A 144,179-nucleotide genomic window follows, 5' to 3' on the forward strand; every position below is an offset into this window, starting at 1 on the left:
GTCCCGAGTGCCCGGTGGGCCCGAAAGAGTAAATCATCCAGATAATGCATCACATGTTTGTTTCCTGTGGCCTTTATGAACACCCACTCCAAAAATGAGCTAAACATTTCAAAATAAGCACATGAAATCGAACACCCCATAGGCATGCACATATCCATGTAATATTTCCCCTGAAACATGAAACCCAGCAGGCGCTGGTCTTGAGGATGTACTGGGAGCAATCTGAATGCAGATTCAATGTCCGACTTAGCTAACAGTGCCCCGGGGCCCAGGCGATTCAACATTACCACAGCGTCATCGAACAATGCATACTTAACTGAGCATATTTCGGGGTCAATCGCCTCGTTCACCGAAGCCCCCCTCGGGGCCGACAAATTGTGAATGAGCCTATACTCCCCCGGGTCCTTCTTCGGGACCACTCCCAATGGGGAACACACAAAATCAGCCACTGGTGGGTTGCTAAATGGTCCTGCCACCCGCCCTAGGCTAACCTCTTTTGCGATCTTTTTGGCGGCAACTATTGGGTTGTGTTGAATCGACAACTGATTTCTACAGGAAGAGCTCCCCGAAAATTGCCCGCTGGGATCCTGAAGCCATATAAGAAGCCATTCTTCAGAGTCCCACGGACGCATGATCAGGGTATTCGTTTAGCCAGGGGGTCAAAGCCAAGATATCTATGGGCGAAGATGTTAGCTTCCGAGGCACCACATCAATCCTGCTTGGGACCCCCTTTTCCTCCTGCGCCATTGGCCTTTGATCGGCAACTGGTTTCCGGGTGTGAGGAATTCCCACAGCCCGCGCACGCATGCCGGAACCTACACGTTCCATGGGGCCTGCTACAAGTTCCTTTGTTAAAGCCCCAACTCACCCCTCGCTTGCTTGTAGGTTGGGCCTCTCCCCCAGAGCTCGCCCGAAAGGGCTGTGACTGCCTCTGAGGGAATACCCCTGAGCCGCTCGCACTGGCCCCTGTAGCACTCGCCGGTCCCGGCAAGAGCTGCGCATGCCAGGACACTGTATCTAAACAATCCCATGTCAAGGCGGCATTAAATTCCTTCGCCTTTCTAAAGGCAATATCATAGCCTTTCCATTCGTCACCCCCATACTTCGCATGGAAACTCATTATTCTACTCTGATAACATGCCAAATCAGTCAACACCTCTGGTGTTCGTTCTCCTATGATCGATACAAAGATGGAGAAGGGCCTGATCCAGTTCATCATCGTCTCATCGACCCTGAATTCTGCCATCTTGGCCCGCCATACACTGGGGTGCCACAAATCTTTCTGGGTCTTTGCATACTCTAATTCACGATGATCAGTCAACAGTGAAAACATGTTAACATACTTATTTGCCCACACCATCTCTTTCGTAGCCATGGGAACATGTTGAGCTAAACTTTCCCGCCTTGAGGGTACTGCACCCTCCCCCACCATCGGTAACGATCCCTTACCGTCTTCTGCCGCGCTTCCAGCCGAGTCCTTTCTTTTCTCCTGCTTGTCCGCCGCAACCACCTTCGCAATCTGCAGGGAAATAGAAGGTACATTCGCCGTCCCGGCACCCCTTGCCTGCCGCAACTGCTCGATGATTATTCTGGCTTCTTCGGCCGGGTCTCCCGCAGCCGCTGATCCCCCTGCTCCCTTCTTTAGCCATGGTTACACCGCTGCTAACTGAAGCGCTAATTCCAGGGGCATCTGGTCATCCCCCAGTGGCGTGATAACCACAGGAATAGGCAACTCCCCATCCGGTCCCGGTACCGGGCTGGCCGCTGGCGCGACTGGAATCGGTGGAGTTAGTACTGGAACTGGTGCCTCGCTGGGACCCGCCTTCCCCTTCCTCTTCTTACCCTTTTCCCCTGGGGTGACATTCGGCAAGGCCGGTCCTATGACCCTCTTAGGCCGTCCCGAGGGGGCATTCTGGGCCTCCACCTGTTTCGTGATGGCCGCTAAGCCGCGATCTAGTCAGTCAACTTTACCCAACTTTCGGTCCATCACTGCTACTTTGTTCACCAACATGCGCAGCATCCTTTCCATCTCGGAGCTCTTTCCGGATTTCTTGCCAGGCATGTCCTTGATCGATCCGTCCGACCTGATTTAAAAAGGGTGACTCGATCTCCAACCACGCCTTGATAACTGAAAGAGAAAGACAAAGATTACAAATTCTCAAAAAAGTGCAGCTTGTTCCCTTGAGGGCTCAGGAGCGACGAGTGGTGCAGCCTTCAGAGCACAGGATCAAGAGGAAAAACGTGCAGCTTGTTCCCTTGAGGGCTCAGGAGCGACGAGTGGTGCAGCCTTCAGAGCACAGGAACAAGAGGAAGCTTAGTTGTATTCCCGCACTATTTACCAGCTGCGGGAGGGCGGGCCCCGCCTCCAGCATGCCCATCAGTGCACGGACTTCCGGGCAGGTGTTTAGGACACCCCTCTTGAGCGGGAGGAGCGTGTTCCGGCCACGCCGCTTCGGGCATACCAGCCAGGACACGCCAACTGCCCACAATGGTTTTCCGGGGGATCGGGGCACCCATCCATACGTTCGGGGGGACCGAGTGGTCTCCCCTTTCCAGTATCAGTTCATACCTGGTAAGTTGTGCACTTGTCAGGTGCTGAGTCTTAGTGGACGTGGGCAGTGAGTCCACTGCATGGGGAACGTGCAAAATCATGGTGTGTGTCTCAGACTGTTCTTCTGCTAGTGCTGCTGCAGCGTTGGCTTGGAGGCAAGGCGGGAGCGCGGAGGCCACTGAATTTAGTGTGGCTGAGTAGTATGCCACTGGGCGGTAGTAGGATCCATGCTTTTGACTTAACACCCCCAGTGAGCACCCTCCCTTCTCATGGCAGAACAGGTAGAAATATTTGCTGTCATCTGGGAGGACTGGCACTGGTTCTCCACTCAGCTCACTTTTGAGTTTATTTAATGTTCTGTCACAATCCGGTGGCCAAGGTACCACGTCTGGGATCTCTTTGTGTATTCGTGCTTGTAATGGCTTTGCAATGAGAAGAACTTTGGGATCCAGTGACAACAGTATCCCACCACACCCAGAAATTTCAGAACCTATTTTTGTGTGCGTGGTCGGGGAAAGTCTGTGATGGTTGATATCCTTTCAGGTAGTAATCTCCTGGTCCCTTTGGACAGTTCATGGCCTAGATACTTCACAGCAGTGAGGCATAACTGCAATTTCTTTGGGGATACCTTGTAACCTTTCATTGCTAGATGACACAGGACGGCAATAGTGTCCCGTATGCAAGCATCCCTTGAGGGTGAGGCCAGTAACAAATCATCTATGTACTGGACAAGAGTTGAGCCCCCCTTCAGCACCAGTATTTAGTGCATTCAATAAGGTGGAGGGTGACTCTGTAAATCCTTGGGGAAGCCTACACCATGTGAAACATTTTGACCGGAAACTAAACGACAAATATGATTGGCTGTCAGGGTGCAGGGGAATAATAAAGAAGGCGGAGCTCCAATCCAGCACTGTGAAGTGTGTGGCTGTGACTGGGATATTGGACTATATTGTTGCTGGGTTTGGAACTACTGGGAAGGAAGGTATCACTATTTTGTTCAGTTCTCTCTGGTCTTGGGTAAAACGATATACAGGGCCCCCATCCAGGCCTTTAGATGCTTTCTTTACAGGGAGTATTGGTGTATTGCATTGGCTAGAGCGTATCTCCCTTATTATTCCCTGCTTCAGGAGGTCCTGTATTACTGGTGCTATGCTCTTCTGCCCTTCCTTTGACATTTTGTAGTGTGGTACTCTCAGGAGGGGGGCTCAATGTAATCTGTATTGGTGGCTAATTCAACACTTGCCCTACATAATTTGCACTGGTAGCCCAGACTTGGGGGTGGACACAGTGGCGTAGCTGTGAGGGTATAACGGGGTCAGTGCAGGTCATGAAGACTTGTAGCATCAGACCATTAGGTCTGTTTTCCAGAAAGACCCTTGTTGGTGAGCAGTGTATGGTGCATTGCAATTTACAGAGCAAGCCCTTCACTGGGCAAAATCTGCTGATGATAAACTGATGGTTTACAGTTATGGTTCCTACCCTTAATTGCAATGGCTGTGTTAGATATTCATCAATTGATTGTCCTTTCATTCCAACTGCCGTATCCTGTGTTACCGAAAAAGTGGTGCCTCCGGCATCACTGACGCTTTTAACATTTATCTTTGAGCTCCTGTGTCTATCAAGAAGGTTACACTTTTGCCCAAAACTGTCCTCTCTACATATGGACCTGATTGATCTACTGCTATGGCTGGAGCTATTAGGCAGTCTTCCACTTTCAGGCATCACTAGAATAAATCTTGGGGTGGTGGTGGGAAATCAATGCCCTGCTGTCCCCACCCGTCCGTCCATGTCCAATCCTGCAGTGTTGGAGGCATGTCGTTGGACATGTGTCCATGATGTTCATTATTTCTACACTCTGTGTGCTCTACTGGTATTGTTTTTCGTCATGTCCCCTATTCTGTGTGGGCCTGCCTTCAGCATTTTTCTTTAAAAAAATATAAATACATATATATTGGGCAGTCTGCTTTCCAGTGGCTGGGGTCCTTACAGTAGAATCAAGCTGTACCTGGTGGTGGTAGGGAAGCTGACCTGTTATTCTGTGGTCTTCCTCTACTCTTCCCTCTAACTCGGCCCCTCCCTCTTCCTTGCTGGCTTGTGTAGAATCTTTCTTGTGCTACCATTAGTCTGACTTTTTCCTTCTTTATTTTCTCTGCTTCTATTGTCTGTACATTAAACTGATAATCAAAGCAGTATCTTGCTGGTGCCAGGTCCTTTTCTATGGGCTCTTGCTGCCAGCAAACATACGATGTTTGTAGGGGTGTTTTAATAGGCGGTCTCAGGCCTTGGACAAAAGTGGTGACAAAGGCTGGAATGGCTTCTCCCATTGGATTTTTTAACCCGCTGTTCTGCTGATAGACTTGCAGAAGACGGTCAAAATATGAGTTCACACTTTCATCTTTTTCTTGGTTGGTATGTGTGATCTTTTTCCAATCTACCCTGTCTTCTGGTATTTTGTCTTTTAAGTAGTTCACTACGTCTTTGTATTTCTCATCTACTTCATCTCCTGGTGCTCCTCCCTTCCCCCTTTCTGGCTCCCCTTTTGGCCACTCCACTTTCCTTTTACAATCTTCTCACAGATCCATTGGAACTATTATATTAAATAAGATGTCAAAATCTCTCCATAACAGTCCACCTAAAACCGCCATCCTGTCTAGCTCAGTGTACCATTTTCTTGACTCTTCTCTGAGCTTGGGAACGTCTATTGTAAAACACATAATGTCTTGCCAGGACCAAAGGACATGCACATATGCTAGTTCATTATCTTTACTACCTGGTGGAGGTGGTATTTCTTGAAGGTGCATTATGAGTGCTGGTTGGGCAGCCATTGATGGTGCTGGTATTCCTGTGTGAGGGGTGAGGGTGTAGACTATTTCCAACACCTTTCTTTGTATTCCTTTATTTCGGCAAGATTTGCTATAAAAGATATCATACAAATATACATACAGGTTAAAACATACAATTAGTTGTATTTACAGTCAGACATTTAGGAGCAAGGAAGTAAGATGGCAATGTCCCATAAACAACACAGTATAGATATTAGACAGTTTATAAATGTAAGAATCTCTCATAACTAGTATATTTGGGTAACAAAATCCCTACAGGTGATAATAAAAGCAAATGATTTTTCATTCAAATTGTATTAAAATCCTTCGCTTACGCCACATGGATTCTAAAAATTTGGCAACAGCAAAGATAGTCACACTTGCTAAATCTGTTTTAAAAATTCTGTACACCTGCATACAATTTTTAAAACCCACATTTTTACAGTATGGAACAATCCAGTGTCTTCTAGATTTGGAGTAAGCTGGACAGAAAAACAGTATGTGCAAATCGTTTTCAATGACACTATCACAGCCAGGACAATTTTTCGGATTAGAAGAACTCCATTTGCTTGTAAAACTCCTGGTTGGAAGTGTTCCATACCTCCACTGCAAAAACTGTTTCCTAGTAGCACTGGGATACATGTCATCTAAAACGCGCTCAAATTGATAAACATCCTTGATCCTTAACCCTTTCGATGCTGATGACGAGCTGGGCTCGTCATGGTGCACAGTGGTCGTGTGCTGATGACGAGCCCAGCTCGTCATAAAACAATGAAAAATAGCAATTTCCAGCACAGGAGGGGAATTGCCTTAGCAGCGAAGGTGTTAAGAATATTTCTGTTAGGGTTCCGATATGCGCATTCTGTATAGAAACCATAAGTTTGTATTCATGATACAGTTTTGCTAGATTCTTACGTGTAACCCTGGAGCAGGCATACTCCGGCTCGGACCATAGTGAATGGAGCCCCTGTTTCCCAAGTTCAGTTCTTACAAAGGTGAGCCACGGCATTTTCCCCGAATTTGGAAGGGTTAGGGTTTCCCGTAGCTCCATCCTGTAATTACGAAGCACTGGAATTGTCCAGAGCCTCTGCCAGTAAGCTAAAGGTTTGAAACCCAAGTCCTCCTCAAGCGGTCTGAGGCCAAGGTCAAGCCTCAGAGGCAAGAGAGGTGTACTTTGGGGTAGGGCTAAAAGTTGCCTAAGAAATGTGTTTTCGGTAACTCCCAACTCGTGTCTACTCATGTGACCCTAGAGTTCACCACCATACGTTACCGCACCCCTGGCCTGGAGTCTCTAAATTTCAAGTGGTGGGCCAATCGGTTTAACTGTAGATTTGTTGTTGTTTGCCAGCCTGATTATACCCCCCGCTACGTGGGCCAGTTTAAGTTGGGATTTAATTACGTGGTGGGTCCAGGTCATATTTTCATTAATAGTCACCCACAGGTATTCAAAGGTGTGAACACTTTCTAATCTGGTCAAGCCTATACTAGGATTTGGTTGTGTTGTTGATGGAGGGTTAAAAATCATGAACTTGATCTTAAGAGCATTAATCTCGAGGCCATGCTCATGACAGAATGCCCCAAAACCGTCAAGAACATGTTGAATCCCCATAGGGGATTTAGACAGCAGCAGGGTGTCATCCGCGAACATAATCGCTGGCACCCTGCTGCCTGCAAGCTTTGGGGCATCACTATCCACCACCGCATTCAGGTGGCCGATTACCCCAGTGATATAGAGGCAGAACAGGGTCGGTGCCAAGACACAACCCTGTCTCACTCCCCTGTCAACAGGGAATCTATTCGAAAGTGCGCCATTCTTGCAGCACCTCACCTGTGCAAAGTTATCAGCATGGAGCCGCCTGAATATGTTTAGGAGGTAGGGAGGGATGCCTAGGTCAGATAATGCAGACCACAGTTTCCCCCGCGGGACTAAATCAAAAGCTGCACGGAGGTCTACAAACACGGTATAAAGGCTACCCCCTTCAATCTTCACCGTTTTCCAACATAACAGGGTCAAATTAAAGATCTGGTCCGTAGTTGATATATTTTTCCTAAAGCCTGCCTGGTACGGACTCAGAGCTGCATGTTCTTCAATCCAGTCCAATAGGCGGTTTAAGATCAGCCTCGCAAAAATCTTTTGCGGTACATCTATGAGGCTGATGGGCCGGTAGTAGGCCGGAAGCAGAGGTGAGCCCTTTTTTTAAAATGGGGACAATCTCTGCCCCCAGCCAAGTACCGGGCACCGCCATCCCCCCCAGAACTGCATTGAAAATAACCGTGAGCTAAGGGGCCCATACCTTAGGTTCACATTTAAAAAGATCTCCAGGAAGTTTATCCAACCCTGGTGCCTTTTCTGCTGCGAGTTTCAGGATTACTGCAGTAACCCCCTCCTCCGAGAAGTCATCCTGGTCATATTGGGAAGTAGAACAAAGAGAAGCCCCCTCTACTGCCCCATCTTGATCAATATTGGCTCTTTCATATAGAGCATGGAAATGGTCCTCCCACACAGTGGCAGCAATGTTAGCTTCAACTGCTGGTGGTGGATCACCAGACCCCGTTTTTTCAATTAGCCAGAATTTCCGTGAATCTCTGGATTTTAAGGCCGCCAACATATTGGTCCAGTTGTTTTGGTCCCATTCCACCTTGGCGCACTGAGTTAGTCATTTGTACTCAGTTCTCTTTACTTTGATCAGTGCCCTATTGCTGTGTTGTTTTATGGCCGCCAGAAGGTCTAGTTTTGCCTTCCTACAGGCCGAGTTGAACCATGACGCTCTGTTCCCCTTAGATATCCGTTAGGGCACTATGGAGTTTAGCACCTCCACCACTTTATGTGTCATTTCCGAATAGACGTTCCCCAGGTCTTTATAAGTATCAGTGTGGTGGGTTTGGGAAATTAGAGTGGCCATGGCTTGGAGTACCGGGACGATCTGGGCAAAGAGCTCAGCCATGTGTTCGTGATTTTTTACTATTTTTGCCCATCTGATCCTTCTTCTATCATTAGATAAGAGCGCCTTGGATTCAAGGGGAGTATTAGCCATCTGGTCAGTATTAGGTACCCCTGGCATAGAGAATTCCAAGATCAACGCATTGTGGCCGCTCTCAGTTCTTTCCGTAACAACAAAGTCGATGACCTTGTCCCATGCTCGCGTCTCAACAAAAATGTAGTCCAGACGTGACTCTTGCCCTAGTCTATTAAATGTGGGTTTTGGTGGAATATCTGATTTTGAGCGTCCATTACATGCCCTGATAGAAAAATTAAGATTCAGAGCCATAATTTGGACCGCTAATGGTGTCCAAGCCCTGGGAGGTGGGCCCGCTACAGGTGAAATTCCCTCTGGTCGTCCTCTTCTATTGACGCTCCATCCATCAAAGACGGAAGTGGCTCAAAGTGGGAATTTAAGTTGCCCCCAACCACGAACAGGACACCTTGCAGGATGGAACTAAGGAATGAGTAAAGCTCGTCGATAGTTCGAGACTCCTTTGTTTGATTCACAGGTCTGGAATACACATTTACCAAAGCTAGTTTAACAGTATTCGGCCACTCTAAAAGGACACATTGAATGTCCTCAGATGGCGTATTCAGTGTCCTAGCCTTGCACCCCAGATGGGCACCTACCCAAATGATTAATCCCCCAGACGGGAGCCCCTTACCCCCCCCCCCCCACTTTGCAGGGACAGAATATGTGGCAAATACACTACGTAGTGCATCATCCCTGGCCCAGGTTTCCTGAAACAGGCACACGTCTCTTTTGTCTATAAATGAACCCCAGTCAGGACATGGCATTTTGGTACGTAGACCTGCAATGTTCCAGGACAGGATAGACAAGGATCCAGAGTCTGAGACAGACATAGTACTCCTATTCAATGTGCTTTTTCTCCTGTCAGAGGGCTCAGCAAGGGAATATTTTAGGTATTTCAGCTTACGGCTATGTAGTCACCATCACTTATACCATAAGAGCATTTAGGAGACCTTGGGTAACTGACCTCCTCGGGGATAAGTTCCTGAGAGCCTATTTCCCTCAGAGGGCAAGTAATCCTCCTAACATGAGTTGAGTTCCTGGCTAATCCGTTGCTTACATGGCGTCCCCCTGCTAGCCCCCACTCTGTTTGTTGTCAGTCTACCGAATCCAGGCAGCTGAACCTATTGTAGTCCAGGAATTGGGTAGCCCAGTGGGCGTTATGATATTCATTCCAATCGCCCCTGTGCTGCCCCCTAAGGGCCACTCTAGTCCAGCTGTCATCGCGTCCCCTCCTTGAACACGATTTATCAGAGGGATAAAGAGCAGACAGTGGCATAGCATGGATTAGCGTCTCGGGGTTAGCAATTGGCCAGTTACAAATATGGGAGACCATCCTTGGGTCCCTGAAATTTACCAGGACACAGTCACCGCTAATGTTTTTTTGAGTCCTGCCCACCCAGGGTACCCTCCTTACCAGTAAAATTTCACTAGAGATTTGTGCAGGGAGGGGTTTGTACTTATTCAACCAACATACAACTTTGTTTTTCAGCGAATCGAATGACTCTCTAGTAGGAGGAACAAGCTCAGGGACACCTGTTAAAACCACCACTAGAGGGGCCGCATCAGGGGGCAGATCAATTGCCAAGTTTTTAGTCAGAGTTATACCATCCGGTACTTGGCAGCCACCGGGCGTGGTTGGCTTGTTAGTCACTGTTAGAGCACTGACAGAGGGGGGATATTATTCTTGTTCAAAGTGCCCGGAACGGTGGAGGAGGAAGCTAACGTAGATGGGACATTAGTTGTAGGAATATTAGCTATAGAGGTGACTCCTTTGTTCCTAACCGGGCTCCCTGAGTAGGTCTAACAGTTTTTATGTAATCTACACAGCCCCAGTAGTTGCTTCTATTTTTGTAAGCCTTGCTTCAATTTGGGTGAGCCTTACTTATATTGGGCTAAGCAAAGACTTAAGTAGGGTGCCTAGATTGGAATTTGAAAAATCTGCACAGAGCACCGGTAAGCCGCTGAAGTTGGTATTATTTGTAGGCAACGTGAATGGATTTGGGGCCGGGGGAAGGATGGAATTAAAAGTGGCGGGAGCGAGCTCCTTGCTAATGCCCCCAGTCTTATTAACTGGGTTGCTTAAGTGTTTAGCAACCTTCGCTTTTTTCCCCCCCAGATGCTTGTGGCCCACGCTTCCTTTTTAGGACTGCCCCCTCCCGGTTCCCTCTATGCTGGCGATCATTAGACTTATCCTGTGTGTCAACTAATGACTTCGTAGAGGCACTAGGTATTACTGTAAGCTGTGGGATAGCCAGAAAGGAATCTCTATTGGATGTATCACTATTCCCAGAGTTTGGAGAGTTAGGTAGAGTTATATCAGCTTCTTCAGGAACCAGCTGTCTATCAGGTGTTCTAGCGTTTGCTATGGCACCCAAGGAAGATCTTTTAGGCATGTCTATTCCCTGGGAGATTCTCCGCTCTAAAGATGTAATTTCATGAGATAGGAGCGAACTAGATCTAATTATAAAATTATCCATTGTACCAACTGTATGGGCGGCTGAGGACAGAGCTTTACTCTTAGTTTCTCGCCCTGACATGGTACAGTTAGTGTGGGGCGACGTAACAACAGAATTGTCCTTTAAGCCCAACTCCTACCACAGATTTTGCTTTTCCAAAAATGAAAATGAAAATGAAAATATAACCAAGGGGGGTAGCCCGGTCCGGTCTCACCCGGTCTACACGGGCTAAAACGGACCCTCCCTTGGCACGGGCTTCGTACTGCATTGCGTAGGAGGAGCCTGATTAAGTGGGGAGGTAAACGGGCTAATTGGGGGAAGAGGTACCAGGTGATGACACCGTTGAATGCTGGTCCTCGCAGTCCCCGACACCCGCTTCCGTCGGTAGTTCTCGTGGCGCAGTCCCCGTTCAGCTCCAACACGAGGGACCCACACTAAAACATGAAGGTCCAGAAGGTCCAAACGCCCTCAGGGAAACAGAAATGGTAGCTGCAGCAGCGAGCGGCTCCCGTGAAGCGGGGGCCGGGAGATGGTAAGTAGCTTTGAGTAGCTTTGAGCTTTGAGGCTGGCTAGGGAGCTGAATAGGCTACTGGTTTGGACGAGGATATGCCAAGGTGGAACGCTGGGGGGACAGTTGATACGGACGAGCGGTGCACTCAGGGGGTACCTTGAGCCAAAACGGACTTAGTCAGCTTGGCCTGGGCAGCCCCCCCGGGCTCTTACTTAGCGGCTGCCTCTAACGGCAACGGCTCTCGTACTTTGTCCCTGCCCTTCATTTCACTTCACTTCACTACACTTTTCACTCAGCCTCTCGACGTCAGGTAAGAGAAGGGGCAAGGTTGGCTGGATAGAAAAGCCAGACGTCACTGATACTGGCCCTGGAACATGACGAAGCAACAAAACTTCTGTTCGCCTCTCGGTCGTCCAACAGCGTGTAGGAACTAGGTGTAAGAACTAATTACAAGAGGTGTGCAAAAATATGTCAATCTGTCCAGTGTAGAGGGGCATGAAATGGCTGGTGTAGGAGAGCAGACGGCTGCTCTTCGTTCGGATTGGTTGTCCAATGATGGCAGCTGGGGGGACTCATTCAGGAAATGCCGCAATAATCCCCATTTATTTCCAACTGAAAAAATCCGACCTGGCAATGGTGGAATGGTTAATGCCAAGTATTCGAAATGGTGGTTAAAAATAGTTTTCTTAAGGTGATTTACTGGAGCAGGAGCAAATCTATTGGTAGAGTTCTTAGACCCATTTCTCACTGCTCATCAACCGCCAGTTTAACCCCTCCACCTCCACCTCTTTCTTCAATCACCTTTCTCTGCATTCAGAGGGGGGGGCTGATCTGGACGAGGGGGTTACTGCTTGTATGATGGGGCGAGTTGAGTCAAGCAGTGGCAGGGGGTGAGGCAGTGTGTTTTTCTCACCTAAAAACCGCTTGGAGACTCAGGGGAGCCTCCGGGGGCAGCGTCAATCTGAGTCTTGGACTGAGTCCGGGTGAGCTGGGTTCCGCTAATCCGCATGCGCCACAAGTGCCGGTCCGCAATTGCGGTGAGTGCTGTGGTACCGTCGACCGTTGACCTTCGCCCGCTCTCGTCTCCGAGCGGGTCTCCGTGCAGATGCTGGTGCAGCTCAAAGTGCTCTGCTGCGCTCCACCCTCCGTGCTCCGAACACGGAGCACCAAACGCCAAGCTCGCCAAGCTCGCGCCAAACTCGTGCTCTGCCCACTTTGGATGCACCTATCTCCACTTCCAACACCACAAATGTGTTCACCAGCTGCTACCACTGTTGCAGTTTTTAATCCGCATATTGTATTCTGTCTCTCATGTCTTCCTCTTTGTATGTTTGCAGGTCTGTGAAACTGAACTTCCCTATATCCCATTCGTACTGTACAGGTAGTGGTGGAAGTATACCTGTAGTATCTGGGCCTGGGTTCTTTTCTCTTTGGATATAAGCATTGTGAGATTGGGGGCCCTTTTCCATTAAATGTGCTTGTGCTAGTGACAGGACTCTTTCTAGGTACAATCTGTTGTGGTGTTGTGTGAAGGCATTTACTGCTAGTGTTCCTCCCACCATATGTTGCAGTAAATCCTGGCATTTGGCTGTGTCTGATTTCAGTAGTATGTTTTGTGCTGAGGGCGAGCCACCTGGGGATGAATTAGCACTATTTGTTTTACTGAAACTGTCACGCCTACTCTGTGGTGCATGTTGTTGAGACCCTGCTATTGCCTGTTCTAGTAATCCAATGTCATGGACTATTTGTAGTATGTATGTACATACCTCGCAAACCAGGCACTGCCACTGTGTTGATGACATAGTGTCATCTGCTGATGTGTCGCCGAATTGTTGCTGCCATTTGCGGTCTAATAGTGTTGGTTGTGTTATGTCTCGCAGCTGCCTTTTCTTATCAGTATATTTTCTGGCGGCGTGGACTGCCTCTACCCTCATTAGCTGCAGAACTGCAGTGTCTTGGACAGTGTCCAAGTCTATTTTGGTAGCGTCTTCACTGATAAGCTTGTGTGTTAAGGCTACAGTGTCTGTCTTGTGCTGTTGGGTTAGTTCAGAGGGTTTTTCTAAGGGGGCGGCGGGTGGGACTGTTGTGGATCTTATTCACCCTATTAGAAGGTCTTCTAGTACTGAGTCTTCGTCTCCATTATCTTCCTTACCTCCTTGCTTTTCTTTCTCTACTGGTATGCATGGGAATACTCCCACAATATCCATGTGTACTTTTCTCCAAACCTCATTTATTTTCTGCTTACTTATCTCGTTTAACACCTTGTTCTTGACCTCTAATAATTCCCTGTGGACCTTCGATTTGACATCATTAGTTGCGCGCTTGTCGCACAAAACCAGATCCCACTGACAAAATGATTCCCATTCTGCTGGCCTTATCTTTTTGCCTTTTAATTTCAACATTTGTCTCAAATATGACAACTTTTTGATGTCGTATGTTCCCTGACGCGGGAACTTTAAGTCAGGTCTCGTAGCTGTCAGGTCATGCCATTTATGTATGAATAGTATGGATTGAAGTCCTTGGCTTAGGGCCACATTGTATGCCAGAGAGTCTTTAGGGGGGGCTGGCTGGCTGCTGTGTAAATTATTTTTACAGAGTGTGTTTCCCATTGTGAAAGGAGAGTTGTGGAAAATGTGTGAAGCACCAGCACTAACCTCCCACGTAGTTCAGTGACAATTCAGATACACCAGACAGATGGGTGGAGTCTCGTGCTGTACTATGAACACACAACACAGTGGGTAAACAAACGCTATCATGTACTTCTCAGCCACTCCTCAGCTATTTGATTGCAGAGGAAGCCATTCGTCAGGCAAACAGACAGGCCAATTGATTCAAGTTCACCCAAGCTTTTCATAAGTAGGATTGAGAGAGACTTCTGGGTGCTGATTACTGGCATCCCATGAACAGAATGAAGGATGACAGGAAAGTATTTAGAAGAAAGATTAGTAATTATGTCTCCTTGCAATCTTCTGTTATCCCATAATTGGGCTGAAGGGGTGGCTAGGCAGAATTGAAGCCACCCCGGACAGAGCCTTGGGGGTCCAGGCAATCAAGTAGATAGTGCAGAATGGTGAACTCTTCGTAATGTTCAGGCAAACACAGAAAACATGAAGTGAATTCTGGCAACCCTGCGCGCAGCGCTGTCAGAGAGTCTGTGTGCTATGACTATGTACAGTGTTTTTACATTAATCCCAGAAGAGTAACAGGGGAAATAGGAACAATATTATTGGTATGTCAACGGACATCAGGAACAGGACGAAAAGGGGAGATATAGTGCAATACAGGGTGAATGTTAAGAAGTCAGCCGGCCAGTCCATGATAAATGGGCAGTGATGTAAGGAGATATTTAATATGGTGGCAGTCAATATTGTAAGGGTGCTTATTATACTGTCAGACAGTTAGCAGCAACAAATGTCAGTTATGTAGCATCACAATATCCAAAGAAGAAATTATGTCTGACAAATACTAATAATACTCTACAACCCTAACTATACTTGGCCACAATATATGAGAGGCATATAACAATACAACAATGGAAAAATGCAAGGAGCCCAACAATACCAGACAATAGGACAACCAATACTCCCTCCTCTCTGTGCCTAGGAAACTCCCTAGGCACAGCTAAAAGGCCACCTCTGGGGTCCAGTAGGAGGCAGCGCCACAGTGGGTACCCAGGTCCAGTTACGCTGAGGTGAGTTAGCTGGATTCAGACCTGAGTTCACAGACCCTAAAAATTGGCGCCCTGCGAACCTGTTGCAACCACAAGAGAAGTAGCCCAAGTGACCACAGCCCCCACAATATCGTTCCAGCACAAGTATGATGTGCAATTACATGGGTGCTATTACCGCCACCACCTGAACCTGGGGAGCAATACTGCCACAGCTCTAGAATGAGGGGCTACCTGCTACAACCCAACCAGGAGTCTTCAAAACCCCAATCAAGACTCACTGGTGTCTGTTGAGTCTGGCAAAGCATACCGACCTCTGCTCCAGTCAATGGGAAGTAGCTGTGAAGGTCCTCCACCCCCATCGAGTGGGGACTCTGCTAGCAAGACAGTGGGGTGCAGCAGGTCGCCCTCCTTGGTACGCCGTCAGCTAGGTGCTGCCTGGCACCAGGGAGTCACTGTGGGCAGGGAACTTGCAGAAGGATGCGGCAAGTTGGGGAGGGTGTCCGGACCAGGAACTAAAACGTAGAACAAAAACTGCACATGTAAAGAATTCTGGCAGAGACCAGCAGCAATGTCAGAGGTCAAGAGCCGCGCACAGAACAAGAGGAGATAGCCTGTCGGCACCCGTTAGCGAGGGCTGACGTTAGACAGCAGTACAGTCTTCTGCAGAATGATGACAGACTGAAAGATTAATTATGAGAGCCACGAAGAGGGCACAGAGGAAAGGGATAAGTACAACCGCAATAACAGCCATCGGTATTTCCCACAAGCTGTGGAAACATAAGATATATATGTTACCAGGGCAAAGGCAAACTATCTGTGGCATGAGAAGATGAAAGGCAGATGGCGAGGGAGAGTGAAGAGCGACAGAGGGTCATTAGCTGGAGACCATTCAAATTGTGCAGAGAGAGAGATTTCCCTCCCTTGGTTTGATATTAGAATTTTTGAATGTTAGCTAAATTAGTGCCAGCGGAGCGAAGCACTCTTTTAGGGGAATAGGTAGAGAGCCTATACGAGAGGTACCTAGGTCCCTCCTTATTAAGGGCTCTAAAGGCGGTAAGAAGGATATAAAAAAGAATCCTCTTGTGGAGAGGAAGCCAGTGCAAGCTCCTGATAGCAGCCGATGCTGTGGATCTGCACTGTAATCTCAAAACTAGACGGGCTGCAGCATGTTGGACACTCAGAAGTTTCTTCAGGGTGGTTTTCTTAGCACCCGCCAATAGGCCATTACAGTAGTCTAGGCGAGACAGAATCAGAGCCACCGCTACTGACTTTCTGGATTCTACTGGGGGGAAATCAAAAAACTTTTTTAGGGATTTAATGATGCCAAAGCATGTCCCAGCAGTGGCTCGTGCCTGAGAATCAAAGGCCAAAGCCTTTGATTACATTACTCATGACATGGTCAGTGAAATCACTGATGACATTATTCACTGAACCTATGATGTACCCACTCACACCACAATATAACATTTCATACACCCACTCTAACTTCCACACTACCATTCTCAAAACCATTCACAAACCCATACCAGTACTTACACGCCCACTCACTAATTCATAGGTCTACACCCACACACCCACTCAGTCACCCATACAGCCACACATACATCAACTCACCTACTAATACAGCCACTCATATAGCCATTCATACATCCATAAAGTCACTCAAACAGTGTCAGTCATACATAGAGCTACTCACACACCTACTCAGTCACCCATAGAGTCAATCACACAGCCACATACTCACCTATACTATTATACACACACCCACTCACTTATTCATACAGATACTAACACATACAAATTGACCTATACTGTCAGTGATACAAGCACACACTCACCCATACAGCAACACTCACAATCACCTAATCACACAGTCATTCATATACTCCAACACTCACCTATACTGCCTTCAACATATGCAGTTTCTCACCCATAAAACACTGACACATCCATTCACTCACTGACTTAGCCATAAGCATATTCACTCACCCATACAGCTCTTCACAGACGGACCCACTCACACATGCAGGCAGTCACACACCCCCACACCCACCCGCAAAGAAATTCATACACTCGTAAAGGTACTCAGACAACAAATCAATGACCCATACAGCAATTCACTACCCACTCAGCAACCCATATTGGCAATTAGACACCAACTGACAGACTGATACAGATATTCACACAATCTAGTCACTCACCTATACATTCATTGAGACACCCAATCACTGAGTTATAGTCAGTCACACACCGACTGAATCATCCATACACCCATTGATTCATCAGTACATCTTGGTATATATATTTAACACTCATATATTTTTTAAAACACTCACAGTCACTGGATGATGTCATCAGTATGTCATTTGAGAAGTCATCATTAATGTCATAATTGATGTCACAGACATATCATGAGTAATGTAACATCGGGCACCATAAGCAGTGCATTGTGGGGCCTTAGTGTCACGATTCAGCCACAGAGAGGGTGACTACAGGTCCCAGAATGCTAGGTGGTAGTCTCTCTTCACTGTCTACTATCTTCTTTTTCTCACTATTCTATATCAGTCCTCTGAATGCCTTACGCGGTGCTTGTCACCTGTATTCTTGCCGCTTGTCATATCGTGAAGCCAAACTATCCTGATTCCTGCTGATTCAATTGAGGTTACTTCATTTCACCAAAGGACCTCGGAGATTCATTTTGTCTTCGCCGCTTTTCATTCGGCGTTCTCTGTCCGTTGATACACAGCGTGGTAGCTGTGCAAGTTCTGAGTTTCATGCTGCTGGGAGCCGCGCTGAGAACCGCGGTAACTGCTGCAGGGAGAGCCGCGCTTGGACTCAAACATCAAGGTACACGGGGCTCACGGCCAATGTTACCATGTTAGCCCTTAAAGCCCATTTCTAAGTTTCATCAATTGACTTGGCTAGCGGAGTGCTAGCAAAGGAAGAGTGTTCTTGTTGTACTCCTCCTGTTTTTGTTTCAGACTTGCCTTAGTGGACATTTTTTGGCACTTGGGAGTTGCTGAACATTTTTTGTTTCTTGGGAGCCGTTGAGAGGCTCGGATTAAAGGACTGTTGTCCTTTTCGTCTTGGATAAAGATATATATGAGAACTAGTACTCTTATCACTTGGACTATAATTACAGCTAGAGACGCTTCTGGCCTTCTCCCTGCAAGTAGGGATCCTGGGCAGTTCCCTGTTTTCTTTACTTTACTTTATTTTTCTATTTTTGCCCTTTTCTATCAGGATGACTGTGGGAGCCATATGATGTAAGTGGAAGTCCTTCTATTCCATAATTTGGAAGTGGTAGTGTACCTAGAAAGAGAGTGTGACTCTTATGTTCTTGTGTCTCTGTGCAGGTATCTACATACAGATCCACACTGGTCGTTCTCCTGTTGTCGAACCCTGTAGATGGTTTCTGGCTGCCACTCCTTTTTGTTTTATTTATCCACTTTTCCCCTTCCCTGGGTGGGGTCCTCATAGGCGAGTGTTTGCCTTATGCTCGTCTGTGGTACCGTATCTAGGGAGGAGAAAACTTAGCTACAACATCGCTCCTGCTGTACCGGATCTCAAGTTAGTCATGACAGAGTGACAAGCCCACGGTCTACTACAGCCTGAGCGATGGAGACCGAGAATATCCTGTCGTCTATGTTAGAAGCCCTCAATGCTTTGCGAGTTGAAGTAGATGCCGTTAGAGGGGAAAATCATGAGATGAGGAAGGAAATGGGTACTCTACGACAAGAAGTAGCGGGAATAGCGCGATCCAGTCCCACTGGTTCTAAGGGAGCCCATTATATCAGGGAAGCTACATTGCCTCCTCTGATGCAGACTCAGTCCCCCATTACTCAGGGAGGGCCAGGTCCTTCTACTATTCAAGTAGTACAGCCAATCCAGTTACCCTTGGCACCTCCAGAAAGGTTCTTGGGGGATCCTAAGAAATTTAGTACATTCCTGGGTCAGTGCAGATTACATTTTATGTGCAAGCCTACTGTCTTTCCTGACGATCATTCCAAAACCGCTTTTATGTTGTCTTATTTAGGGGGGAATGCCGCTAGTTGGTCGTTTCCGCTCATTGAAAGAAAGGATCTCGTATTGGATGACTTTGAGGGGTTTTGTGAGGAAATGCGTAAACTCTTTGATCGCAAGGCACACATGTTATCATTAGACAGGGAACTGATTACATTGAAGCAAGGAACACAAGACCTGTTGTCTTACATAACCAATTTCAATCGTCTTGTTGTCGAAACTGATTGGCCGTCCAAAAAGAGAATCTCCTTGTTTTATCAAGGATTAAGGGGAGAGTTGAAGGACGTGCTGGCTCAAGTGGTGACTTTGCCTACCACGTGTGAAGAATTAATAGACCTTACTGTGCAGCTGGATCATAGATTGCAAGAACGAAGAGGAGATAAACACCGGTATGAACTTCGGTTTCCCACATCCAAACCTAAAGCAGCAGAAAGTGCAACTACCCCCGACACCTCTGAACCTATGCAAATAGGAGGGATAAGGGGTCCCTTAACTCCAGAGGAGCGAACCCGACGACGCAATCAGAAACTCTGCATGTATTGCGGTAAATCCGGACATTTCATCAGAGATTGCCGAGCAAAAACCAAAGGCGCTCGAACTCTGTCTGCTGTGGATTATCCTCTCAATGTCTCGGGAAACGAGAATGCTCAAGTGAGTCCCAGACCCCTTGCTTGAGCCCAGAGTCAGAAAAAGAGGTCTACCATGCTGTAGCTAATACAATGCAGCCTGCTGTGCCCCACATGAACTTATGCGTTACCATACAATGGCCAGGGGAACAACCTGTGATGGTACATGCAATGATGGATAGTGGAGCAACGGGAAATTTCATAGATCTGCAATACGCCAAAAGATTGGGAGTCCCGTGTATTCAGAAAGAAACCCCTGAAGCGGTAAAGGCGGTGGATGGATCTGACTTAACCTCTGGACCTGTGTGCTTTCATACTAGCCAGTTGGTTATGCAAGTTGGTCAAAATCATCACGAATACATATCATTTGACTTAATAGACGCTCCTCAGTTTAAACTAATATTGGAAATGCCTTGGTTAACGCTACATGATCCTGTAGTACAATGGGCTGCTCGTACCATCACTCTAAGCTCAAAGTACTGCGCTGAACATTGTACCCTTCCCTGCCTCCATGAGACTATACGGATGGAAACCCCAGCAGGCTCACTGGCACAAGTAGGAAAACTCCTGGAAGTGAACGCCATCTCCACCCTTCCTGAGGCGTATAGTAAATACCAAGATGTCTTCGATGAGAAAGAAGCCAGCAAGTTGCCCCCACACAGGGAGTATGACTGTGTGATAGAATTAGAACCTGGGGCTAGCATTCCCTGTAGCAGAATATACGCCCTCACAGAGGCAGAAAACATCTACCTTCAGGAGTATTTGGAGAAGCTCCTAGCTTCGGGATTCATACGTCCCTCTACGTCTCCGGCCTCGTCTCCTCTGTTCTTCATCCCGAAAAAGGAAGGAGGTTTGCGAACCTGTATTGACTACCGCGCCATCAATAGAGTAACCCGAAAGAACAGGTACCCGCTACCCTTAATACCAGTGCTTCTGGATCAGTTGAAAGATGCAACAATATTTACTAAACTTGATTTAAGAGGGGCGTATCATTTGGTGAGGGTTCGTCGCGGAGACGAATGGAAGACTGCTTTCCGCACTAAATATGGGCTTTACGAGTATCAAGTCATGCCTTTTGGCCTGTGTAACGCCCCGGCGGCATTTCAATTTTTTATGGACGAGGTGTTAAGAGGATTATTGGATGTGTCATGTATAGTCTATATAGACGACATTCTCATCTACTCTGCTACGCAAGAAGAGCATGTTAAGCATGTGATGGAAGTATTGGAACGGCTGCAACAACACGAACTATATGCCAAGCTGGAGAAATGCCTCTTCCATACCACAGAAGTGGAGTTCCTTGGATACGTTATAGGTCCGAATGGATTACAGATGGACCACAAGAAGATTCAAGCTATAACACAATGGGAATCACCAGCTAGTATAAAGGCATTGCAGAGTTTCATAGGCTTTGCAAACTTTTATCGCCGCTTTATACAAGGATTCTCGAGAATCATCCAGCCTTTAACAGGTCTCTTGAAGAAAGGAACTACCTTCAGGTGGACGGACGCTGCGGAGCAGGCTTTTCAAGCCTTAAAAACCTGTTTCATTACTGCACCTATTTTACGCCATCCAGATGCCAGTCAGCCATTCGTACTAGAGACTGATGCCTCTCATTTCGCCATAGGAGGTGTTCTATCGCAAAGGAATCCGGATACAGGTCAACTTCACCCAGTAGCCTACTTCTCCAGAAAACTGTCCTCCAGTGAGATTAACTACAGCATATCAGACAAGGAGTTGTTGGCCATTAAGCGAGCCTGCGAAGAATGGAGACATCATCTTCTGGGGGCTAGACACACCGTCGAAATCTTTACGGACCATCGAAATCTCCTCTTTCTGAAGAGTGCGAAGGCGTTAACACCTCGTCAGTTACGATGGTCGTTGTTTTTCTCGGATTTCGACTTTGTAATCAAATACCGTCCAGGTCCCCAGAACGGCAAAGCAGACGCCTTATCAAGACCTGAATCGGCATTGAAAGAACAAAATGAGACCGAGAATCCCCCCTTACTACTTCACAAAGTAATGTTTGAGCAGTCTGTTTCAGTCATCACTTGTCCTGCAGATTTCATGAAACAAGTGGAGGAAAAGAGCACTCAAGTAGACATGCAAAATTGGTTAGCTAAAGAACCGATGCTTAGAAAGAAGAAAGGCAAACTCCTTTTCAGAAATATTCAGTTGTACCTTCCAGACCATGAAGTTGAGAGCTTGGTTCTTCAATGGACCCATGATTCCTCTTTGAGTGGACATCCAGGAATGCTCAAGACTCTACAGACTACCTCCAGGCACTTTTGGTGGGAAACGATGAGGAAAGACATTGAAGAATATGTGGCCAAATGTCCTATATGTATTCAAGCTAAAGCCCAGCATCAGAGAAGCAGTGGACTGCTACGTCCCATACCAATACCTCCCACTCCGTGGCATACAGTATCGATGGACTTTATAGTGGAGATGCCTCTCAGTTTCGGCAACAACACTATTTTGGTGGTGGTAGATCATCTCACCAAAATGGGTCATTTCATTGCACTAACTAAGTTGCCCACGTCAGGAGAATTGGCTATGGTCTTTTTACAGAATGTGGTACGATTGCATGGGATTCCTTCTGTTCTCATCACCGACAGAGGAACCCAGTTTACTTCCAAATTCTGGAAGGCCCTCTGTGAGGTGATGAAGATAGATGCTCGGCTCTCAACGAGTTATCATCCGCAGACGGATGGTAAGACGAAAAGACTCAATCAGACGTTGGAGCAGTATTTGAGATGCTTTACTCTTCAGCATGAGGAGGAAGGGAGAACGTTGTTATGGTTGGCTGAGTTCGCTTACAATAACACGACGCATTCTTCACTAGGATGCTCACCATTCTTTTGTCTTACTGGGTATCACCCCAATTCTTTGCCATTTGACCAGCTAAGCCCCTCCTCTCATCCTACCATACAACAGCATCATGCACATCTCCAGTCTGTATTACATGATGCCAAAGAGCATCTGGAGTCGGCCAGAAACCATGACAAGACACAGGCTGACAGGAAGAGAACTCCTGAACCAGTCTATTCAGTGGGTGACAGGGTATGGTTGAGCACCAAACATCTAAAGTTGAAGGGTAACACACGATTGCAACCCAAGTTTGTGGGCCCCTATCCCATTTTGGCTGTGATTAATCCAGTAGCCATGAAACTGAAGTTGCCTTCCTCCTGGCACATTCATCCCGTATTCCATGTCTCCTTACTGAAACCGTATCTGCAGGGAACCAGAGTTGTAGCAAGACCCCAGCCTTTGGAAATAGAAGGGAATGTAGAGTATGAAGTACGTGCGGTGCTAGACTCCAGAAGGGTGAGAGGCCAGTATCTGATAGACTGGAAGGGGTATGGCCCTGAGGAACGTTCCTGGGAACCTCACAGGAATCTGCATTGTCCTGGGTTGTTGAGGCGTTTCCATACTAGATACCCGTCGAAACCTGGAGGACCGCCGGGACGTCGGTCACTGAGAGGGGGTTCTGTCACGATTCAGCCACAGAGAGGGTGACTACAGGTCCCAGAATGCTAGTTGGTAGTCTCTCTTCACTGTCTACTATCTTCTTTTTCTCACTATTCTATATCAGTCCTCTGAATGCCTTACGCGGTGCTTGTCACCTGTATTCTTGCCGCTTGTCATATCGTGAAGCCAAACTATCCTGATTCCTGCTGATTCAATTGAGGTTACTTCATTTCACCAAAGGACCTCGGAGATTCATTTTGTCTTCGCCGCTTTTCATTTGGCGTTCTCTGTCCGTTGATACACAGCGTGGTAGCTGTGCAAGTTCTGAGTTTCATGCTGCTGGGAGCCGCGCTGAGAACCGCGGTAACTGCTGCAGGGAGAGCCGCGCTTGGACTCAAACATCAAGGTACACGGGGCTCACGGCCAATGTTACCATGTTAGCCCTTAAAGCCCATTTCTAAGTTTCATCAATTGACTTGGCTAGCGGAGTGCTAGCAAAGGAAGAGTGTTCTTGTTGTACTCCTCCTGTTTTTGTTTCAGACTTGCCTTAGTGGACATTTTTTGGCACTTGGGAGTTGCTGAACATTTTTTGTTTCTTGGGAGCCGTTGAGAGGCTCGGATTAAAGGACTGTTGTCCTTTTCGTCTTGGATAAAGATATATATGAGAACTAGTACTCTTATCACTTGAGTTGAGGCAAGCTCACTTGGACTATAATTACAGCTAGAGACGCTTCTGGCCTTCTCCCTGCAAGTAGGGATCCTGGGCAGTTCCCTGTTTTCTTTACTTTACTTTATTTTTCTATTTTTGCCCTTTTCTATCAGGATGACTGTGGGAGCCATATGATGTAAGTGGAAGTCCTTCTATTCCATAATTTGGAAGTGGTAGTGTACCTAGAAAGAGAGTGTGACTCTTATGTTCTTGTGTCTCTGTGCAGGTATCTACATACAGATCCACACTGGTCGTTCTCCTGTTGTCGAACCCTGTAGATGGTTTCTGGCTGCCACTCCTTTTTGTTTTATTTATCCACTTTTCCCCTTCCCTGGGTGGGGTCCTCATAGGCGAGTGTTTGCCTTATGCTCGTCTGTGGTACCGTATCTAGGGAGGAGAAAACTTAGCTACAACATCGCTCCTGCTGTACCGGATCTCAAGGTTAGTCGTGACACTTAGTTATAGTTAGCTCAGCTGACTATAGCTGCTGAATTTCTCTGTTTTCAGTAAGTATGGGCGAATGTTGCGGATCTGTGGTCCACGAATTCGTGCGAAATCGCAAAAAAATCTGCGAATTCGCGGATTTTGCAACGAACTTGCTCTTTTTTTGCGGTTTGCACTCTACTCAACTGGAGTACTTTCTACTGGCTAATCAGTAAGTGCTACCTCGTTGGGTAAATGTATAGTGCTTTTCCTACACTGCAGATGCGTAAAGGGGCCAGAAGATTTGTCTCCACTGACCATATGTGCCTGTAACTTTGTCACCGTGCCAAAAGGCACCGAGGTCCCTTGAGTGAGCTGTCCATCATAGTTGGGAAAGGGCGGGAAAACGTTTGATACCGCTAGTGTGTGGTGCGGGCGGGTCTTCTATGCGTGTCAACATGCCTCTTGTGAATAAAGGGTCAGAGAGCGAGCAGGGCAGCAGGTGAGGAGAAAGCAGCCTCCTGGTCACAGGAACTACACGGGGGTTGCGCTCGAGAAACTCATGGATTCAAAGACCTCCCTCGAATATTACAGCTAATTTCCGATGGCAGATATGTGGTAAAGCACACTAGCCCGGGGCGTGGCTACCAGCCAAGCATGGCAGATGTGAGCTGAGCTTTATCCGTCCAACGCCCTAGATATAAACCGAAAATCCTGCAACTCATGGTACTATAACCCTATTCCTCCACCTACATGAAACAGGACGAGCACGAGCAGTGTGTGACAGAATCTGTAGACTGCCGAGGCTGTGGACTGATGCGGGTGGATTATCGCCGCAGAGAGGCCTAGCTGCGATGAGGAATCCGCGAGCCACAGTGAGAGAGGAAGACGAACGGAGTTCGCTCCCGAGAGGCGGAATCTGAGCCAAGTCTGGTTGCGGAAGACATGTGAGCAGAAGCGTGAGCTGGTGTAATGTGAGCAGTTACGATTGGGCCTTGACTGACCTAGCAAGAACAGGGAAGCGGACGAAAGGGAGGCTCCCCAGAAGAGCAGATCGGGCCCCCGCACAGAGAGGAGAGTCGCGGTCCGGACGTGCGGCAGCGGAAGGAGTGGAATTGGCTGGGAGCTCTGCCCAGGACACCGCAACCGAAGGGGAGACGTCCCGCCACGCCATATGGAGAACTAGAGGGCACCGATTAAACATTGGGGGCCCCTGCGAATGATCAGCTAAAGCGCCCCGTGAGTACAAGTGGCAGCCATTTTCTAAGCAGGGTGTGGGAGCAACCTGAAGGCACGAGACTGGACGGCCTGAACTGGCACACTATCAATAACAGACCGACATGCAAGGCCCTCATAACTATGCCCCCAAGATACTCATTGCTTACTGCGGGGATAACCTGACACCCCCCCCCTGACCGATAAAGACATTTTTGAAGGTTGTATGGGTGGAAGGGCCCTGAACAAGGCGAGACACGCATAGAGGGCACCAAGACGAGATCGGAACACCAGAAGGAACCGTATAGGGGACCGGAGAGTAATAACACTGCACGCCCCAAGACGGACGATCCTTCCCAGAATGGCACCGGGGTCCTGCAAACAACATATATAGTACACGGGAACACGGAGGACCACGGCGGAAGCACGAACACTGAAAGAACATAGGGCGGAACACAGGTATTTCCCCCCTGCTGGGAGACAAAGTCACGGACATCAGATAGTCCACTGCTGGGGATTGGGGGCTACACCGAGAAGACCACCGGAGTATGCATTGACCACGCACTTTCACGAGCCAACTGGGAATATTGCGCTGGAAGAGAGAACTGGGACATCGAGCTCCAGAGCACGGAAGACTGGGGGAAGGACCAGGAACGACCACAATAGGGAGAGGTGCACTCGGACCACATGAGCGAGGTGAAAAATGGGACGCAGTAGACTCCGACAACCAGATCTGACGGCGCACACCACGATTCAATCCACGGGTTCTGAAGACCCTCTGGCTTCCTCCAATAATGAACTGATTCCACCGACGGGCATGGGCTCACAGGAGGCCAAGTTGGACTTGATTCTGACCGAAATTAGGGCCTCTAGAGAAGCACTGGAAATGCGCATGGACGCCATGTCCACAGGGCTGACCTTCCTGAAGGCCGACTATAAAAAAGTAGCAGAGCAGGTCTCTGAACATAAACTCGCCTTAGATGATCTGATTCCCCAACAGACGGAACACTCCACAAGACTGGAGGTATTGGAACGACAGATCAGTGGATTGCGGGATAGAGTGGACGATGCGGAAGGGCGCTCACGCCGCAACAATATACGCATTTTAGGCGTCCCGGAATGAAGCGAGGGGACAAACCCAACACAGTTTGTGGAAGACTGGCTGAAGAAAGTAGTGGAACTCACCCCGATGTACAGTGTAGAACGAGCACACAGAGTACCCCCAAGACCACCTAGACCGGGGGATCCCCCACGTCCCCTGATAGCACGCCTCCTACATTATAAAGACAGAGACCAAATACTAAAGGCTGCGAGGGAGAATGCCCCAGTGAAATATGAAAACAGAACGGTGTCGATATACCCGGATTTCACCCAAGCAGTTCAGAAAGCCAGATCATCCTTCCTAGAGGTGAAACGCACACTGCGGGATCGCAATATGAAATATGCACTTTTCTTCCCAGCGCGCCTTAAAATCATACATGACCACAAAACTTATTTTTTTAACACCCCAGAGGAGGCATATGAGTGGATGGAGGTGACGCTCATACCGAACCCATCTCAAGACCATACGACGGAAGTAATGGAAGGGTGCCCATCTGGCAGAACGGAACCTCATCATGAACAGCGAGGAACTACAGAGAAGATGGCCAAAACGAAAGGAAGCCTCACACAGATTGGTGCGGAAGACTCACCGGAAGCGGCACTGTTGACGGCGAACGCACTGGCAGCACATGATGCTGGAATTGCAACAGACACGAACAGTCTAGCCAGCTCACACACGGCAGCATTGGACTTGGACACTAGTTTACAATTGTTTCCACGCATCACAGCACAGATGGCGAACGAATTCTGATGAGATGCGATGAAGATGCAGATTGGTAACGTACACTCACAGATGATTGACTTGTTGGAGGAGGGGACAACGGTCCAGGGTACATGCTGATAACAGGGTGTTATGTAGCGGTTTCAGTGGATAGCTGTTAAGATAGAACGACTGGGCTCACCCCCCCTAGGCGAAGGCACAATTGAGTTGCATTCGTACCCACATTGGGTATTATTGTTTGGTCCTCAACAGTTCTTGGGTGGGGACCTTAAGGTTTGGAAGTTATACCCAGATGTAGCACTTACAATGCACAGCACAAAGACACACACTTTTGGGGTGATGGCAATGTCACACGCTATGGATACTCGATGCCATGACGACTCCTAACACATATAAGATCTGTACCTGGAAAGTGAGGGGGCTGGGTTCGGTACATAAAAGGCATAGAATACAGGCACAACTGCACAGATGGCAAATAACTATAGCATTCCTTCAGGAGATCCACTTGAATGGGGCAGAGGGGGCCAAATCGTTCAGGAAATGGAAGGGCCACTTATACGCCACAGAGTATTCAGCGTTTTCCTGAGGGGCGGCCATTTGGATCAAAAACTTTGTTCCCTTTATAAAGTTGGAGCAAAGGGTGGATAAAGAGGGGAGATATGTGTTCGTAAGATGGATACTCAATGGCTCTTTATAGTGCTAGGCTGTATATACGCACCCAACACGGAACAGTCAAAGTTTTTCGATAATGTTAGTGGGGTGCTATCGGAATGGTCGAAACACGACTGGATAATAGGTGGAGAATGCAATGCGGTCCTAGATCTCTCCCTTGACAGGTCACACCCCCCGCTACATGCAACAGATACCAGGAAGCAGTCGGAAGCCCTAGCGCACTGGGCAAACGGCTGGGACTCGGCAGATGCATGGCGAATTAAGCGCACAAATCATAGGGAATACACGTTTTATTCCCCAGCCCACAAGTTACACACCAGAATAGACCGCATATTCTGCTCTAATACACTAACAGGGTCAATTGACTCAGTCATGCATATGGGTAAGACAATGTCGGACCACAACCCAGTGGAGCTAACGATAAAATGGGGGAGGATTCCAACCCCAATACCGACGTGGCGTTTACCGCTGGGGTTACTGGAAGACTCTGTTTTAAGATCGACACTATTTGAGGCAATCACGAAGTACTTTGCAGAAAACAAGAATACAGCTAGTTCCAGGCAAATTGAATGGGACGCCTTTAAGGCGACCATACGCGAAGTGGCGATGGGTACGAAAGTGGGCATTAAACATTCGGTAGTTGAGAAGCTCAAAGAAGTGGAGGGTAAGCTGGCGATGCTTGAGAATGAGGCGGCGGGAACGAACAACAGCCTTACACAACTCCAAGAAGCCCATATTCAGCACGCGGAATTACTAGGGGAGCTAAGGGTAATAGATTACAGAGAATACACATGCAGACAACACACCTAGGCTGACTGGTCGGGGCCACTACTAGCACGATTGGTGCGCAATGCTCCGGTGAGCACTCCTATAATAGAGGTGAACGACCCACAGGGGACAGTACTACGGACTCAAATAGATATAAATAACATGTTCAGAGGTTGTTACACCGAGCTATATGGCTCAAAAGCACCACTATCGGACGGGAACTTTGAGTCCTTTCTGTCGGACATACACATTCCACAACCCACGACCACACAACGGGACGACCTAGCGAACCCCATAACGATGGCCGAAATCAGGCAGGCCATCAGAGCGTTACCACGGAACAAATCACCCGGGACGGACGGCTTACCGGCCGAGTTCTATATGATGTACATCAACATACTAGCCCCACAATTACACACACTGTATAAGGAATCGTTGGAGTCCAGAACTCTACCAGCTACGACACTACAGGCACTAATAGTCTCCCTCTTGAAGCATAGCAGGAATGCTTCACAACTAGAGAACTACAGACCCCTGTCCCTGTTAAACATGGACTACAAGATCCTTAGCAAGATATTAGCGTCACGTTTATCCCAATATAATCCGAAACTGATACACCCAGACCAATGTGGCTTCGTGCCAGGTAGGAGCACCGCACTGAACCTAAGAAGATTGAGCCAACTGATGGCACAAAATGACACAGGGGACAATGCTGAGGGGTGTATATCCCTGGAGCTCAAACAGGCCTTCGACTCCCTGAGATGGGATTATATGTTTGCGGCAATGGGCAAATTCGGTATGCCGCCGGAATACATAGCGTAGGGAAACCTACTGTATCTCAACCCCACAGCGCGTGTCCGAATCAATAAATGTATTTCCGAACAATTTAAAATAGCAAAAGGGACTCGACAAGGCTGCCCATTATCGCCCTTGTTGTTCATTCCCACCCTGGAACCTTTATTCCTTAAAGTAAGGACTCTAGCCTTAACAAAAGGGATAGCGAGACATTCAACGCCTCATATAATATCAGCTTATGCAGACGATATAATATTATACATTAAAGACATGACGGATCGGCTGGATCCGCTGTCGGAGATCTTTAACAATTTCTGAGGGATATCGGGGCTTACTGTAAATGAATCCAAATTGTATGGTTATTGCTTTCATAGGGCATTAGGGGACAATCACCTTCAGTTCGCGCCGCATAGGTTCCAGATAGCACCCACGACCTTCAGATACCTAGGGATACAGGTGTACCGGAATGTCCTGGACCTACTAGATGGTAATTTGGGCAAAGCGCTCAACACTCTAAGGACACAGGTGCAATTCTGGAACACATTACCACTGTCTGTGGCAGGAAAGGTAGCAATCTCAAAGATGGTGGTACTGCCAAGAATGGTATACTTTTTTACAAATATGCTGCTCCTGATACCGATGGCCTTTTTTAAAACTCTGAACACGCTACTAACGGAATTGATATGGGGTTCAGGCAGACGACGTATCAGCATAGGCAAGTTGCAATTACCGACGGACAGGGGCGGGATGGGAGTACCAGATTTGATTGCATATGGGTATGCTTGCCAACTCCAATGGCTGGCCTATTGGCTAGCGGGTCGTAACCTACACAAACTGGGTATGACCGAGACCGACAGGAATAGGGGAACTATACACCGACTATTACTACTAAATGCTATGGGACCCAGATCAGCTCCACCTCTACTCAGGCTTGATATCACACACTGGAGGAAAGCGGTCAAATACACTAATGCAAAGTCGTCATACGCACCCACAATACCTCTACTGGGGCTCCCCCTAGGGTCAGGCACACTTACGGAATTGGAGCTGAGGCCCTGGCACGAGGCAGGAATCCTACAAGTAGGGGACTTCTTTACAGAGGGCAAAGTCATGACACACGCAGACTTTGCACGCTCCCATCGGACCCCTGGAGCATTATTCTTAATACACGCGCGGATCACACATTACATAACTACGACCTGGGCATGGAACGGTGTTGAACCAACCACAAATTCACTACCCACAATGCAATATCTGATGGGGACGGGAAGCCACTTGATGAAGTGGCTGACCAGTGGAATTAGAGATAAAAGGGCACTTTTACTACAACCCATTCGAGAACGCTGGGAGGGAGACATAGGCCGAGGACTTAGAGATAAGGAATGGGAGAAGATACTGAAGTATCCAAAAAAGGTGTCGCGTAACCCTAAATTCTAATTTATTCAATTAATGGTTATTCATAGAGCATATCTCACTCCCCACCGATTACACGCCATGTTCTCAGAGTCGGCAGACACGTACCCCAGATGCAGGATGGAAGATGCGGGACTCCTGCATAGGTTCTGGGAAAGCCCCAAGATAGGCTACTATTGGGAAACAGTGCACGAGATTCTAGCAGTTGTTGCCCCGGGCAGGCCTTATACATCTCCATTGTAAGGGACTAGGTCACACAGAAAATAAAAGGAGCGTTGCTACACGCTTTGTAGATATGGCACTGTTATAAGCAAAACTGTCAATAGCGATGAAGTGGAAATCAGCTAGGCCGCCGGATATTGAGTTCTGGTATAGGGAAGTAATGTGATGGGGGAAGGCGGAAGGTGTGGAATTACAAAGGGAGGAGAGTAGAGGCCTTACAAAAACACACATTTCGTTAGAATGGGGCTCCATGATGGTGGAGTTTGAAACATGTGCTAAACCATACTCGGAGTAGAAATGTACTGCGGTGGACAGTGTGTGGGGAGGAAAACCCGAATCAGGTCTAAGTCGCCTCATCTTTTTTGTTCTCATTGAAGATACCCCGTGCACACACACATGAAGGGTAGCGGAGATTGACCTCATGATTCGTAACTCACACTACAATGGTGGAGAAGTAGGCAGATGAATAGAACTATACTACAGGGTGGAACTATGTGGCATTGCCAGAAAGAGAAATATATGTACAAACTATAAAGTGCTTGGGAATTGAGGGAGGGGGGAGATATGAATGTACGGGAGTTATGCAAAAAGAAAAGCTGCATTGTAAAACATACTTCAAACGGAGAAATGTAAAAATGTGACTTGATAATGGATACACAATGATAAAGTTTGATTGCTTTTGTCGTTAATGCAGAAATAAAAATACTTAAAAAAAGAAAAAGCACACTTGCCCACTCTCGACCATGCTCACTAATGTTTTTGGCTGATTACTGAATTTGAGCTTCAACTCGGGCACCTGCTATATCTGTAAGTGCTTCCTGTTGAGGTTTCATTTTTGTGACAGGAGCCTCGTGCCAAAATGAATCCTGCCCTGCATAGTTATCCACGAATATGCCACCGTTTTGTGCAATACCTCTACTCAACTGGAGTACTTTCTACTGGCTAATCCAGTAAATGCTACCTCGTTGGGTAAATGTAAAGTGCTTTTCCTACACTGCAGCTGTGTAAAGGGCCTGAAGATTTGTCTCCATTGACCATGTGTGCCTGTAACTTTGCCACCATGCCAAAAGGCGCCGAGGTCCCTTGAGTGAGCTGTCCATCATAGTTGGGAAAGGGCGGGAAGAAGTTTGATACCGCTAGTGTGTGGTGCAGGGCAAAATGAGTGGGGCTTCTATGAGTGTCAACATGTCTCTTGTGTATAAAGGGTCAGAGAGCGAGCAGGGCAGCAGGTGAGGAGAAAGCAGCCTCCTGGTCACAGAAACTACACAGGGTTGCGCTTGAGAAACTCAGGGCTTCGAAGACCTCCCTCGAGTATTACAGCTAATTTTCGAGGGCAGATATGGGGTTAAAGCACACTTGCCCAGCCTAGCCTGTGCTCACTAATGTTTTGGGCTGATTAAAATGTTACTGAATTTAAGCCTCAACTCGGGCACCTGCTTTATTTATATCTGTAAGTGCTTCCTGTTGAGGTTTAATTTTTGGCCCACAGTAAGCACTTACAGAGTTAAGGCAGGTGCCCGAGTTGAAGCTAACTTTGTAACCATTTTAGAATGCTGCCGGCAAGCTGCCAGAGTTGTAGTTGCAACTTGCAAGTAAGCAACTTCAATTCTGGCAGCTTGCCGGCGCCATTCTAAAATGGTTACAAAGTTAGCTTCAACTTGAGCACCTGCCTTAACTGTAAGTGCTTCCTGTGGGCCCCAAAAAAATCCGCCTGCGAGCAGATTTGCGGATTTTTCGGCAATTTCGCGAGATTCGAGGTTCGCGAAATTCCCCAAAATCCGCAAATTCCGCGAGCGGAACGGATTTTTGCCCCACAGTTTGTTTTCAATATGAGTGTCCGCGTAACTATAACATCCCAGTAATCTTTAATTTTTTCAGTGAAAAAAAATAAAATATATATATATTTATATACATACACATATATATATATATATATTCACAGAAAAAAACATAGGTTTCAGGGGTGTTATAGTTAGCTGGCCATTTCACTCGCACAAAACCATAGAAATTCCTCCATTATAGTTTTTTCTGCTAACTATAACTCGCGCCCCCGCAATGCACTGCTGATGATGTCACATATTGCATCATTCATGACATGGTCAAAGACATCACTGATGACAACACTGATGACATCTCAAATGACATCACTGATGACATCATCCAGTGAATGTGGGGTAGTTTGAAATTTAAATATTTAGTATATATATATATACTAATCTGTATTGAAGATTGAGTGGATATATAACTGTCTGGACGGAGGATTCAGTAGCTGTCCGACTGTCTGTTTAAGTGAGTAAATAAAATTGTCTCACTTAATACTTTGATTAATAACTAAACTATGTGAATGTGTGCTTCACTGTCTCTTTTGTTATATAACATGCTGCATCAGTTGGGCACTAACTACATGAGTGTGTATATGTTATTGATTAGTTGGGTGAGTATTTGTATGGGAGACTAAGTTTGTGTGTAGTTGGATGGGGTGTGTGTAACTCTATGCATAGATGTGTGAATGGTTGATTGACTAAGTGTATAGGTTTAAGAGTGCACATGGAAACAGTTGTTTGGGCGAATGAGTGTATTTATTTGTGTTGGTGAGTGAATATATGTTTTAGTTGTACATCTTCAGCAAAGTAAAAAAATAAAAAGCATTGTATGTGAGGGTTGGTGTATATGTAAGAGTCAGTGATTGTGACAGTAACTATATGGATGAGTGTATAATTGTTTTTTTTTGTTTTTATTTTACAAAAGGTAACAACAACAAAAATCTTGATATTTCTGTTTTCGATATAGGTAAAAATCGATATTTTTAGCAATGATATTTGCAGTTTTACTAGTTAAGTATTGGAAGTCGAAATTTTTGTTATTGATATCTCATTTCCGATATTCTTGTGTTTCAATATTGTATGCTTCGATGTTATATCAATCATCCATTTTCAAACGTGCCACCAGAATAAGCAAATTCATTCATAGCTTTAGAGATAAAAATATAATCAATAATTGTACCTTGCCCCCATCCAATGAAGGCTGCAATTTGGTTGACAACATCTCCCACAACTTCCACAAGTGACAAAAAAAATGGTAATAAATGATTATATAAATTAACTCCCACTATAATAATAATTTGGTGAGTGTCAAGTAGGGTGATACTGGTTGCTATCTTTACGTTAAAATCGCACCCAATGATGACATTAATACCCTGTAGAAGCTTGTGTGATCTACTCCTCAAGAAAGCTATCTAAAAAAAACTAATGACCAATTTGACAACCCTTACGCTGTTTATTAACTAAGTATAAAAGCTTATAAGTTCTAACTGGCTCCATTCACGCATCTCTTTTTTAAAAAAATATTTTTATTGAGTTTTTTCCCCCCACATTTTTCCAATAAATCCAATGCATTTTTACAGTACAGATATTGCATACGGAAAAAATTCGACAGTTATCACAACAAAAGAAAGAACCTAAAAAAAGGAAAAAAAAACAAAGAAAAAAAAAACTAAAGAAGAGACATCTTTTTACTTCTATTTCCCCCTATTCTTCCATTGCTCAATAGGTAACCATATCCTACCCCCCAATGCCCTTGCCCTTCTGCCTTTCCTATCATAAATGGCTTTCTCCAAGTTGTATGTGGAGAGAAGCCTTGCTATCCATGACTGGAATGTAGGTGCCGACTTATCAATCCAGGCCCTTGCAATAATAATCCTAAAAACTGCCGTAACCATAAACATAAATTCTGGATATTCACTATTATCCCCTATAATAACCCCTAGCATTATCAACTCATCTGTTAATTTTATCTTAATCCCCAGAGATCCCTCCAGAAATTCTTCGATTGCCAATTTCAGTGTATAAAGTTGTGGGCATTGTGCAAACATATGTGTGATATTGGCACTAGTTGAGTTACATCGTGGGCAAGTTATTCCAGTACTCCCCCCCCCACTGGGCAATCCTTGCAGGTGTATGATACAGCGAATAGACTGTCTTATAGTGCTGAGTTTGTAGCGTTGCCGAGCAAAAGACAGAGCGACCTAGGTCTAATGAGGCTTGTAGAGCCTCGGGATGCGCCCCTACTTGTTCCACCCACTTATTGGCAAATTTCTCTCTATCATCTGTTTTTAATTCATATAGTTCCGCATACAATTGTCTGATCGTGCCACGTAAGCTACTCTCCAAATAGTCCATTATCCTGCAGTGTGCCAACCCTGCTGTCCCACCCTGTTTCTTATGAAAGTAGCTCCTCACTTGTAAGTATTTAAAAAAATTGTTTCCTGGAATCTTAAATTTGTTTTGAATATCCTGGAACAGGAGGAACAACCCTTTTACATCCAACAAGTCCCCTAATTTCTTAATCCCCTTACCATCCCAATCCTTCATAACTGCATCCCTAAAGATCTCTGCAGGAAGATCGTTATTTGTATACAGCCTCAGATATCTGTTATATCTCCCAATTCCTAGCTTTGTCCTAATGGCCTTCCAGATTTTATATATAGCACTTAGTGTCTTGAACCTCGTGTGTTTAAAATAGGCATAATCCACTGTATTTACTAAGGCATTCTCTGCCTCCTTGCCCAGAACCGCTTCATAGACGTTCGCTCGACCCAATCTCTCACCATGCTGGCTACTGCCTCCTACTAGCCCTTGAGAGTATTGGAGAGCTACCACCCAGTAATACAGTCTGAAATCAGGTGCCCCCATCCCCCCTTCTCACTTGGTAGTGTCAAAAATTGATATGCTCTACGTGTCTTCCCCTGTGCCCATATTAGTCTATTCACTGTTGCTTCTATTCTATTGAACCATGTGCCATCAAAGTATAAGGGAATCGCTCTAAAAATATATAAAAAATTTGGAAAAGTAACCATTTTAATCAAATTAATACGCCCCATTAGTGTCAAGTGTAAGTTATTAATTCTCTCCATATTTCTTTTGACCTTCCCTAAAAGTGGTTCCATATTAATCTCTTTTAAGTTCTCCAGATCCGCTGTGCCCTGATTCCCAGATACATTGCTTCTGAAACCACCCTTGTATCCTGGAATGTTGTGAAGCTATTCTGCACTACCTGTGTCTTTCCTCTGTTTATGAGATACCCTGAAATCATCCAGAAATTCCTTGCCTCTTGTTCTATTTCAATTAGTGCCCCCCCCCCCCCGGTGCTGGTGTTGTAATGGCTACATCGTCCGCATAAGTAAATAGTTTATATTCTTCCTCATGTAGCCTAACTGGGGGTATCCTATTGTTATGGGTCAGCCTTCTTAACAGCGGGTCCAGGTATATGGCAAACAATAAAGGCGAGGCTGGGCATCCCTGCCTAGTCCCTAGTCTGATCTGTACTGCCTTCGTATAAGATTTATTGATTCTTATCCTAGCTGACGGGTGTTTGTATAGTGCCTGGATTGCCTTTATATAGCCGTTGCCTATACCAGCCCATTCCATGGCTTTTCACAGGTAGTCCTAGGAGACCCTGTCAAAGGCCTTCTCAGCATCCAGAAAAATAGCCGCGACAGGGTCTCCTGCAACCTCAGCTGCGTCTAGGATGGTGATCATCTGCCTTGTATGTAGGGTGGTCCCTTTACCCGGGATAAAGCCATGCTGTGTGGGGGATACCACCCCCTTGATAACCTTACTCAACCTATTTGCCAGTGATTTAGAAAATATTTTTGCATCTGCATTCAGCAGCTTTATTGGCCTGTATGAACCTGGTTCTATTAGAGGTTTATCTTTTTTAGTATCACTATTATATCCGCCCCAGCCCAGGATTTAGGACTACCCTGCCCACCTGTGCCATGCAGCAAATTACCCACTTGTCCATTCCTAGCACGCCCCAAAAGATCTTATAGAATTCTGCTGGTAACTGATCTTGACCTGTTGCTTTACCAGAGGGGAGACTGAATGTCGCCTCCCTTACCTCCTGAATTGTTAACGGCAGGTCTAGCTTATCCCTCTCTTCTATACTTAGCCCTACCTGCGGTACCTGTGACAAATATTCTCTAATCCCTGTCTCTACATTATTTGTACCCTGCTCGTATAGTGTTTCGTAGAACCTCCTGAACACTTCCTGTACCTCCTCCACCTTATTAACAATAGTCCCTGTACTATCCTTAATTTATTTTATTTCCCATGCTGCTAGTGTTTGCCTAGTCCTAATTGCCAGCAGATGTCCCACCCTCTCAATAAATTCATAGCATTTTTCTTTTTTTGCTAGGTAGTTCCCTGCTGCCTTTTGCGCCAGAGTATCGCCTGCCTCTGCCTTTTGTACCTCCAGGTCCAACAGGATCTGTTCAATAGGTTCTTGCCTACTTATTGCTGCCACTAGACCCTCTTCTAAGCGCACCAGACTTCTAATCCTCTCTTCCATCCTCTCCTTTTCCTTCTTGCTTCTTAGCATAGTATAGCTTAGTGTCTCTCCCCTCACTCCAGCTTTAAAAGCGTCCCATACCATATCCGCTGAAGCCGAATACCTGTTCATATCCCAAAATTGTGTTATCCATTCCTGCATCCTTAAACATACGCCTTCTCCTTCAACAGCCCCCGTTCAAATGTCCATGCATTAGTCGTCCTGTCCCTATTTTTAACCACTGTCATACTTAAAACCAACGGGTTATGATCCGACACTAACCTGGGAAGCCGTTCTATTGTGGCCCGCACACCAGTGAGCTAGAGATGAAGAATTAGTCCAGTCTGGCAATCGTTTTATGTGGAGCTGAATAATATATACTTCCTGTGCCTGTTGGATTTTTCTATGCCCACATATCCACCAGAGCATTATGTCGGACCAGGTTCTGTACTGCTTTGTATGTCTTTCTCTTCCTCCCCTGATATCTACCCCCACCCCTGTCAATTAGGCCGTCCAAACCGTTAATATTAAAATCTCCACAGAATACTACAGGTTCTGGCCACAGTGCTAATTCCCAATCCAGAAATTCAATAAATTCAGGTACATCTTCATTTGACCCATATAGTGAGGTAAGTGTAAACCTTACAGCCATGGTTTCCATATCCAACAAAACCCATCTCCCGTCTTGATCCTCCTTTTTCTTTTTAATTTTTGCAACACCTTTCCTGGCTAATATCGCCACCCCCTTATTTCTACCTTCCTGTCCTGTATAGGCAGGAAACTCGAATCTCATTTGATCCAACATAAACTTATCTTTGCTGGCCACATGCGTCTCTTGTAAGCAGACTATATCAATTCTCTAGAATCGAAGCAGCGCAGCTAGCTTTTGCCTTTTCTCTCCATTATTTAGCCCACAAATGTTAATCGTAACTATCCTAACTGCCATTTCTTCATGCTTAAATTTACCATCTTTCCAATTGCTACTATGAAATTGTCCAGCCGCTGTCTCTCTCCCTTATATACTTTAGAAATCTGTACTGTATATCTCCAACCACCATCACCTGTACCAACACCATCCCCACCTCCCCCCCTTTGCTCCCCCCTCCACCCCCCCTCCCCCTCCGCTGCCCCACCCCCTGCCACAGGCAAATAGGTCACAACTGACCTATGCGTGACCACTGAGCTTTTTAGTGTTGCCCCCCTCTCTTTCCCTCAACTCTAATCCACCCACCATTTCTTCCCAGACCCAGGCTCAGAAATCCAGTCAGTTCCCCCTATCAGCCTTCCTCTTTTTCCCTGTACATTCCCTTTTACTTATTCCTAGCTCCTCCTTGCTCTGTTAATTCTGCCAGGAATTCCCCCACCTTTATCTCAGAAAAGAACATTCTTTTGCGTCCTGCAGAGATAACTTTTAACTTTGCCGGGAACATTAGATAAGCCTCTGCCCCTTGTCTCTGAAATGCAGCAATCAGTTGTCTAAGACGCCAGCGCCTTTCCACTGTTACGTGGCAGAAGTCAGGTCTATCGAAAAATGTTACTCCTTCGAAAGATTTCCTAGAATCTGGTCTGGCTTTCTCCATCAGTTCTTGTCTTGCTAGAAAGTTTCCAAAGAACACCAACATGGCCCTTGGGAGCGTATCCCGCCTTTTCTTTATTGACAGTGGAAACCTATGGGCTCTCTGAACTTCTAGCTCCCATTGCCATGGCGCCTCTGGAAAGGCCCCCTTTAGCAGCTTAATGACGAAACCTCTAGGATCTTGCCCCTCCACACCTTCCTCAAGGCCGAGGAGTCTAACGTTATTTCGACTCTGGCGGTTTTCCAAGTCTTCAACCTTCCATTGTAGGTCCTCCACGGTCTTTGTCTGCTCCACTCTAAATGCCTGCCAGTCCGTGACTTCATCTTCCAGCCTTCCAGTTCTCTCTTCAACTCCTACAACTCTCTCCTCGACCTCTTCAAATTTTTTATTTACTTTCCTGATTGAGGCTTGAATTTTTTTTGTGTCATGCCTAGCTCTCCGGCTTTCCGCTCTTGCTTCTGCTTGAATCTGTTTTAATGTAGCAAACATAATGTCCAATTTCCCCCCTTTGCCTTGCCCGTCTTGACCATCCTCTCTATACACGCTGGACGTAGCTGAATAGTCCCATAATAGCTTCTTATGGATGCTCAAGGGAGAGCCTGCCCGTCTTGATGCCACCTTGCACCTTTTCTGAGTACATCTCCCCCTGGAGCCTCCACTTTCCCCAGAGCTCAAACTCAGTTCTGAAGTATCTTTTTCCTCATCACTGCTGGCTATTGTTGATTCAGACTCTTCAGGGACCGAGAAGAACCAGGCTCCCTCGGCCCCCTCGGTGAATTCCGCCTCTGTCTGTCCCTTCTGTGACCCTAGACTCACCAGGTTTCCCCACTTTGCTCCCTTGTCTCCTCGAAACTGAGCCTGTTCCTCGAGCATCTCTGCCTCCACCTCTTTAAGTGCATTTAGCATTTGTGAAGTGGTATGGACCTCTGCCCCACCAGCAGCCTCTCTCACCCTCATTTCAGCGTGTTCCAATACTCCTCGGCTCCCCCTCTCCTGCTCCTTCTCAGAGCCGTCCATTATCGCTGTCGAGATTACCGCGGGAAGCGTGAGGTCTGTGCGCTCCGGTTGCCTAGCAACACTGCTGCTTGCGTCCTCGAAGACGTTATTGCTTGCTCCTCGGGTCAGCAGACTTGCCGTGGATGTTCCTGGCGTCCCTGCTGCTGCTTTCGCCCCAAATGATTCTGATATGGACGGCTGCCTATAGGTAGGGTCTTTCTCTCTCTTCTTCTTCTCTGACAAATCCCGCAACGATTTTTCCTGATTCCCCTCACTTCGAGTGTCCTTGGCCGGCATGCTATCCTTCTCGATAGCTTTGTCTATCTTACGCTGCTGGGCTTTGGTCGCTGTTGAAATAGCCGGTGTAGAGCGTTTGGCCGGAGGCGGCATTTTAACCTTCGGGATGGTGCCCGATTTCCCTGCATCTTTCAGGCTCGTCTCCTTAATCAGGCTGCTGGGCATCGGTTGCTGTTTCTCCTTTCCTCGATATGCCATCTTCTCCTCCAATACGTTCGCGCAGAGTGCTGTAACCAGGGAAACAGCCAATATCCTTGCCTTTCCCCATATACGTGCAGCTCTACAAAATGCACTGTTGCACCTCCGCCACAACGTACTGCTGCCTACTCCTTGTTGAACCTCTGCCCAGCGTAAAATAAGCTGCATGCTACTGTTTTGGGGCCATCTGATGCCTAGATCTGGTCTTGGGTCGGAGAGGGGTTGTGATGCGACTTTCCTCTACAATGCTACGACGGACATCTTGCCCCTCCTCCATTCACGCATCTCTCGAATGAGTGTATAATTGTAATGGTGATTTTTTAAAATATGAACTATGAGTTACTGTGTGTTTGAATAAATGAGGTGTTGTTGGATAATTGTGTAAGTGAGTAAATACAAGTGTGATTATTTTTTTTCATGAGTGAGTAGGATGACTGCATAACCGACTAAGGTGACTTCTGATGTGTTAATGTCTATATATGTGTATAAGTGCATTTTGATAGTGTTCTATTAATTAGTGACTGCATGTATGAATGATTCTGTTGTTGAATGGGTAGTTGTGTGTGTAGACTTAGGAATCAGTGAGTGGGTATAAAGTAACTGGTATTGGTGTGTCAATGGTTTCAAATATGGCACTCTGTATTTTACAGTGAGTGATGAAAGGTTATACTAGTGTATGATGAGGTGTATCAGATCATCTAGTGGATGATGTCATCAGTGATGTCATTTGAGATATCATCAATGATGTCATCAGTGATGTTACTGACCATGTCATGAATGATGCAATATGTGACATCATCAGCAGTGCATTGAGGGCACGCGAATTATAGTTAGCAGAACTAACTATAACGGAGAAAATTCTATGGTTTTGTACAAGTGAAATTTTCAGTGAATTTCTAAGATTTTTAAATGCTAATTTCTAACTATAACATCGCTGAAACCTATCGTTTTTTCAGTGAATTTCAAAGCTTTTTTAAATGCTAATTTCTAACTATAACATCTCTGAAACCTATCGTGTTTTTCAGTGAATTTCAAAGGTTTTTAAATGCTAGTTTTTAAGTGTGATAGTAGTTATACCTAATTTTTTGGACTGATTTTCTACAGTTTTTTAACTGTTTATTTATAAATATTTTATTCATTGAATAACATTATATATTTTTCTGAAAATTGCAAAAAAGATTTTTTTTATTCAAACTGAAATATTGATACATTTTTTTGTTCTCATTTTTTTGAAAATATATTTCTATTATATATTTTTTTAAATGTTCCCAAATTTTTTTCGTAGTCGCGCACTCAAAGTGTACACATTACGGTGGGTGAGTAGATTCTAGCCGCCATTTTAGAAAAGTTGTGAAGGATCCGCGTACAGTGCGTAACGGCTGTGTGTTTTTCAGTTACATCATATACATTTCATATTACGTGATGTGCGCGATTGGTATATGACCAGTCTGCAATTCCTGCTCCCGCACATTCACGACACATGCGCATTACGGTACGAGATGCTTGCGAAGTGGCAGGTCCAGCGTGACGTCATATACGTGCTGGGGCACGCTGGGTGCGTGACTCCCACAAAAAAAATGTATGTTCCATAATGATAGGTATGTGTCTTTAATATACATATTAGGGCAAGAGATTATGTAAGATATTCATTAAAATAATATATTTGTACTTATAATACACTTATATTATTTTTAAATATTTTTTTGCGAAATCACTCAAAATGTGCCCTTATTTATCTTTCTGCAGCACTAATCATACTTTCTTAGGCACAATGAACCCCCTCATTTTGTTCCTTTTTACATTAAATGTTTTAAAAGTTACCACTTTCTTCCAACCAAGATGGCTTCGGGTGTGCAATACGTTTGTCATAAGTAGGACTATTAGCGCTCTAGTTGTTCTTTAGAAGACTCTTGGAAGCTGCAGTTGAACACAAAGGAATCAACTGACAGTCTCTGCCCTTGTTGGATGTTCATGTTTTACTGAGAATGTCAGACTTCATTCTCACATGACTGAGAAAGATAATGTGAACTTACAGAAAATATGCTCTCAGTTTAGCTCATAGATCATGTTCCAAACCTCTGTGGGAAAAGCATGAGAAAATAGTTTTCTCTCAAACATGATTCATGATATCCCAGCAGAGGGCTTTTTCACATGGTAAAATCACCTCAGAACACACCACAATTCCTAAAATGAGTATGGTACCATCAACAAATGAGTTATAATCTGACTAAAGTCTTAAAACCTTCTTTGAACTTCAATGCTTTTTAATGAGGTGCTATCATGTATATTGGTCCCAAGACGGCTGCCAACACTTCTTGGATGAAGTGCTGACAGCCAATCAGATCTCACAATGAGATGTGTGGTTAGGCTCCGCCCAGATATATGTATTTCATTCCTTTGATATCTAAAAAACTACTGAACGGATTTACACCATTTAAGCAAAAGGCTCAACTCTGAACCAAGGTCTACCTCTCAGCCAAATTTGGTGTAATTCTGTTCAGCAGTTCAGGCTGTAGCTGCGATTAACAGTCCCTATAGAAAGCTGCATTGAGAAAACAGATTTTGTGACCCCCATTTTTTCTCGGCCCCCGCTTGACGAATCACCCCAAAACTTTCAGGTTTTGGAATGGACCGGAGCAGGCCATAAGTTATGAAAATTTCGCAAAGATTCGTCAACCGGCGCTAAAGTTATTCTAAATAGAATGTTGCGGATTTCCTATGGAAAATAGGTCCTAACTATATCTACCTACTGGCAATAGGTAATATATGTGTGTGTGTATATATATACATATATATATATATATATATTCACTGAAAAAACCATAGGTTATAGACCATATATAGTTAGGAATTAGCATTTACAAAACCTTGAAAATTCACTGAAAAAAACATGGGTTATAGACCATATATAGTTAGGAATTAGCATTTACAAAACCTTATTTTACTCACACAAAACCATTGAAATTTCATATATAGTTAGTTGCACTAACTATATATCGCGCACCCGCAATCCACTGCTGATCATGTCACATATTACATCATTCATTACATGATCAGTGACATCACTGATGACATCACTGATGACATCACTGATGACATCTCAAATGACATCACTGATGACATCACTGATGACAACATCCAGTGACTGTGTGTTTCTGTAAAGTCAAAATATGTCTTACATATTGAAGAATGAGTGGATGTATAAGTGTCTGGATGAAGGATTTAGTAGGTGCATGACTGACTGTATGAGTGAGTGATTAAATGTGTCTTACTGAGTGCATGGGTTAGTGACTAAACTGTCTTAATTTGTGCATCATTATGTCTGTTGTACTGTAAACTGCTGCATGTGTTGACCAGTAGCTTTATGATTAAGTATATGGGTTATTGATTGGTTGCCCAAGTATTTGTATGGGAGACTGAGTGTGTGTGTGGGTGGCTGGGAGGTGTATGACTCTGTGCATAGATGTGTGAGCAGTTGATTCACTAGATGTATGAGTTCAAAAGTGCATGTGGAAACAGCTGTATGGGCGGTTGACTGTGTGCATGAGTGTATTGGTGAGTGAATGGATATCTCAGTGCTACATGTCAAAGTAAGTACATATGTAAAACACAGTACATGTGAGAGTTGACATATATAAATAACTGTGCATAAGAGCCAGTGAATGTGTGAGTGGCTGTATGGATCATTGTGAACTTGTATCAGGGATTGTATAAGAGAGTAAATATGTGTTAGTATATGTTTGAATAAGTAAGGTGTGTATAACTGTATAGTTGAGGAAATGGAAGTGTGATTGATTCTTTGCATGACTGACTAGGTGTGTGAGTAACTCCATGGATGAGTGACAGTCTGTGAGTGTCTATTTACTCTGAGTGTATCTAAGATTATATTAGAGTCTGAAGAGGTTCACCGTATTATCACATTAATGATGTCATCAGTGATGTGATCAGTAATGTCAAATGAGATGTCATCAGTGATGTCATCAGTGATGTCATTTGAGATGTCATCAGTGATGTCATCAGTGATGTCATCAGTGATGTCACTGATCATGTCATGAATGATGTAATATGTGACATGATCAGCAGTGGATTGCGGGTGCGCGATATATAGTTAGTGCAACTAACTATATATGAAATTTCAATGGTTTTGTGTGAGTAAAATAAGGTTTTGTAAATGCTAATTCCTAACTATATATGGTCTATAACCCATGGTTTTTTCAGTGAAATTTCAAGGTTTTGTAAATGCTAATTCCTAACTATATATGGTCTATAACCTATGGTTTTTTCAGTGAATTTCAATGGTTTTTTAATAGCAAATATCAAAAGCTGTAAAATGTCAAGTACGTGGTAGGTAAAAACATTTTCGTGTTTATGCACCCTGATGTACTTTGAACGCTGCCCCCCCCCTCTTTTCTTTTAGGAGTATTCTCTCTTTGCAGATAGTGAAGGGTAGGTAACACAGGCCTTTGCCCCCGTTGTAATCCGTCATGCCTGCTTCCCTCTCCATTTGATTGATTGTTATCCTAGCATTTATTGTTTTGGAATTGGTTTTCTTTGGTTCATTCTCTATTTACAAACAAGCATTCTCTATTTACAAACAAGTAGTGTGGCTCACCGGTTAGAGGCGGCAGACCCGAGAGCAGAGGACGGCCCGGGACCAGGGTTCGATTCCCGGCGCGGCAGGTTTCTGGACCAGGGTCAGCGGACTCGATAATTCTCTCGCCTTGGTGCCCACTCTGATCAGCGATCACACTCGGCAACTCTGGGCATTAGCTTGCCTCATCTTCACTAACGGCCCCACCAGACCGCTGGGGATGCCTGGTCTTACCCTGGAGATACCCATTAAGGGACCATCTCTCAGGGAAGCCAGGAAGGGTTTCGCAGCGGTCGAAGCGCCTTGGGACCCTCTGGGTAAGTAGTGCGCTATATAAATGCCTATACATTTACATTTACATTTACATTTACAAGCACAGAGTCCCAATACTCTGTTTAGTCTTTGCAGATAGTGAAAAATCGTTAAAAAAACAAAAGGAATCAAGCAAAATCAGTAGGCCACTATGGGGATCTCTTTTTGACCTCGCTAAAATAGAAACATTATGAACAACCCCTCATGAGAAATACGAAACTAGTGAGAGAAACTGAGCTCGACACCATGATGGCTGCAAGACAGCTCGGCTCCGCCGCCCACCCCACCCAAAATAACGACAAACCCTATGCAAATATTATAAATATATACAACACACCAGCAAAGTAACAGGGTAAAACGTTTTATTAAATAACTATTTACATGGCAGCCTGCTGCAACATCGATCCAAAGAAGCCTTTGTATTTGGGACTCAAAATCAACAAGTAACAGGGTAAAACGTTTTATTAAATATCTATTTACATGGCAGCCTGCTGCAACATCGATCCAAACAAGCCTTTGTATTTGGAGCTCAAAATCAACCATCAATAGTAAGATTTTCATAGGTGAGTGTAGGTTCATGGTTTTCCATCCACAGACTAAAAGCCTGGAGTGGGAGTGAAAGAACAATAACTAGGTAAGAAGGAAGGCAGAGGTTGTGGTAAGGACTCTGGATATAGTATGTTGCTTGGTCCCTGAGATGCTTCGATGTCACTGCCTTGCACAAATGGCATAAATCCTGGATGTTGGGTGCCATAGTTGAGGGTTCCGAGCAGCGCTTGTAACACTGTCTGAAGCTTATTTGCACCTGCTGCAGCTTCACTATTCTCAAAGTAAGTGGGGGCTGTTTGTGGACCTGACTGCATTGGAAAACAATGTGATGCGGTGCCTCCCTGAACCGCTTGACGGAGGCCCCTGAGATAATTGCGCCTGCTCCACACCTTGTCCCACAATCCGTTTGACCTGAAGACACGTCCTGCGGTGCCCTAGTCCGACTATCACATATACCTGCACCAGGAGACGGCGTGGGGTGCACTATAAGGGAGAGGCGGCGCGAACGAGCCTCCCCCACCTCCCCAGGTGGAGGTTTCTCAGCTACACCCCAGCGCTTCACTCAACCAGCTGACTTGCGCCCGTTCTTGTGACACAGTGCCTCGCTCGGCCAGCTGAATTGCGCCTGCTCTTGCTATTACAACGTCTCACCCGCCATCCAACGGAATTGCACCTAATCTTGCGGTACAGCGACAGGCGGCTGCTACGGAGCTCACGAAATGGCGGTCGGCTCCACAGACTTGGGCCTGGCCTGCAAAGATGGCTCTGGGCAACCGTGGAACTCGGACGCTTGACTGCTAAGGCATGGGCCCCATTCCCAAAAGAGTCCCCTCAGCCTTGAAGATTCTACAACAGTCACCGGGACCCCCGACTCCCGTAGACTTCCGGTGAGGAGCGACTGCCATGATTGCTCGCGGAATGGCCACGACGTAGCCACGAGATGGTGGTGCTCTCATGCTGTCGCCAGCATCAGTCTGAAACATCCAGAAACACTGTAGACTAACAATTCGATCACTCCAGGTGGAGCCCCAACGTGACCCGGTAGAGAAGAACTTGCCCTCCCCTCTTTGACTGATGGTTCTTGTTACCTGTCCCTTCTGTTGTCATTTAACAGAACTTTTTTGACTACTGAAAGGGGTTGTGTTCCGACCGCTGGTTGGTGGAGACATTTTGACTATATTCTGGACCTGCGTTGTCACGTAATGCGTCATATGACGCGCCGCGTTAGCGCCCCCGGAAGTGCTCCGGTGCGCGAGGTGCAGCTTCCCGGAAGCGATCCAGAGCGCGGCGCGCAGCGCGTAACGTAAGCATAACAGGTCATGTGACTTGTTAATAAAACTTTTCATTGGTTCATTTTACTTTTGTTATTCTAATGATGGAAGGCTTGGTCATATGACCTAAAAATAACACTTTTCATTGCTTTCGAACATTTTTTTTCCCAAATGATGAAAGCCCCACCTTTTTTTTTCTCACTCTGACTTGTAAAGCAAAGGACCCAGATGCATTTACAGTTTATCACTAACAATGTTCCAGGCTAATGTATTTTCCCGGGAAATTTACAACTGTCCTGCAAGTAAAATATTCCTATTTCGAGAAAAAGGGCGTTTCTTCGTCCCATGAGGGAGCCGTTGAACAAAAGAGGCTCGGCCTGCTGTCTTAGTCGCTGATAGGCATGAATATCGGATTCTTATCGATCACTTTATGTTGCAGGAGTAGAAAACACAACAGCCCTTGACCATTTATTTTTTACTGCGTTCCTGTGTATTATAACTTTTAACCGTCATGTAATCGGGCTGCTTTATTTCACTTGCCTTTTACTGATTCGAAAACAGTGGCTATTATTCAAAACTTTACCAATCTAGGTACTACTACCATGTTTTGTTTTAAAAACCTTTATTGTGAAAATGTCAGTATACAAATACAGGCCTATAACCACGTGGGCCGGCCACGGAGCAAACTGGAATCGTATATGATGAGGGGACATTTACACTGTAGAAGAACGTAACGGGCGGGCCATTAGGTTGCAAGAACTAAGGTGTCTAACAGTTGCGGAATCGGTGGACGTACATTTTATAATTAAAGTACGACAGGGCCAGTTACAATAAAATTATCTAGATATACATTTGCGGGCAAGTACCATGGGTGACGTTAATTCAAACTTTCAATAGTACAGTAATCAATAACACATCAGAACTTAATATCAATAGGGATGTCCAAATGTTCAATCAGGACTCGTCCCCGCCCACCATGTGCTTTATAACTGCATACGTATCTCGTGATATCAAGGTTGGGCAACCAGTACACAACAAGGAGTTACGAGTCCCATTTATACCGGCGCCATTTTGGGCGAGGCCGGGCAATATATATATATGAACAAAATCTTCAAATCAGCAAACTCTTGCAATGAAGACACGGACCCAAGGCTGCAGTAAGGGAGATTTATTTCAACCTCTCAGGCGACGCGTTTCGAGCAACTAGTGCTCTTGATCACACACCATGCACCTGGTCAGCAAACATTTATATAAATTCTTTTACTACACAATGCTCCACCTCCTTTGTGAATCACATGGTGCATAGACATAGATGAAATACTCATCAATGCTACTAGTAAGTGCATACCCATATAAACCTGAAGGGCACTGAAAACAATATAGCTGCATGAATGCATAAACAATTTCTATCTCATATTCCACACCTAATTTCTAAAGTCATGACAAATATCATCAATAATGAAATACTTCAACAAAAAATTGAAAAGTTGAAACAATGTATATAGACGTAGAAAAAAAAATATATATATACATATTTCCTATATCAATATATTTACATATAACATATCTATATACATCCTCATTTACAGTTTAAATATATAACCTTCTAAATTTCATGACTTGATATCACAGTACATTGGTGATATTGTGTATACTGGATTTTAGAATATGAGAACACAATTCTTGTTTAAATCTATCTAAAGTGCTTCAAGTGCCCATACTATTGATCAAACCCTAAGTGATTACTATAATAAAAAGTTGTAACGTGAAATGTTAAAACTGTGAAAGCAAAGAAAACCTTTTTGTTGATAACAAAAAGTAAACATTCATAAATATATACATGATATTGGAATGAGAGTCTAACAATTACGAAGCTTAATATCAGCTTTGATTTTCATTTAAGTTGAAATCTCTCAACTATTTTACCCAAGGTGCAACTTGATGCAGTTAACTTTTCTGTATTTCATGCGAATTCTGTAGTTCTTAAAGACCCTAAAAAAATGAGATATAAAAAAAACACATAAATGTTTATTCTATATCCACCTGCGAAGTAGCCTGTAGTACACACAAATGAACAGAAATCATGTGAGTAATTATAACAAATGATGTAAATCTTCTGTTGTGTTCAGTCCGTTTGGATATTTACTGTCCAGCTCAACTATGTATTCTGTTTCTTTATTCCTCAGTAATCTCTCTCTGTCCCCTCCCCGGTTGAGAGAAGCCACCACATCTTTAACAAAGTATGTCAACTTTGACAAGTCATTGTTATGAGTTGACCTGAAGTGGCGTGCTACCGGGTATGTGTTGTCATTGTTTACTATTGCCCGTAAGTGTTGCAGGATCCTGACGTGCACCTGCAGTTTCGTACTGCCCACATATCGTAGGCCACAGGTGCATGTCAGGACATATACTGCAAACTCACTGTGACAATTGTAATTGCCCCGGATAGCTTTTCTGAAGGAACTAAAAGGTGTGCTATAATGAGTGGTATTTACACCAAACTTGCACGCCCTACATGAAGAGCATTTGTTAAAACTCTTCTGTTTTAGCCAGGCGCTGCCGCCACCTAGCTCTGGACTGTTTTTCACCAGACTGTTGTGCATGCTTTGGGATTTTTTGTAAGTTATTGTGGGAGTGATAGGTAGTGTATCACTGAAGAAACCATCTGTCATAAGAATGGGCCAGTGTTTCTTAACAATAGACCTAATTTGTCTTTCTTGCTTGCTATAGGTCAGAATTAAGCGAGGAGTATTATTGTCTGTTGTTGGCTGTAGTGCTTCTGATTTGAGTAGCGATTCCCTAGACTTTTCACGGCTACGTTTCAGGGCACTATTCAACACTTTGTCATTGTAATCTCTAGCTTTAAGTCTGTTGATTGTGTTATGGGCTTCCTGTTCGAATATCTCAGGAGTACTGCTGATTCTTTTCACACGCAGCAATTCACCATATGGAACATTGGCAATCACATGCTGAGGATGTTTGCTACTGGCATGTAATATACTGTTTCCAGCTGTTGGTTTTCGAAATAAAGAAGTGGTCACAGTATTATTTTCAATGGTTACATGGACGTCTAAAAAGTCTGCCTGCACTTTGCTAATATTTGAGGTGAAGAAAAGGTTTTCCTGATTCTTATTTAGTGCCTCAACAAAGGTATGGGCACTTTCCTCATCCCCCTCCCATATGCAGAACACGTCATCAATGAACCGTTTCCAGTATTGCACATGATGAAATCCTGGTGTTTCAATGAGACCGCGCTCCTCCCACCAGCCCACGTGTAGACACGCGTAGCTGGGGGAGAAGCACGATCCCATTGCCACACCCCGGATCTGTCTCCATACTCCTTTTTGCAAACATGAAATAGTTGTTATGCAAGCACCAATGTATTAGATCACATAACATTTTGTTGTGAGTATAATATTCACATGATCGTAAACCTAGATAATGTCTGATTGCTTCTAAACCCCGTTGAGTGGTCTATTGAAGTATAACAGACACCAATTGTCTTGCCATTGGATTGAGTCCAATTTATTTAAAAAGTCCCCCGTGTCTTTGAGGTAGCTTGGTAAGTTTTTAACAATGTCCTGTAAAAAGAAGTCAATGTAGCGAGAAATGTTTTCTCCTACACTGTTGATGGCCGATATAATCGGTCGGCCCGGTGTTGGAACTTTCTGTTTGTGAATTTTTGGAATCAGATATAAGATGGGTATTACAGGATGTTCAACATGTAAAAAGTCAAATTCAGTTTGTGAGATTGAATGATTTCTTTTATTTGAGATTAGCATCTTTTTAAGTTCATCTTTTGCTTTCTTATATGCCATCCCATTCGACCTTTCGTAGCAGTTGGTGTCATTTAATTGTCTCATGGCTTTTACAATATATTCTTCCTTCTTCCACAAAACAATATTGCCACCCTTGTCAGATTTATTAATCACCACTTCCTGATTTTGACTCAGTTTTTTCATCATCATGTTATATTGATTCACAATGGCATTGTTTTTATGTGTCTGTGCCTGCACCGCGCGGTTTAACTTTTTTAGATCTTCTATGACACATTCATGATAAATGTCTACCGCGTCTTTAGGCATAACAGGCATAAACGTGCTTACCGGTTTGAATGGACTGTCTCCAGCTCCCTTTTGGCAAATGTCCACATTGTAAAGTTCACGTTGTGTGTTTAAAATGGCTCCATCATCAGAGGTTGAGTTCACAGACTCCCCCAGATCACAAAGGGTAAGTAGCAGCCTGGCATCTCGTGCTGCTGGAGCTGTCACGTTGCCCATAGATTTTGCACTTCGCTTGGCATTGCTTTCCTTGTCTTTAGTTATTAGTTTCGAAGAAAATAATTTTTTTTAGTTTTAGTTTCCGAATAAACTTAAAAACGTCCGCTCTGGTGTCTGTGTAGTTGAACGAGCTTTCGGGGCAAAAGTTCAATCCAAGTGCCAATAATTGTTCTTCTGCCGTTGATAGAACCACATCGGAAAGATTTGTAATGGTACAGTCCCTTATTGCTTCCTTTTGTTGTACCATTGCTTCTTCTTTTTTTGCTGCTGCTGCTGAGGCTTTTCGTTTCTTTCGTCTTGCGTGACGTTTTGCGTTGCGCCCTTTGCGTTTTGATTCTTTCGCAACCTGGGACGCAATGTTTGCAGCCGGTCCTCCACTAAAAAATCAATCTCTTCACCAAGATTTAATATTCTGCCTGTTTAGCCTCCTTCCACATTGCTAATTTCTGAAAGCGATGTGCTTGATGTGCTGGCCAAAGAGATTGTTTCCGCTTCAGAGTTCTCATTAGGCTCTTCCTGTTGGTTGGTTCTAGCCATGCCACCACCAGTGACTGTTTGCTTGGTCAGTTTGAATTGCTTAGCTTTGTCGTATCTGCGAGAGAATGTATATATTTGACCGGTTTCGTAGTCTTTTAAATCCCTCGCAAATTTATGCACTTTCCTGACCTTTATGCGTTCTTCGTGCTTACGTAGCCGTTCACTTATCTCCTTTCGTGTGGATGTTACCAACAGTTTAGTATCAGGGTCGGTAATAGAATCCAGTTGCTCATCCAAGCTTTTAATTTCCTCCAGTAGCTTTTCACGGTCAATGACGGCATACTTGATAAGAACTTTCTCCAAATTCATTGAGGCATCTAAATTCATTTCCCCCCACTCTTTCAACATAGCCGGATTTGGGTCTTCGAAACTGGGCGCCAGCATAATCCTTAGACCTCCTGGAACTCTACCTGCCTCCACGTATTTGGTGAGCGATTTGTGCTCCCACCATTTCGTGATTTCTGACTTAGTCTTTTTTTCAAGAGTCTTGAGTAACTGCTTAGCATCCTGTTGCATGCTGCTGGGCTGGCTGATAGCCGCGGTAGCATTTGAAGCGTTTTTCCCGACGTTACTGAACAGCGCTTCTGCAGCGTCTTCACGCTCTCTCTACAAACTCGCTGACATGGTGCTCATGAGAGGATTTTTAATTTATATAACGCACCGATGACAAACGCCGATGTCGGTCTTCTTACTGCCTACGCCTTACACTCGTTACCTGTGATTCCCGGAATAACACCTCTGTTGTGGTTGGACGCCACCTGCTCTCAGCCCGCCTATCAGACCAGCTGTTAGCGCGTCTTCGTCCTCCGCTCCTCGAGGTTGTTTCTTCGGTCCAGGGGGTCAAGCAAATTTCCTCCACGGAACAAAAAGCGCAGTTTAGCTGTTAAGCGAGACCTCTTGCCAACGAGCGGGTACCGTGAACGGGGACAGCTTTCCACCGTGAATTGTACGAACAAAATCTTCAAATCAGCAAACTCTTGCAATGAAGACACGGACCCAAGGCTGCAGTAAGGGAGATTTATTTCAACCTCTCAGGCGACGCGTTTCGAGCAACTAGTGCTCTTGATCACACACCATGCACCTGGTCAGCAAACATTTATATACATTTTTTTACTACACAATGCTCCACCTCCTTTGTGAATCACGTGGTGCATAGACATAGACATAGATGAAATACTCATCAATGCTACTAGTAAGTGCATACCCATATAAACCTAAAGGGCACTGAAAACAATATGTATATATATATATATATTACCTACTGGCGGTCGGTATATAGTTAGGATTTTTTCTCTATGGAACTTTTGAAAAATTCTATGTCTAGTAACTTTGGCGTTTGTGGACGGAATCAGTTGAAATTTTCAGGGAAATGGCACATTTTGTTTTTGATCAGCCCCTGAAAATTTGGGGGGGTTTCGTCAAGGGAGGGCCGAGAAAAAAGGGGGGTCCCAAAACGCGTTTTTCCCATTCATTTTTCCATAGGGCCTTTGGCCTCACTTTTAGCTTGAACGGCTGAATGAATTTACACGAAACTTGGCAAAATTATAGGGACTGTTAGCCCGATGTGCCTTTGCTGGGTCTCAATATATGTGCTCCAGTGTATTTTGATAAATTAACGTTTAAAAAAACAGATATATCTGTGACAGCGTCCTAGATAGCGTACCAGATCGCGTACTTTTCGCGTAACGGAGATTTGCGTAGCGAAGCTGATTGGCTCTCCGGTGTTTGTCAACATTCTAAACAGTCCGGTGCGGCCGCCATCTTGTCTCTCGGTAGGATCGAGAGACAAGAGGAGGAGAAAAACGAAGGGGGAATTTAATGAAAGGGAGCAAGGTAGACTCCTCTTGACCCCCTAGGAATGATGTTGGGGTTATTAAAGGGTCCCGTGGGGCAAATAATTAAAATTTGATTTTTCACGGTAGAAGCGCTTCTCGGTTCGCGAACCGGGCCGCAAACTGGTAGCGAAACGGGAATTTGCCATTTTGTGTTTTGATTTAATTAAATTACTAGGTATAAGGGGGTACGGGAGACGTATCCTGACTCCTTATGTTTTCTGAGGGTGGCTGAGGAGGCTCATATATGTTGATACATGTCTTCCAGCGGCTGTGCGTGAGCTTTTTTTTTTTTTTGCTGCGTGACGTCTGTTAACGTTCGGTTCGATGGAAATCAGGAACTGCTGTCCGCCATTTTGTCACTGCGAGTTAATATTTTGTTAAAAATAATTGTTATAAATTATTCCTTATTGATAAACATTGTTTGCGCCATCTTGCCTTTTTTGCAATGCCACACTTTTGTTGAGCACAGCAGCCATTTTAGATGCCTTGACCAGACCTACTCTCTGCACGCCGCCGATCCTCAGCATGGCTCCCCACCCTCGCAAGCATCTCCCCCACGCTCTGGTCACCCCCGCTCTCTCTCTCATGCATGGGCCAGAAACCTCCTCCCATCTGCGCTGTTCTTCTCTGAGAATCACACCCTGTGCCCGCCCGACACCTCCCTTTCACCCTATTCACTACTGCACCCTCTGACACTCCTCTTCCTCTGTGTCTGATTGTCCAGGCCGGTCCCAGGCTATCACCTAGTCCTGCAGGTGTAGTTTATGGCCCCAGCTGTAGAGAATCACCCCTCTTCAAAGGAGTTACAGTAGATCAAGGCCCCCACTGCATGAGATCCGTCACACCACATGCATTCCTACTATCTGATAACGATCCTGTATTGTGCTTGGGGAGGGGATTCTCACTGTGAGGGTGTGTGGGTCCGAGCCTGAAGCGGAAGATTCCAGGGATGCCTTTTTGTACATCAAAGTCTTCACAATTATGTGTCACATTAAAAATATATAGCACTCCAACAAAGTTGTAGGATTATAACACTTTAATAACTTATAAATATATACAACTCAACAAAAACAGTAAATACATTTAAACATTTTTTTAAAAAAGAAGCAACAATGGTCAGTAGTTGTGTTTTGTGCAAATAGTCCCAAGGCAGCACAACGTGCTGAGTTCTGGACGGCACCCAGGTGATGTTACCTGGGTGCCACACTGGTTTTTGGTATCCTACAATGCAGCTCCGAAAAACGGCGTGGGGCGTCCCGGGTGGTGCGGGGGGAGGCCTCGTCAGTAGCGGTCTGTTGTGCGAATAGTCCCAAGGCAGCAGAACGCGCTGAGATGTGTTCCGACCGCTGATTGGTGGAGACATTTTGACTATATTCTGAACCTACGTTGTCGCGTAATGCGTTATATGACACGCCGCGTTAGCGCACCCGGGAGTGCTCCGGTGCGCGAAGCGCAGCTTCCCGGAAGCGATCCAGGGCACGGCGCGTAACGTAAGCATAACAGGTCATGTGACTTGTTTATAAAACTTTTCATTGGTTCATTTTACTTTTGTTATTCTAATGATGAAAGGCTAGGTCATATGACCTAAAAATCACACTTTTCATTGCTTTCGAACATTATTTTTTCTTAAACATATATGTTATAATGTTCTGGACGGCACCCAGGTGATGTTACCTCAGTGCCGCACTGGTTTTTGGTATCCTACAATGCAGCTCCGAAAAACGGCGTCCCGGGTGGTGCGGGGGGAGGCCTCGTCAGTAGCGGTCTGTTGTGCGAATAGTCCCAAGGCAGCAGAACGCGCTGAGATGTGGATGGCAACCAGGTGATGTCCAGTAAGTTGCCGCACTGGTTTTGGCATCCTACAATGCTGCTCGGAAAAACGGCGTGGGGCGCCCCGGGGGGGGGGGCCTCCCCAGGTTGAGGCTCGTCTGCTGTACTGGGGCGCCCCTTTACCGTTTCAGTTGCCATTCCGCCCGCTTTTGCTACACTGTGCCTCATCCTCCATTCAGCTGGTTATCGCCCGCTCTTGCGGCTACAGCGTCTCGCTCACCATGTAGTCGAGTTGCGCCCACTCTTGCGGTGCAGCGATAGGCGGCTGCTACAGGACTCTTAAAATGGCGGACGGCTCTTCGGATTTGAGCCTGGTCCACTAAAATGGCCCTGGGACACCTTGGAACTCGGATGTCCTCTGAGCCTTGAAGATTTTACAAAAGTCTTGAGGGCCCCCGACTCCTGCAGGCTGCCATGATTGCTCGCGGAACGACCACGACTGAGCCACGAGATGGTGGTGCTCTCATGCTGACGCCAGCTTCAGTCTGAAACATCCAGAAACAAGGTGGGGCTTTCATCGTTTGGGAAAAAAAAATGTTTTAATCCAATGAAAAGTGTTATTTTTAGGTCATATGGTCAAGCCTTCTATCATTAGGAAACCAAAAGTGAAATGAACCAATGAAAAGTCACATGACTGTTATGCTTACGTTACGCGCTGGTATAAAAAGCGTAGAAAATCCGTTGGCACGTGAGGCGGCGTCAGCAGCGGACCGATGTGCGAATAGGCCGAAGGCAGCACAACGCGCCAAGATCCGGATGGCACCGAGGTGGTGTTCAGCAAGTTGCCGCACTGGTGTGGCCATCCTACAATGCTGCGCCGAAAGTCGGCGTGGGGCGCCCCGTTGGCCTGTGAGGTCGCGTCAGTCAGTGGGGGCTGTTTGAGAAAGCAATGTGATGCTGTGCGTCGCCCCCAAGATGGAGGCTCCTTGGCTGCAGTGGGGCGCCCCTTGGTGTTTCACTCGCTATCCAGCTGAGTTGCGTCCGCACTTGCGGCTACAGTAGACCGAAGGCAGCACAACGCGCGGAGATCTGGATGGCACCGAGGTGGTGTCCAGCAAGTTGCCGCACTGGTGTGGCCATCCTACAATGCTGCGCCGAAAGTCGGCGTGGGGTGTCCCGTTGGCTTATGAGGTGGTGTCAGTAGCGGACCGATGTGTGAATAGGTCGGAACCAGCACAAGGCGCCAAGATCCGGATGGCAAGTCCTGGATGTTGGGCGCCATAGTTGAGAGCCAAGATCCGGATGGCAAGTCCTGGATGTTGGGTGTCATAGTTGAGAGTTCTGAGCAGTGCTTGTAACACTGTCTGAAGCTTATTTGCACCTGCTGCAGCTTCACTATTGCCCTGGTGTGGTATTGGGTTCCCAAGGCCTACATGCTCCGAAGATAACCCACTTACACCGAAAGAACTGTTGGCACGGAAACTGAAAAATGCAAAGAACAAGTTTATTAAGACCCCATTCCAGAGGGGTGACTGGTCAATGGGGACTGCGCATGTACGGGCTTGACCAGTACTAAAAATAGCCTGTTGCTGGGCAAACTCAAGTGGTCAATGGCACGGACAACGGACTAAAGGCCATGCTGGCCACGAGGCCGCTTATGATCTAAGATGGCCGCCGTAACACACAAAATGGCGTTTCCGAGTATGGCCAATTTAAACGGGAAACGTGTAGCACAGCTAAGCGCTAACTCGGCCTTCGTCAAATTACGACAGACGACCCTTTTAGCGTTTAGCTAAAGCTACCTCATAGTGAACATAATCTGGGTGTTCATCTTCGATATCAATCAACATTATTTGGGTTACTTCTTTATGAAGCATCATTTTGTCATGAGCAAGAGCTCGTCTTGATGGTATACAAGCCGATAGGCACATAGAACACAAAGCTGGACCACATTGAATGCATAAGCATACGCCAAACAGTATCCCCACAATGATACATAGAATTGTTAGCAATTTCCAACCCCAAGTGGTAAGCATTGACCAGAACCACCCTGAAAGAGTCCAAGTTCCATTATCCGGGTGTATTTCCGCAGCTATCTTATGCAGTTTCGAGATGGCATCATAAACAGATGGTGAATTGTCAGGTACATAGACACAACAGCTGCTTCCGATGATTCTACATGGCCCCCCACGATCAGCTAGAACTACGTCTAGAACCATCCGGTTCTGTAGCGTAACGATCCTAGAAATCTGAAGTTCCTCAGTAATATTTCCCAGTGCAATAGCAGTATCATTCGCTACAGCCTCAACTACACGGGTCAGTCGTCGTATCTTTCGACTATTCAAAGCAGCCCCAACAAAGGAAAACAGTCCCAAATTGAAATCCACATACTGTTGCAAAGCAGTGTCTGTCTGGTCAATGTCATCTAGAACAACAGCACGTTTAACACGATTCAGTACGAAATCATGATACAAAATATAATCATTATGGTACATTGGTGGGGCAAGGAATACAGGAGGCAGTACAAAAGATACATAGCAAGTGCCTAACCATCCCAACGGGAGCTGATGATAACCCTTCGTTCCGCAAATAAAATACGTATTTCGTGATGCTACAAACGATATGCCATTCGGGCTATCAAACGTGATTGTAGTATTGCATTCGCTTTTCCCAACCGAGATCGTACCTTTATTACGTATACACAAATCAGCTTTTGTGGCAATGACATTTATAACATGTGAGCTGGAAACATTAATGTTACGTTGGTTGCTGTAAACACGTGGGGCAGATACATTGTCGGGGCGGTACTCCTCCCATTCAAATCGAGTACCCTCAGCTCGTGGATACCCATCCCGGTCGTGATAACATACTTTATTCAAACGGAAAAGCACCCCCCCTTTTGTTGGCCATCTCAAAGTGAAGAGAAGAGTGTACCAGGCATTGCAGGATCCATTATGTGAGAACAGGAGTGGAATGAGCGGAGTGCCCCCTTTCTTCTGGTGCCCGGGCAACATCCCACACACCCAGCAATTAGACGTATTTGTCATGTTATGTGTATGATGCAGGATCTGAATAAAGCTATTGTTCAAATAAGTCTGTCGGTGCCGTTCTTCATGGTAAGGCAAGGTGAAATGAAAATGTTCAGATGGAGCCGGGGTAGTCGGCAGCAAATGTTTACGTGCAGGCACCACAAGTTCAACTACCCAGGCTATCACTGCTATCACCACAATCGTTAGGACAAAGAGGATGGCACCAAGTATTCGTTTATCCCGTGATGCAGAAGACGCCATAGTTCAATTATTGTTCAAAGTCTTAAAAGTTCAGAAAAGTTCAGAAAGTTCACAAGTTCTCAAATGTACATATGTGTGTATTACACCTAAAAAGGAAAAATACGGTGCTGAGCTCCGAGGTAGCCGTTGTTTTCTTCTCCGGGGTCAAGACGGGTGTCGCTACTCTTGGCAGAACTGATCCCCCCCCCTTGAGATTCCCGGTTTCCGTTTCACAAACCCCAGAGCGGTAACCAACCAGTTTCGAAAACCAAAAAAATCTTCCTATCGTGGCCGCAGATTGTAGCGCTCTCGTCCAGAAACAGTGTGGTCCGGGAAGGCTCCCTCAGCTTCGGCCGATGTCACAGCTGGGCTCTTTTCTTTCTCCAAAATCTCTTGGAAGTCGGTCAACACAGCAGGGTTCACCAAATCAGGAGAGACACGACGGCAATGTGTTGAATGTATCCACCGCTTCCTATTGGTCACTCGTACAGCTGTTCGAGTAGCAAGGAGGACCTGCTCTGGGCCTCTCCACCTCGGTTCCAAGCTGTTCGCCCTCTCAAACGACCGGATCATAACATGGTCGCCAGGACGGAGATCATGGCCTTCTCCAGTAGAATTGTCAGGGAGCGCTTCTCGAACCTGTTGATGAATAGAAAGCAAATCATTTGTTAATCGTGCCAAATAATCGTTCATCATTATACAAGGCACATCATGTATCAATCGCGGCTTAGGCACCCCCCAGATATTCATAGGCCTTCCAAACACCACTTCATATGGTGTGAGGCCTGTCCGAGAGTGGGGCACTGATCTAAGAGAGAGTAATGCTAGCGGTAAGGCATCCGGCCATTTCAATGACGTGGACGCCACGATCTTAGCCAGTTTTAGTTTCAACGTGGCATTGTACCGCTCGACAAGACCTGCCGACTGAGGGTGGAACACAGCATGGAACTTCTGTTGGATCCCTAACCCCTTCAGCACGTATTCCACAATTTTCCCGACAAAATGAGGCCCATTATCGCTCCATAAAAATTTGCAAACTCCAAAGCGAGGAAAATACTCCTTGAGCAACACCTTAGCTGTTGTTAAAGCTGTATTATCTTTCGTGGGGAAGGCCTCAACCCATTTGCTAAAGGCGCACACCACCACTAAGACATACTTAAGGTTATTGCAGCGCTCAAGCTGGATGTAATCCATTTGAAGTACCTCGAATGGTGCAGAAGGTGGAACGAACCCTCCTTTCGGAGTATGGGTCCCCTTAGCAGGATTGTGCTGCAAACATATCAGACAGGTCTGCACTACTCTCTTGGCAGTATTAGCAATCTCGGGATGCTCCCAAACTCATGTTAACAATCGAGTAATTGCAAGAGCCCCCACGTGCGCCAACCCATGTGTCATCTGGACCATCGCTTGCAAGTAAGCTGCAGGCAATTTCCATTTCTCCATGTCCTTGCTTCTCCAACACCCTTCATCGTCTAGTACCCCATCAGTTGCCCATGCCGCAAGTTCTGATTCAGTAACTGATTTCTGAATGTCTAATATTTCCGCTCTAGCATCATTCCATCGCTTTGCTTGGGATTTTGTCACGTACATGGGGGAGTCAGTTCGGGACATAGCCGTTTGCCTCGCTATGCTATCCGCAAAGGCATTTCCCTGTCCCACTTCATCAGTGATCTTTTTATGGGCGCTACATTTTATGATCGCTACTTTCTTTGGGCAAAGCAACGCATTTAGGAGATCACGCACCAATTCTCCGTGCATAATGTGTACTCCATGAGAAGTTAAGAACCCACGCTCTCTCCAGAGTAGACCGAAGTCATGTGCTACTCCGAAGGCGTACCGGCTGTCTGTGTATATGTTCACACATAAGCCAGCACTCAGTTCGCAGGCTCTTGTCAAGGCTATCAGCTCCGCTGCTTGAGCCGATTTCTGTGGTATTCTAGCTGTTTCCACCACTGTCTTAAGTGTCGTGATTGCATAGGCTGCGGAAGTCGTGCCATCTGGCAGCCTCAAACATGATCCATCAACCCACAGTTCCCCATCCACATCTGGAAGTGGCATATCCTGTAGGTCAACACAACCCTTTGTCTGTTCCTCGGTCAGGAAAACACAGTCATGATGTTTTTCTTCCTGACCCTCCTCGACCGGATAGGGCAATAAAGTGGCAGGGTTCAGAGTAGCACATCTTTTTAGTGTGATATGTGGCGCCAACAGTGTAAGCTCATATCCTGTTAACCGTGCACTCGTGAGATATTGGGTCTTTGTTTGATTTAGCAGGGCATCTACTGCGTGGGGAACTAACACCAACAATTTGTGCGATAACACTATTCCCTCACTCTGCCGTATCGCTACTGCTGTTGCTGCAACTGCTCGGAAACACCCAGGTAACCCTCGCGCTACGGGATCAAGAATAGCAGAAAAGTATGCACATGGCCTCTGCTTGTCCCCGTGTGTCTGCACTAACACTGATAACGCGCACCCATCTTTCTCGTGCACGTACAATGTGAAAATCTTCGTATAATCTGCTGTACCTAATACGGGTGCAGAGCAAAGGGCTTGTCTCAGTTGATCAAAAGCATTTTGACATTCATCTGTCCATTCAAGGGGCATTGGTGTAGTTTTGGACAGTAACGCTAACAAAGGCTTTATAATGTGCGAAAACCCCATGATCCACTGCCTACAAAAGACGTTAACCCTATGAAGGCGCGTACATCTCTCTGTGTGCGGGGGACTGGTGTATCTAAAATTGCCTGAATTCGATCTGATGTTAATGCACGCCCCTCCTTAGACAAAAGATGACCGAGGTAGGTCACCTTGGGTCTACAGTATTGTAGCTTTTTCTTAGAAACCTTGTGATTATTCTGCGCCAGAAAAGAAAGCAGCGCAATCGTACTCTCCTCACATTGCGTGTAAGAATCTGCAGCAAGCAGAAGGTCGTCCACATATTGGATTAGAACAACCCCCGATTGCAACTCAAAGGAATCAAGCTGTCTTTTCAAAGCCTGGCTGTAGATACTCGGGCTCTCAGTGTAACCTTGGGGAACACGACAAAATCTATACGATTTATTATTTAACGTGAAGCCAAACAGATATCTGATATCGGGATGGACAGGGATGGAAAAGAAAGCGTTTTTCAAATCAATTACACTAAAGGTCGTTGCCGTTGGTGGTACCGGTGTGAGCAAGGTCGTAATGTCGGACACCACCGGGTATTGGGGAATGACAATTTTGTTGATCTCTCTCAAGTCAATAATAAAGCGATAGACTTTGTCGTCAGTATCTCTCTTAAGGATCGGAAGAATAGGGCTGTTACAGACATTATAAGGAACCTCTTCCACCACTCCTGCAGTTATCAAATCCTGAACAATGTGAGTCAGGGCAATTTCACCTTCCCTCAAAATCTTATACTGTGGCACCCGTGGCAGAGAGGCCCCCTCCTTAACAGTAATATGAATAGGTGGAATACGCATCTCCCCCACATCCGTGTCTGAGGTCGCCCATAACGTGTGCGGGAGAGAGGCCAAAGCTGGAATGTCTGATATGGTATAGAACCTATTCGGGTCAGGGTAATTGTCATTCAGGATAACCCGCACTCCTTCAGGAGCGCACCGTATCGTTGCTCGAAAGTATTTAAGCAAATCGATGCCCAAGATATTATCTGGTGTATAGGGCGATAACAAAAATTGGCCAAAACTAAAAACTTTGTCAAGACAGAGTGCAAGGGGTTTGGATAAGGGGCTAGGGGAGGGTGTGCCATCGAACCCTACACATGTTATCATTTCGCCAGACAGGGGAGCCCTCGGAACCAATTTCTTTGACAAAGCGCTACGAGTAGCTCCGGTGTCGACTAGGAATTGATCAGTAGAACCCAAAATGCCCGCTGTTACATATGGACCTTCCTGATCTACCGGCACTTCAATTGGTTCCGCACCCCATCCTACGCAGTCCTATGCATGCACATAATCCTGGTACTCCACATTCTCACCCTCTGATATCTGATATTGGTTTCGTCTATCAAAAGTAATTCGTTCATCCTGGCCACGGCCCCTCTGCTCAGCCCTTCCACGATCACCTCCGCCACCTCTCGCCCCCGTATAACCGCCCCGCGACCTACCACCTCCTCGACCACGCTGGCTACGTTGTTCACGAAGTACCGGACAATCCTCAGCCCAATGCCCAAACTCTTTACAATAAGCACATTGATCCTCCGCAATAACCGTACGACCATACGACGTATTTCCTCCACCTCGTCTACCTCTGTCATTCCCTCTACCCTGTGTTCCACGAACCTGTGCCAACATCACCTTCGTTTTCAATTCTTTCGCTTTTTTATCAACACTTTCTTTAGCCTCCAACTCCTGCCGCTCATAATACTGAGCCATAGTCAACAAAGACGCAGGGGTCGTCGTGGCCCAGGAACTTTCACTCGATTTCAATTGTTTTGCAATCTCCGGCAGGAGATTAGCCACGTACTTATCTACAAACAAATGCCGACCTGTATCGTCTGTTAAAGATTGACCACTGTAATCGTGAAACGCCTCTTCGAAGCGTGTAAATAAATCTGAAACCGTTTCATCTGGCTTTTGTTTGCACGAGGCTAACATGGTCCAATCTATCTTTTTAGAAGGTATGAGCGTTTTTAATTTAATTAAAATAGCCGCTGGGAGGTCTAATATCAACTGGCAAGGCTTACATGCCGGTTTCCTTTCTAAATCAGCTGCATTTATCTCTTTCCATGTACCCCCAAGTATTGTTTCATCATTATTTTTACGAATTTGTCTCCACATGTCAGGCGGAAGTATTAACCCAAAAAACAGATCTATGTCAACAAGAGTCATCACACAAGACGAAATAGCCCCTTCCACCCCTTCATAGAACGCTGCTGGATTTTTATGAAGGTCGGGTAAAGAATTCTTCAATGCCATAACATCCGCTCTATTCCAAGGCGTATACACCCAATTATATACAAAGTACCCCTTCGCATCCTTTGGCCTTTTATCATCATCTGTACCTTCCCCCTTCGGTGGAACATACAAAGGTGCGGCTTCACGCATAGGCATAACATGCATTGCAGAACTCTTTTCTGAACCCCGGAGAGAACACTCCTTAGATTGCCCGTCAGATTCCGGCCCGGACTCCTTATTCCTTTTCCGCTCGTCCCGCAATCTGATAGCCTCATCTCGCAGCTGGATCAGTTGATTGTAAAAGGCATCGACATCTGCAAGAACAAATACACCTGTATCTAGATTCTCACAATGAACTGACACAGCCTTAGGTTCTAGCGTATATGAAATTTTACGATATGAGGTAACAACTTCATCTGCCAAAGTAGCCATAAAATACAGTAACTCTTGGTCTGTCCAAGTACCCCTTTCAGAAATAACTTCAGCCTGAGTAGCATACTTCGTGTTCACTCTACGAGCCCAACTACGTAAATGTGCGGATCTCTCCGCAGAAAACCTGAGACCAGATACACCCTTCTTTCCCGACTTATCCTGTCCGTCCTCATCCGATTCTGCAATTGGAGCCGTAGGCGAAACGTACGGAGGCGGTGATCGATCTAGCAATGAAAAATCATCAATTTCATTATTAAGGACAGGATAAAGCGGTCGACGAATAGGGAATTGACCAGTCGTTTGCAATTTACGTTCCCGTTCCTCCCTCTCTTTCTTTTCCTGCTCCTCTTTTTCCTCAAGCTGTAAAGCCTTATCCCGAGCAGCCTTGCGCTGCTCTTTGTCCGCCAAGGCAACTTCACGCTTCATTCGCTCACGCACCGCTTTCTCCCACATTCGTACACAATCAAACATGTTCTGTCTAGACCTTCGTTGAAACAAACATTGCTCCACAAACTGTACTTTGCGTAAATCGAACGACCCATGTAGAGGCCATTGCAATTCAGGATCTGACTTAGTATACTTATTCCATAATTTACTGTACATTATAGGTGGAAGGCCATGTTTTATATACATGTCCCTATTTGGTGTTCCCTCTGGGGGAGCCGGCTGTGCTTCCGCTAACCTAATTGTGGTACCATTTCCAAGACAGCACATCCCTCGGAGTGTGCTTAAAACAGGCATGTTCAAAAGGTATCACGAAAACGCGATACCGTAAAAAATGGCACTTACAGTACTTCACACAAACGTGCCGCTCGAAGGAAAAAAATAAAATTAGAGAAACATCTCTACATGCCTGCCTATGTGAAGTGCACTACACATATATATTTTCAAAGTTCACAAATTCACAAATGTTAGCTAACTCAAATCAAAGTCATAGGTCATAGGACTTCGGCAAGCGTCCGAGGACTACCTTACCGATCACAAATCATAGAACTTCAGTAAGCGTCCGCAGACTACCTTACCGATCACAAATCTTACCCAAAGCCTCAAAGGTCCAGTTTCCAACTGCCAAGGTCTTGTAATCGAATCAGCCAAACGGCACTTTATCCAGCAACACGGACGATCGAGGACTCAGTCGGAGACCGGCGCCACCTGGAAGGTCAGATCGGAAGGAAAGGAAAAAACACCGTGGGTGCCAAGACTCGGGTCACTCAGTGGCAGCGCGCGTCCATGGCGAGTATCCAGACCTTCGTCACGACCTCTCCTTCGGGCATCCGAGTCGCCGATGAGTCCCACCAGAGTCGCCAATTTGTGGTATTGGGTTCCCAAGGCCTACATGCTCCGAAGATAACCCACTTACACCGAAAGAACTGTTGGCACGGAAACTGAAAAATGCAAAGAACAAGTTTATTAAGACCCCATGGGGTGGTGGTACATTCCAGAGGGGTGACTGGTCAATGGGGACTGCTCATGTACGGGCTTGACCAGTACTAAAAATAGCCTGTTGCTGGGCAAACTCAAGTGGTCAATGGCACGGACAACGGACTAAAGGCCATGCTGGCCACAAGGCCGCTTATGATCTAAGATGGCCGCCGTAACACACAAAATGGCGTTTCCGAGTATGGCCAATTTAAACGAGAAACGTGTAGCACAGCTAGGCGCTAACTCGGCCATTGTCAAATTACGACACTGGTGTGGCCAAAGATCGCCCATGACATAGGCGGCCGGCTCCCATGGTCCGGCGGAACTTTTTTCCTTTTCGTTTCTGCATCTTGTCCCACAATCCGTTTGACCTTTAGACACGACCAGGTCCCTGAATGTGTGCAGGGGGACGCTATTGATTGAATCAAAATGGCGGCTTCACACAAAGCTGACTCAAGCGTTGCTGGTGATGCTATACAGACAAAAAATGGTTTTCAGTTTGTACATTCTTCAGGATTTTTCCATCCAAGTCTGCTTGAGAGTTTGTAGAACAATGGCTTTAGATCTTGCCCTCCCCTCTTTTGACTGTTGGTTCTTGTTGCCTATCTCTTCTGTTGTCATTTAACTGAACCTTTTTTGACTGCCGAAAGGGGTTCTGGTCCGACCGCTGGTTGGTGGAGACATTTTGACTATATCCTGGACCTGCCCGGCCTCGCCCAAAATGGCGCCGGTATAAATGGGACTCATAACTCCTTGTTGTGTACTGGTTGAACAACCTTGATATCACGAGATACGTATGCAGTTTTGAAGCACATGGCGGGCGGGGACGAGTACTGATTGAACATTTGGACATCCCTATTGATATTAAGTTCTGATGTGTTAAAGATTACTGTACCTTTGTAAGTTCGAATTAACGTCACTCATGGTACTTGCCCGCAAATGTATATCTTGAAAATGTTATTGTAAGTGGCCCTGTCGTATTTTAATTACAAAATGTACGTCCACCGATTCCGCAACTGTTAGACACCTTAGTTCTTGCAACCTAATGGCCCGCTCGTTACGTTCCTCTACAGTGTAAATGTTTCCTCATCATATACGATTCCAGTTTGCTCCGCGGCCGGCCCACGTGGTTATAGGCCCGTATTTGTATACTGACATTTTCACAATAAAGGTTTTTAAAACAAAACATGGTAGTAGTATTTACATTGGTAAAGTTTTTAATTTTAGTCACTGTTTTCGAATTAGTAAAAGGCAAGTGAAATAAAGCAGTCCAATTATATGACGGATAAAAGGTATAATACGCAGGAACGCAGTTAAGATAAATGGTCAAGGGCTGTTGTGTTTTTTACTCCTGCAACATAAAGTGATCGATAAGAATCTGATATTCAGGCGTATCGGCGACTAAGACAGCAGGCCGAGCATCTTTTGCTCAACGGCTCCGTCATGGGACGAAGAAACGCCCTTTTGCTAAAAAAGGAATATATTTTACTTGCAGGACAGTTGTAAATTTTCCGGGAAAGTACATTAGCCTGGAACATTATAACATATATGTTTAAGAAAAAATAATGTTCGAAAGCAATGAAAAGTGTAATTTTTAGGTCATATGACCTAGCCTTTCATCATTAGAATAACAAAAGTAAAATGAACCAATGAAAAGTTTTATAAACAAGTCACATGACCTGTTATGCTTACGTTACGCGCCGCGCCCTGGATCGCTTCCGGGAAGCTGCGCTTCGCGCACCGGAGCACTTCCGGGTGCGCTAACGCGGCGTGTCATATAACGCATTACGCGACAACGTAGGTTCAGAATATAGTCAAAATGTCTCCACCAATCAGCGGTCGGAACACAACCCCTTTCAGTAGTCTAAAAAGTTCTGTTAAATGACAACAGAAGGGACAGGCAACAAGAACCATCAGTCAAAGAGGGGAGGGCAAGTTCTTCCCTACCGGGTCACGTTGGGGCGCTACCGGAACTGATCGAATTGGTAGTCTACAGTGTTTCTGGATGTTTCAGACTGAAGCTGGCGTCAGCATGAGAGCACCACCATCTCGTAGCTTAGTCGTGGCCATTCCACGAGTAATCATGGCAGCCGCTCCCCACCAGAAGCCTGCGGGAGTCGGGGCCCCCAAAACTTTTGTAGAATCTTCAAGGCTCAGGGGACGCTTTCGAGAAGGGGGCCCAAGCCCTAGCAGACAAGCGTCCGAGTTCCAAGGTGTCCCAGGGCCATTTTAGTGGATCACGCCCAAATCTGAAGAGCCGGACGCCATTTTGATAGTGTTGTGGCAGCCGCCTATCGCTGCACCGCAAGAGTGGGCGCAACTCAACTACATGGTGAGCGAGACGCTGTAGTCGCAAGAGCGGGCGGTAAACAGCTGAATGGCGGAAGAGGCACCGTGTAGCAAAAGCGGGCGGAATGGCAACTGAAACGGTAAAGGGGCGCCCCACTACAGCGTGTCTTCAGGTCAAACGGATTGTAGGACAAGGTCCAGAATGGATGACTCATCAAAAGGCAAAAAGTTCCGCCGGACCCCGGGAACCGGCCGCCTATGTCGGGGGCGATCTTAGGCCACATCAGGGCAACACAACTTAGGGAGGGGGCAGGAGCCAAGCGCCCCCTCCCAGTCCGCGCCACCACACCGTATGTTGAAAATCTGAAGCGATCGTTCTACAAACTCTCAACCAGCCTTGGATGGAAAAATCTTGATGAATCTACAAACTGAAAACCAGTTTTTGTCTGCTTAGCATCAGCAGCAACGCTTGCTATCAGAGTTTATTAGTTTCATACTCGATCGATTGAGCTAGCCGGATCAGGCAACAAAAAGTATAAAATAGTTATGTAAATAGTTATTTAATAAAATGTTTTACCCTGTTACTTTGCTGGTGTGTTGTATATATTTATAATATTTGCATAGAGTTTATCGTTATTTTGGGCGGTGTGGGTGGCGGAGCCGAGTTGTCTTGCAGTTCTCATGGTGTGGAGCTCAGTTCATCTCACTATTTTCGTATTTCTCAAGAAGGGTTGTTCCTAATGTTTCTATTTTAGCGAGGTCAAAAAGAGATTCCATTAGTGGCCTACTGATTTTGCTCGATTACTTTTATTTTTTTACACGATTTTTCACAATCTGCAAAGACTAAACAGAGTATTGCGACTTTGTGCTTGTTTGTAAATAGAGAATGAACCAAAGAGAACCAATTGTAAAACAGTAAATGCTTGGATAACAATCAATCAAATGGAGAGACAAGCAGGCACGACGGAACTACAACGGGGGTAAAGGCCTGCGTTAACTACCCTTCACTATCCGCAAAGAGAGAGTACTACTAAGAGAAAAGAGGGGAGGGGGGGCAGCGTTCAAAGCACATCAGCATGCATAAACACGAAAACGTTTTTACCTATCACGTACTTGACATTTTACAGCTTTTGATATTTGCTATTAAAAAACCATTGAAATTCACTGAAAAAACCATAGGTTTTATCCCATATATAGTTAGGGATTAGCATTTTCAAAACCTTAATTTACTCGCACAAAACCATAGAAATTCGCATATATAGTTAGATGCAATAACTATATATCGCGCACCCGCAACCCACTGCTGATGATGTCACATATTACATCATTCATGACATGGTCAGTGACATCACTGATGACATCACTGATGACATCTCAAATGACATCATTCATGACATGGTCAGTGACATCACTGATGCCATCACTGATGACATCTCTAATGACATCACTGATAACATTTCATTTGTCATTACTGATCACATCACTGATGATATCATTCATGTGATAATACGATCAACCTCTTCAGACTCTAATATAACCTTAGATACGATCAGTGTAAACAGACTCTTACAGACTGTCACTCATCCATGGAGTTACTCACACACCTAGTCAGTCATGCAAAGAATCAATCACACCTCTATTTCCTCAACTATACAGTTATACACACCTTACTTAATCAAACATATACTAACACATATTTACTCTCTTATACAATCCCTGATACAAGTTCAGAATGATCCATACAGCCACTCACACATTCAGTGGCTCTTATGCACAGTTATTTATATATGTCAACTCTTACATGTACTGTGTTTTACATATGTACTTACTTTGACATATAGCACTGATAAATCCAATTACTCACCAATGCACTCATGCTGATAGTCAACCGCCCATACAGCTGTTTTCACATGCACTTTTGAACCCATACATCTAGTGAATCAACTGCTCACACATCTATGCACAGAGTCACACACCTCCCAGCCACCCCCACTCACACACTCACTCTCCCATACAAATATTTGGGCAACCATTCAATAACCCATATAGTTACTCATATAGCTACTGATCAACACATGCAGCAGTTTACAGAACAACAGACATAATGATGCACAAATTAAGACAGTTTAGTCACTAACCCATGCACTCAGTGAGACACATTTAATCACTCACTCATACAGTCAGTCATGCACCTACTAAATCCTTCATCCAAACACTTATACATCCACTCATTCTTCAATATCTAAGACATATTTTAACTTTACAGAAACTTACAGTCACTGGATGTTGTCATCAGTGATGTCATTTGAGATGTCATCAGTGATGTCACTGACCATGTCATGAATGATGTAATATGTGACATCATCAGCAGTGGGTTGCGGGTGCGCGATATATAGTTATTGCATCTAACTATATAAGCGAATTTCTATGGTTTTGTGCGAGTAAATTAAGGTTTTGAAAATGCTAATCCCTAACTATATATGGGCTAAAACCTATGGTTTTTTCAGTGAATATATATATATATATATATATATATATATATATATATATATATATATATATATATATATATATATATATATATATATATATATATATATATATATATATATATATATAATCAAGGCAGGAATTGCTGAAACACGACGCAGCATCATTATGAATTAAGACGATAGTGCTGAATATTCCCCCTATGTCGGTGTCCGGGTTCATTGTGAGGCGTCGGATTTGGATATATATACGTATTAATAACCCACTGGAGTTTGCTTGTAGGTAGCTATAGCTAGGACCTTGGTTCCATAGGAAAAGAATTTTTTTTGTTGGTTATCCTCATATACCATTGTTGGAAGTCTTGATGGGAGACTGGCAACCTCAAAGCAATTTGGTCGTCCTGAGCCGGCCCTTGCGTGAATGGCCAATAAGGAAGTGATAAGCCTGATCCCTCAAGTAGCCACTGTTTTCCCATCAATAATCCATTTCGCAATATTGTAGGCACACCATGCTACTTTGGAGTCAAGGGAACCAGCAGGGCCCCAGATAAATCATTGGACAACCAATCATCCGAGTTGCCATGCCTCTAGGGCCACCCAAACTTTGACCAAACTTGTGGGATCACAGACCATGTCAGACTTACTAGTAAGAATGATTTGCCGTAGACAGCACGGGATGGTGGGGGGGTTGGGTCTTTCTAGGCTCTACAAATTTCGCACCTTGCTAGAAGGATAACATAAAAAACAAGTTTTGTTAAGGGATCGTTTACATTATAACCCACACGTAGCCCTGACAGGATGGTAGTTGTGGTTATAGTCATGGGCGTTAAGAGGACCTCTTCCAGAAAATCGCTAATCTTTTTCAAGTAATCATTTAGTTCAGGGCAATCAGCGAACATGTGGACATCATCCGCATCCGGGTAGTAACATCTCGGACAATGGTGTTCTAGTTTGGTAAATTTTGCCGGCTTCTTAGAAGTTATTTAGACCCTGTACATAGTATACAAGTGGTTTCTTTTTAGCGTCGCAGGTTTGACTACTGTTTGTAAGATGGTAAAGGAGTCAAGCCACAGGTCTCTAAAGTTTCCACTAGCCGTAATTAAACATTGTTCCAAAGTGTATTTAGCTCAGGTTCTGTCACTTCTTCCTCCTCGAGCAGCGCTGAATACCAATATGCGATTTGACTCTTCCACCTTCCGCATCTGGTCACTGCTTCAAATTTGGGGTTTGGAATTTTATTGCCCACAGATCTAGTGGACCACCATCCAGATAACTGGTAATATTGAAACCTGGTGAGTGTACCCCCCGTCAGATTAGCAAGCGGGTCCCAGCTTAAAAGCTGTGCACCTTCCTGTCAATCCCCCCAACATTCCAACCCTGCCGACCTCAGTGGTCGAGACAATTGATCGTCAAGGCAAGCAGGTATCCCTGGAGAGTCCCATATCGGGGCCTGTACTGCATAGTAGGGGATATTAAGCTTTTTCCTGACAAATGCCCAATTTCTTAGGGCTGTCCCCAAGATCTTGAGCCTTACTTGTAAAAAAAAATTTGGGTCCCCAAACTTAAAGAGGAAAGAGTCTTGTCCCTGTGGTATGTCCTGCAATAACGCTAAAAATAAAGCCCCCAAGGATGATTGATCCATTTTACCAGCCATTATTCTAAAGTGTTTAAAATGGAACGCATGGCAATAAACGGATAAGTCTGGGAAAGCCAGCCCTCCTGTTTTTAAACTTCTTCGGAGCTTTTTCCAAGTAATTAGTGGCGCTCTTGAGTTCCAGATGAAGGATCTCAGTTTCCCTTGTAACTTTTTAATTATTGGCAGGGGAAAGGATAAGGGTATAGAATTAAATAAAAAAGTAATCTTTGGAAGGATGATCAACTTAAGTAGGTTCACCCTCCCAAAGATGTTTAGAGAGAGAGATGACCTTCGGTGGAGTAGGGCACTGGTATCCTTAATGACTCTTTCCAGATTTATTTTTGGAATGTCCTCGATCTTTTTGGCTAAGTGAACTCCCAGATACTTCATTTTGGTCTTACTACCCGCTGTCTCTGTCTCCAGGTTCCATTCCATAATTTCTGTTTTATCCTTGTTAATTGTATACCTGGATATCTCTCCGGAGATTTCTGCTAAGTGTATTAGTCCAGGCAGGGCTTCTTCCGGTTTTGAAGTATACATCAACAAGTCGTCTGCGTATAGCGCAAATTTTAGTTCTAAATCAGCAATCTTGAATGGTTTAATTAGAGGGTCTGACCTAAGCAAGCACACTAAGGGCTCGATATACACATTGAACATAAGGGGTTATAAGGGGCAACCCTGTCGAGTTCCTCGGGCAATAGATATCTGATCTGTGAGAGAACCGTTTAGTAAGATTTTAGCTGATGGTGCACACTATAGGGATTTGATAGCTGTTATGAAGTTATTCGGGAGGCCAAAATTGGCCAAGGCCATCCATAGGTATTCACATTCTACCTGGTCGAATGCCTTGGCGGCATAGACTGCCACAATGGTCAGGGGCAACTTTTTCTCTATGGCAACGTCCATTGCAGCGACAACTTGAAAATGTAGTTCATTAAGTTGCCTATCCGGGATAAAACCCCTCTGATCGCAATGGACAAAAGATTTGACTACCTTGGCCAATCTTGTCGCTAGTATCCCCGCAAACATCTTGCAGTCCACATTTAATAAAGAAATCGGTCTATACGACTCTATGTTACCAGGATCTTTATTCAGCTTCAATATTAAAGTGACTATGGTCTCAGCCCATGACTTAGGGGCCTGCCCCCCGTAGCAAGATTTCATTAAATAGTACCGTTAAGTCTGCGACTATTTGGTCCATAACTATCCTATATAATTCCACCGGGAGCCCCTCAGGGCCTGCCGCTTTACCTTTGACCATCTTCAAGATTTAAACCCTCACCTTCCCTTCCCTAATCTCAGAGCTGAGGAAAGATCTTTCTACCTCTGATAATTTAGGAAGCTGCACCTTACTCAGCCAGTTTTCCACCTGCTGTATGCTGTGGGATAAATCAGTTCTGTTTAGGGATTGCATATAGGTTTTGGCTTTTTCTCTAGTGAGGTCGTCATCATGCGTGGTTTCCCCTGTACTAGCCCGGCAAAGGCTGTCGATCTGGTTCCTGGTTTTATCGGCTCGAGCTTTCCACGCTAAAAGGCGGCCACATTTCTCCCCGTACGAGAAATGTTGGAGCTTACTCATGTCCCATCTGTCTTTTAAAACTTTGTCGAGTGCTGCTTGGTACTCTGCCCGCAGGGTGTCTAATTCCTTTTGCAGAATGGGTCTGGTTTCTGACTGGTCTATTGACGCTCTCTGGAGCTCCTGTTCCTTTAATTTAATTTTCTGGAGGCGTTCTTCTCTCTTTTCCCTCATCAGTTTACTCTTCCTTATCAGCAGCAGACCTCTAGTAGAGGCTTTGAATGTTTCCCAAACTATCTGTTTGCTAGATGACCCATTGTTGAGCCTAAAGAACTCCTCCGAGTGGGTTACTAGATCCAGCCTGACCACCTCTTCCAGTAAGAGTGTTCTATCTAAAGTCCACCTCCTCTGCTGTACCTTTTATTTAAATTGAATTACCATCTCGACGACTGAATGATCAAATAGAATAGCCGGGATATAGGATATGGAGTCTACTGCTGAAAAGAGCGTTTTATCTAATAAAAAGAAATCAATTCTTGAATGATGACCATATCTTCTGCTATAGAATGAATAGTCCCTTTTCCCTGTATTTTTGAGTCTCCAAATGTCTATCAGGTTAAAGTCCCGCATGATGTTTGTTAGCTCCAATCTGGATTTTTGGGGAGGTGAATCTTACTCTGGAGGTAAGTTTCGTGAGGGCCCCTGGAGCATCCTGATTAGGACCATAATACACTGCACATATGAGGGGAGTGTGACCAGATATTAAGGAAGCCACCAACCATCTCCCAGAGTGGTCTGTCTCAGATTTCGTAAGCCTAATCCCGGCGTTTGCTCTAATTAATATGGCTACACCTCTCGTGCTGCTGCTTTGTTCTGAGCAGGGAACATCCTGAATCCACCTACATTTTTTAAATACGGACTTGCATTCCTCTTTTTCTAGGTGTGTCTCCTCAAGCAGACAAATATGCGCTCCTGAATTATATAAATAGTCAATTACCCTACGTACCTTCCTCCTATCCCTTAAGCCATTCACATTCCATCTAATAAGTTTTATCTTACATATTGTGATGGCCAGATTGACAAAAATGGCTCACTACCAAGCTCCCAACAAAAGTATAGAGCATCTCTTTGTGTACATGAGGATTATTTTCTCCCTTTTTAACCCCTACCACCCATACAGTTACCCACCTCCCCTGAGGAACCCCTCCCATACCTACATTGGCGATTTTGTCGCCTGTTGGGGCTCCCCTTATCCGGCCTGGATCACTCCCACCGTTTAATTAGGGAAATCAGGCAGCTGTGCGTGTTAAACTAGTATCTCCCTTATCATGTTTAATAACTAGTGATAAAGTTTTTTTTTTAAATTCAGTGTGTATGTGTGTTTATTCTTTTTTTTCCTTTCCATTTCTTTTCTTTCTTTTTTTTTCTTTTTTTCTCCTTTCCGTATCATCCGTATCATCACTCCCCTTTTTTATTAAAAAAAAATCTTTTTTTTAATTTTATTCTATTCTCTTTTTTTTCTCTCCCTTCCTTTTCCTACCTTTCCTCCTTCATTCTTCCTCCTAGGTGCGTTCAAAGCATACCTTCTTTTTGGCCCGACCCTCCCGGACCTCTTTCCTCTTTTTCTCTCTTTCTTTCATTTTATTTTCCACAGCGGAGCTCTATTGAGGGTTCTCTCTCATTAAAGTTATGAAGGAATCAACTTCATGGAGCAATAGAAAATTATGAGTTTTATTCCTCCAAACAACTTTTAAAAACGCAGGGAATTTTATTTTAATCGGGGCACCCAGGCTCCTCAGGTCAGGCATTCTATTCCCCAACTCCCACTGCCTTTGTGCTGTGGCCTTCCCTACATCTGACCAGATTAAATATTTAGTGGAGTCTAGCTGAAGAGTTGTACCAGATAGTGCTCTGCCCAGAATTAACTCCTTAACTGTATAAGTAAGAAAATTGACTAAGATCTTCCTATGGGATTTCCTCTCTGTATGTAGCCTGAAAGGGTCCCTGTGGGCCCTCTGGATTTCGGTCTCAAGGTCTATGTACGGCCTGTCCTTTAGTATCCCATCTCTAAGGAGTTTACAAATGAATGATTTGACATCCCCATTCTCGGCTCCCTCTGGAATCTTTAGGAATTTCAAATTGTTCCTTCTGGAGTGTATCTCAAGCCTCTCAATATCCATTTCTTGTTTTGAGATCTGAGAGCCTCTCGGTCTCTCTCGTGCCGCTGAGAAGCCCCTGTAAGCAGGGACACCTCTTCTTCCAGTACGCCAGTCCGTTTAGATACTTCGTCCAATTTCGCCTCCAGATCCGCACATTGTTCGTGTATGCTTCTCTGATTTGCTTCAGATATTTCAAATTTAGATAGCAAATCCTCCCTTATAGTATGTAGTAGAGACTCTAATTGAGAGAGCCCAGGGCCGGTGGAGCCATCCATTAAGGCCCGGGGGTCTCCTCGTTTACAGGGGGGCCTCTTCTGTTGCTAAAGCGCAACTCAGAACAGAATATCTGTTGGTTAAAGGTATCGATCTCAGGGCTGTAACAGGAGCAGGGGGCTGTGGGATAGAAGTGGAACCCTTTGGTGGTTGGGCCGGGGTTTGTAGAGCAGGCGGAGAGTCCTTTGGTGAAGATGTAAGGGGGGAAGACAAAGGGGGCAGGTTGCCTCCCTTAGAGTCCATAGCCTGCTCCAAGATTTTGAAATAAGATTTTAATGAAGGAGTCGGTTTGCCTTGGATAGGCAAATTCTTCTGCAGTCTTTGCTTAAGCTCCCCAGTCCCAGCCTTTGAGTTTCTCCCCTTTTTCCCCTTGGGTCAAGACGCAACTTTCCCGGTTTCTAAGCAGGCACCTGCCGCCAGGAGATCCACCTTGCGCAGCTCTGAGTTGAATCTGAGCTGATATCTATTTCTTGAAACTCCTGCTATAGGGGCAGTAGAAGCTAGGGGTATAGTTGTTGCTTCCTTGCTGCTTCTGTCAGGTAGAGGTAAAGGAGCACCCAGCACTTTGGGGTGAGCTGAAAGTGGTGAGCTAGAGGATTGAGGAATGTTTGAGCTCATCCCCCTCTGTAGTTCCAGTTGCGGGGAGGCAAGGGCACACACAGCATGGGGGGGTTTATTATCATGTTTATTTAAGCAAAGCCCGAGATCGCAAGACCCTAAAGATGTCACATTATCGTATTTATATCTCGGTATACAACCTGTCCCTATCTTAACTGATCTTGCAAAGTGAGTTCCTGCGGGGGTGCAATAGCTGACCCTGTCCAGCACCAGCCTTACCCTGTGCCAGAGCTTTGCTCGACCAAGCAACCAATTCTCTTGCTCCCTCCCGAGGTATATTGCTTATGCTCGTGCTCGTGTTTGTACCTGGATTGTGGAGCTGTTGCTGCCACTGCTGCTACCAATACCGCTCCCCCCGACACTCTCACAGCAGGTTCTGAAGGCTCTCTACCGGCTGCAACAGCCATTAGGATTGGACTTCCCTCAGAGTTCCCGTGGTCCTAGCGCTGGACGCTCACTTCCTCTATCCCTATCCCTTCATCGCGGCACCAACCGTGTAAGCGTGCAGACAGGCGGAGCTGGCAGGGCGCCACATCGCAGAGGAGGTCGAAAGTAAGGAGGCGAGGAAGAGAGATGCAAAACGGGAAAAAGAACAAAGGGGGATTAGAATAGAGAGTCACACACAAGGGGGAGATAACAGTCATCCGCTCACCGTTTGGGCTGCCACCACTATGAACCGCGTTCACATCGGGAGCTCACTCGGCTGGATCGGAGCTCCCGAGGATGACGTCAGCCCTCCGCCATGTTACTCTTGTCACGCCCCTAGGAAAAGCATTTTAACCCCAAAGATATAGGCAAGTCAAAAAGGAAAAGCATTTTTGACTTGCCTATAACTTTGGGGTTATTTGACCAAACTTCATGAAATTTTCCCAAAAAAGTATCATGGTTGGTTCTGATTGTCACAGATAGTTTGGGGGTGATCCGTGCAGAGGGGATCGAGAATTTGTAGCTCAAAATAAGGGAGCATTTGTAATGTTAATTCACAAAGGAACCTTTAGCCGCACCTACAGCTAGAACTGCTGAAAGGACTTACACCAAATTTGGCAGTGAGGTAGATGTTGGGTGAAGGAAGTACCTTTTGCCTATTTGGTGTAAATCCGTTCAGCATTTTTTGAGAAATGTAAGCCAAAAATTATAGTGATATCTCTGGTCACGGATATTTTGCGACTGTTTTGCGAATAAGCGTGAATGAATGCCCCAACAGCAATGCTCTGATTGGCTGGAAGCAACCTAAACAGAAAGTTATGGCTGGCATTTTATTGATCGTGAACAGTTCCCGGAGCAAACATTTTCTAAATAAGCTAACATAAGTGGTCAGAGGGTGGAGATACTCTGACGCCATGATCAAGTAATGTGGGTGTTAGTGACACAAGCTATGTGTCTAAAATGTATTTCTTAATTGCGTCCAAGTATAGAAATATAAAAATATATATATTTCTACACACTACACGGAAACTGTCACACACCTATGTACCAACTCACATATTCACTCAGACACTTATATACTCATTTGCATACCCGCTCACACACTTATATATCCAGTCACACACCTACTTAGATACTGATGTACCCTTTTTGATACCCACTCAGGTACTCATGCACACACTTACAGACTCACTTGGAGAGTGATGCACCCATGTACAGACTCACTCAGAACTGATTTGACACCCACGTACAGACCCAGTATGCAACTTTTGCTTCTACTGACACAACCACTGATAGCAGGACCCACTCAGACACTTATGCACCTACTCATAGATTCAGTCACAGGTTCTTGTACCCATTCATATACGTAGTCAGAGACTCATAAACCAACTCACAGACCTATTCAGACACTTATGCACCTACTCATAGACCCACTCAGAAACCCAATCAGAGACTCACTCAGACATTCTTGCATCGACTCAGAGACCCACTGAGAGACTTGTAATTCCACTAACACACCCACTGAGAAATTGACTCAGTCACTGGTCCAGTCTGACAATCACGTACTGACTCAGAGAGCCACTAAGAGACTTATAGTTCTATTCATACATTCACTTATAGAGAGATGCACTCAGAGACTTATGCACCTAGTGACACACTAACTGAAAGGCACATGAGTCTACTCCGATATCCTCTCATAGACTCATATATGCAGTGACTGACACACTCAGATACGTATGTATACCATCACATAACCAAGTAAATCATTAATACAAACTGTTATAGAGAGATTGAGACATTGATAAATGTTTTTATAGAGTAAAATAGATAGTGATTTATCTAGTGTGATGATATTTTGAATTAGTACAATACTTATAATTGTTCAATGCTGTGGTGGCTAATGAATTCCTGCTTTCGCTTTGCATTTTCGCGAGGTATCCACAGGGATCACTATTACCGACGTCATTGCGATTTGCAGCATTACCATAAAAACAGAAAATAGGTTTTAGAGATATTTTTTATACAAAAACATGACTTTAGAGAATACTGCAGGGAAGACCTATTGTGCAAAATACGGTAATATGTGTGGATATGTGTTTTAGACTTTATGGAAAAAGTGTGATTGCTGCAGTTAACAACATCATCAAGACGTCCTGAACAACCACAAAAATGGGAAATAGCTCTGAAAAATGTTTTTAAAGAAACTTAGTACAAAAAGTTGATTTAAATATGCTTTGAAGGAAGTATGTACATAAATATGTGTAGTGCAATGTTCAGAATGCATATTTTTACATATTATTTTTGAATATGCTGGTGGTCATTGAATGCCTTCTATTGTTTTCCATTTTTGTGATTTACCCATGGGGATTGTGAAGTCATCAACAAAGGTCGTCAAAACCTAAAAAAACAAAACTTTGTAGAAAAAAACGTCATAATATTTTGGGAACTAGGGTGGCTCCGACAAGAGCTGTTGCGTTGATTGTGTGTATATGAAGACTACACATAAGACCAGATGCAGAGTTTCAGGTTACTTAGAAACTGTAGCCTTCACCTGTAAAGTGCACTCCATCTTTTCAATAAACTCCATGCATGTCAAAACACAGATTGTTGTTATAAATACAGCCCATGAGATGGTCTCTGAAGAATACAGAAACCGTTTTATTAACATGGTTCCTGGCTTTGCCAATCTGGGGGCAGAACTCATTTGACCACTACCATTTCTGTCTTCGGTATATACACCAAGACAGTGTTAGAGAAAAGCACCATCAGTATTGCAAAGAAATCTTTCATTAGGATTTCCGGCCCTACCCCAGTCAATATGCCTTGGGCAGTGACAACCACAGTTCAAAATCATGAGGTGAGGAGCTTTGGGATCAACAATGGATTTAACCAAAGCCAGCAACTGATGTAATTTTAACCCTCTCTGACCAAACCAAGTAATCTCCAGATTTGGCAAATCCAAGTCTCTGTCAATGCCTCTCTTTTTTGCAGCCTCGTTAGCCCAATATATACAGCTGTGGCCCACAATCCATACTTTAAGCATTTTGATAGAAGGAGCAATAGCAGTCAGGAGAAGGCTGCAGCTGAATGAGGTAGTTTTCCAATTGAAAAGCAGTTAAAATTGAGTTTTTTTAAAATATATATTTCATTGGATGCTGTCAGCATGAAAGTGAATAGAATTAGGTAGTGTGTTGGATGCCTTAGGAAGAAGTCATATAATTGACTGTTGTTTACAAAAAGAAATGTAATACAAACATGGATGCTTTTGAATCTGTGGAGCAAACCATACCTGCGGTATCTCATTTGGAAGTAGCATGTTCATTCTATAATGTGCTGTGAACTTGTGACCTACTGATTCTACAGGGTTTGTAGGTACACTGAGCTAAGGGTGTATGTGGGGAAGGGTGTTAAAGAGACGGAACATTTTTTTAAAAGTTGAGGAGTTATGACGCAATTTAAGTAATGGCAAACTTTAATCTCCAACTCAGGGCTATGCAAAAAACTCTTGTTCAGCATTTAAATAAAAAAAACTGAAGCTAAATATCAGTTTGGAGTCCCATTTATTCTCGCGATTACTTGCGACAATCTGGAAAACACACCGATAGGAACTTCCGTTTGGAAGAGAGGAAAAGGGTTAACAGATGTTAACCATTCACAAGTTGAGCTAGACTAGTCTAAAATGAAAGACATGATTTAATTTGCTGCCTTTCTCAGGATGATAGAGTGGAAAGTTGAAGAAGCTGCCATTTTATAGTTGCTTTCCATGAGAGTGGTGTACAATCCTTGTGCTTAGTTGTTAAAAATCTTAACAGAGTCAAAACTATCCATAAAGAGCTCAAATAACAATATAATCTATCAACTAAATTAATTGGTGATTGATTAAAATTGTAATTAGATAAAAAATATACATTAGAAATGAAGGTGTACATGGGGGTGTGCTTAAATAATTATCACAGTGATATGAAAAAAATATATCAGATAAACTTTATCTGGCAGAGGGTGGGGTGTTTAAAATGTTACTACAGCTGAAAATTACCATGAGCAATGCCTTTAACAATGACTATGTTTTAAATGTCTAAGCATTATGTGCAGAATATTTTGTTACATGGCCCAAGGGTAGGCATGGGCGAATTTTGCGAATTCACGATTCGCGAATTTGCATTTTTTGCGTATTTGCGTATCCGCAAATTCGCGAATTTGCAAATTCGTGGATTTGCGAATTTTTTAAGTGGGGGGGGGTCTTCCATGCGAGTTCACATGCCTCTTGTGTGTATAAAAGGTCTGAGACCGATCAGAGCAGTAGATGAAGAGACAGACCCTCCTGGTCACAGGGACCGCAAAGGGATTGCGCTCGTGAAAGTCAAGGAAGCAAAGGCCTCTATCCAGCATCACAGCTGATTTTCGTCGGTAGATTTGGGAAGAAAGCACACCTGTCCAGCCTCGACAACGCTCACAATTGTTTTTGGGCTGAAGAATGCGTCACTGAATTTGAGCTTCAACTAGTTCCAGCGACCATGTGTGTGTTACTGTGCAATCGCGCCGAAGGGCGCAGGGGTCCCCTCAGTGAGCTGTGCTGGCCTGGCTTCCATGCAAGTTCACATGCCTCTTGTGTGTATAAAAGGTCTGAGACTGATCAGAGCAGTAGATGAAGAGACAGACCCTCCTGGTCACAGGAACAGCAAAGGGATTGCGCTCGTGAAAGTCAAGGATGCAAAGGCCTCTATCCAGCATCACAGCTGATTTTCGTCGGTAGATTTGGGAAGAAAGCACACCAAAAGGCATGGTGTAACTATTTTACGATGGCGCCGGCAAGCTGCCAGCGCCATCCTAAAATAGTTACTAAATTAGCTTCAACAGGAAGCTCTAATAGATAAAATAAAGCAGGTGCTCGAGCACCTTCTTTATTTTATCTATTAGAGCTTCCTGTTGAAGCTAACTTAGTAACTATTTTAGGATGGCGCTGGCAGCTTGCCGGCGCCATCGTAAAATAGTTACAACAGGCCAGGCTTCAACTTTTGCCCCCGGATCCGCCGCTCGCGGATTTGCGAATTTTTGGTAAATTCGCGGGAGTTCGCGGATCGCGAATTTACCGAAAATTCGCAAAATCCGCGAGCGGAACGGATTTTGCGCTCACCCCTACCCAAGGGGACATTTGTCATCTTCTCTAAGTTAGCATGAGCACACTGCATACTGTCCGCTGCTATGCGCACATTACTACATAAGTTTATTTTGCAAATGCCTCTTTTGGCATTTTTACATGAGAACCTAACACTGTGTTCACACTCTTCATTTTCCTGGGATTTAGTCTGAACATTATGAACAAGTCAATCAACAATGCCCTTTGGTATTCTGTTCTGGTCAGGCCTAGCACCTAGACAAAACATACCAATGTAGCTGTTGTTTGGGAATACATACTTTGGTCTTATTGGAATACAAAAAGAGGTAGCACACACATGGAGAGGAACCTTCCCAGGGAAAAGAGCAAGACAGCACCTACAATGCAGATCAATCCGCTATAGACTGAGGTACAGGGTCTGCAGATAGAGCCCAGAGATCTTCTAAAATATATAATCATTCTGCTTCTATACAAGGGGAGGGAGTTTAGGCAATACTGTCTTTTCATAATGACAGCTCCTTCTATGATTTATTGACTACTTGGTATGCTGATGATATTTGTGTTATGCATTTTTCCTATTATTGTGGCACATATACTGTACATCAGAGCACATTAGTTAAAATAAATTTTTTAAACTTGTTCATGTCTCGGTCAGATCTTATTGTGGACAAGTACAAGAGTGCGAGCGAAAGGGTGTTTCTTGCAACTGCGATTGCTCAGAGAGTCAGAAGTTTTGTATTTTGGGGTGTCTAATCACTTGTTTCTCTGTGAATGAGTAGGAGAGCTAGTGATACACTATAGCTAGTCAGCTAGCTCATGAACACTAAGGTGGTAGGATGACTCAGTCCGTATGCTCAAGGTCTCATAATCCTACGCCTAGTTCTGTGTGTGCACAGCAAGAAACATCTATATATATATTCACAATCTGGGAGTTGTGGCAGCTTTAGTCACATCATTATACACGAGTATTGTAGTCATTAATAAAACATAAGAAAATGTACTGCACCTGTATATAAATTAAAATATAGTAGTACTTGTTAGGTATGTATTAGGAAGAGTTTGTCAATGTGGTTCTTAACTCATACGACTGGTTTGCATATGTTTAGATGGTGAGATATGGTTTTTCTGGTTGCAGATAGGTATATGCACGATGAGACTGTTAAGTTTACTTAAAGTTGGAGATAACTATATATTTTCCTAATGATGGCAGGAAGGTGTATATCTTTTACAAAATCACATATATGTTTACATGGTGATCTATGTTCTTCAAGGCTTTTGAAAATGCCATGTATATAGTGAGGGTAGTGCATTTCTTTCAACATGCTCTGTTTAAAATTGGGGCGGGGTAATAGTGCAAAATTTCTTTTGAGAGTTCAAGTGCTGCTTTACTTGGCATGTAACATTTCTTTGAGAACTGCTAAATATATGTTTTAAAAACACATGAAATATTTGTGATAATATGTAGATATGCCATTAGGAAAATATTTTTTGCTTTTGAGAATTGTTGTTTTCGGTTTCAAAACTTACTGATACATGTGGACACTGAGTAACAGAGCAATGTATACTCTTGGAGAGCCATGTATGCAATTATAAATCATGTTTGATGTCTAGACGTGCTTCTTGCCTTTTGCAGCCTGTGTGTTTGGGGGCACCACAATGTACGGCTGACTTTGTACCCGGAGCCGCTTGGGTCGTCATTCAGTGCTTGGAGGCACTTCAAAACTGAGCATGGGCTTCCGCAGCATGGGACGCACATGGGCAAAGCCCGTGCCAAGAGTTAGCCCATCTGCGCCCGTCAGAGACCAGATGAGGCCGGGCTGGGCCACCCCTCTTTCAGGCGTCATCTTTTAAGCTTTGCTGAGGTGAGCCATATGCATTTAATGGTAATAAGTGTTGGAATATATATGCCATGGGGAAATGCACTTGTATAACAAGCTCTCAACCCTCTACTATCATAGATAGCATGTTGAAAATGTCAGTTAACATTGTTGCTACTGAGATTGAGTTAACCGAGAGGCATCTGTATCCGAGATTGGTGGCTCTACAGACTGGCTCATTGGTAGGAGTGGCCTAAGATGATTGTGCTGGCTCTTCTCCGATGCCTAGTATGCACATCAGTGCTATCAGCCATTCATCGATCTCAAGTGCTGGTTACGAAAAGGAGGGCATTAAAGACCCATCAATGGTAGCCTGTAGCAGTGATAGCACACAAAACATGGACACCCACCCAATTCCAGCAATTTTAGGGGCTAACAGAAAAAGAAAATTGGCCAAACCCACCAGGTCCAAGAGAAAACAACCTCCTCGGGCTAACCATCCAAGTACTGCCCTGAGTTCATGGATACAGGGCCCTCCATCTTCTTTGAACGTGGAGACTGTTACGGTCACTGCTGATTTAACAACAGTTGAGGAAGTAAATCGTTTCAGAGCATCTTTGAGGTTTGGGGATACCCCAAACCTGGGGGATGCACAGCTTAAGACACTCAGGTCTTGTCCTATGTTTCAACCGTTATTAATCAGAAAGCTTTTTACAATATATTCAAACTCAAACACAAAAAGATTATTGGTTATACTCAGTAACCATGTATTCATAGTTATGAAAATGTGTGCTTTTGCACATTAAATCATTACTTCAACATCAATTCACGAAATGACTCCATTTAAATACAGTGTCACAATGGTACAAAAATGAAACTGGCAGCTTTAAATAAATCCCAATGCATTTCGGGTTCATTATAAACCTTTCTTCAGGGGTACTCTGTAAGAATAGGATTATAAAGACGAAAAAAGTAGGTGGAGATCCGCCGTGTGCAACTACAACAGATAGGTACAATAATTCAAAAATGTCATCCGCAATACATTCTTAATTTGTCACCAGTTGCACACGGGTTAAATGTGAAATGCGTTAAGAATGAAAATTGCCAATATTTGAAAATAATTTGATGAGAAAAAATCATTAAGAAGTAAAGAAAGAAATGGCATAAAATACAAATGCATATGAATCGTTATTAATTGGAATACAGTTGATTAAAAAAATTAGGACCTATTGGGGTCCACAGAAAAGAGTGCATTCCTCGAAGCCGTGAGCAGTACCTCTGCTCTCATCCATGTTGAATCCGCAATACATTGTCAGGTATTTCTAATGGGATTTGCACTTGAAAACACCTTGAGCAGTTCCCAACGTACTGCATGCGTAGAATTTAAATGTGACAAAAATATTCGCATAAATGTGCCAATGTGAGATTCAAACCTATACTATCACCATTCTTCCCTTGCTATTTGACCGCTATGTCCTTGCCAGCGAAACCTTCATCATGTAGTTTGTAAGTGCGCTTACCCAATGCGTCAAACGCTATTGTCAAAACTCTGGCTGTCCCTGCAAAAGAAGGGTGTGTATGTTTAAAGCTGAGTGACGTGACCAAACCAGTTTCAACTACTCCAATAGTGCTAATAACTTTTGTGGAAGCTTACCGAACGTCGAAAAGCACTCGCATCCAGAATCTCTGTACAAAACCAAAACACAATAAATAACCGTCAGTCATATGATCTCAGTCTCCCATGCTGTTCCAAACTATACAAACAATCCACTCCTAAATGCTCACCTCCGATATGCGTGTCATTCTCTGCTTCTGCAGTGACTCAACGTGATCACGATCGTGCGTAGCAACGTACCAGCGTGTTCTTTTTTAAAGAGCACCCGTCATAGAAAAAAACGTGGCAAACTTTTTTGACTACTCCTGCCATCTTGGCACTCATAACAGAACCAATACGAGTCATCTAAGATTAAAAGCACGAAAGATCAAAATAATCTAAAGTGCGAGCCAAACGCTAGAATAACGTTTTGAGTGCTAAGTCACTTGTATTAACTAATCTGGCAGATGATGCCTGGTCATAGGGGACTACAGGAGATTAAAAACCACAAATTGTGGAAAAATTCCAGTTCAATGCAGCGTTACCTGAGAGTTTAAAGAAATATTCTCTATCCCAACCAAATGCGCTCTAAGTGAATAAAGGGCTGACTAGCGGTGGCTATACAAAGTAGCTGAACGCCTAAATTATGAACAAATCAAAAGGTGCAATGGAAAAGAAAATGAGTGCAAATTCTGTACAGATGTTAGTTATGACAAGTCTTCATCAGGGTAACTGATCTACATCATGATTACACCAACTTGAATAAATAACATTGCGTGTTCATAAAAAACATAATAGTTCATAGTGATCATTCAACCCTCCTGGGATAGTCGTACCCAGAAACCTAATCCAGAAGGTCTCTCTATGTGCTAAGGCTGTTTGGTGATCTATTCCTGGTTTTTCAAGTACCCTGAACCTCAACTGTGGTATGGTATGTGGTGTGTTCACCCAATCTGTGGCCAAGCAATGAGTTCAAGTTCTTATTTCTAATCGTGCATTTGTGTTCTTTGATTCGTGTTTTAATCTTCCTTGAGGTTCGGCCAACATACACTAGCCCACACAGGCACCTGATGGCATAAATAACACCATCGGTGTTGCAATCTGAGGTGTGTCGTAATGAAATTTGTTTGCCAGTGTGTGATTGTGAAAATTTATTTCCTGGGATGATTTTACTGCACTGTCCGCAATTCCAACATTTCTTCATTCCTTTACATTGTTGTATTGCTGGTAGAGGACGTGTAATTAGTAATTCTCTCAGATTCTTGGATCTATTGTGTGCGAACAAAGATTTGTGCTGGAATAGATTAGTAAAGTCCACTTCCTGTTCTATCATGTCTCATCTTTTTCTGATGATAGTTTTTATCTCTGCTGATTGTGCTGAATGTTTTAAGACAAAAACATTGCGTTTAGAAGATTTTTTTGGGTCTTAATCAAAAGATAATCATGTTTCCTTTTTGCAACAATATTAACTGCTTCTATTAATACTTCCTCTGGAATGCCCCTCTCCTTGTATCGATTACATTGTTCTTCAAACAATGACGTGCTCCGTATGGGATCTGAGGTTATTCTTTTAATTCTGATGAACTGCGACACCGGAAGGTGTTTCTTGAGAGAATAAGGATGTGAACTTGTGAAATGTAACGCGTTGTTTACGTCAGTTGGCTTCCTGTACACGAATGTTTGTAACCCAGTTGCAGTCTTCTCTATCTCAATATCCAAGAAGTGGATGGACCTGGAATGGATTTCATGAGTGAACTTTATTCTCGGATTGCGAAGGTTCAATTCTTGAATGCATTCTTCCAATACTGTTTTAGTGCCTCTCCAAACAACTAGTATGTTGTCATGTAGCGTAAAAAGATGTGGTTCTGTAAATTGTACTGATCCTCGAAGTATGCCATGAACGTATTCGCATACGACGTCAAAAATGAACCTCTTGCTCCGTCTCCACTCCTATCGTGGAGACGGAGCGAGTGGTTCATTTTTGAAGCTCCTGAGTATGCAGTAAATGACGTCATCAAACCTAATAACAGCGTTCCTGCCTCTGGTTGTTCAAACGTGAAAAAGGACGAACAAGTGGAGACATCACTTTACACTTTGACATCTGGCGTAACAGATTAAGTTTTTCTGATGGATGACTAAGATTTTGTGGTCCTGATAAGAACCCAGTTATCTGTTGGGTCCGAAACGCATCGACCCTGTAATTTTTGAGTCAAACAAACGTGTTTAGAATTAGTCCGTCTGTAGGTGCACTGTAAACAAATGTTTGGGCACTGGTATACTTGTAGTATAACTTTGTTGTGCGCCACTGTGAGATTTGTGTTAAATTTTGATGGTGTTTGGTTGTTTGCGCGTGTTCCTTCCTGGGTTGTTGCCTTTTCAAGAAAATAAGTTATGTTTGCCTAACCAGGGTGTGAACATTTTGTGGTTGTTGAGTGGTAATGGTGGGGTGAATGAATGTAGAGTGATTGAAGGTAAGCATTGAGTGTTTGTGGTGCCTCTATTGTGAAGTTGTGATCTACATTAAGTATTGGTTGTACTTTTCATTCTTAAAAGAACAGTGTATGTTTATAGATGATCTGAAAGTAATTCAAAAAGTTTTTTTCAAATAAAATGAAAAAAGTTTCTTTTCTTTCCTAGTGTGGACCTTTGATTTAGCTTCATCGGTCTAAATATGAAGTAATTTGGTAAGTGGTATTCAGTATAGCCACTTGAATTGTTTTCTGTTATATTTGACTCAGCCTTACTTAGTAGCGCCAAGGCCCCTTGTTGTTTCTTGGTTAAAGTATCCAAGAGCACGTGAGCAAAATACCAGAAAAGCATAAAATAAAAGGCACCAGTGAAGTACAACAAGCATCGGAGTATTAGCAAAAACAAGAGCATGATCACAGGTTGATGCTGTTAAAGTTCATTCAAGAGTAGCCATTTGAAAAGTTTCTTGAAGGATGCAGTGGAAGGATTGAATCTAATCTTGGAGGGCAGAGAGTTCCAGATTCTCGGAGCAAGACCAAAGAAAGCACAATTGTAAATTTTTTTCTTTTTGAACCTTGGAGGTTTCAAGAGTAGGGTGGATGAGCTTCTAAGGATATGGCTAGAGCCCGAAAGTTAAAGCTAATTTGCCAGATAGATCGGGATGTTGTAGTGGATAGCTTTATGAGTCAGGCAGGCTATCTTGAATTGGATTCTGGCTTCAATAGTTAGCCAATTTAGTTGCAAAAGGTCAGGAGAGTTGTGGTCATGCTTTCTAGAGCCTGTGATGAATCTAGCCGATGTGTTCAGAGTAGCTTTGAGGGGCCAAGCTAGCTTTGGGGTGTCCCGCAAGGGTCACCAGACCATATTCCAGTCTAGAGATAACCAAGGATTGAACCAACGGCTTGCGGTCTTCGGGGGGGGGGGGAATGTTTGATTTTCTTAAGGGTATTGAAATGGAATTTGTCTCCTCTAATACTAGCACTGAGGTGAGCTTGCATATTTAACAGTTTATCCAAGGCATCCAAGCAGGCCTGCCGTAGGCTCAAGAAAAAATGGCACCACAAACAAATACCAGACAGCAACACAGCCTACAAAAGTGCCATCCGCAGTCACCACCAACTCATCCGACCTGCCAAAAGGACCTCCTTCAAAGAACACATTGCAACAATGCACACAACAGCAAAGAGCTCTTCAACATCGTGAAGGAACTCTCCAACCCCCGTTCCAACTCCACCGACATGCCGCCATCACAAGACCTCTGAAACTCCCTAGCCACCTTCTTCCACCGCAAGATCGCTGACATCCATGACAGTTTCAGTAACCAGGCCACCCCCAACAGACACAGACACCCCAGACTCACCGCCCCCCAGCCTCATCGACATCGACCCCCTGCTGTCCTGGACCCATGTCAACGACAAAGACACCATCAAAATCATTAACACCATCCACTCCAGTTCACCATCTGACCCCTGCCCACACCACATCTTCAACAAAGCAAGCTTTACCATCGCACCTCATCTCCGCAAGATCATCAACAGCTCCTTCGAGACTGTCACCTTCCCGGAGAGCTGGAAGCACGCCAAGATCAATGCCCTACTCAAGAAACCCATAGCTGACCCCAAGGACCTCAAGAAATTTCGGCCCATCTCCCTCCTCCCCTTCCCGGCGAAAGTCATCGAGAAAATCTTCAACTGACCTCCTTCCTCGAATAGAACAACATTCTCGACCCGTCCCTATCCAGATTCCACAGCAACCACAGCACCAAAACAGCCCTCATTGCTGCAACCGACAAAATCAGGGCCATGATGGACAATCGAGAAACTGCGGCCCTCATGCTCCTGGATCTCTTGGCCGCTTTCAACACTGTCTGCCACCAAATCCTCCGCACATGCCTCAACAACTCAGGGATCCACGATGGAGCACTGTAATGGAACACCTCCTTTCTCACCAGCAGAACCCAGAGTGTCCGTCTTCCCCCTTTCCGCTCTAAAGACACCAAGATCATCTGCAGAGTACCCCAAATATCGTCCCTCAGACCGACACTCTTCAACATCTAATGGCACCACTCATCAACATCGCCAGATCGCACGACTCAACATCGTCTCATACACTGATGACACCCAGCTGATCCTCTCCCTCACCAAGGCCCCCACTAACGGCAAATTCAACCTCCACAAAGAAATTAAGGCCATGGCCAAATGGATGAGGATCAGTCGCCTGAAACTGGACAAAACGGAGGTCCTCATCTTCGGATCCACCCCCTCTGCCGTACTGGGAGCTACACCTATGCCCACTAACCAGGCCCTAACCATGCATGCAACCTGGGAGTCATCCTGGACTCTGCATTGTCAATGACCCTGCAAATGAACGCTGTCTCCTCCTCCTGCTTCAAACCTATGCTTGCTCTGCAAAATCTACAGATGTATCCCCACTGGTACCAGAAGGACAGTCACCCAGGCCCTCATCAACAGCAGACTGGATTACGGCAACACTCTCTACCCAGGAACATCAGCCAACCTCCAGAAACGACTACAAAGCATACAGAACATCCCTGCACGCCTCATCCTTGACATCCCCCACCACAGCCACATCATAGCCCACATGAAAGACCTACACCGGCTCCCTGTCAACAAGAGGATCACCTTCAAGCTCCTCACCCACGCTCACAAAGCTCTCCACAACACCGGACCAGCATACCTCAATAAACAACTCACCTTCTACACTCCAAACCGACAGCTCCACTCCGCTGACCTCGGCCTCGCCACCGCCCCCTGCATCAGTCGAGCGACCACCGGCGGCAGATCATTCTCTCACTTCGCTGCAAAAACCTGGGGTCTGCTGGCCTTCAGGAGACTCCTCAAGACCTGACTGTTTGAGCAGTAGACCCTCACAGGTGAATTGTGCGCGCTACAAATGTATTGATTGATTGAAGGTGATACCTAAGCATTTTGGCAGAGTCTACACCATGAGGGGTGCAGTTCAGAGCAGTAAGTTGTTTAGCCAGTCTTGGGTAGGAGCTAAGTGTTAAGGTGGGGAGAACAACAGAAATTCAATTTTAAGAGTATGTAACAGCAGATGGCTCAGAGCTAACCATTGTTGGGTTTGTGCGTGTCATCCACATACATTTGATACTGAATATTCGCAAGGTTCAGACTGACGGAGAGTGGTTCCATAAAAAGTTGAAGAGAGTGGGCGAGAGTGAGGATCCTTGGGGCACTCCAATCATGACAGGTTTACTGGATGCAAGGGTGTGATGAACTTTGATCCTTTGCATGCTGTTATGCAGGAAGTAAGCAAACCAATTTAGGACCGGGCCTGAGAAACCCATCCTGTGTTGAAGAAGATCTATCGAATTTTCATGTTTGATGGTATCAAAGGCTGAAGACAGATCCAGAAGGATCAGGATACAAGGGACGCTTTAGTCAAGGACTCTGAAGGCGTCATCAACAATATGTGTTGGTGCCGTCTAAGTTCTGTGCCCTGATCTGAAACCTAACTGATGGGGATCAAGGAGTTGGTATTTCTCAATGTGGTTGCAGAGCTGCGAGTAGACGCATTTTTCAAGCAATTTAGCTAGTGCCATAATGCTGGTTATAGATCTGAAGTTTTTCGGATCAGATAGATCCGCATTGGGCTTTTTAGGGATGAGGGTAACTTGCCTAACCTCTAGGCACTCCTGAATCTTTCCCTGTAGGAGGGATTCTAGAATGATTCTGGACCAAAGAGGGAGAATGGCTGAATTGAGTTCTTTAAAAAGCTTAGCAGGTAAAGGATCACAGAAATTGTTGGAGGGTTTAAGGGACGCCATGTTGTGTAGGAGCTTCATGACATCAGGGAAGAGAAAGGTATTCCAAGAGGCATTGTTTTTGAGAGAATGGCACAAGGGCAAGGATATTACTGAGGAATCAGCCAGCTCAACTGCTCTGGTAGAAAGTTTCGTAGGTCGAAGTGTTGTGGAGACATGTAGTAGCTCCAACTCGATTTGCCTGGTGGTGGTGAGGTGAGCTGTTGAGTCATCACTATTTGCGAGCCGGGATGCCTGAGTAGAGATCGGGTTGGAAGAATGGTTAGTTTGTTCCTTTATGATTTTAAAGTGTGTCTTTGGTCTATTTTTGGCTTCATCCAGCTGAGTTCTGAAGCGTTCTATTTTAGCCAGGCGGATGTGTTTGTTGTAGGTATTTCTTACTTTTCTAAGATGAGTGAGATTTGTGGTGGAGGGCGTGTTTCTCCAGAGTCTCTCAGACAAGCTAAAATAGCATCATTCGTCATTTAGGGAACCATTAAACCAAGGTTTGGTTTGTTTGACGTGAATCCTTTTGAGTTGCTTTGGTGCAAAAGAATAACAAATATGAGACACCTTGTTAATGTAGTGATCAGATAGATTATCCAGGTTTGTCATGTAAGGGGGGGCTGTAGTCTATTTTTGTTGATTGAAGATAGCATATTGATGTTGAGATCTCTCATGTTGCACTTCAGTTGTTTCACTTTAAGGGGTTTTCCTGTCTACCCAAGCCCTTTTCCAAAGATGTGGAAGGGATTTTTATAATGATCGGACAAGTCACAGGTGAGATGTCACCTATTTGTATGATGTTGTCTTTGGCAATGATAAGGTCGAGAGTGGCACCCTTATTGTGTATGGGGCTTTTACAGAGCTGTGAGAGGTTGAGGTCAGATAGGAAAGTCTTGAAGGAACAGACAATGGGATCATTTGCGTCATTCCAATGAAGGTTAAATTGTCCTAAGAAGATGTGGCAGAATTGATCCGAGCACAAGCTGATGACCTCCATGATTTGCTATATGAAGACCAGATTGTCACCTAGGGGATGATAGATCGAGTGCAGTACAAAGACCTTCTTGCAGTTATTCCAGATTTCAGTGAATAACTGTTTGCAGGAAGATAACACAGCACATAGAGATTGTTTTACTGTGAGGTTATAGCGATGAATGCAAGCATTGCCACCCCCGGTTTTAACAAGTCGATCTCTTCTGAGAATGGCATAGTCAGGGAGGATTAAGATGTCAAGAACCGGGGAGGAGGTATCATTGAGCCAGGTTTCAGTGATAATCAGTAGTTCCAGATAATGAGTTCTGAAATATCAGCGGCATATTTCACCTCTGATCTACAGTTGAGTAGCATCGATTTGACGTGCAGATTGGAGGTGGCCATTTCTTGATGAGTGGTGGTTATGTGAAATGAGTTATAATTGTTCACCGATCTGTGCTTGACACTCGGTTCCCCATCAGGGTCCGTAGTGATGGAGGGGATGCTGAGAGTAGGGTAAGAGGAAGAGACCATTCTCGAGTCAGTGTAAGAGAAAAGAAGGGCAAGAATGTCCTTTGCAGATAGCTGTGGTAGAGGTCTGTGAGGCCTAGATTTATGATTAGGTAAAGGTCTAGATCTCCAGCCAGAACTAGGGGTGAGCAGACAGAGGGATGGTCGTTAGCTGAGGGAACAAATTCTGTGTGTTGTATTTATCATTACTCTGAAAGGTGGCTGTAATCCTAAGTTCCTCCATTTTCAAGGAGAACTGTAGTACACTTTGCACCGTCTCTTTGATAATCAAGAGCTCCAGCTTGAGGCCAATAATCTTCTCCTCCAGACAGGGACCGTTCATGTCATTATTAGCCAAGCTTAAAAGAGATGCTAGGACTGATTCAACCCCGAGTGGGGTAAAGGATGAATGAGTAGGACCAATACCATAGTTATAGGGGGTGCTAGAGTCATGTTTGAGAAAGGCATAAAGAGTCTGAGGTGGGAATAGGGGTAGGCAGAATTGAAATAGGAGAGGCCATAGGTAAGCAGGTAAGGTTTGCCAGTTATTGGAAATAGCAACTGGATCCCGGGAACAAGAAATGGGAAGTCCTGAGCCTAAGGGGGGAGTACCAGTTCAGACCGAGCTGTTAGAGTTTGTTTGGTGCACAACACCCCAGTTGTTGGAGCGAGCCATGGGTGATGGAGGATAAGCAGGAGGGCGAGGTAAAGGAGGAGCAGTGCTGGGTAGTGCCTCTAGGTATATGGTACTCAGATCAGATAAGCCATCGTCGACGATAGGCAGAATGGGGTTTTCTGTGTTAGGAGTGTAGGTAATGAACATATCCTCCGTGATGTTGGATATATCTGTGGGGTGAGTGTATACAGATTGGAACGAAGGATATAGGGATGAGGGGGCGTTTGTCACAGAAGGCACAGAAATTGTGAGTGGAAAGATCGAATGGGAGGTGGACAGGTTAGAGTTAAATAAAGTCTTCTTAATCCTCAAGAAAGCATAGTCAAATCGCTTGAGGTTCAGGTCCGAGGCTTGAATAAGTACGTTCCCATTATTGTACAGGGAGTCAGATGGTAGTGTGGTTAAGCAGAATCTGTGTGCAGTTTTGGTCAGCTGTTTGGTGCGAAGAAAAGGGGTGAGGGCCTTTCTTCATTGAGCTCTTCTGTTAGTGTAGAAGATGATGTCTGTCACTACACTATCCTTACTGGAGATGTAAGTGTCCAATATAAGCGTTTTAGGCCAAAGTTTGAGGAGATTGTGTTTGAAGGTCTTCTTCGCTTTTCTTGACAAGATTAGGGGTAGATAATCTTAAAAGAGTTCAAATCCGGTTTGAGCCAATGAGTTAGAGGAGTGATAGGTATTTTGTGCCATGATGAATGTAGCATGCAGAAGGAAGAGGTTAAGGGAAAGAAGGGTACACCCATAAAGCGGGTGCTCTAGTATGAAGAAAGAAAGAGAAGAAATAGTCACCTCGCAGTTAACAAGCAACAGGAGGGATGAAACAGTAAGCAGAGGAGAGGCAGACTAGGTAATTGGAGCATATTGAGCGATAGGGGAGTAGAGCTTAAGGAGATAATCCTCAAAGAGGGGTAGGGAGCAGCGGAGGAAGAGTAGTCATGTAACTAATGCTTCAGTGAGGCCACAAAAGAGTTCCCTCACACCCTAGGCAATAATCTAGCAGAAATAAGGATGGACTGGATGAACAAGGATCTTAGGGTTGACTGAGGGCTTCCTGGCATTTTTTGGCGATCAAAAAGGATGTTCTAAGTAGCTATGGAGGACGAATTCTTGAATGCAGGTTAAATGAAGTAGAAAGATGAGTGAGGTGCTAATTCACTGTTTAAAATTAAATCATACTTTGTAGCTCATCATAGCCAATTTAAGTAGAACCAAATGTACATAAAATCCAGGGCCGGATAACATCATCACAGCTATTAAGGAAAGTCCAATGTTCAAGGGATCAAGGGAACCTTGTGACCATTTTGAGTAGTAGCCAATTTTAGAAAGATGAGTGAGGTACTATGTCACTGTTTAAAGGTAAATCAGGCTTGTGTGCTCATTGTGACCATCTTAAGAATGACCCCGATGTACATAAATCCAGGACTGGAAGGCACCATCATGGTTGTTACTGAGATTCAATGGATCAAGGGATCCTCGTGTCCATTTTGAATAATGGCCATTTTGAGAAGTAGCCTAAAAATAAAGTGATCAGGATGATAGACCATGGAATATGGACGTCATCCCACATGAATATTTATTTCTGTTTGTCCCTCTAGAGTGGGTCTTTTCCCAGAGATTGCATTGCACTAGTTTTGGAGCAGTTTTGATTACTTTTGAGTTTGGGTAAGAATGGGTAGTTTGATGGGTGTTTTGTAGTTCTGTTCTATTCATGAGTTCAGACGTTGAAAGTTTTTTTTAATTGTTGTTCTTCTTGAATGTATTGTAAAATATAAGTTCAACAATTAATATACTAAACAGCTAGACTCAAACTTTGTGTAAAATATGTTTAATTATCTGTTTTACATTTTGTCATTTGTGTTTGTGACTAGTGATGTCATTGCGACCTCCATTTTTGCTGTGTTATTTTGACAAATGAAAACAAAGGGGAAAGTTGAATTAGTATCTTACTAAATAGCTACACTAAAAATGTATGTAAAATATGTCTATATATTGTTACGGGTATTCTGCTCAGACACAGAAATGTGCATAGAAACGTAGGACCTCAGTGAATTAGGGTGTACCAAAACTCACCTTAGTACCCAAAATCCCCTACCTGATTAGCAATCAGTGTCACATTAGCTCTTTGTCCTATTTCAGAGAAACCAATGATTAGACAACCTAGAACATGCGACTTAGGACCATCTCAGGAATGGTGGGAAGTGAGAACACTCTTTTGTTATACGTTCATACCGGTCCACAACAGGAGTAAAACTGGAGACATGGTAAGGTAAAAAGTTTATTTTAACGGCCTGATCTCAAGCGCAGTATTTTAATCAACATAAGCATACATATAATTTAGACTAATACGGTCAGCATGGTTACAATTCCATAAAATACAAAAGGAGGAATCATATTACAATGATAGTGCAAACAGGTGATAAAAGCACCTATTTGAAGCACCCTCCCTATCTAGGAACTATGTATTATAAAACTATAGAAGGTCTCTTGAGCTTTCTTAGGGGGACCCCATTTACCTGTACACTCAGTAAGTGTAAATTACATCAGTATTGGTTAGTCTCTTTGCATGCCTGGAATATTCCAAGTGTGTTCAATTCTAGCAAGTCTGCTATGATAAAGGCACCAGAATCCTACTCTGCTTGCAGCTGCCAAATTTATTGTGACTAGAATGTGTTACACGGACACGCCGATAAACAGGCTTGCATGTTATCATACCCTTGGTGGCTCAGCACTCACTGTACAGACTAGGGGCACGATGTATGTCTAGAGATGTTGAAAAACAAACCTTTTCTCATGTATAGGCCTTTGTGAAAGCTTACTCTGCAAAAACAGCTCTGCAGTGTTGTGTGAAAAAATCAGCAAAAGGGAAAATGCTGTTTCAACTCCTGATAAGGCAAGCTAACTTAACATGCACGCAGAAAGAAGCCCATAAACCACACTACACCCCCCATGTTCGGGGAACACACAGTACTCAGGGCAAACTTCATATAACGCAGAGTTCAAGTTAGAGGAAGACAGAACCAAGTTCATAAAGTTTGCCAAACTTGAAATTTAGGAATGAAAACCAAAAAAAAAATCCAAATCAGTGAATATAAACACACATGGCCATGGTGTGTGAAAAGACCTGAAATATATAAGGAAAAATCAAGACAAAAATTTAGAAATATTCACGAGTCCAGCATGTGTCTATGAAGCCAAAAAATCTGTACTTCAGTCCAACAACGTGTAAGCACCAAACATTGCAACTGCTTCCAACATGAATGCGTTGTTTTCATCCATGAACATTTCAGCCATCCAATTATTCAAGGGGGAAGAACATACATGTTCCTCGATTGCCGGAGCCTCTAGCATCATCAGAGGACAACTCAGGCTTATCTCAAGATAACTGCGATCCAGAAAGTCATTGGCCACAGTCCAAATGCTCCAATTGCCTAGATCTTCATGTGCTGCTGTGCAGGCCTTAATCCCGGTACCAGAACAGTCTATTTATTGAGCAACTAAGGGACTCAATAGTAGACTAAAATCCAGATCAGGAGACACCGTGTTGCAGAGACACAAATCCAGGGCCCACTCAAAATCGCAATCCAGGCAATGAAAAACAGGCTGCACACAAGTGAAGAAAGAGAACCGGAAGGATAAACCAAACGAGGTAACGAGGCCAGAGCATACTACTTTAAAAAAATGTGCCAAGTCAGTAGTCCGCAAGGTATTTAAGATTGTGTGGATCAAAGCACTGAAGTGCAAGGGCAGGTCAGTGTTTAATAAGGTATTTACTTCAGTACGAGTATTTGCAACGTGAAGGTCGAACGTCTCACACGCAGATGTAAGGGGAACTTCCTACTGGGACAAAAGAGCTCTTATTCTACTCATCTTGTTGAACTCTGCTTTCAAGGTCGGAATCGAGGGTCAGATTGAAGCATCAAGCCTGCCATGCAGAGGAGAGAACAACACATTCTTGCAACAAGTTACACGCTGGGAAACGGTAACAATGTAAGCAATACCGGCATGCATCCCACAACAATCTTTATTGTATAATAATAAATAACTACCATTAGCAAGCAGTGTGAATGTAGGTGTAATGGCCGGGACTGGGGTGCCTTTTAAAACACACGCTAAATTTGGTGCAAGCACATTACACGCGCCATGCAACTGAAGATTTCTGCATGTTAATGAATGGTCTGGTGTAGTGATGCAATCTTTGCCATTCAAAAACACTTCTTTAGCATCCCTCAAACATCTGTAAGTGAATGGGAGATTCCAAACTTCATGAAGATATGCTCCACCCAGGGCTCAAATCTGCCTATAGCATAATGTTTCATGCAAGCCTCGAATTTGAGAAGGGTAAAGTTATTAACCCGTGGATAAGCCAACCTGCCGAATTGGCTTCTGCTACAAAAAAATGCAAAGGTTGTAACTTTTTAATATGCAACAGGGAAAAAGTGGCATTTTTCATTGACATAAATAAAGTGCTGTTTCATAGTCAAATTAAAAGGCAGAAATAACAAGCTTGTGTTCATGTAATCCCATGGAATGTGACCATTCTTTAACGTTTGCAAAGTCAAGGCAAACTGCATAACAGAACGCAATTGATTTTGCCCATGAAACAACACTGCAACATCTTCTTGTACAATATCAACCACAGATGACACAATATTGTCTAGAGTGTAAACTCGGGAAGAGAGGGTGTTAATGCTATTATCTACAACGGCAAGCACTTTTTCTAAATTGGCCTGATCAACAAGCTCTAAGCCTAGAAGCAGCTTCAATTTGAGACAGTATCCAAACCTCATTGTAAGCAGCAAACATCCACCTTTTTTATCTGCCACCCGCAGGGCCTTTCACAAAATCATTTAAATCGACAGTGTCAGTGAGTTTGGACAAATGTGACTTAACAGAGGCTAAGGATGAATGTCTGAGCCAACTCTGGCACAATTTGCCTACAGAATAGATGGTGACTGAGTGGTGAGTTTGAAAACGGGGATCAACTCTAACCTCTGCATAGCCAGGGGTCAGACCCAGAAAACGTTGCTGGCAGGGATCTGCACTGTTTTACCATTGCAACCAGCCTTCAGGATTAAAGCTGGAAACATTAAAAGAGGAATTGCTAAACAGTGCCTGTTTTTCACTCAAGGAAGTACTGGTATAATTATTCCAATGGGTAAATTCACCCAAATCAGGAAATGAAGGAGCATTTAATTTTTTAGAAGTAGCCAGTCCAAAGCATGTGGTTTGTGAAATAGTATCATTCAGAAACAACATATGGTTTGGGATGAGACATGCACAATGCAAAGCCTCAGTGCCTTGTACTTGCCAACTTTTAGAACCCTAAACAGATTTAAGATCAATAGTGTCTCTCCACAGTTCATAGCCCCCAACAGCAAATAAAGGACTTCAAATAAAGTAATCACAAAGGCATTACCCATGCAATCATCAAGTAAATCCTTTCTCCACCACTCTGCAAACATGCCTGCTGGCACACTATTAGTTGGGAAAAGAAGTCCCCTTGGCTATTGAGGGCCGTTGGGGGCCAACTATCCCTCCTGTTACCTCCAGCAAGTCCCATACAGTGAGTTTGTTAAGAGGTCTTTGGAGACCACGCCCCCTTTCTGCACCACTCTGCAAAATTATGTCCTGGTACACTACTGGTAGGGAAATTTAGTTCTCTTGGGTGAAAAGAGACCTTAGGGACCAAGAAGCCTTCCTGGTACTTTCTGTGAGTCTTACACAGTGGGAATCCTGAGAGCCGGTCAGAGGCCCTTTCCTCACCACTCTGCAAACACAATTGCTACCTAAAAAACATAGCACTTCTCTGAAAAAAAAACACAGGTTACAGGGACATTACAGTTAGGAATTAGCAATTAAAAAAACCTTAGAAATTCACTGAAAAACAGGGACTTTATAGTCAGGTCGATAATTCAACAGTTATATTTAGCTGAGATAACTATAGCTCAGTCCCCCACAATCCACTGCTTATGACCTCACATATTACATCACTCTTGCCATGGTCTGTGACATCACTTATGACATCACTGATTATATCTCAATTTACATCACTGATGACATCATCCAGTGACTGTCAGTGTCTTTAAAATGTTTATGGGTATTAAATGAATATACCAAAGTATATTGATCAATCAGTGGGTGTATGAGTGCCTAAATTGATATTCAGTAGGTGAGTGACTGACTGTATAAGTGAATGATTAGGTGTCTCAGTGAATATATGGGTCACTGACTAGTCTGTCTGAATGTCTATACCAGTCTGTCAGATGGTGTTGAAGGGGCTGTATGGGTTGGTAAGTGGGTACATGAGTGGGTGTATGGGTGATTGATTGTTTGTCTGAGTGTTTCTATGGGTGTATGAGTTTCTGTGTGTGTGGGTGAGAGGTTGTGTGAGTGGCTGCATTACTGAGTCAGCGGGTGATTCAGTGGGTCTATGTGTTAGTGAGTGTGTAAGAGAAGGGCTGTATAAGTGAATGAGTGTGTGTATGCTGTGTCAATGAGTGAATGGAGGTATCAGTGTTATATGGGTGAGTAAGTGGATATGTGAAAGGCAGTATAGGTGAGTGTGTGGCTGGCTGTATGGGTGCATGAGTGGCTATATTAGTGGATGTATTAGTGAGTGAGTTGCTGTATGAGTGGCTGTTTGGGTAACTGGCTGGATGTGTGTGTAGTAGACCTATGACCTATGAATCAGTGAGTGGGTATGTAAGTACTGGATGGGTGTTTCAATAGTTTTGAGAATGGTAATGTGGAGGCTGGATTGGGTGTATGTAAGGTTATATAGGGGTGTGAGTGGCTACATCAGAGATTCTGTGGATAAGGGCATCAGTGATTTGATTTGAGATGAGATGTCATCAGTGATATCACTATCATGAGTGATGAAATATATGGGGCAATGCATTGTGGAGGCACAGGGTAATTCTAGCTCAGCTAACTATAACTGCTGAATTTCTCTGGTTTTGTACAAGTAAAATGTTAGCCTAACTATAACCTCCCTGTAACCTTTGTTTTTTTCATCAAAATGGCTTTTTAAAATGGTATTTCTGAACTATAGCATCCCCGTAGCCTTTGTTTTTTATCAGTGGAAAAAAATGTATATATATATTTATAAATACACACATATATTTAAAATAATCATCCATTATACAGCTCCCCACCATCTGAAACATGATCAAGAAACTTTAGAGTCTATGCATTAAATACAGGTACATGTTATCTATCATAAAACCAACATTAAGGCGGAGAGCTATAGTCTATCCTCCTCCGATGACCAACAACATTAAGCAAATTAAAAGTGTTGACATACGTTTCAGTGGACCGTATGCAATTCCTCTTCCACCTTCATCAGGACCAACAGTTGCACAGTAGAAATGTAGCAATCTCCAAGCAGATAATCAAATGAAATTGGGGTCTAACATAAAAAACAAATATCAGTACATAAAAAGAAATGTTTCAATAAGCCCACAATATCTGATAATTTTCATATCACTTCTAAATACACTCACTTGCGGACCACAACAATATAAGGGTAAAACTGCACCTTCAGAAATATGTTCATCATCATAGTATTAGTAACCAATCAAGACTTTTCAATCCTATTTAAGTTACAAACCCCTAACTGAAACACATGCTTGCTTGCATCACTATACACACGTAGCTCTTCGGACCTTTGAATCCATCCTCCAAAGCTGATAAAATAGCATCAATAAATGTATATTCACTACACAATAGTTCTTTCTTATTGACAGGATGGCCACTTGTCACTAAATCATAAACACTAATGCATAACAGACATTGAATGATGCAAATGCATCCATACTTTTTCGTTTAAAGAAAGATGTCACTAATTGTATCTAGGAAAAACCAATTGGGATAATGTAGGAGCAGCAATGTGAAAGGCATTTACTACATTTTCAACTGCACTACCATTAAATACTATGGGCCATATGTAGGTGGCCAAATACCGGTCGGTAACGTCCGATTTCGGCCGTTACCGACCGGTATTTGTACTTTCAGATGTAGGGGGCCAGAAAATTACCGATTCTGTATATTTACTGAATCGGTAAATTTACCGAATCGGTAAATTATCGAATCGGTAAATGTACAGAATCGGAAATATGGGATGTAGGTGGCACTGGAAACAGTGCCACAGGCCCTTAGGAATTCGTTATTTACCATGAAATACAATGGCATGGTAAATAACGAATTTCTGTGTACATGCACATCTGTGCATGTACACTTCTGCCATGTGGCACACATACATGCCCTAAGGGCATGTATGTGTGTCACATGGCACATAAGCCAGATTCAAGGGTGCAACAGGGTGTCAAAGTGACACCCTGTCCCCCTTGAAAATTCGGTAAATTTACCGAATCGGTATTTACCGATTCGGTAATTGGCATTGATTCCTATGGGCCTCAAGGCCCATAGGAATCAATGGCAATTACCGATTCGGTAAATACCAATTCGGTAATTACCGAATCATAACGATTCGGTAATTGATACCGAATTATTACCTACATGGCATTTACCGATTTGTAAATACCGAATCGGTAAAAATCGGTATTTACGATTCGGTAAATGCCATTTACCTACATATGGCCCTATATGACTTGATATATATTCCACTAAGAAAAACAAGAAAACTGATAAAAGTGAAGAAAGAATGGCCTACATAAAACAGGTCCTATGTAACCAGTGACCGAGAAAGTGAAAAGCTCTAACAATTGATATAGGCCAGGAGCATAGATTCTTAGACTAAAAAATACACAAGGAGGGGGTGCAGCACTGATATCAGGGCCCTATAAAGTGCCATGCTCTCTCCCACATGTGGGTGAAGCCAGGGCCAAGGGTGAACCCGTCTTCGCCCGTCATCACCTGGGGAGGCTGGCCTGGGCCAACCGAGAAGCCAGCAAGTCATAAAGGGGTAAGTTTTTAATAGACTTATAACATTAGCTGGATCCCCAGCACCATGCTATTTGGACATGTGCTGATTTGGGGACATATGTAGGTAATTTGTGTTTTTTCGATTCTCCAATTGCGATTTTTAGGGAATCGCAATTAGTGAATCGCAAAAAACGTAATGTAGGTAGGATTAGCAAAATTTTTTGTGAATCCCACTTATTCCTTATTTGCGAATCGCAAATTGAGATTCGCAAATAAGGAATACCTTCTCATTCATTCCTATGGGCTAGAAGGCCCATAGGAATGAATAGGAAGACATTCTCAATTTGCGATTTTCAATTAGAGAATCGCAATTTGAGAATGCAATTTCAGGGTTGCAAGGGTATCAATAGGACACCCTTTTGCACCCCTGAAATTAACATGTGTGCACATGTAGCCCACATACATGCCCTCACAGCACTTTGAAAAATGCCAAAAAGTGCATTTTGTAAAGAAATCACAAATTACCACCAACCTGAAGTTAGTGGTATTTTGCGATTCCTTAAGCCAAAATGTGCACAACTTGGGTGCTTCCTACATTGCATTTAAGGAATCGCAATTTGCGATTCCTTAAATGCAAATGCAAAATAAGGAATCGCAAATTTTGAGATTCCTTATTTTGCATGTGGGTTTTTGTGTGCTACATAGCATACTGCCCTAATTGCGATCGCAAATGCTGAAATTCTGCGAATTTAGCATTTGCGAGCGCAATTAGGCTTCCTGCATATGACCCTTGGTGATTTCACCTAATTCAAGTGTTAGATCATCAAGCTTGTGACGTTGTAATCAACATAATGCGGAACTGTAAGCTTCCTGGTGGTAAAGATACTGCTAACCTGCTATCCGATTTACAAGAAACAATAATACTGATATTTCTAAAGCGCGAACAGCTACCTCGCATAGAGGTGTCCCGGTGCTAAGTGAGCAGCTGAGAGTGACGGGAGAGCAAGAGACTTAGATTTTGTGAGTGAACAGCCATGTCTTTCATTGCTTCCAGAAACCGGTCTCTGAAGTTGCAGATCGGATCCGGATCGGTAAGTCATTCCACAGTTTTACCGTTCCAGCGGAGAAGATCCTGCCCCCAAGTCGAGCCTTCAGGGCTCGTGGGGCATGTAGCAGATTCAGTGAATTTGATTTGAGGGACCTTGCTTGCTGGTATTGGGGAAGTCGCAATTTAAGGTAGTTAGGACAATTATCCCATAATGCCTTAAACGCCAGGGTCAGAGCCTTAAATTTGATCCTGCTAGCTACTGGAAGCCAGTGCAGACCGCGTGGATGTGGAGAGACATGATGTCTGAAAGGAATATGTTTTTTAAGCCTCGCAGCCGCATTCTGCACGGTCTGTAAACGCTGGATCAAATATTTTGGTAAGCCAAGATAGAGGCCGTTCGTGTAGTCCAGCCTCGATGTGACAGTCGGATGGACTACAACTTTGCGGCAGTCTTCCAGTAGCAGATCAAGACATTTTCGGAGATTCCTAAGTTTGCATAGGCAGCCTGCTGATACCTGCTGGATGTGGGCAGAAAAAGAAAGGCTATCATCCCATCTCACCCCCAGGTTTTTTGCACTAATGCTGGGAAGAGGCGGAGGGCCCATTTCAGACGCCACCACAGATCCGGCGGGGGGCCGCAGGCCTTTTCCATAGAAAACCACCTCCGTATAACCTGCTTTCAATTTTAATTTGTTGGTATTTATCCGTATAGCAATGTCGCGGAGGAAACCTTTAAACTTGCTAAATGCTTCCACAGACAGTTCTGAGTAGGGAAAAACCAGCTGAGTGTCGTCAGCGTATGAAATCGTTTTGACCCCCCATTTGGCAATTAAAGTAAACAGTGGAGCTGGATAAACATTAAAAAGTAAGGGACTATGTGCTGATCCCTGTGGGACTCCACACCAGAGGCGTTTGGTTTTAGAGGAGAAAGGGCCTAAGGCAACTTTCTGGGAACGGTCGCTTAAGTAGGAATGTAGCCAGGCTAGTGCTTTATCTTTCAGGCCAACACCCTCTAGTCTCTGCAAGAGTCTGACATGGTCGACAGTATCAAACGCAGCAGATAGATCCAGGAGCACCAGCATTGTTGATGCCCCTGAATCTAACGGCCATTTAATCGACTCTGCCACCTCAATAAGAGCGGTCTCGGTGCTGAACCCTGATCTAAAACCCAATTGAGTTCATGCAAAATAGTGTAATTTTCAATAAAAACCATTCAGTTGGCGTTGTACCTGTTTCTCAAGCATTTTTCCTGGAGCTGCTAGTAGAGAGACAGGCCTTAGATTACTAAGGTCCTCAGAGGCTCCATTAGGTTTTTCTTTCAAGGGGAGTAATGTGGTATGTTTCCAACAGTCAGGAAACACCCCTGAACCAATAGAGGTGTTCCAGATGTGTGAGAGTGTTTTTACTAGCGAGCATGACATCATATTCCATTGCTTGGGAGGGCAGGGATCATCCGGGGCCCCGGATTGAATTTTTTTTATTTCTTCCAGTGCCTCTTTTTGTGAGATAGGCCGAGAGATGGAACAGGGGTAATGGCCTCAACTGAATCCGACAATGTTGCCGCGGAGTCTGAAAAGGTGTCATACACTTTTTAAATTTTATGATAAAAAAAAACTGAATATCTTCACATAGAGCCACTGACGGGGTAACTTCTGTCTCGATAACTCTTGGTTTAAAGAAGGACTGAACTATATTAATATTAATTGCTCAGCTTTCTGGATGGAAGCAGCAATAAAAAGTTTTTGGGCCGTTTTGATTAATTTATGGAATTTGTTCAGGGCTTTTTCTAGCATGTTTTGGCTGTCTCACAATAATTAACACCCCATAATCGCTCCAATCTATTACAGTTACTCTTTTCTTCCATTAGTGCTTTAGAAAAAGAGGGGGCTGATGGTGATTCTCTACGTGATATAGAGAGTTTTGCTTGAGCGATATCTTCCACCGCTTTTTCTATCCAGTGATTCATCGCCACAGCGTCTAGGTTTGAGTCTGTAGTCAAAGCTGGGGGATTAAGTGCTAGGGCAGGGCCTAGGGTGGCAGCTGATAGATTCTTCCATTGCCTATGCTTAAAAAAGCGTCTGCCAATGGCCTGGTTGCGAAAAGCTAATTTTATTGAGAAAGAAATCAGATAGTGATCGGACCAGACCAATGGTAGTGGAGTCTCTGCTATTGTTTCCTGGTTATTTGAAGAAATCAAATTGAGCGTGTGTCCTGCCCTATGGGTAGGATCAACGATTATTTGTGTTAAAATAGCTGCTTCCAAAGTTGTAATTAGTTGGGCGACCTGGGGGCAGCTGGGCCGATCTGCATGAACATTAAAATCACCCAGTACTACAAAGTGAGGATGAGCTAGGGATCTTTGCACAATAAAGTCAGATAGCTCACAAGTGCTTTCTAGAGAGCAATCTGGGGGTCTGTAGATGATCAGCCCGGCTAATGATAGCTGAGGGTTGACTTGAAGGCTGAAGTAAAGACCCTCAATGCCTTTTATAGTAATGGGCATGAAAGACATTAAAGTAAAGCTTTCACTAAAAATAGGAGCCACCCCTCCACCCCTTCTGTCTCCCTCCCTATTAGAAAAACTCATTTTAAAACCCATAGGGACGGCTTGGGAAATAGAGGCCAGATTATCTTCTTTCAGCCAGGTTTCTGTAAGAAATAAGGCATCCCACTCTGAGCCCGCGAGCATCAGCCATATGTCATCTGCATGCCGGGGAAGAGATCTAAAGTTCAATAAGCCTGCCCGAAATATTCTCTTGCAGCGAGGTTAGTCTTATGATTTATTATCGGATTAGCTACTATAGGAGCGGTACGAGTTACCCTGCCACGTAGAAGGCACTCCAGAGGCAGCTCAGTGCTTGCCAGGTTAGTTTTAACTGCCTTACATTGCCTAGCTGTATTCATAGCTAATATTTCGGACCTGGACTGGTAAACCCTCTTGAATTCCCTGCTCACACCGGCAGCCTGGCTGGCGCTGGCCGCGACCCCGCTGCGGACGGGCGCAGACGGGCTTGCCTTTCGCATGCTATCGTCGCTCCATTGGCGAGCCCTTGCGCGGCCGAGCCCCCATCTCCCTTTATCAGGCAAGAACAGGAAGTGAGGCAAATGAGGGGGAGGAGTCGCGTCCCTCCGTTCAATCGGCACCAGCAGCCATGACGGTCCGGGGACCGACAACTAACAGGCTAAGTGGAAAGGGGGAAGTTCCAAATAAGCAAGGCACACAGTATTATAAAAAACAACAGAAGCAAAGTTTTGTAATTAAGAGCAGTTTTTCAAATCAAACTGTCACTCATTAAAACCTCTAGCCACCACCAATACGCTTGCGCTACTCTCACCAGCGCGGGCAAACCCCCATCTCCCTTTATCAGGCAACAACAGGAAGTGAGGCAAATGAGGGGGAGGAGTCTCGTCCCTCCGTTCAATCGGCACCAGCAGCCGTGACGAACCGGGGACCGATGACTAACAGGGTAAGTGGAAAGGGGGAAGTGCAAAATAAGCAAGGCACACAGTATTGTTAAAAACAACAGAAGCAAAGTTTTGTAATAAAGAGCAGTTTTTCAAATCAAACTGTCACTCGTTAAAACCTCTAGCCACCACCAATACGCTCGCGCTACTCCCCACAACACAATCCTGGACTCCTTCTTGGCCTAAGCAGTAGGAGTTATCTCTACTGAGATTAACCTAGCAGATTCTAGATTATCCCTAGATTTGGGGGAAGGCTCTAGTTATTTGTTTGGGGCTATGCCAGCACAAGGTTCGCAGTCAGTACTCCATGTTCAGCCATGTGTTGGTAATTGCAGCTCATGTAATTATTCCCCAGTGGCCCAGGAGCATCTCCAAGAGAGTGTTTTGCTGGAAACTCCAAATAACAGATTTGTCCATCCTTACCTAAGAGGAAGCATCAACCGAAATGTACTGGACCAGCAAGGGGCCCATCACACTCATTAACGAATCAGGACAGTTCTGCCAACTCTGCAACCTTGGGAGTTACTAATATTGAGTGGGAGAGTGTGCTAAGCAAATTTAAAGTATTTATTACGCAAAGTATTGCCTCTTAAATAGAAATATTGATTGTGCTAAAGTCTGCTGTAGCAGAATTATCAAATGTGATTGGGACTGTTAAGCAGTCTGTTCATTTTCTTACTACCATAGGTCTCAAGCCCATTGGTACGAATGTGCCAATTGTTAGTTAGGTTCCACCCAAGTGTCCAGCTCCAAAAGGCCCAGCTTTTGGTGCTCCTAAGTCCCCGCAGTAGTCTCACCAATCTTTTGTACTACATACTGATAGAAGCATCACAGGAAGTGCGAGGCATTATAACACTCAAATTGACCCTCCGGAGATGAAGGCAACAGGGGGAAGGGAGATACTACAGAGAGCTGGGACTCCTTGCTGAAATTTGCCTCCTAACTGCTGTCCTTATGTAGCAATCTTGACAGGGGTGCCACACATTAGTGCAGATACTATGGAATCTACCCCATAACTAAAAATACAACTTTTGCCATTGGTTGACCAATATTACTTATAATTAATCTTAATGATGTTATAGATATTATTTTCGTAAGGAGGGTCAGGTCGGGTTTGGTCTAAGCCCAAGAGCAAAGAAAGGGACTGTGTTGTAATTAGTTGTAGAACTCCCACTTTGGCAAGACTACTAACTCATAGCACCACCTCATTGTCTATTAAGGATGCAGGTATTATTATTCTCCTGTTAGGTTTGTTCTAACAATGCTTACAGCCTAAGATTTCAGCATGGAACAGCATGAGATCCTATCCCTCTAAACAACCTGGGGTTTTGACCTATAACCGATTTCTCCCCTTAGCCGACCAAAGGGGTCGCAAGTTGCCTGGGCTGCTTGTCTACCCATTGGACGGCCCACTTTTGGGGGCTGAGGGAAAGGGGCTTCTATTGACTATATATTTATAACTAGGTTGCTTGTTGATTATGTTAGCCCAGGGGTGGTGCATGAAACCTGCTTCAGTGATCATAACCCCATAGAAATCAGGTTAATAGTTAAGGCTGGTTTAAATGCAAGCCCCCTCCAGGGCTTACTGGAATAACTGTGGTAAATAAGAAATTTAGGATGAGGTGACGATGAAGTGGTGTAACCTCCCAATTCCAACTCTGATAAAGACTGTGGTTAAATCCACCCTAGAAATTATTTTGAACCATATAGTAGCTTTTGAAATTGCCCCTGTATAATTTTGGAAGCTTTTGATTGATTAAATAGCTCCACTAATGTCATTATGAGGGATATGATGGGCACGCATAGAGTGAAACACTTGGGTGGTTTAGCAGAGCCTGCAGGTTGTCCAATAAGCATTTGTGTGAGGCTCTTAATCCTCAACCTTGCAATCAGCATGTTGTTAAAGACACAAGAATGGCTTATAAATTAGCAATAGGGAAGCAGAAAGCTGAGCTCAAAAGAGGCTTATTAGGAAAAGTTGATGTCTACCTATATTATCAGAGACCCTAGGGGTTTTTGGCAGTGAATAATGGTAGGCAGCCAAATATTACTACTCCCGATGATATAGGTTCTTCTAATACTCCAGCACTTTGGACGGCTCACTTTCAAAGGGTTTATGCTCTTGACAGGGATTTGCTACCAGATACGAAAGATTACTGTGGCTTGTATCCACTTGAGATTAGGTTTAACCTCAAGGAGGTTTATGAGGCAATCATTAGCTACCCTTCTAATAAAGCCCCTGGTCCAGATGGGATACCTGTTGACCTCTATAAGGCTGAAGTCCATCTCTGGGCCCATATTTTAGCCAATGTTTTGAATGCTGCTATGCAGGCACATTTCCCTCTATCTTGGAAATCTGCTACTATGAATCCAGTATCTAAAAGTGTGAATAGGCAAGATCCCACCTGCTGTAGTCCTCTCTTTCTTTTAAATTCAGTTGTGAAGGTTGTGGGCCATATTGTTTTGCAGCGGGTGGAAGCCTGGGCTCAAGCTAGTGACATCATTTGCCCGGTCCTGTATGGGTTTAGGGAAGGGAAAGGCACAATGGAATAATGTTTTAAACTAAATCTTATGATTGTTAAATATGTAGTGGAGAAACAAGGGACCATCTTTCTTGCATTTATGTACTTTAGCAATTCCTTTGACCATGTAAATAGGACTAAGCTTTAGGATAATTTGGCTGCACTAGGGTTACCTTCCAACCCAGTTAACTTCCTTACAGACTTACATACAGATGGGAATGCTTACGTCAGATATGGTTTGGGTGGAGAGTTCACTCATGCTTTTAGCATTCCTCGTGGGGTAAGACAGGATTGGGGTATTGGTGCCAATCTTATTTTTGTTATACATTAATAGCCTAAAAACCTATTTAAATGCCAATGGAAAAGATGTGCCCAAGGTACCTTCCCTGCTCTACGCTGATGATGCAGTGTTGATGGCCAGAACAGCAAATGGCCTTAAGCTGTTAGTGGACCTTTTTGTCAATTTCATGCATAACCTGGAACTGAATACAAACATCACCCAGACCTACTATATGGTGTGAGGGAGGACATTTTCAAAAACGTGACCCATAGTTATTAAGGGGCAAATATTCACTAGGGTGCCTACTTTTCCATACTTGGGAGTTTCATTTGTCCAACAAAACAAATGGCTTACTTGTATATCCAACCTTTTTTCTCAATTAACACAAGCCTGTAGTGCTCTGTTCACATTTTCTTTAACGATAAGCAGCCAACCGATTTTGCCCCTACTGCAAATCTCTAAAATTGAAGTGCCTCCCTGTATTGACATATGAGGCTGTAATTTGGGGATTTAAAAATTGCAAGGTAATCCAGCAAGAGAAAGATTGATTTTGTAGGAAACTTTTGGGGTTGGCCATGAATAGTGCATTTTTGTTATCCGTGAGGAATGGGAGTGGACTATCTGAAGGATCATGCCAAATTGGCCCCACTGCTACTATGTATTTCAGTATGATGTGGCGAGAAAATGGATTTTAATAGGGACGTGATCAAGTATTTTCTTTGGTGTATGTATGGCAATAAGATACTGTGGCTAAATTATATTAAAACTGTTGCTCAGTCCCTAGATTGTATGGACCTTTTCACGTCACCAGGCGCTCTATAAGCTCCTATAATAATAATAAAATAGACCGTAGATCCTTAAAAAGGGGGATCAGAGGATTTTAAAGGAACAATTTTTGAATCAACTGAGAAGGAAGTCAGGGCTCTTGAGAAATATACTAATCGATCCCTTTTGCTTTTAAATACTGCTGAAGGCACTGAGGTGTATGTGTACAAGAATTGCTGCAAGCTAAAGCTATTGTTAGTTAGCGGCAATTTTATTAGTGTTGCACAACACTGAAAACCATCGCCATGTTACTGGCGTGTTTATAATATGTCGCTACATGGTGATAGTTTTCCATCGCAGTGGGAATTGTCAACATTGAGATCAATTTTGTGACAATAAAAATCTTGCTGCCTACGAAAAAAGGGACTGCCGGCCAATCAGCGGCCAGAAAATGCACGCTAATCCGCATGACAGCACTTTTTTCACACTTCGTGGGAAAAATAAACATCAAAAAGCCTGCAAAGCTTCCCCCCAAAAAATCACAAAATGTACTATCCTGGAAGCAACACGGAGCATTCTGGAACCCGTACTGCAGGAGACAACAAACCCCCTAACCCCACTAACAGCCACGAGGACTAGCCAGAGACCCGGTGGAAGAGGACAACCATGTTCCATCAGCAAGAAAATTAGATCCTAATTGTGGAGGAGACAGAAAAACAACACCAGCTCTTTGTCAGATCCACAGTGTCATTGTGGATCACAAATGCAATATGGCAGTCCATCGTAGCCAAGGTGAATGCAGTAGCAGAAGTCAAGAGGACAGTGATCGACTGCAAGAAGCGCTGGCATTATGCTAAGGGCGAGACCAAGCAGAAACAGTCTACAAATCGGCAGGCAGCACTGCAGACGGGAGATGGTAGTCCAGCACCACAAGAGGAGCTGGATGTCTTGGGGGAACAGGTGTCCACAGTCATCTGCGGGGAGTCGGTGGTTGGAGCCCAGACACAGGATAGCGCTGAACGTGACCAGCAACATGATAAGTAACAGCCAAGGACTGAGGAGAGTCGGGGGTGGAGACTAATGTTGCTCCTGTTCAACCAAACAATTCTCAGTGCACACCCACACTGTGTGCAGATCTATTTCCAGATACATAGGTACCTGGGGGTATAAACACACTTTAGCTGTTAAATACATATAAAGATACATAATGGTGGTGCCACTGACTTGGAATTCAGCACATCAAAATAATCAACTTTAAAGAAAATGTACCATTCATGAGTCTCCAAACTATGGGCTACATGAACAAGCATGGGGCATATTGACTTGAGAGGTGGCAGGGTGTTGCATTGGCCTCCTTGACTCAACACCATGCTCAGCCAAATTGGCAACACATGGCTGCATCTCATTAACAACAATATTATTCAGCCTCATGAACCACCCTGTTCTGGGGCAAAGGTTAGGAGGCCACCACTGATGCAGGCACACATGCACCATTGTGAGATGTAGCTCTGTGTTCCCAAAGTAACAAAGTATGTTGCGAGTATTTGTGGCATAAACACATGCATCGCCACTCCATTGTAAATATGCACCCTTGTGTCTAAAAGTTGCATATTCCATCTTGTCCAAAATTAGAATACTGGATAGCAAATGTGATACTCAACTATGAGCAGAAGGGATATGCATCCAAATGTACAGTGTAAGGACTCTACATATCAGGAATGGCAAATCAAGCACATCTACCTGTCACATCATTGGGTATAGCCCAAGACTCCTTCTTTTGATAATAATTCTCTGCACGGCTCACACCCGTAGGAGTATCTCCCTTGGCGGGTAAGACTAGCTCTGTCCCCCTACCTATTCCCCTGGCCCAGCCACAAATAGTCTGACCAGGATTTCCAAAACAACATTCCATCCCAGTCCGTACCTATTCAAAATGGAAGGCCAAGGACTACGTTTTGGTGAGGATGATGCCGCAGCCATCCTCAGGACTCCCTCTATTTTAAACATGGATAACGACATAGCAACGGGTAGCAACACAGCTGACTGGAAAACACTCTCTGATCTCAAAAGAGAGTGGATAAGGATCAGCCTACATGGCGCCTTAATGGCGGAATACTTCAAGGCCAAAATCGCTCCAAACGGACTGATTGTTAAAAATTTCCCCAGGATATTCTGGGAAGATGGGCAATTTAAGGTTGAGTGGTCCCAGATATCCTGGAAGTGTACTCATGACTTATTGATCTTAATTGTCAACACTTCAAAACGTTTGGCAGACGCCCTGCTGGAGAAAATCCAGGCATTAGAAACAACATTGAAAAATGCAGGAAACAACCCAGGGTTTAAAACAAAGTTGGCAGAAATTAATAAAGAAATTAGTGAACATAAAGACTACTTGATGAAACAAAAAGTCAATAAGCTACAAAAAGATATTGACCGTTTTGATAAGGAAAAAGTATATCCATACCTCAAAAAAGATTACACCCCCCAAGGTGGTGGTTACCTCTCTGATTCAAGTGACAACTCGTCAAGAAGAGGGTCCTATAGCGACAGTAATTCCAGTGGGGATGAATGGCAGACACGCCCACAAAGGGGCGGAAGAGGTGGGAGAAGGGGTCAATACACATATCCCCCTCCACAATTACCATTCCCGGGACATCCAATGTGGCAATATCCACAGTTCCCACAGGCCATGCCACAGTTTGGACCACAATACCCCCCTCAATTTGCCCCCCAGGGTAACCGGCCTTTTTTAGACAGAGGTTGGGGCAGAGGGCGAGGGCGAAAGAGAGGAAACGCAACCGACAAACGGGTGCAATGGGAGGACACAACACCTCAAGGGATGGACACCCGGAGCAAGACGAGCAAAAAATGAGTCTTGTAGTAAATCTCTCTTCACACCAGTTAACCGATTAACAAGAGAAGGTCCTCCAGAAAGGACTAGGTTTCGTCCCCACACCAAAAATTGATGATTTTCTCCAAATAGTGGAGTTACAAAAATTTTTCAGAAAGATAAGACTTCACGCCTTCTTTGATGGAAAACCCCACGAACCCTCTGAGGACTCCGGGTTACACAATGCCTCTACTTTTACACCTCACAGCGGCATGGTACCTAGTGAAGTTCTCACCTATGAACAAGCAGTCTTGAGAGATATTAACAATTTGACACATACCACGACATACAGCAATATGTCTAGAGAAGAAAGATCAATTCTCGACGCTTTATCCAATAACCCACTGCTAACAATTAAACAGGCAGACAAGGGTGGCGCCACTGTGATAATGGACACTGTAGATTATGATAACGAGTGCCAAAGACAACTCAATGACACGAAATACTACAAGGTTATGAACCAAAATCCAACAGAATGCCTCACAATATCTATTGTGAGCATGGTGGAGTCAGCAGAATGCCAGGGCTGGCTCAGTAAAAAGGAGGCAGAGTTCCTTGTCAAAAAGAACCCTAAGGTCCCGTATTTTTATACGCTACCTAAAATACATAAAGGGGTTACTCCAGTTCCAGGTCGCCCTATAGTGTCAGGGATTGACTCAGTACTGGATCCGCTTTCTAAATTCTGTGACCATTTCTTACAGCCACTGGTGAAACAAATACCTTCCTATATACAGGACACCACAGATCTACTACGCCTTTTACAGGACTACAGTGAGGCCAGATCTATTGATTTCCTCATAACCCTAGACGTCGAGGCCCTGTACACCAACATCCCTCAGAGGGCCTCCTAGGTGTTATGGCCACTGCTCTGGAAAAGACTGATTGGATGTCTGCTACGCCCATTAGTTTCATAATGGAATGTGCTGAAAAGGTTCTAACTGAGAACTATTTCGAATTCAAGGGTTCCTATTACCATCAAATACAAGGGACTTGCATGGGGAGCACGGTAGCCCCCAGTATAGCATGCCTGTATATGGCCCACTTTGAAGAGACCAACATATGGCCTGTGACCAATCCCTTCCACGATAACATAAAGCTATATAAAAGATATATAGACAACATCTTGATCTTTTGGTCAGGGAATGAAGACTCATACAAGGAGTTTTTCAATTGGATAAATGGTCTAAATCCATATTTGTCCTTTACGATAACTGCTTCAAACGACCGTATAGCGTTTCTTGACCTAACAATATGCTTGGAAGGGGATGTCCTAAGTACTACCTTATTTAAGAAGAGTACAGACCGCAATAGCCTGCTCCACTATGAAAGCCATCATCCTAAAGCGCTAAGGTCCAACTTACCATATGGGCAATTCCTCAGGTTACGACGTAATTGTAGCACCATGGCCAATTACAGAACTGAATCTGCTATCCTTTCTAGGAATCTGAGCGAAAGAGGATACCCTACTAGAGATATAAGAAGAAGCTCGAAAAGAGCACAGAACAATAACAGAGAGGGCCTGATTGAACCCAGAGAAAGAGACCTGGCAACTGTCCAACCCATGACTTGCGTGACGACTTTCACACCACTATCTAATAAAATAAAGAAAATTGTGAAACGTCACTGGTCTATTTTAAATACAAGCACCCTCAGCATTGACCAACCTAGGTTCGCCTTCAAGAGATCAAGGAACATGAAAGATATCCTTATCCACACCAGACCTAAGACAACAAATGAACCCAACCGACAGACAACATTATGGGGTCTGCCACCAGTAAGCGGACACTACCCCTGTGGAAGCTGCGCTGCGTGCCCTCTAACTAAAAAATACAAACACATCACCTTATCTGATACCTTCAGGTGGGAAATGCGAGGTCACACAAATTGCAACAGCTCAAATTGCATTTATCTGATCATATGTCCTTGTAACCTATACTATATAGGTATGACAACACGCAATGCAAAGACGAGGATATCTGAACACCGAAGCAACTTCAGGTGTAAAAAAAGCAACACCAAAATGTGCAGGCATTTCTTAGAAATGCAACATACACCAGATTCTCTACAATGGCTTATTATTCTTGAAGCTAGCCCACAAACATCTAAGGAAGGGTTGTTCTATAAAGAACAACGATGGATACATAGATTGGCATCCAACAGCAAGGGCCTCAATGAAGACATACCCTGGGCAAGTCTCTGAAATGAACCACCATACCTGTTAAATTCCACTTACACTTCCCTAGTTTTTGGATATAGGTTATATAACCATCCTTGTATGCAACTCCAGCTACCTTGACTAATCTATTGTGTTACCGACTTATGGGAATTATTCATAGAATCCTAACACAAGGCATCTCAAAGATACATTACCCAATAACAGTATTATGACAAATAAATAGTTCAACTACCATTACAAAATGGCCGAACTATTCACTGCCCGTCAGATAACTAATTCTGTTACCAACCCATTACCACTATACCATCTATAGAAAACAGATATTGGGATCCCACCTTTTTGTAATATATTTAACTATAATTGAGTGGAGATTATGACCTACCCCCCTATCTACATCTAGATAACACAATAATACAAGCATATAATTAACATGAACTCATGCACTGATTAGAGCAGCAATAACTACTTATTACATAAACCCAAAGTGTTAATTTGAAAAAAGACAGCCCCTTGAATTCATGTTTATTTATATATTCTCATTTGTAGAGAAAATAAACATAGGTTGTAAATACACGAATGTGACTACCACTATCCACTACAATATGGCTGCCATTACCATTAACCAATGAGATTAACAGCCACTTCCTTCATAAACAAACCCAACCCCTCCCACTACCTCCACCCGGTTCCAGCGGCGATGGGTAGGTGCATATAAATGAAGCTCAGGCAGTCACCAAGTAAGTGAAAACTGAAACCAGAATGTACAGCTATACTTAAACCAATTCTTTATTGTATGCTCCGTATAGTGTTCACGCATTTTAAAGCAAGCGCGAGGTTTCCCATTCACCATCAACCGTCTGTTGTTATTAGGGCGCCTAGCAATTCTCACACATGGCGTACAAACAAAAGCGTTACATCCGCTGGATTTCCAAATAATCAGCAGGCGATTTAAACGCGCTTTTGGTAAACGCGGCATAACAGCATGGTTTCCCGTCAAACAATAGTAGCGATTTGAACGCGCTGTCACTAAACGCCCCGCCGGTATAGACGTGACAACGCTATACGGCGGCTGTTGCTAATGGGTGTGCTAGAGCGGTTGCTAACATTACCGAGCACCGCTAAGACACCGAGGCAAGCGGCTTTCTGACACGAACGTGTCATGAACTACACAACCTAAAAAACAAACAAAAAAACAGTCAAACCTATGAAACGCGCATTTAACGAAGCGCCACGCCGACATTGGAGTGTAGTATCCACACGGCATCTTACTGATCAGGGGTATAAAAGCGGAGATTTAAACTTCAAAGCAAACTTAATATGAGTCTCTGACCTGGGATTTAAAAACACTCGACTGCCCAGCTGAAAACAGTAACTGACATGGGTACGATTAAGAAACTTCTGTCTCTTCCAGCGGATTATATGAATGGGTTTTTACTAAAAGGTGCACTACATGCATAACCTACTTTTAGAAGTTACTTTGAGTACTCAGGCTTAATAATATCCTGTGGCTACAATATATAGATACACATGCATAACTTACTATTAGAATTTACTTTGAGTACATATGCTTGATAATACCCTGTGGCAATATTATCTAGACACACAAAGGGGTCTAGGAATGGTAAAATATGATAAAAGACAGAGTCCCAATATGACCTTACAACTTATATCCCAGTTTTTTAACCTAGTAAGTGAGGCACATAAGTTTAAATACAACAATATACCAACTTTTGAATGCCACCTAGTGGAGTTTGAATTCACTTGTGGGTCTCTTGACTCTGGAATAAAATGTCAATGTACCCATTACTTTGTACACACCACTGAGATCTTTCCCTCTACATAGCGTCATGGTGGAACATCTCCTGAAGCTTTACCTGCTGGACACTGTTGTTGTCTGATTGTTTTTAACTTTAGGTGAGTTATGAGTAACTGTGTGCAATAATACCAAGTTGGTATTTTCTTCTTTTTCCCTTTTTTTAAAACACATGGTTTTATCCTCACATATCACTCCCACGAAACCCCACTGATGAGAGTGCTTGATATACTTGTGTCACATTGACACGCATGAATCACAGCATGCGTTTCACGCAAGTATCACAGTCAGTAATGCAATGTGGTAATATTTGTTTGCGATGTTGTTTTACCCCTCCCCATCTTTTGCCTCCAACAGGTATTAACAATCGCAACTTGAAGAAGGGTAATATTCACCTGTTCTTTCACTAGGATGGTAGCCTAACGAGCATACATACACCATACCAAGTAATAATAGTGTAGACAGTTATATATACTCTCAGACACTTTTTCACTAGTCCCCTTGGTCCTGAAGAATCGCTCAGCAAATTGTAGAGTAGCGAGAAACATGTTGACCGGACTTTAACATCCTCCAGAAGAGAGTAGGAAACATCACTTTCCACTACTCTCCTCTAGGAACCCCCCTTTTTAACTAAAGCAGTAGCCCTCCTGAATAAAATTGACTCTGGTACTACTAGCTTTATTTTACTTCACACACTAACGTCTACCCTGAATCCTGGCCCCATACCCGCACTTCATCTATACGGCAGTTGGAAAAAGATCTCCGCCAAAGAGCCCCTCTATGAGGTGTTGCCCGTTGGGTATTGCACCGCCGACCCAACGAGGAGCAGGCCCAAATGATGAAGCATGACACCTGAAAGGGTGTGTGAGGGCATTAAATCCAACAAAATGGATTCCCAGGGCGACCACATGGTTACCTTGTTCTAATCCACTAGCATTACACACTACACTAATCTTTTTCTTTGACACTAGGAACAACACGACAACTTTTGCATTTCGTTTACATCACATCAACCCTGATCTAACATGATTGCCCTACTCATGCCACAATAACAATCATGTGGCATTTCCAACGGCAAGGTGGGGTGTCATGTAATCTACACCTCTAAAACTAGATTATAAAAACATATAAACTTGAATGAGTAGGGGTGACTCAACACAATGCTGTGTACAGACATATACATCAGATCAAATCCACATTGACAAGAATGTGATACAACATGAACCCTGTCACTACTGAACATAGGATACAACTGGTGCAGCATGTGTGAAGAAACTGGCCCCTCACATTTGCCATACTGGGAAACTGTAAAAAATCATTTACAACTCAAATGTCACATTAGTGATGTTGTATGATGATTTACTATCCTGCATGTAATAGGTGTAGTTTAAAAAAATAGGAATTGAACATTGTCTGCAGTCTGCTTGTAAACTGCTTTAATGCATGACCATACTTGAGGTACACATACATCATCTCCCCTATACAATGCAGAGGGAGAAACATCACCTCCTGTACAGCAGCCTGTGCCACTCTTCAATGATGAAGATAAAGCCATCTCAACGATCGACCAGGACACACTCCAAGTTTTGCTCAACTCTATAGGCAGCCCATTTCCGGAAGCAGGGACATCTAGCAGCGTCGTGGAAGCTCCACCTCCTGCACAAAACACCCAGCAGGAAACACTTACCAGCACAGCTTTCTTACAGGACTTTGAAACCCACTTTTAACATTTCAACGCCATGCAGTAGAAGTCCAACATGAGAGGGTTGGTGGGGTTTGACAGCCTGGTGGCCAAACTAGATGGGGTCCATGGGCTGTCTAATTCCCATTAGGGCCCACCTAGAGTCCATCAGTGGTACCCACAGTCTGCTGCATGCTTTCCAGCATTTCATGGCTTACGGTGCTGGAGTACTTACTCAGAGACAAGAACAACTGTCCAGTCAAAGTGGCTTCAGCGATGTCACCAAGGAGTTGCATGAAATAAGAAAGATCATGGAGATCATGGGGCACATGGAGCAGATGCAGGCTTCACACTTGGCAGCCATAGATGCATATCACAGATACATTGCTGGAGCCCTGCATCTTATCATCACTGCAGTGCTGCCTTATCATTTGCTACAGATGAATGCTGCTGCACCTTCAACAGCCACATCTTACCCCCTGATGTGGCACAGCCTCACAGTGCTCCGGCTAATCCTCCATCACCCACACAGGAGGCACATGACACATCATAGGATAGATATGTGGATGAATCAACATTCTTGCCAAATGTTAGAGGTAGCATTCATCTCTGTCAAATAGGCTGTTTCTGCTTGGACCTCTGCCTACCATCATGCCTCAGAACATCATCTTCCACTGTTCTCTGAATGACTCTACTACACTCACCTTGGACTTTAGTATTGACTGCCAATGTTGGCATTGTTCCCAATGATACTGCAATAAGCCTGCTGACTGAACTCTGCCTCTACCTCAACATGTCTCTGAACAAGTCCCCCACTCTCAAGAACTCTGTGTGGCCCTCCACTGGGCATTTACACAATGGGGTGTTGTTGCACAAAGAATTGGGCCAATCCGCTACCTCAGTTAATGCACATGTAAATAAAACAAAATGAGTAACTAAGATGTGTGTTGCCTGGGACCATTTACGTTTAAATGTGCCAACAATGCATGGTCAGTTTAGCCACCACTACAAATCAAGGAACATTTGGCAAAGGGAATACGCTTACTCTGTGTCCATGATAGGCATTGTGAAGACCGGACACATGTGACTCTACCAATGCTCAGATCTGTAAGACAACACTGTTTCAGCAACATAAAAATACTGTATGCCCATGATGTTGATCGTTACTTGGATCAATATTCACATCATTGTAAAGCCACATGAATTGTCTCCAGAAATATTTTACCCAAAAATACTTAGAACAAGTAGTCATTGTAAATGTGGTGGACAATGTTTGAATAGATTTGTGTCATGGTATGACACAGGTAAAGACAGTTCCCTCAAGATGTCACACATGCCAAAAAAGCTATCTAGTAGAAAGAAAGGAATGGGGTAGGAAAGCATATGTCAAAAATTGTTACTGGTTCAAATCCATGACAAGGTTTGCTGTCTGGCACATCACAACATCCCTTGCCCAACACTTGTATGTTAATTTGTTCACAGTGTTTTCCAAAATGTACAAGGCTGTGTTAAAACATGTACAGAGGCATTAGGATGATTTTCTATTTATGGTAGCCTGTCCTTTGAAGATGGTGTAATTACATTTGTAGACATTCAAATTGATTGTGTGGGTGTTAAATCAGTCGCAATCCACAACCAACTCAACAGGGTATGTCCATACAGCAAACGTCAATGGCAGTACAAACCATCAACCATTAGCAAATAATTCTTACAAAATTCAATCTTAACAAACTAAACTAATAATAATGACAAATCCTAAACTATACTAACATAACTTGTACTAATGTTACACTACAGTACACTAACTAGCTTACCTAAGACTATACACATAACAACATATATCATACATCAACTCACCTCCCGCCTTACGGCACATTCAGAGATGACAGAGATGAGAAAAGATAGCTTAACCTAAGCATCAATTAACTAAACAAACATACTAATCAAATGTATATATTTTTACATTTTTCATTTTTTTAACAAGTCCAAAAACACATCAACCCCCCCCCCCCCACCCTAAGGAAAAGAAAACTCAATCAAAAGCACTGAGAAAAGAATATCCAAAAAGTAAGAACCAACTAAAGCTAACACTGTACTAGCCCTACACTATAACTACACTTAACACTAAATAACAAAATATTCTATAAAAAGGATGGTAAATAGGTGAGAGTAAACGTGGGACTGTACAGGATGGGAAACAAAAATCTATTGCATATCAATAGGGGAGCCCCAGGGCCCCCTTAATGTTCATGAGGTAGCCCTTAAATTCATCATTGTCCTGTACCAGTTGGCCACCCAAACCCTCAAATTGAACAACAGCCTCCTCCCCCTCTTTTTGAGTACAGACCTCTCTTTGTAACCTGCAGCTTATGAGAATGTGCCCAGTTGAGCACTCTGTGAGGGGGCTACGCTTTGTGTTAAAGAGGTAGCTGCATCACGTGGAGAAACACTTGATGGTCCTGGTACAGCCGACCTATTCTCATGTGTGCCACAATGTAATCCTAATGGGCTAGGGATTGGCTGGGACTGTCTCTGGTGTGTTGTGGAGGCAGGCAGGGTAGCGTGTTGTTGAGACCCCTTTCTTTGTGCTGTCAGAAGCCCTCTCCTCAAGGTACCTTCTTACCATTCCATTGAATCCCTCAGCCACATGCCTAATGTGAACATAACATTCCTTACGCTGTACGAACAGCCGCTGCTCCTCCGGTGACATGTTGTCTGCAAAACACAAATACATGTCATGTTTCATGACTTCAAAAACATGATGGTATTATGCATAATTGGCACAACAGAAACTAATAAGCCATGTGTTCTATGAACATCATCATAAAAAGCATGCAACAACACGCATGACCTGACAAATCATAAACACATTATGCCCGGAATCAGAATAAGTTGTTCGTTAAGCCCAGGCCTAGTACTCTGCTCTTCCAGCGAAGTTTGCAGAGTTTTATTATCTCTGTGCTCTCCTTTGAATGCAAAGTTGAGGCAAAACTCTGATTCCGTTGTGGTGCGGAGTACGCCCCTCAGCTTGAGTCAGCCCCCTGGAAAACAATAAAAAACACTTACCTACTCTTCTGCTGTATGCGGGCTGCCCTCCTCCTAGCTGCTGTGTCTTCTTTTTGTCGTTGCCCCCCCCCCCCTACGTATTATGTCTTGCGTGAAGGGTGGACCATAGACAGCAGAAGAGAAAGTAAGTGTTTTTTATTTTACTGCTTTGGGGCCTGGGAAGGAGCGGAGTTCCACAGAGGTTTTTTTTAACTCTGTGGAACTACACAGAGCATCACTCTGCATACTTCACCCAAGGTTAATGACGTTGTCCTACGTTGACATAATTTTCCCTGCCTAGGCACTGAGTCTGAGGTAGTCTGTTCAAGACAATGTTGTGACACCAAACTTTGCATTAGCTACAAAGGCCTGCTTACTTACATCAGCATGAAAATGATTGACAAGATTCCTCATCAAATACAAAAATATTGCATGAAACAGATTTCTGTACCAACAATCTGTGTCACATTGGAAAAGTTTTTCTTGATAAACTTCTTTTTTTTTTTTTTAATTGTTTTTTTTATTTATTGCAAGAGAGAAAAAAGAAAAAACGTGAATACAACAACAAAAGTCATCTCGGTCATATACATATACATAGTTCTCGATAGATATTATTGTCTTTGGGAAGAGAGTTAGAGGAAAAAAAAAAAAGTTAATAATCATGTAAAAGAAAAAAGTGTGGCATGTTGGTCTCACAATATATTTGTCCATTTAGCTAGTAAATGTACCCCACATTTTCTCCCTTCTTTTAAGCGCTTTAGGGCCTCTTAATTTAGCCAAAGAGAGTTCCATAGTGCATATTTCATTAATGAGATACCACCATTCGTTAATACTAGGTGGTTCGTTCGAGATCCATGTGCGCGCGATAGCCAGTCTGGCGCATGCAAAGACGATTGTTAACAAATCTTTATGGATACTATTCGTATCTTGTATGTCCAGCAGAACCAAATGGGAAGAGAGTACAGGCATAGTTATACGTTTCCTGTTGAGGACCTCTACAATTCCTGACCAAAAAGTTGTGAGTTTAGGACACTCATAGAGCATATGCTCTATGCCAGCTGCTTCTAAATTGCATTTTGGGCATTTGGTGCGTTCAGTAGAGATATTGCCTGATGACCAGCCGGAGATTTTTTGAGGCGTGTAATAAATTTGGGTTACTGTCCTATAATGTTGTAGCCTCAGGTTTGAAGATTGGACAACTCGGTTTATTTGTTTTAGTGAGCTTTCAATCTGGTTAGGGTAGATGTTGATTCCTAGCCTAGTAGTCCATTTGTCTGCCATTTTCTCACAATCTCCAGCTTGGCCTTTATTAAGGATAGTGTAGCCCTTACTAATAATCGCTTTGGTCTGGTTAGAAAAGATAAGTTGTAAAATATCTGAATGCATAACATTCTTGATTTTCTTGTGATTAATTAAGAAGTTTTGTATCTGAATATATTTAAAATATGTTGTCTCATTGAGGTTATATAGTGTTTTCAGAGCATTAAAACTTAAAAGGCCATCAGGACCATAAAGGTCCCCTAGCTTGTTAATGTTCTGGTCTATCCATAAGGTGCAAGCACTATCTGCGAAGATGGTTGGCAGCCCCGGGTTTCCCCAAATTGGGAGTTCTGCGTTGTAGAAGGACGTTTTTCCGATGTCCATAATTTGGTCCCAAACTCTTTTGATGGCTCTCGCGGTCTTAAATTTGACTCTCTTGTAGTAGTTTGGGTCGTGTACCCTGAATAAGAACTTGTTGCTATGTGAGCCTAGCATAAATTGATGATAGAATGTGGAGGCCTCGTTAGCTAAAAGGCTACGTATGCGTTGTATAAAAGTGGCAAGAAAGTACATTTTTAAATCCGGGAAATTTAATCCCCCTTGGTCGACAGGTAATTTCAGTATCGTCATTGACCGACGGGCTTTTTTGTATCCCCAAATGTATCTACCACAGATACTTTCTATTTTCTTAATGTATGATTTATTAAGTTGCAGTGGGATAGATCTAAATAAGTATAGTATTTTCGGGACTATCTTCATCTTTATTATATTGATACGTCCGATAAGGCTAAGTGGTATTTTGTTCCATTTTTTAAGCATGGAGTCAATATCTTTGAATAGGGGGTCATAATTTAAAGAGACAATCTTATCGATATTTGCAGTGAGTTTGACTCCTAAATAAGTAGCATTATGACAAAGTCCTATTATCGGGTGTGCAGGTTGATAGTTAGCTATCACTTGTGTTTTGTTTACGTTAAGTCTATATCCCGATATGTCGCCAAATTCTTTAGCTTCCTGGATGATTTTAGGTATAGCCCGCACCAAGTCTGTAGTGTATATAGCGATGTCGTCAGCGAAGGCTGTGATTTTAAGGCACATATCCTCATGTTCTATTGGAGTTATATGTACCTGAGCATTTAGTGCGTTGAGGAATGGCTCTAAAGCTATAGCGAATAATAATGGTGATAGAGGGCACCCCTGCCTGGTGCCTCTTTTTATTAGAAAATTATCGGAATTCTTCCCTAAATAGCTAACTATTGCTGTAGGCGTCTCATACAAGGATTGAATCCATCCCAAATACTGTCCCTGTATGCCATACGCCTTTAGTGTTGCCCAGAGGTACTCCCACCCCACACGATCGAATGCCTTCTCTGCGTCTAGCATGACCATACCGAGTGGGGTGAGAGTGGTTGCTGCTACATCGAAAGCTGTTATTGCAGTATTGACGTGGGCAGTAGTATCTCTGCCCACCACGAAGCCGTGTTGTTGACCATTGACAAGAGAAGGCATTATGGGCGCTAATCGATTGGCAAGTACTTTAGCAAATATTTTGGCGTCGGTATTAATCAACGAGATAGGCCTATATGAACCCTGTTCTTCCGGTATTTTGTTCTTTTTTAGAAAGAAAACAATTTTAGCTGCACGCCAAGAGGTAGGGGCTTCTCCTGTTTCTCCCACAGCATCTATCACTTGTTTAAGTAGAGGGAGAAGTTCCTGTTCGCAGATCTTATAAATCTCCACAGGTAGGCTGTCTTCACCTGCAGCCTTGCCTGGGGGGAACGCCTTGACAGCTTTACCAAGCTCTTCTATAGAGATTGCGGTGCTAAGTGATCTTGTTAATTCTGTATCCAAGCTTTCAGGTACGTATTTCTCTAAGTATGATTTAATTGCTTCTGAAGTAGGTGTTGTTTCTGGAGTATAAAGGTGGCAGTAATATTTGGCAAATTGTTCCAAAATCTGTTCTGGTTTTCTGTATATTTTAGAATCTAGTCCTGAAGGGTGGACCATAGACAGCAGAAGAGAAAGTAAGTGTTTTTTATTTTACTGCTTTGGGGCCTGGGAAGGAGCGGAGTTCCACAGAGGTTTTTTTTAACTCTGTGGAACTACACAGAGCATCACTCTGCATACTTCACCCAAGGTTAATGACGTTGTCCTACGTTGACATAATTTTCCCTGCCTAGGCACTGAGTCTGAGGTAGTCTGTTCAAGACAATGTTGTGACACCAAACTTTGCATTAGCTACAAAGGCCTGCTTACTTACATCAGCATGAAAATGATTGACAAGATTCCTCATCAAATACAAAAATATTGCATGAAACAGATTTCTGTACCAACAATCTGTGTCACATTGGAAAAGTTTTTCTTGATAAACTTCTTGTGGTTTCATCATATCAGTCAGTACTTGGTGAGACGGACTCTTGTTGTCATTGTGGTTATGTGACCTGCTCTTTAGACAACCAACTGTCAATGTCAACTGGAACTGCTATACAACTTGACAATTACCATTATGCGTATCAGTGCTGGGTGTCAACATATTCCAGGTCTGTTTATACACATCAACATCATTACTCAAATGTATCTTCTGAAGTGGGTGCACTCTGTGATGTACCAAGGGCCGGACTGCCCGTAGCGGGCACCGGGCATTTCCCCGGTGGGGGCGGTTTTTGGGCCCTGGGGGACTGTTTTTGTTACAGGGCCCATTTTTGCACCATAGCTGCAAAATCAGCCCCTGTAACAAAATCGTCCAGAATCGGCCCTGGCAAACAGCTCGGCCGTCCCAGGGGGGCCAGCCGAGCTCTTTGCCAGGGCCAGTTTTGGTTCCCAGTCCGGCCCTGGATGTTCCTACAATGGCTGGGGTGATGTACAAAGTTTGTATTCATGGGCTCATAATTCAGTAGCTCAAACTATATTCACATGACAAATAATTCCATGCTTAGGAAACATTTCTCTTGATGTAGCAGTGGACATGCAACATGTCCACAAGCTGACCTGTACAATTTATACCATGCCAAGGGAGTTTTGTATCAGATCATGCACCATACATCACATATGTGTCTGTCCATTGTTATTAAATGCCATATCAAATAAAATGTGGTGTGAGTACCCACAGACACACCTAACCTCAAATCATTGATTTGTGATGACACAGTTGATAACTTAGGGGCAAACATCAAATGGTGATGGTAGTACATTCTATTTTTTGCAATAAGTTTGTATGTTTATTTTTGTCACTAGTTTATGTCAGGATGCCACATCACTTAGCAAAGGATAATCAATGACAGATGTGACGAGTTCAGTGGAACAAATTTATCATCATGTACAACACTCTACAATTGAAATTGCCAGGAGCATATCTGGCACTTTTGCACAATCATAATGTCAGGGCGCATAGATGTTTGTGATACTGCGTGATCAGCCCTTTAACATGACAATGCCATCAACAAAATCATGAACTCTTTGCTTGTACATTGCTAGGGTGTTGTGAATCATATGAGGAGTTGCAACATCGAGTCAAGAAGTAGAATGCTGTCCTCCAGCATCACATGATGCTGATGTGCATAACTCTTGACTTGATGCAGCATCATCCCACCAGAGGTGAGGCCTATGTGATGCACATCCAGACTGTGTATAATGACATATAGGGCCTGTGGCATGACTTGAATATGTCAACATATACAATCCAAAGTTATGGGCGACACACTTATCAGTGGCGTATAGGTCCATGAATGCATCCACATCTCCTTGTGTGATCAAGGGTCTTCCAGCTGTGGAAAATGTATGGAAAGTACTATTAATGTCATTTTGCAAGTCTCACTTACATCATTGATAGATTCATGATACAATTGTATTCACTGTAATAAACAGGTGTGGTGCCATGTTAATACATGTTGCAATCTGCGTAGACTGTCTTACCCATAACACATGTCAATTTCACCCTGGTGGCCGAATGGACATCTCTGCCACGATCTGAATGATGTAACATACTACAACTTGTTCTACAGCTGCATGCTTAAATAATTTGCTCTTAAACCTCAATAGACGTGATGTTCGCCAGTCAAATCAGTTTTTTTACTATGCATGGGTGTATCACGACCTTTGACATGTTGGTGACCCACATTGTGTATCTCACTTAGATTGACAGCCAGTTGATCATGTGAAGTGTGCCAATATCAAAGCAAATAGGGGTGGTACAGTATAATGCATATATTTTTGCCATATCACACATTCCATGAGGGGCCTATATGTTGTGCTCAACCTAATTAGTGTTCTGTGGATTCCTAATCTGATATGATATAAAGTTGATCATGTACTTACCACATTGCCTGCCGACAATGATTCCAAGGTGATCCGTGAGGTCCCCCTCACGACCCATGAAATCCTGCCATTGGTGCTCCCACTGCTGGACAGTCCTATCCACACCAAACATATTGAGCATTTTCTCCTGGATGTGCTCCCACCTCACTTTTCAGACTTTCACATTGTATCCCTGTAGATTATGTCCCCCAGCCTCTAACATCTTGGGCAAGTCAAGTTTTACAAGCCAGAGAAAGCGCCCCAAGAACCCCTCTGACATCCTACCCTCCCTCCCTGACCCAACATCTCCAAAATACACTGTTGATAGAGGCAAACATAAATACCCCCAAACAACCCCTAATAACTATGGAAAATTACAAAGATTCTCTTGAGACGTACACCCAACAAAACAATCTGACAGTCACAAAAAAATGCATAGACAGCGACACAGGACTCAACAAGGACAGTATGGACAGGACACTACACACAGAACTGTCTCCAAAACATGAACTCCAGCAGACACCTTCCAACACCTCTACAACTCACAAAAAACACTAACAGTGAGGTTGAAAGAGAAAGTGAGAGTGTACCGTATTCCTCCATGGAACAGGATGCAGACTGACATAATTTCCTGGCAGTTTATGGCCCGTTTTCATGCTTTGCAACAAAATTACACATGCCTGGAGGTAAGCGGCAAGATTTCATGTGCATACATGTATTTTGCGAGTATTTTCTGTGCTGTATATGAAAAATATTACCGCATACATGGATTTGCGTTGAATATTTGAACCCTTATTGATACTTGATCAGTATATGTACCATTTTATCTGATTAGTCTGGTCTAACAACACAATATGTATCAGTAATGTGATCTGTGTATTGTACTTTTGTGTAGTATATCTGAACTGTCGGGTATGGATTGTCCCGAGCTTTCAGGAGGCACTAGTTACTCACATAAATGTCTGTTCCTGACTGATCAAGTGTGTCTGTAAATATATGCAACAGTGTCAAACATTAGGGTTAACATTGGTGGTATGTGTCACTACATGTGAGAGAGACTTTTCTACCACACATTGCTGTGATGTCTGTGCCAGTTAGATGGCCTTCCTACACACATGTACTTGACCAACAGGCAGTCACCACTTGTCTATGTTATTTGCACTGCACCACGCAATGCAGAGCTATGACTGCACATTCACATTTGTGTATATGAATAGTTGGGGGAACAGAGGGGCACATTGATGACAGTCTGTGCTAAAGCACTCATGACTTCATTTTTAAAAGGTATGTCTATGCATTTCATGCAGTGCTATGCATGCCATGGTCTATGACCGGTGTGAAATGACCATCTCCATTGCTAACATTACAAAAAATGCTACCCAAGGGGTTACCTGGAGCAAGTATGTTATTGTGCAAGGAGCATCACAAGATAAGTCTAGCATGTTAGCTATGAGCAAATATTAGCTGGTATAGACATATATGTTATGGCTGGTCAGATACCATTGTAAGTACATTTTGGTATTGTGTCATCACATATTTTTAATACCCTTTGGGTTACCAGATCTTGCAGCTCAGATAATGCATAGTTAAATGTGTGAGACAGATAGCAGAATGGAGCAGAAACGTCCTAATTATGCATAGATCAACAGACCCCACCTAGCCATGTACAAGCACGTTGACGACCCAGATTCACATGTGAACATGTCATTGTTACTTTGGAACAGCAAAGCTGCAAATGCATGTCACAATCTCTGCAACACCAAAACTAGTGATGCCTGTAAGCACAAGCAGTCTGCATGGCCTGAAGGAGGTATATTGTGCCTTTTTATGAGATCAAGGTGTGTAGACACAGATACTGCTGAGTTACAGCAGACTGACATAGATGACAATGCCTGCATTGTGTGTGATATGGTGGACACAATTGCTTGCCATTGTTGCATGAGCAATGAACATTACCTGATGACAAAGATTGTCATGTTATTGTTTTAACATCACTAGCATGAGAAGTATGCATGGTGCAACTAGTGTTTATCATTGAAGGTGCTACTATTCATTTATTAATGTTGGTGTACATTGCAGGACACTCACCAAGAGGACACAGGTGTAACAAGGTAGACATCCTATCTCTTTGAATGGCCACTCAATGTCATTAAACCCAAGTAGGTTGTGCTCTACCCTGGTTTGTATTATATGGACTGACCAAGGATTATGCTGGCTGAGTTGTTGACTCAGAGAGGGTGTTGTGATTTGAGGCCTGCTGTAGTATTGACATTTTGGAGATGGTTGAGTGCGAAGCAGAAGAGGTCCAGGGGTTTTATCTGCGCATTATCTGGGAAAAGACTGCTTGTACCTAACAGTTTTCCATGGGGAAAATGGAACAGGTGATCTGCTTGCCACTGTTGCCGTTCATGAGGCAAACATGTGGTGTAGCCTATCATCAGCACAGGTTAGGGAGCACTTTGGTGTATGGTGTATGTTGGATTTTCATGGATGCTATTGGGACAGATATTTCGGTCAGGCATACTCTTCACTGGGGTGGAGTGTCTTGGTGTCCACACTGTACTGGTACATGTACCATACGTGATAGCTCACCAGCTTGCACAACACCATTTCATGATGCAAATTTGCACATTTCTTGAGAGATGCAACATTTTTTGGTTTTTTACCTGAGTTTGATATAGTGTGAACTTGACCTGGTATTGGGTATCAGAGGGCTTTACATTGCACCAGTTACGTTACATGAGGACACATTCATTTTTGTTAGGCACGGGCCGATTCACAGAACTATACTGAGAGAAAATCCTAAACATACTACTTTTATTATTCACAGAAGGTATTTAGTAGTAGTAAAGTTAGGACTACTAACTTCACTACAACTAACTTGAGACAAAATCCTAAACGTACTACTTTTGGTATTCACAAAAGGCATTTAGTAGTAGTAGTAAAGTTAGGACTACTAACTTTACTACAACTAATTTGAGACAAAATCCTCAACTTACTACTTTTGGTATTCACAGAAGGCATTTAGTAGTAGTAAAGTTAGGACTACTAATTTTACTACAACTAAATTGAGACAAAATCCTAAACGTACTACTTTTGGTATTCACATAAGGCATTTAGGAGTAGTAGTAAAGTTAGGACTGCTAACTTTACTACAACTAATTTGAGACAAAATGCTCAACTTACTACTTTTGGTATTCACAGAAGGCATTTAGTAGTAGTAAAGTTAGGACTACAAACATTACTACTTTTGAGTTATTCACAATTTCAGTTGTTGTTTCACTGTGTGTGCTTGACGTTTGAGGCATTCACAGAATTGTATTGACACACCAGTAATTACATCTGTGCTATCATCTCTAGCTTCATCCTCCACACCCAGAAGTGGATGTAGGACAGATGTGCAATGTGTATTTGATATTGTTGTCACTTACCTGTGTTCCTGTGCCATTGAATTCACGGATATGTTTGATTACACACATTATGGTGGTTTTTAGCTATGTGGGCACTCCTACAATTACACATCAGACATATAATATATGTTGTACTACACTCTTGTATGTCATCAGACATGTATGTGCTCCTGGGATGACACAACACACATATGTTGATTCTCACTTAGAGACAATACACATTAAATTGCTCATATACCCGAAACGTTGTTCCATCCCAAATCTACATTTGGTTAATGTTATTTTCACTGCTATATAATAATAATAATAATAATAATAATAATAATAATAATAATAATAATAATAATAATAATAAAGAAATTTATAAAATGCATGGTTACGCCATCTCGGTGTGTCCCCGCGCTGAGTGAGAGGGAAGGTCAGAGACGCATCAGTGGACCAGATTGTACCAGGCAGTGAACAAATATGTTTCCAGCCGCTTTCCAAATTTAGCTTTGGAGCTTTTTTAGCCGGAGTGATAAGGGGAGTAAATTCCAGTTCTGAGCTGCCAGGACCCGGAACGAGCGACCTCCCATTTTTGCCAACTTTATCTTTGGGATTACCAACTGGCCAGTCCCGCTGGATCTAAGAGACCTTCTTGAAAGATATCTGGTGATTAGGTCTCTCAGATATACCGGGCCCGCATTCTGAGATATACGATGATCTTAACTGGGAGCCAGTGCAGTGTGTCAAGGGCGATTTTTGAATTCGCCCTCCTGGGCTGCATAAGAGCCAGCCGTGCTGCAGCATTCTGTAGAACCTGTAGCCTGCCCAGGCCCTTAACCGTGGCTCCCAGATAGAGAATGTTACCATAGTCAACACGAGATGTAATGAGAGCCTGTATCATCGTCTTCCTAGCCCCTAATAGGAGGAGATCCAAAGTTTTCCGCAATTTTTTTAATACTCCAAAACATTTCCCGACTAACCGTCGGATATGTCTGTCATAGGAGAGAGTGGAGTCCACCCAAATCCCCAGATCTTTTACCTCCATACAAGGTGTAGGGGTAGGGCCTAAACTCGGAGGCCACCATTCCGAGGTCCAGCTAGAGATATTACCACCTACCACCAGTACCTCGTCTTACTTCCTTTCAATTTCAGGCAGTTCTCTTATCCATCCAGGAGGCAAACTCCTGCATGCGTGCTCTGAAATTGGATGCCGCAACCTTTGGTGCCTGTGATAGGGAAATCAGCAGCTGGGTATCGTCAGCATAGGAAACTACATCTACTCCAAAAGCCTTTACAATCTCTGCCAAAGTAACATGTATAGATTGAATAGGGTGGGGCTAAGGGCAGAGCCCTGATGTACTCCCTGCTCCAGTTAAATATCATCAGAGTAGTGGGCACCTTGTCTGACCTGGAAACTGCACTCTACTTAAAAAGATTTTAGCCACCTCAGGGCCGGCCCTGAGACACCACCTCTGTTCAGACACTGCAGCAAGGTGTAATGTGCCACAGTGTCGAACGCTGCACTGAGATCTAGCATAATCAGTGCCATGGTATGTCCCGCATCGGCTCCCTGTCTGATGGTTTCCGTGGCCCATAGTGGGGCAGTTTCCGTAGAGTGGCCTGCCCGAAATCCCGATTGTGAGGGGTGTAGGAGACTAACGTCTTCCAAATGAGTCATAAGTTGTTGATTAGCCACCTTCTCTGCTACCTTAGCCAGAAATGGCAGAAGCGAGATGGGTCGCAGATTTTCTAATGTGTCATGACTAACATTTGGTTTCTTCATAATTGGCAGAACAATAGCTCGTTTCCAATTAACTGGCAGCGTGTCTAAGGTAAACAAGGTATCTAACACATGGCTGAAAATAATCTCCAAGCTTTCCCCCATTACCTTCGGTGGAGGGGGGACCGTAAAGCTGTTCAATCTCAAATCTGTCTTACGATCTCCCAGCTGTTCTTCAAAATCAGCCCCACTAGTTAAATTTCCTGAGAATGATGAGTAAATATTCCTCACCTTCTGCGAGAAGTAATTTGCCACCCGATTGCACTATTCCACAGAGCCCTTGCTTGGTACAGTCGTTCTAGCAAGGGAGGATAATTCCTTATAAATTTTAAAAAGTTATTTTGTGGAATTCTCAGCCCTCCCGATTCTGGCCTTATAATGCGTGGCTTTAGCCCGTCTTAACAAGCTTTGATACTTCCTCTGTTCCTCCCAGTCTATCCTGGGTCCGAAATTCCTTTCTCCACTGCCTCTCCAGAAATTTACAGTCTGCCTTAACCTGTTGTAAGGCGGGGGTAAACCAAGGAGCGGATTTGTGCCCTCTATCCCTAGCTTTATTCAGGAGCAAAGGTGCTACCTTTTTGAGGGCGTTAGATATGCGCCTCTCCAAATTCCCACAAGCAGTTTCGCTGTCAGAACCACCCGGAGGGCCATCCATACTCAGTTCTCTATTAAAGTTATCCTGTAAAACGTTTTTCCTCTTCCTACACGGATAGCTGCTCATTACCTCCTTCTGACTCTCCCTCGTGGGCATAGCTATTACAAAAGGCACCAGAAAATGGTCGGGCCATGGAACGAGGAGCGGAGTCAATACCTCCACTTTCTCCCAACTAGCAAACAGTGGGTCAAGTAAATGTCCTTGCTGGTATGTGGGGGAGCACGATTTCAAGTCCAAATGCAGTGACTGCAAATCCTGGCGTAACTCAGCTGCCTCCTTGTGCATGGGGTCCTCAAAATGGAGATTTAAGTCACCTAAAACCAGGAGTTTATTGAGTCTTATAGCTAAATGGGCAATGCTCTCAAGCAGACTCGGTGGAAAATGGCCTGAGGGTCCTGGAGGCCTATAGATCAGGATACCAGTTACCAAAAAATTTGAGCCTAACTTCAGTGTGAACCCGCCAGCCTCACTATCTCACACCGAAAAACGTTCCATGGAGCATTCAAGGGAGGACCTCATGATCACTGCTATCCTTCCACCTCTATCAACTGCTCTGTCAATTCTGGTTATGATGTAGCCGGGGGGGGACTGCCTCTATGATATCTGGATCAGAGTTTGCCCCCAGCCAAGTCTCAGTGAGGAACAGGAGGTCGAGTTTTTGCATCTACGAGCAGCTCCTAGATTTCAATGTATTGTTTGCAAAGGGATCTGCAATTTAGTAAGCCACCAGAGAGAGACCCTCTTCCCACCTGCCGAGTGTGGTCTAACCTCCAGATAAAAGAGCAGTGATGACACAAGCTTACTTGAGTGGCCAGCATGCTATTTCTACAGGTGACCTTCATGGGGGGGCAGAGATTCACCAGCTCCGCCCTACCATATTGAATTATCACCTCCTGTTTGCCAGGGGTTATAGCCCCAGGCCTCGTACAGCCGCAGACGGGCACAGACGAGCTTACCTTTGGCGCAGGTGCGCCCGCTGCACGCGTCCGCTGCGCGTACATTTGAGCATCCGCCTTATATTCCTAATGAGTGCTCAGGGGATGGCGACTAAAGCGCTAACCGTCCCCACCGGAAGTGCCTGTCTCTACCCTTCCATGCCCTCCGTGCAACGGTGCTGTCACCGCGTTGGAACTGGGCGGGAAGGAAAGGAATTGAGGCCAGGCTTTAAGAAACACCTGATGAGCCCCCAGGGCAGGTAGGTTACCTTGTAATCAAGCAATGTTTAAAACACAATTATCGTGCTCCCATAGAAAATTAAAACAGCTCAGTTGATTTTAACATAGGCTTAATCAGATATAGCACACCAGTTGTAAGAGGCCCTGCACAGCCCACTCACCACATCGCGGCCACTTCCTCTGCGCCTTATGTTCCCAATGAGTGCACAGAGGTTGGCAACTAGAGCGCTAACCGTCCCCATCGGAAGTGCCTGTCTCTACCTTTCCACGCCCTCCGCGCAACGGTGCTGTCACCGCGTCGGACCGGGGCGGGAAGGAAACGAATTGAGACCAGGCTTCAAGAAACACCTGATGATCCCCCAGAGCAGGTAGGTTACCTTGTAATCAAGTAATGTTTAAAACACTATCGTCCTCCCATAAAAAATTAAAACAGCTTCCTTGATTTTAACATAGGCTTAATCAGATATAGCACACCAGCAGTAAGCGGCCCTGCCACAGCCCACTCACCACATCGCGGTCAGTTCCTCTGCGCCTTATATTCCTAATGAGTGCTCAGGGGATGGCGGCTAGAGCGCTAACCGTCCCTACCGGAAGTGCCTGTCTCTACCCTTCCATGCCCTCCGCGCAACGGTGCTGTCACCGCGTCGGACCGGGGCGGGAAGGAAAGGAATTGAGACCAGGCTTCAAGAAACACCTGATGAGCCCCCAGAGCAGGTAGTGAGAGTTGGGTGAGAGCTGGGTTCCACAGTTTTTTTGTTACCTTTCACTGAGCAGATATATGCACTTCTGAAGATATAAACAAAGCATACAGGACTTTTGCGTAGGGATATTTTGTTTTACAAAGTAATATTCAGTGTTTTTTTAAAGAATAATCCATGTGATGGGATACTTGTTGTTTGTGATTATGTAAAAAATATTCTGATTAATTTATCCCTTCTTGCTATGCCAGCAGCAGAAGCTATGTTATGTCTAGCATCTGTCTCTTGATCCTGGCCATCATCTGGATTGTCCTGCTACTCCTAGTTTTCATTAAATGGCGTGTTTGTGGAAAATGCAACATGCCGTTATGATCTTGCAAACAAGTTCAGGCCTGTACAGGAGTATCCCTCCCATATATCTAGGCACCGGAACCTGGATTGAAGGACTTCAAAGGTCCGTTCAACAAGTGCCCTTGTGAGTCCCAGTGCAACATTGTAGTCTCTCAGAGCCTGTGTGTGGGTCACTTTGATCGGCGTCATCAGCCATGGCGATAGTGCATATCCTTGATCACCTGAAAGAGATAATTTAGAGATGTGACCATTAGTATTTGTGCCTGATGTGTTTGCAGAGTGCCTTTATTGGTGTGTGTGTATTGTGCAACTTAGTACGTTCTGGTTTGCCATGTGGAGCTTCAAACAATTAACCTGCATGACAGAAATTAACGTGCCAATACTTGAAAGCCTATACATCACTATATTGAAATTGGCCAGGTCATGTGTATTACCTCCATGTTGTGACTTTCAGGATGTATGTGTCACTCAAAAAGAGATTATAATTTCTTTACAGGCCCGTTGCACAAACTGAATGCTACCTGTGCATATATTTTATAGGGTGCCCCACTGGCACATGTGCCTGCTGAAGCATCCACCTTGACTTTTTGAAGGTTACAATGTTGGAACATCATCTAGATACCTCATTGGGAGTGATTGTACTGAGAGTAGCTGAGAGCAAAAATCCTTGACTGCTAAATGTTGAACTCATGGTGGACTCATTATATCCATCTTGCCCCCAAGGTGGGTCAATGTTTAAGTGACAGTGGCACTGCTACCTGGTGTACTTAACTTACTAAGACATGTGAAGACAATGTACATATGCATTGATGTCCTTGTGCATGAGTTGACTTTGACCCTGCATGTATGCATGTTGGGGTGAAACCCATCAATATTGTCATGTGTGTTTCTGTTCCCAATCGACACACATTATCATTTCTAAGTTTGTGCATCAGATTGCTGCATTTCACCAGGGAAGTCATATGGATGCACAACATATAGTGAGATTGTGATTTGGATTGTTTGTATGCTCTTCATAACCATGCTCCATTCTGCAACGCCACAGACTGATGTTTAATCAACTTTGGTAATCATTTGTGTGCAGTTGGTGCTCCCTTCATGCAGCACTACTTGCAAACTCATGATGCAGGAGGATATGCTGCCTGGTGCACGGCTGACTATGTTTTTGCATATCAGCTAATTGTACATCATCACAAGTGAGAGCAGGGTGATCTCTCATCTTGTACATATGGCACATGGTGTTTAATTCCAGATGTAAGTAGCATTGTAGAAGCATATTTTCTGTGTCATGTGCTCCATTGATTATTTTCAATTTTTATCTGATGAGTTCTGCAAAATCTATATTTCAAGGGTGCCATAGTTGTTTGTGTAAGATTTTCTAGACTGCTCCCTTGTTGGGCTGTCTAACATATGTCTTGATTATTTTGCATTGGGTGCTTGTTTATATTGTTTGGACCTGTTCCAAGGAATGTCTTATTACATTTGCTCCATGTGCATTCTCACATATTTAAACAACATGCTTGTGTACTTGAGGGGTGTGGTGTGTTCAGTTTGTACTTACCAACAAGCAGTCCATTTCCATATGTGCCATTCTCAAACCGCTGGTTTATGATGGATCGGCAAAAGATTTTGGAGTCATGCATACTCCCAGCAAACATTGCGACAATATTGATGAACGGCAATGTCATCAAAGCCTTGCTTGTTGTCAAGTTGTTTCTGCACTGTGTTGGGAAGCATGGGTGGTGTGGTGTCAGGCTAATAATGGCATCCAAGACAGTTGGGAGGAACCTGGAGAAGGCTGGCTGTGAAACTCCACCCACTCTGGCAGTGGTTTGTTGGAAGGTACCAGAAGCTAACATATGAATCACTGCAAGTAGCTTTGTCTGCGAAGGGACATTTTTGCAGCGCTGTGATGGTGCCTGCAGCCTTGGTGCTATCTAGGTGAGTATGCGTAAGATGGAGGTACTTTTTAGCCTGTAGTGGGCTATCTCATCCTTAGCCGGAGGTCTATTAGGGTGATGCATTTGTGGTAGAGCTGCTCTCTTCTGCGACGCTGCCTCTGTGGTGGTGCTGGTGGTGTTGGGGGTGGTGGTGGTTGTGGTGCTCTTGGATCTCCAAGCTGCAAGAGTAGTACCTCCATTGTGTCATTAGGTAAACAAATGAGGGTCTGGGTTAGTCTGCCTTATATACAGGTGTATTTGCACCATGTTTTAGGCCATCTTTTTTCTGGTCTTAAAAACCAGCTGCTAACGGACCTTAGTGGCAATTTTTTAAATTATCGCCGGACCGAAAATTCATTGTAAATATCGGAAAATGGGGTTAGTGGCAATTTTCATACAGGAACCACCCCCCTTGCATCTCTTTTTTGTTAAGTTCCCATAACAGAAGTGGAGAAACTAAAAATGCATGATTACGCTGGAAAACTGCCACTAACTGCGGTTAGTGGCAACTTGTAAATACGGCGATAAAGAAAACGCCTCCATAAAATCCAAAAATTGCTGCTACAGCAGCGTTAACTCCATGTACATATGCCCCTGAGTCTTATCTTTCTTCAGTTAGACATCCTTGAGATAGATCACTGCTAATGATTATCTGTTTGTGCTCTATTGGTACACTTATCTGTTTTTCACCAGGTCACTTTAATCCCCATGCAATCCTGGTATATTACTGTGATGGCTGTTCCCCTCAAACTTTGATACACTTGGTTTTATTTTGCAGATTTGAGGATTTTCTGTGAAAAAGGTATATGATACCACTTTTAACAACTAGGGGGTTTCGGCCAGCCTTTTTACATCTTCAGTTATTACCAGATCATGCTGTGAAGTTGGCAGTTTCTTCTTACTTAAAAGGTGCTCTATCATGGCACAAAATCATGAACTTTTAATTGTTATTCTTTGTGCCAAATTGCTAACAGATTGCATTCTCTTAATTATAAGGTGTTCTGCTTTCTCAGTGTTTCTCTCCATGATCATTTTAGAAATTGTGATCTGAGGTCATTATGGTAGCTTATTTGTTTTAAGGATTTTAATGTATTTATTTGGATGTATATTATTTTATCTGTTATGATTATGATGTGCAATCAAATAAAATAAAGATTATTTCATTATTATTATAAGTAGTAGATAGTCCCCCTTTATCCACCACATTCCCAAGTTGCTCCTATGTTTTATTATTAAAGATCAAATTTACCTGTGCACAGATCTCCCCATCAAAAATATAGGAGAGGTGAAGGTGGAGATTTCCACCCATAATTTTATCAATTCCTTTTTGTAGTAAGCAAGTAGTACTTCTTTGGTACTATTTTACTTACTACAAAACTCAATTTGTGAATCTGGCCCCTAGAATTACCCCTATATCCTCCTACAATAAGGAGCTATTCGAAGTGACAAGTTAGTTCTTATAAGCTAAAGGGAAACCATCAGAGGTAGAAGGGAGACTGTGGCAAGGTTTAGGGATCCAATCAGAGGAGATAGGTCTTTGTGAAAGGCGAACCATTTCAAAGAGAAAGGGAAACTCCATACGGTTAATGGAAAATCCTATAATGAAAATGCAAACCTCATAAGCAGAAGAGAGATCCTCAGATGAGTAAGGGAGGACATTTACCAATCAGTTTGTTGGGCAGTCTGTGGGTGAGTGTCTCAGTGAGGTAAAGAGAGAGGGACTGACTCAGTGAGTGAGAGTGTCAGTCATTGAACCAATGTGTTTAGGCTACCAGACAATGATCAAGGAAGTCAAAGTGTCAGAGAATGTATTACTGAGCCAATCACTGAGATAAGAAATAAGTAACTGAGAGGTTCCATCTTAAAACCCACCAAGAATGTTATTTAGGCTTTAACAAGAGCCTCTAGTCGTAGGGATTGGCATTTCTTTACATCATGCACCGACTTCCATTTCCTCAGATTCCACTTTGCTTAACTTTTGGTGATGCCCTCTGATCTGAGGACAAGGTTATGGTTTTTAGATACAACTTGACAAAATATGCCATTCCTCAAATCATATGGGAATGGGCTCCATCATTCACAAGGAACTCTTGAAATAGGTTGTGGCCTTCATGGCCCTGTCATGAATGGCCCAGTGTACGGATATGGACCGAGACCTTCAACCATGCCATAGTATAGTCATTGACTAGAGGTCAATTTGCAGTCAGTATTCGACTGCTGACAAGTGTGATCAGCTAATACTAAGCACCCATGTTTTTTTCCACGGAAAAACCTACAAATAAATTGTAAGATTGCATGTTTTTGAAGTTTTTGTGGGAAAGGGTGTGGCTCACTGGGTGGAGAGCAAACAGTGCAGAAGGATCTATTCAACTGTATTTCTTCAAGAAGGTCACACCTCGCAAAGTATCTTATACTGTGTCTCTTTCTCAGTTAGGAGGACAAGCTTACCAGTTTATTTTTAATTTTTGGTGCTTTGTGACGAGGGTAGATTGCAGAAAAAGATCACATAACTAAAGTCCTGAACAAACTTTGTTATGAAGACTACACGCCTGATTCAAAAAAGTATGTTATGCTTTTGAGCAAGTTTACATGTTGTAGTAAATTTACTACTTTAGGTGTTCGCAAACATAGAGGCATATTTACAAGCCCCTATCGCCACCAAAACGCCATTTTTGGTGACATTGTGATGGCGATAGAGGACTCGCCTTATTCACAAGGCAGTGTTAAGCCACTTAACCCCTTTGATGCTCATGACGAGCTCAGCTCGTCATGAGGCACAGTGGAGCTGTGCTCATGACGAGCTGAGCTTGTCATGAACAATGGGAGTTCTTCACCAAAAGCACAGGAGGAGAATACCATCAGCAGCGATGGTGTTAACATGGCTTAATGCTGCCTTGTGAATAAGGCACCCTTTCACACTGTATTTAGCGTGAAAGAGGAGGGGAATGGGTGTTGTGGTGGGCGTTCCACCGCTACATCCATTGATTTTGACACTGACCCCTATTCACAAGGGCAGCATAAATAGGAGGCAGTGCCAAAATTAGGACCAGGAACATCCTGGTCTTAAATAGACAAAACGAGGAGAAATGCTTTATTTCTCCTAGTTTTAGCTTTTTTTGTATGTGTGCTGCCTTGTGCAGCACACATGGAAAAAGCAAATTGCCATGGTTTGTGTATGTACAGGAAGGTGTCCCTTCTGGTACATAAAAAACCTTTTTTTTTAAAATGCCTTCAGCACACATGAAAGTAAGAGAATTGCATTTAGGATTGTTTATGTGCAAGAAGGGACACCTTCCTACACATAAACAATCCTCCCCTGCACACAGACACCCTTGCACTCTGGTGCAAGGGTGCCTGCGTTGGCGCTAAGTTGTTAAACTTAGCATCATCGCAGGGTGAAATGCAACGCAGCACCATATGTATATGGTGCAGCCTTCTGTTTCCAAAGTGGCAGAGCGAGGCGTTAAGCAAAGAAGGCTAACGCCTTTCTCCGCCACTTCCTTGTGAATATTCCCCAGAGAACTTACTGCAAAAGTGATGCCCTCCCTGATAATCTCCAAACGCTTTCGACTCCTCCCACATCTCATCCAATTTTATATTACGTCTGTCCCCTTTCTCACGCACTCCTATGTGTCCCTTCGACATTTACTACTAACAGTTACACTCACATGTGAGGAAAATATGCAGCTGGAACGGAGACCTCCGTGCAGAAAGAATAACACTTTTTTATTTGGTTTTGTAGCATGTTGTGTGGTACTACAAGACATACCACAAAGTACAGCTTGCAAATCAGGCCCATCAAGTGTAAACTTTTCTATTTCCTTCATATTATGATCTTAAATTCCTCCATTGCTGCAGTTTGAAATCCTCTGTTTAAGAGATATAGAATTTTGAGAAAACGGGAGCACGTGTTATAGTTTTTTGCTTATGCAGAATTAGTGACTCCATGAACATTCTGAATATTTCAGAATGATCAACAACGTGACGTGCCACAGAAATATGTCGTGATTTTATATATAAATACATAACTTCACTCGAAACTGTACTAATTACATTAAACATTTCAATATGTTTGGTATCTTCCATTTACTTGTTATTTCACTGTGTCCCTCAACTCACAAACTTAAGCAACAGATTAAAATTCAATATTATCGAAGGCAGGGACCTGACACTAGAATTAAATTGTTGAGTTGCGACTATTAATAATTCCTGGCACACCAGTCACTTATTGAGGAGTAACTTGGCAAAACAACAGTGCCAGGATGAAGCCATGTAGAACGTAGACAGTTTGATACATTTAATTTCCAGCACTTGGAAGCCAATTAAAACCTGACCTTACATCTGAGCATAGTTTTGAATTTTAGACTCTATAAATTATTTTGCAACTCATTTTACAAGCATATCTCGGTGATTAGACTGAAAAGGAACAAGGACCACAGGGACGAGGACTGGAAATCACGCGATTCTTTATAATAAATTGCAACCTCTAACAGCCTGTCAAAAATACCTAATGGCAACAGCAGCAGAAGCAGTTGACGCAAACTGAAAAATGCTTCTCCCAAGGGATTTAATCATGAACCAGCTCCGGTTTGTGTTCCTTCGGTCTAGTGTGATTATGTTCTGTACCATTTTTTATAAACCTAGATTGTTTTTCTTGCATTAATGTGGAAGGAATGAAATGCGTGTCTCCTGCAATCATCATATTACTTTCTGGGAAGACAGGTAGAGCGGCGATGAGAGAAATGTAGGTCGCATTAGTGACTTCTCGGTGCTCCTGGGAACATTTGCTTGCAGAGCACTCTAATAAACACGCGTCAAAGTCAACACAAGCCAGCGCGAAACTATTTTGAATGTTGCATTAGCTGCATGTTGTTATTATTTTCCTTTAAAATACATTGTATATATTATTATGTGTTGGATTCCTGTGCCATTATGATCAGTGTGGAGATTGGCCTCTTGGCCAACACTGTTCTAGCTTTACAATGGGGGAGTCTGGGGTCGGTGATTCAATGGCAGCTGGTCTCTTCATATAGTAAACAGGGGTGGCTCTAGGCTCATGGCGGCCCTGGGCAAGGAGCGTAGGTAGGGGGCCCCGGAAGAGGGGGTCCAGGCGCGGCGGAGCGCCGGGGCCAGTGAAAGGGGGGGGGGTCAGGGTGTTTGGAAGTGGAACAGAGCCAGAGGCAGCCAAATCACTGCCAAGGGCCGCCAGGCAAATATGTATTCATCCTCAGAGGATTATTATATTAAGGATATATATTGGAGTGGTGGCCCCTGGGGTTTGGTGGCCCTGTGCAGGTGCACAGCTTGCACATGCCTAAGGCCGCCCCTGTAGTAAAACAGGCATTTCTTGCTTTGCCCACTAAAGGCCTTGAACTCCTTAAGCTTGTCTGGTTACTCCTAGCTTTTCTTAGTGAAAGCTTGAAATCTTCTTTGTACATGTGGGAGTCTATCACGAGAAGTGTACTGGCACACCAGCACCATTACAGGAGCAGCTGTCAGCCATCATGAGGATTTGTGCATGAAGTGTCTCTAGCACTCTGTCAAACATGTGGGCAGCATCCTGCCCACATGTCACACGTCACACGTCAGACAATGTCGCTGTACTCATTAAAGGTGCGCACAAGGTAGATGCAGGGATAAGGAAATACGAATCATCAGTTAAAGGGAAGGGGTCACTGTCGAGATCTGTATATGTCACTTCATGCAGCAGCATGCACATAGCGTATGCCAATAACATGCTGCGGCCATCTTTAACTTTTGGAGAAATTAACAATGTATATTATACGAAGAACAGAGAGGATTTTATGTTTTCATGCTAACATCTCCAACGTGAAGACCATCTTCATCGTTTGCTGTGCTGTGCCATTGTTCACCCTAAACAAAAGTTGCACATTGATGAGCATATGGAAGCAGAACACAATTCATCACAAGAGATTACAAATTAGCTGATCTTCATATGATCAT

This window comes from Lissotriton vulgaris, chromosome 4_1, assembly GCF_964263255.1.
Source record: "Lissotriton vulgaris chromosome 4_1, aLisVul1.2, whole genome shotgun sequence".
Taxonomy (NCBI): Eukaryota; Metazoa; Chordata; class Amphibia; order Caudata; family Salamandridae; genus Lissotriton; species Lissotriton vulgaris.